Genomic DNA, 144,179 nt, shown 5'->3' with positions numbered 1-144,179 from the left:
CCACTCAGAATGGCAATCAGCAAAAATTCTGCAAACAATAAATGCTGAAGGGGTTGTGGAGAAACGCCTACCCTTGGTTCAACGTGGAACATGGTAAGAGCCAGTAATGAAAACACAAAGGAGGTGCCTTGAAAAGGTAAATATTGAGCTACCATTCAATCAAGCATACCCACTTCTGGGCCTATCGCCTGAGAGGATGTCAATCAAAAGGTCACAGGCTGGGCTTCACTGGTGGCGCAGTGGTGGAGAGTCCGCCTGCCGATGCAGGGGACACGGGTTCGTGCCCCGGTCCGGGAAGAACCCACATGCTGCGGAGCGGCTAGTCCCATGAGCTATGGCTGCTGGGCCTGCGTGTCCGGAGCCTGTGCTCTGCAACGGGAGGGACCACGGCAGTGAGAGGCCCACGTACCGCAAAAAATAAGAATAATGATAATAAAGAAACTGGCTGGCAATCCTGCACTCCAGCAATATTTACCATAGCCAACACTTGGAAGCAATGAAAATGTCCATCAACAGAGGAATTCACAAAGAAGAAGTGGTCCATGTACACACTGGAATATGACTCCAATAAAAAAATATAAACTCATTTTAAAAACAAAGATAAGTAAGGAGACATCAGGTTTTGGGGGTTTATCCGGGCACATTCCACTCTAATTTATAACCGAGGACCAACACTGGCAGGAAGGTCGGTTTCCCTAGTTACCAGATTGGGAAAAGCAGAAATGCTGCCGCCCTCTGGCCGTTACCTGCAACAGCAGCTTTAAAACCTGTGTTAAGGGTCACTTCCTATGCACCAGTACTGGAGGGCTGTAAATGAAACCTGCCCTCAAAGGGTCTTGAGGGAAGTAATGGCCAAAATAGTTCAAAATGTCACACATACTTCAAGAAAACAACTTGAAGAGCTAAGCTGTACTCACAGTTTGAAGAAAAAAAGGGCATGCCAGAAAGCTCAATTTCAAGGGATTATGAGACGCGTGCAGATCCAACCACAAAGAGGTATCAGCTCACACTAGTCAGAATAAACATCAGCAAAAAATCTACAAACAATAAAGGCTGAAGGTGTTGTGGAGAAGTGCGTACCCTCAACTTGAAGTGGGACGTAACCTGGTAAGAGCCACTAATGAGAATAGAATGGAGGTGCCGTTATAAGGTAAACATTTGGCTACCATAAGATCCAGCAGGCCCACTCCTGGGCCTATAATGTAAGAAGACAGAATTGGAAAGACACAGGCAGGCAAATGTGCATTGCTGCAGTATTACAATAGCCGAGACATGGAAGCAACCAAAAAGTCCATCAACAGATGAGTGGACAAAGAAGAACTGGTACATGTACAGACGGAATATTAGCCAAGGAAAAAAAGGACACAATGTCATTTGCAGCACTGTAGATGAGTCTACAGGTAATCACACAACATGTAGTAAGTCAGAAAGAGAAAGACACATATTGTATGGTATCACTTATAGGTGTTACCTAAAAATTGATACCAGTGAAGATATTTCCACAGAGAAGGGCAATCACAGATTCATTAAACAAACTTATGGTTCACCAATGGAAAGGTGTGAGGATTGGATACATTCGGTCATTGGGGTTAAGAGACATATACAAACACAGGTGAAATATATAATCACCAAAAACCTACGGAATACCAAGAGAAGACTACTCAACATTCTGTCATAACGTACATGGGAAAAGGATCCCAGGAAGAATAGACATAGGTATATGTGTAAAAGAACCACATCTTGCACACCTAGAACAAGCAAAGCATTGTAATCAAACTTGCTGTGATAAAAAATATAAATTCAATTAAAAACACGAACAAGAAGTAGTGGGACATAAACTTAAGGGGCTTTTTCCATTCTAAATTACAACCTAGAACACGACTTCCATTGACCTTCTGTTGCCCTAGTAACCAGATTTAGTAAAGGAGAGCTGCTGCCACCTTGTGGCCGTTTCACACAACAGCAGCTTTTAACCCAGTGCTAATGGTCAGTTGATATTCAAAATAATTGCAGGCGTGTAAATGACACCTGCCCTGAAAACAAATCCTGGGGTCGTATATCCACCAAAAAATTCGAAAGACGTCCACATTTCAAAACGACAGTTTCAAGAGGCATATTTTATGCACATTTGTCTTATGATTCTTTCCCTTTCTTTCTTCTGTTAAAAAAACGGGAATGGAAAAAGGCTGAACATCAGGGATTAATAAAGCCATGCAAATCCAGTGTACAAAAACGTTCACCTCACAGCCGTCAGAATGATCATCAGCAAGAAAACTCTACAAAAAATAACTGCTGAAGGGCTCTTAGAGAACTGCATACCCTTTAGCTGCTGGTGGGATGTAACCTGGTAAGAGCCAGTAGTGAGAACAGAATGGAGGTGCGTTTAAAGGTAAAAATTGAGCTACCATGTGATCTGGTAGGCCCACTGATGGGCCTATCGCCTGAGTAGACCAGAATCAAAAAGAAACAGCCTGCCAGGCCTTCAATTCAGCAACATGTACCATAGCCAAGACCTGGAAGAAACCAAAATGTCCACCAACAGAAAAATGTACCAAGAAGAAGTCGTCCACGTACACAATGGAATATTAGCCATGAAAAAGCATGGAACAGTGTCGTTGCCACCACTACAGAAGGATCTAGAGATAATCACCCAACTTGAAGTAAGAAAGAAACCGAAAGACAGATATCCTATGACATCACTTATACGTGTTACCTAAAAATTGATACCCATGAAATAATTTCCAAGAGAAGGACACGCATAGATTCAGAAAACCAAATTATGTATAACCAAATGGAAAGGTGTAGGGAATGTATGAATTCGGTTATGGGGTTTAACAGACATGTACTAATACATATGATATATATATAATCACAAAATACCTATGGAATACGAAGAGAGGTCTACTCAGCACTCTATAATAACATACATGGGAAAGGATCCAAAGAGGAATAGACAGAGACACTGATTGGATGAACCAGAAACTGTACACCCAGGAGAATCGACATTTTTATCAAATTTGCTCTGATCATTAATAAAAATTAAATTTCAAAAGCAAACAACAAGTTAGGAGATATAAGCTCTTGGGGGTTTGGGCTGGGACATTCCACTCTAATTTGCAACTTTCTAACATGATTTCCAGGAAAGCTCAGTTGCCCGAAATCCCAGAGTTGGAAATGAAGAAACGCTGCCGCCTTGTGGCCGTTTCCCACAAGGGTGGCTTTAATCCCGCAGCTAATGGTCACTTAAGATTCACAAGGACCCAGGGCTCTAAAGGACACCTGCCGTCAAAAAATGTCCTGAGGTAGGGAATGGCAAAAAAAAATCAAAACTGGCAAAATTTTCAAGGAGATAGTATGGAGGGGTAAGTTTTACTCACTCTTTTTCAAAAATGAGGAAAATGGATAAAAGCTCAACATCAGGAATTATTAGACTCATGAAAATCTAACCTCCAAAACGGTGTCAACTCACACATGTCAACTACCATCAGCAAAAAGTTTACAAACAATAAATGCTGAAGGGGTTTTAGAGAACTCGGTACCCTCTAGCTGCTGGTGAGATGTAAAGTGGTAACAGCCAATACTGAGAACAGAAAGGAGCTGCGTTTAAAAGTAAAACTTGAGCCACCATTCCAGGCAGCAGGCCCACCGCTGAGCCTCTCACCTGAGAAGTCCAGAGTCGAGAAGGCACAGGCTTCAACAGCTGCACTGCAGGAACTTTCACAATAGCCAACACACGGAAGCAACCAAAATGGCCATAAACGAATGAATGGATAAAGAAGAAGGAGTCCATGTACACAATGGAATATTAGCCATGGAAAACAATGAAATGCTTCTCTTTCAGGCACCATAGATGAGCCTAGAGATAATCACAGAACATGAGGTAAGTCGGAAAGCAAAAGACATATCTTATGATACCACTTATAGGCGTTATCTAAGAACTGACACAAATGAACATATTTCCACAGAGAAAGGCACTCACAGACTTAGAAAACAAACTATGCTTATCTAAAAGGAAAGGTGGGGGGAATGGAAAAATTAGGAGTACACTTACCATACGTGTACAAGTACCTATTGAATACATATATCAAAAAGACCGAACATATAGCAAGGGAGGTCTATGGAACACCCTGCAATAATTTACATGGGAAGTGGATGTGTACGTGAACATATATATGTAATGTACAAATGAACCAGATTGTGTACACCTAGGACAAACAATATTCTAATCATTACCCCGATTAAAAAAATTAAAACAAGAAGTAATGTGACATAAACTTATGGGGGTTTTTCCTGGCACATTCCATTGTAATTTACAACCTAGGAACAGGACTTCCAGAAAGGCTCTGCTGCCCTAGTAACCAGATTTGGGAATGGAGAAATGCTGCCGCCTTGTGGCCGTTTCCCACAACCGCAGCTTTAAGCCCAGTGCTAATGGTCACTAAATATTCACACTCATTGCAGGCCTGTAAATGACCCCTGCCCTCAAAAAAAAGAACCTGGGGTCGAAAATAGACCAAAAAATTCAAAAGAGGGCCACCTTCCAAGAAGGCAATTTCAACCAGTCTATTGTACTCACCGTTTGTTTTGTTGGTTTGTTTACAGAAATTTAAAACGGTGTGGTAAATGCTGAACATTAGGAATAATTAAACACATGCGAATCCAAATTACAAAAACCTATCAGCTCACACCACTCAGAATGGCAATCAGCAAAAATTCTGCAAACAATAAATGCTGAAGGGGTTGTGGAGAAACGCCTACCCTTGGTTCAACGTGGAACATGGTAAGAGCCAGTAATGAAAACACAAAGGAGGTGCCTTGAAAAGGTAAATATTGAGCTACCATTCAATCAAGCATACCCACTTCTGGGCCTATCGCCTGAGAGGATGTCAATCAAAAGGTCACAGGCTGGGCTTCACTGGTGGCGCAGTGGTGGAGAGTCCGCCTGCCGATGCAGGGGACACGGGTTCGTGCCCCGGTCCGGGAAGAACCCACATGCTGCGGAGCGGCTAGTCCCATGAGCTATGGCTGCTGGGCCTGCGTGTCCGGAGCCTGTGCTCTGCAACGGGAGGGACCACGGCAGTGAGAGGCCCACGTACCGCAAAAAATAAGAATAATGATAATAAAGAAACTGGCTGGCAATCCTGCACTCCAGCAATATTTACCATAGCCAACACTTGGAAGCAATGAAAATGTCCATCAACAGAGGAATTCACAAAGAAGAAGTGGTCCATGTACACACTGGAATATGACTCCAATAAAAAAATATAAACTCATTTTAAAAACAAAGATAAGTAAGGAGACATCAGGTTTTGGGGGTTTATCCGGGCACATTCCACTCTAATTTATAACCGAGGACCAACACTGGCAGGAAGGTCGGTTTCCCTAGTTACCAGATTGGGAAAAGCAGAAATGCTGCCGCCCTCTGGCCGTTACCTGCAACAGCAGCTTTAAAACCTGTGTTAAGGGTCACTTCCTATGCACCAGTACTGGAGGGCTGTAAATGAAACCTGCCCTCAAAGGGTCTTGAGGGAAGTAATGGCCAAAATAGTTCAAAATGTCACACATACTTCAAGAAAACAACTTGAAGAGCTAAGCTGTACTCACAGTTTGAAGAAAAAAAGGGCATGCCAGAAAGCTCAATTTCAAGGGAATATGAGACGCATGCAGATCCAACCACAAAGAGGTATCAGCTCACACTAGTCAGAATAAACATCAGCAAAAAAACTACAAACAATAAATGCTGAAGGTGTTGTGGAGAAGTGCGTACCCTCAACTTGAAGTGGGACGTAACCTGGTAAGAGCCACTAATGAGAATAGAATGGAGGTGCCGTTATAAGGTAAACATTTGGCTACCATAAGATCCAGCAGGCCCACTCCTGGGCCTATAACGTAAGAAGACAGAATTGGAAAGACACAGGCAGGCAAATGTGCATTGCTGCAGTATTACAATAGCCGAGACATGGAAGCAACCAAAAAGTCCATCAACAGATGAGTGGACAAAGAAGAACTGGTACATGTACAGACGGAATATTAGCCAAGGAAAAAAAGGACACAATGTCATTTGCAGCACTGTAGATGAGTCTACAGGTAATCACGCAACATGTAGTAAGTCAGAAAGAGAAAGACACATATTGTATGATATCACTTATAGGTGTTACCTAAAAATTGATACCAGTGAAGATATTTCCACAGAGAAGGGCAATCGCAGATTCATTAAACAAACTTATGGTTCACCAATGGAAAGGTGTGAGGATTGGATACATTCGGTCATTGGGGTTAAGAGACATATACAAACACAGGTGAAATATATAATCACCAAAAACCTACGGAATACCAAGAGAAGACTACTCAACATTCTGTCATAATGTACATGGGAAAAGGATCCCAGGAAGAATAGACATAGGTATATGTGTAAAAGAACCACATCTTGCACACCTAGAACAAGCAAAGCATTGTAATCAAACTTGCTGTGATAAAAAATATAAATTCAATTAAAAACACGAACAAGAAGTAGTGGGACATAAACTTAAGGGGCTTTTTCCATTCTAAATTACAACCTAGAACACGACTTCCATTGACCTTCTGTTGCCCTAGTAACCAGATTTAGTAAAGGAGAGCTGCTGCCACCTTGTGGCCGTTTCACACAACAGCAGCTTTTAACCCAGTGCTAATGGTCAGTTGATATTCAAAATAATTGCAGGCGTGTAAATGACACCTGCCCTGAAAACAAATCCTGGGGTCGTATATCCACCAAAAAATTCGAAAGACGTCCACATTTCAAAACGACAGTTTCAAGAGGCATATTTTATGCACATTTGTCTTATGATTCTTTCCCTTTCTTTCTTCTGTTAAAAAAACGGGAATGGAAAAAGGCTGAACATCAGGGATTAATAAAGCCATGCAAATCCAGTGTACAAAAACGTTCACCTCACAGCCGTCAGAATGATCATCAGCAAGAAAACTCTACAAAAAATAACTGCTGAAGGGCTCTTAGAGAACTGCATACCCTTTAGCTGCTGGTGGGATGTAACCTGGTAAGAGCCAGTAGTGAGAACAGAATGGAGGTGCGTTTAAAGGTAAAAATTGAGCTACCATGTGATCTGGTAGGCCCACTGATGGGCCTATCGCCTGAGTAGACCAGAATCAAAAAGAAACAGCCTGCCAGGCCTTCAATTCAGCAACATGTACCATAGCCAAGACCTGGAAGAAACCAAAATGTCCACCAACAGAAAAATGTACCAAGAAGAAGTCGTCCACGTACACAATGGAATATTAGCCATGAAAAAGCATGGAACAGTGTCGTTGCCACCACTACAGAAGGATCTAGAGATAATCACCCAACTTGAAGTAAGAAAGAAACCGAAAGACAGATATCCTATGACATCACTTATACGTGTTACCTAAAAATTGATACCCATGAAATAATTTCCAAGAGAAGGACACGCATAGATTCAGAAAACCAAATTATGTATAACCAAATGGAAAGGTGTAGGGAATGTATGAATTCGGTTATGGGGTTTAACAGACATGTACTAATACATATGATATATATATAATCACAAAATACCTATGGAATACGAAGAGAGGTCTACTCAGCACTCTATAATAACATACATGGGAAAGGATCCAAAGAGGAATAGACAGAGACACTGATTGGATGAACCAGAAACTGTACACCCAGGAGAATCGACATTTTTATCAAATTTGCTCTGATCATTAATAAAAATTAAATTTCAAAAGCAAACAACAAGTTAGGAGATATAAGCTCTTGGGGGTTTGCGCTTGCACATACCACTCTAATTTGCAGCATTCTAACATGATTTCCAGGAAAGCTCTGTTGCCCGAAATCCCAGAGTTGGAAATGAAGAAATGCTGCCGCCTTGTGGCCGTTTCCCGCAAGGGCGGCTTTAAACCCACAGCTAATGGTCACTTAACATTCACAAGGACTCAGGGCTCTAAAGGACACCTGCCGTCAAAAAATGTCCTGAGGTAGGGAATGGCCAAAAAAAAAATCAAAACTGGCAAAATTTTCAAGGAGATAGTATGGAGGGGTAAGTTTTACTCACTCTTTTTCAAAAATGAGGAAAATGGATAAAAGCTCAACATCAGGAATTATTAGACTCATGAAAATCTAACCTCCAAAACGGTGTCAACTCACGCATGTCAACTACCATCAGCAAAAAGTTTACAAACAATAAATGCTGAAGGGGTTTTAGAGAACTCGGTACCCTCTAGCTGCTGGTGAGATGTAAAGTGGTAACAGCCAATACTGAGAACAGAAAGGAGCTGCGTTTAAAAGTAAAACTTGAGCCACCATTCCAGTCAGCAGGCCCACCGCTGAGCCTCTCACCTGAAAAGTCCAGGGTCGAGAAGGCACAGGCTTCAACAGCTGCACTGCAGGAACTTTCACAATAGCCAACACACGGAAGCAACCAAAATGTCCATAAACAAATGAATGGATAAAGAAGGAGTCCATGTACACAATGGAATATTAGCCATGGAAAACAATGAAATGCTTCTCTTTCAGGCACCATAGATGAGCCTAGAGATAATCACAGAACATGAGGTAAGTCGGAAAGCAAAAGACATATCTTATGATACCACTTATAGGCGTTATCTAAGAACTGACACAAATGAACGTATTTCCACAGAGAAAGGCACTCACAGACTTAGAAAACAAACTATGCTTATCTAAAAAGAAAGGTGGGGGGAATGGAAAAATTAGGAGTACACTTACCATACGTGTACAAGTACCTATTGAATACATATATCAAAAAGACCGAACATATAGCAAGGGAGGTCTATGGAACACCCTGCAATAATTTACATGGGAAGTGGATGTGTACGTGAACATATATATGTAATGTACAAATGAACCAGATTGTGTACACCTAGGACAAACAATATTCTAATCATTACCCCGATTAAAAAAATTAAAACAAGAAGTAATGTGACATAAACTTATGGGGGTTTTTCCTGGCACATTCCATTGTAATTTACAACCTAGGAACAGGACTTCCAGAAAGGCTCTGCTGCCCTAGTAACCAGATTTGGGAATGGAGAAATGCTGCCGCCTTGTGGCCGTTTCCCACAACCGCAGCTTTAAGCCCAGTGCTAATGGTCACTAAATATTCACACTCATTGCAGGCCTGTAAATGACCCCTGCCCTCAAAAAAAAGAACCTGGGGTCGAAAATAGACCAAAAAATTCAAAAGAGGGCCACCTTCCAAGAAGGCAATTTCAACCAGTCTATTGTACTCACCGTTTGTTTTGTTGGTTTGTTTACAGAAATTTAAAACGGTGTGGTAAATGCTGAACATTAGGAATAATTAAACACATGCGAATCCAAATTACAAAAACCTATCAGCTCACACCACTCAGAATGGCAATCAGCAAAAATTCTGCAAACAATAAATGCTGAAGGGGTTGTGGAGAAACGCCTACCCTTGGTTCAACGTGGAACATGGTAAGAGCCAGTAATGAAAACACAAAGGAGGTGCCTTGAAAAGGTAAATATTGAGCTACCATTCAATCAAGCATACCCACTTCTGGGCCTATCGCCTGAGAGGATGTCAATCAAAAGGTCACAGGCTGGGCTTCACTGGTGGCGCAGTGGTGGAGAGTCCGCCTGCCGATGCAGGGGACACGGGTTCGTGCCCCGGTCCGGGAAGAACCCACATGCTGCGGAGCGGCTAGTCCCATGAGCTATGGCTGCTGGGCCTGCGTGTCCGGAGCCTGTGCTCTGCAACGGGAGGGACCACGGCAGTGAGAGGCCCACGTACCGCAAAAAATAAGAATAATGATAATAAAGAAACTGGCTGGCAATCCTGCACTCCAGCAATATTTACCATAGCCAACACTTGGAAGCAATGAAAATGTCCATCAACAGAGGAATTCACAAAGAAGAAGTGGTCCATGTACACACTGGAATATGACTCCAATAAAAAAATATAAACTCATTTTAAAAACAAAGATAAGTAAGGAGACATCAGGTTTTGGGGGTTTATCCGGGCACATTCCACTCTAATTTATAACCGAGGACCAACACTGGCAGGAAGGTCGGTTTCCCTAGTTACCAGATTGGGAAAAGCAGAAATGCTGCCGCCCTCTGGCCGTTACCTGCAACAGCAGCTTTAAAACCTGTGTTAAGGGTCACTTCCTATGCACCAGTACTGGAGGGCTGTAAATGAAACCTGCCCTCAAAGGGTCTTGAGGGAAGTAATGGCCAAAATAGTTCAAAATGTCACACATACTTCAAGAAAACAACTTGAAGAGCTAAGCTGTACTCACAGTTTGAAGAAAAAAAGGGCATGCCAGAAAGCTCAATTTCAAGGGAATATGAGACGCATGCAGATCCAACCACAAAGAGGTATCAGCTCACACTAGTCAGAATAAACATCAGCAAAAAAACTACAAACAATAAATGCTGAAGGTGTTGTGGAGAAGTGCGTACCCTCAACTTGAAGTGGGACGTAACCTGGTAAGAGCCACTAATGAGAATAGAATGGAGGTGCCGTTATAAGGTAAACATTTGGCTACCATAAGATCCAGCAGGCCCACTCCTGGGCCTATAACGTAAGAAGACAGAATTGGAAAGACACAGGCAGGCAAATGTGCATTGCTGCAGTATTACAATAGCCGAGACATGGAAGCAACCAAAAAGTCCATCAACAGATGAGTGGACAAAGAAGAACTGGTACATGTACAGACGGAATATTAGCCAAGGAAAAAAAGGACACAATGTCATTTGCAGCACTGTAGATGAGTCTACAGGTAATCACGCAACATGTAGTAAGTCAGAAAGAGAAAGACACATATTGTATGATATCACTTATAGGTGTTACCTAAAAATTGATACCAGTGAAGATATTTCCACAGAGAAGGGCAATCGCAGATTCATTAAACAAACTTATGGTTCACCAATGGAAAGGTGTGAGGATTGGATACATTCGGTCATTGGGGTTAAGAGACATATACAAACACAGGTGAAATATATAATCACCAAAAACCTACGGAATACCAAGAGAAGACTACTCAACATTCTGTCATAATGTACATGGGAAAAGGATCCCAGGAAGAATAGACATAGGTATATGTGTAAAAGAACCACATCTTGCACACCTAGAACAAGCAAAGCATTGTAATCAAACTTGCTGTGATAAAAAATATAAATTCAATTAAAAACACGAACAAGAAGTAGTGGGACATAAACTTAAGGGGCTTTTTCCATTCTAAATTACAACCTAGAACACGACTTCCATTGACCTTCTGTTGCCCTAGTAACCAGATTTAGTAAAGGAGAGCTGCTGCCACCTTGTGGCCGTTTCACACAACAGCAGCTTTTAACCCAGTGCTAATGGTCAGTTGATATTCAAAATAATTGCAGGCGTGTAAATGACACCTGCCCTGAAAACAAATCCTGGGGTCGTATATCCACCAAAAAATTCGAAAGACGTCCACATTTCAAAACGACAGTTTCAAGAGGCATATTTTATGCACATTTGTCTTATGATTCTTTCCCTTTCTTTCTTCTGTTAAAAAAACGGGAATGGAAAAAGGCTGAACATCAGGGATTAATAAAGCCATGCAAATCCAGTGTACAAAAACGTTCACCTCACAGCCGTCAGAATGATCATCAGCAAGAAAACTCTACAAAAAATAACTGCTGAAGGGCTCTTAGAGAACTGCATACCCTTTAGCTGCTGGTGGGATGTAACCTGGTAAGAGCCAGTAGTGAGAACAGAATGGAGGTGCGTTTAAAGGTAAAAATTGAGCTACCATGTGATCTGGTAGGCCCACTGATGGGCCTATCGCCTGAGTAGACCAGAATCAAAAAGAAACAGCCTGCCAGGCCTTCAATTCAGCAACATGTACCATAGCCAAGACCTGGAAGAAACCAAAATGTCCACCAACAGAAAAATGTACCAAGAAGAAGTCGTCCACGTACACAATGGAATATTAGCCATGAAAAAGCATGGAACAGTGTCGTTGCCACCACTACAGAAGGATCTAGAGATAATCACCCAACTTGAAGTAAGAAAGAAACCGAAAGACAGATATCCTATGACATCACTTATACGTGTTACCTAAAAATTGATACCCATGAAATAATTTCCAAGAGAAGGACACGCATAGATTCAGAAAACCAAATTATGTATAACCAAATGGAAAGGTGTAGGGAATGTATGAATTCGGTTATGGGGTTTAACAGACATGTACTAATACATATGATATATATATAATCACAAAATACCTATGGAATACGAAGAGAGGTCTACTCAGCACTCTATAATAACATACATGGGAAAGGATCCAAAGAGGAATAGACAGAGACACTGATTGGATGAACCAGAAACTGTACACCCAGGAGAATCGACATTTTTATCAAATTTGCTCTGATCATTAATAAAAATTAAATTTCAAAAGCAAACAACAAGTTAGGAGATATAAGCTCTTGGGGGTTTGCGCTTGCACATACCACTCTAATTTGCAGCATTCTAACATGATTTCCAGGAAAGCTCTGTTGCCCGAAATCCCAGAGTTGGAAATGAAGAAATGCTGCCGCCTTGTGGCCGTTTCCCGCAAGGGCGGCTTTAAACCCACAGCTAATGGTCACTTAACATTCACAAGGACTCAGGGCTCTAAAGGACACCTGCCGTCAAAAAATGTCCTGAGGTAGGGAATGGCCAAAAAAAAAATCAAAACTGGCAAAATTTTCAAGGAGATAGTATGGAGGGGTAAGTTTTACTCACTCTTTTTCAAAAATGAGGAAAATGGATAAAAGCTCAACATCAGGAATTATTAGACTCATGAAAATCTAACCTCCAAAACGGTGTCAACTCACGCATGTCAACTACCATCAGCAAAAAGTTTACAAACAATAAATGCTGAAGGGGTTTTAGAGAACTCGGTACCCTCTAGCTGCTGGTGAGATGTAAAGTGGTAACAGCCAATACTGAGAACAGAAAGGAGCTGCGTTTAAAAGTAAAACTTGAGCCACCATTCCAGTCAGCAGGCCCACCGCTGAGCCTCTCACCTGAAAAGTCCAGGGTCGAGAAGGCACAGGCTTCAACAGCTGCACTGCAGGAACTTTCACAATAGCCAACACACGGAAGCAACCAAAATGTCCATAAACAAATGAATGGATAAAGAAGGAGTCCATGTACACAATGGAATATTAGCCATGGAAAACAATGAAATGCTTCTCTTTCAGGCACCATAGATGAGCCTAGAGATAATCACAGAACATGAGGTAAGTCGGAAAGCAAAAGACATATCTTATGATACCACTTATAGGCGTTATCTAAGAACTGACACAAATGAACGTATTTCCACAGAGAAAGGCACTCACAGACTTAGAAAACAAACTATGCTTATCTAAAAAGAAAGGTGGGGGGAATGGAAAAATTAGGAGTACACTTACCATACGTGTACAAGTACCTATTGAATACATATATCAAAAAGACCGAACATATAGCAAGGGAGGTCTATGGAACACCCTGCAATAATTTACATGGGAAGTGGATGTGTACGTGAACATATATATGTAATGTACAAATGAACCAGATTGTGTACACCTAGGACAAACAATATTCTAATCATTACCCCGATTAAAAAAATTAAAACAAGAAGTAATGTGACATAAACTTATGGGGGTTTTTCCTGGCACATTCCATTGTAATTTACAACCTAGGAACAGGATTTCCAGAAAGGCTCTGCTGCCCTAGTAACCAGATTTGGGAATGGAGAAATGCTGCCGCCTTGTGGCCGTTTCCCACAACAGCAGCTTTAAGCCCAGTGCTAATGGTCACTAAATATTCACACTCATTGCAGGCCTGTAAATGACCCCTGCCCTCAAAAAAAAGAACCTGGGGTCGTAAATAGACCAAAAAATTCAAAAGAGGGCCACCTTCCAAGAAGGCAATTTCAACCGGTCTATTGTACTCACCGTTTGTTTTGTTGGTTTGTTTACAGAAATTTAAAACGGTGTGGTAAATGCTGAACATTAGGAATAATTAAACACATGCGAATCCAAATTACAAAAACCTATCAGCTCACACCACTCAGAATGGCAATCAGCAAAAATTCTGCAAACAATAAATGCTGAAGGGGTTGTGGAGAAACGCCTACCCTTGGTTCAACGTGGAACATGGTAAGAGCCAGTAATGAAAACACAAAGGAGGTGCCTTGAAAAGGTAAATATTGAGCTACCATTCAATCAAGCATACCCACTTCTGGGCCTATCGCCTGAGAGGATGTCAATCAAAAGGTCACAGGCTGGGCTTCACTGGTGGCGCAGTGGTGGAGAGTCCGCCTGCCGATGCAGGGGACACGGGTTCGTGCCCCGGTCCGGGAAGAACCCACATGCTGCGGAGCGGCTAGTCCCATGAGCTATGGCTGCTGGGCCTGCGTGTCCGGAGCCTGTGCTCTGCAACGGGAGGGACCACGGCAGTGAGAGGCCCACGTACCGCAAAAAATAAGAATAATGATAATAAAGAAACTGGCTGGCAATCCTGCACTCCAGCAATATTTACCATAGCCAACACTTGGAAGCAATGAAAATGTCCATCAACAGAGGAATTCACAAAGAAGAAGTGGTCCATGTACACACTGGAATATGACTCCAATAAAAAAATATAAACTCATTTTAAAAACAAAGATAAGTAAGGAGACATCAGGTTTTGGGGGTTTATCCGGGCACATTCCACTCTAATTTATAACCGAGGACCAACACTGGCAGGAAGGTCGGTTTCCCTAGTTACCAGATTGGGAAAAGCAGAAATGCTGCCGCCCTCTGGCCGTTACCTGCAACAGCAGCTTTAAAACCTGTGTTAAGGGTCACTTCCTATGCACCAGTACTGGAGGGCTGTAAATGAAACCTGCCCTCAAAGGGTCTTGAGGGAAGTAATGGCCAAAATAGTTCAAAATGTCACACATACTTCAAGAAAACAACTTGAAGAGCTAAGCTGTACTCACAGTTTGAAGAAAAAAAGGGCATGCCAGAAAGCTCAATTTCAAGGGAATATGAGACGCATGCAGATCCAACCACAAAGAGGTATCAGCTCACACTAGTCAGAATAAACATCAGCAAAAAAACTACAAACAATAAATGCTGAAGGTGTTGTGGAGAAGTGCGTACCCTCAACTTGAAGTGGGACGTAACCTGGTAAGAGCCACTAATGAGAATAGAATGGAGGTGCCGTTATAAGGTAAACATTTGGCTACCATAAGATCCAGCAGGCCCACTCCTGGGCCTATAACGTAAGAAGACAGAATTGGAAAGACACAGGCAGGCAAATGTGCATTGCTGCAGTATTACAATAGCCGAGACATGGAAGCAACCAAAAAGTCCATCAACAGATGAGTGGACAAAGAAGAACTGGTACATGTACAGACGGAATATTAGCCAAGGAAAAAAAGGACACAATGTCATTTGCAGCACTGTAGATGAGTCTACAGGTAATCACGCAACATGTAGTAAGTCAGAAAGAGAAAGACACATATTGTATGATATCACTTATAGGTGTTACCTAAAAATTGATACCAGTGAAGATATTTCCACAGAGAAGGGCAATCGCAGATTCATTAAACAAACTTATGGTTCACCAATGGAAAGGTGTGAGGATTGGATACATTCGGTCATTGGGGTTAAGAGACATATACAAACACAGGTGAAATATATAATCACCAAAAACCTACGGAATACCAAGAGAAGACTACTCAACATTCTGTCATAATGTACATGGGAAAAGGATCCCAGGAAGAATAGACATAGGTATATGTGTAAAAGAACCACATCTTGCACACCTAGAACAAGCAAAGCATTGTAATCAAACTTGCTGTGATAAAAAATATAAATTCAATTAAAAACACGAACAAGAAGTAGTGGGACATAAACTTAAGGGGCTTTTTCCATTCTAAATTACAACCTAGAACACGACTTCCATTGACCTTCTGTTGCCCTAGTAACCAGATTTAGTAAAGGAGAGCTGCTGCCACCTTGTGGCCGTTTCACACAACAGCAGCTTTTAACCCAGTGCTAATGGTCAGTTGATATTCAAAATAATTGCAGGCGTGTAAATGACACCTGCCCTGAAAACAAATCCTGGGGTCGTATATCCACCAAAAAATTCGAAAGACGTCCACATTTCAAAACGACAGTTTCAAGAGGCATATTTTATGCACATTTGTCTTATGATTCTTTCCCTTTCTTTCTTCTGTTAAAAAAACGGGAATGGAAAAAGGCTGAACATCAGGGATTAATAAAGCCATGCAAATCCAGTGTACAAAAACGTTCACCTCACAGCCGTCAGAATGATCATCAGCAAGAAAACTCTACAAAAAATAACTGCTGAAGGGCTCTTAGAGAACTGCATACCCTTTAGCTGCTGGTGGGATGTAACCTGGTAAGAGCCAGTAGTGAGAACAGAATGGAGGTGCGTTTAAAGGTAAAAATTGAGCTACCATGTGATCTGGTAGGCCCACTGATGGGCCTATCGCCTGAGTAGACCAGAATCAAAAAGAAACAGCCTGCCAGGCCTTCAATTCAGCAACATGTACCATAGCCAAGACCTGGAAGAAACCAAAATGTCCACCAACAGAAAAATGTACCAAGAAGAAGTCGTCCACGTACACAATGGAATATTAGCCATGAAAAAGCATGGAACAGTGTCGTTGCCACCACTACAGAAGGATCTAGAGATAATCACCCAACTTGAAGTAAGAAAGAAACCGAAAGACAGATATCCTATGACATCACTTATACGTGTTACCTAAAAATTGATACCCATGAAATAATTTCCAAGAGAAGGACACGCATAGATTCAGAAAACCAAATTATGTATAACCAAATGGAAAGGTGTAGGGAATGTATGAATTCGGTTATGGGGTTTAACAGACATGTACTAATACATATGATATATATATAATCACAAAATACCTATGGAATACGAAGAGAGGTCTACTCAGCACTCTATAATAACATACATGGGAAAGGATCCAAAGAGGAATAGACAGAGACACTGATTGGATGAACCAGAAACTGTACACCCAGGAGAATCGACATTTTTATCAAATTTGCTCTGATCATTAATAAAAATTAAATTTCAAAAGCAAACAACAAGTTAGGAGATATAAGCTCTTGGGGGTTTGCGCTTGCACATACCACTCTAATTTGCAGCATTCTAACATGATTTCCAGGAAAGCTCTGTTGCCCGAAATCCCAGAGTTGGAAATGAAGAAATGCTGCCGCCTTGTGGCCGTTTCCCGCAAGGGCGGCTTTAAACCCACAGCTAATGGTCACTTAACATTCACAAGGACTCAGGGCTCTAAAGGACACCTGCCGTCAAAAAATGTCCTGAGGTAGGGAATGGCCAAAAAAAAAATCAAAACTGGCAAAATTTTCAAGGAGATAGTATGGAGGGGTAAGTTTTACTCACTCTTTTTCAAAAATGAGGAAAATGGATAAAAGCTCAACATCAGGAATTATTAGACTCATGAAAATCTAACCTCCAAAACGGTGTCAACTCACGCATGTCAACTACCATCAGCAAAAAGTTTACAAACAATAAATGCTGAAGGGGTTTTAGAGAACTCGGTACCCTCTAGCTGCTGGTGAGATGTAAAGTGGTAACAGCCAATACTGAGAACAGAAAGGAGCTGCGTTTAAAAGTAAAACTTGAGCCACCATTCCAGTCAGCAGGCCCACCGCTGAGCCTCTCACCTGAAAAGTCCAGGGTCGAGAAGGCACAGGCTTCAACAGCTGCACTGCAGGAACTTTCACAATAGCCAACACACGGAAGCAACCAAAATGTCCATAAACAAATGAATGGATAAAGAAGGAGTCCATGTACACAATGGAATATTAGCCATGGAAAACAATGAAATGCTTCTCTTTCAGGCACCATAGATGAGCCTAGAGATAATCACAGAACATGAGGTAAGTCGGAAAGCAAAAGACATATCTTATGATACCACTTATAGGCGTTATCTAAGAACTGACACAAATGAACGTATTTCCACAGAGAAAGGCACTCACAGACTTAGAAAACAAACTATGCTTATCTAAAAAGAAAGGTGGGGGGAATGGAAAAATTAGGAGTACACTTACCATACGTGTACAAGTACCTATTGAATACATATATCAAAAAGACCGAACATATAGCAAGGGAGGTCTATGGAACACCCTGCAATAATTTACATGGGAAGTGGATGTGTACGTGAACATATATATGTAATGTACAAATGAACCAGATTGTGTACACCTAGGACAAACAATATTCTAATCATTACCCCGATTAAAAAAATTAAAACAAGAAGTAATGTGACATAAACTTATGGGGGGTTTTCCTGGCACATTCCATTGTAATTTACAACCTAGGAACAGGATTTCCAGAAAGGCTCTGCTGCCCTAGTAACCAGATTTGGGAATGGAGAAATGCTGCCGCCTTGTGGCCGTTTCCCACAACAGCAGCTTTAAACCCAGTGCTAATGGTCACTAAATATTCACACTCATTGCAGGCCTGTAAATGACCCCTGCCCTCAAAAAAAAGAACCTGGGGTCGAAAATAGACCAAAAAATTCAAAAGAGGGCCACCTTCCAAGAAGGCAATTTCAACCGGTCTATTGTACTCACCGTTTGTTTTGTTGGTTTGTTTACAGAAATTTAAAACGGTGTGGTAAATGCTGAACATTAGGAATAATTAAACACATGCGAATCCAAATTACAAAAACCTATCAGCTCACACCACTCAGAATGGCAATCAGCAAAAATTCTGCAAACAATAAATGCTGAAGGGGTTGTGGAGAAACGCCTACCCTTGGTTCAACGTGGAACATGGTAAGAGCCAGTAATGAAAACACAAAGGAGGTGCCTTGAAAAGGTAAATATTGAGCTACCATTCAATCAAGCATACCCACTTCTGGGCCTATCGCCTGAGAGGATGTCAATCAAAAGGTCACAGGCTGGGCTTCACTGGTGGCGCAGTGGTGGAGAGTCCGCCTGCCGATGCAGGGGACACGGGTTCGTGCCCCGGTCCGGGAAGAACCCACATGCTGCGGAGCGGCTAGTCCCATGAGCTATGGCTGCTGGGCCTGCGTGTCCGGAGCCTGTGCTCTGCAACGGGAGGGACCACGGCAGTGAGAGGCCCACGTACCGCAAAAAATAAGAATAATGATAATAAAGAAACTGGCTGGCAATCCTGCACTCCAGCAATATTTACCATAGCCAACACTTGGAAGCAATGAAAATGTCCATCAACAGAGGAATTCACAAAGAAGAAGTGGTCCATGTACACACTGGAATATGACTCCAATAAAAAAATATAAACTCATTTTAAAAACAAAGATAAGTAAGGAGACATCAGGTTTTGGGGGTTTATCCGGGCACATTCCACTCTAATTTATAACCGAGGACCAACACTGGCAGGAAGGTCGGTTTCCCTAGTTACCAGATTGGGAAAAGCAGAAATGCTGCCGCCCTCTGGCCGTTACCTGCAACAGCAGCTTTAAAACCTGTGTTAAGGGTCACTTCCTATGCACCAGTACTGGAGGGCTGTAAATGAAACCTGCCCTCAAAGGGTCTTGAGGGAAGTAATGGCCAAAATAGTTCAAAATGTCACACATACTTCAAGAAAACAATTTGAAGAGCTAAGCTGTACTCACAGTTTGAAGAAAAAAAGGGCATGCCAGAAAGCTCAATTTCAAGGGAATATGAGACGCATGCAGATCCAACCACAAAGAGGTATCAGCTCACACTAGTCAGAATAAACATCAGCAAAAAAACTACAAACAATAAATGCTGAAGGTGTTGTGGAGAAGTGCGTACCCTCAACTTGAAGTGGGACGTAACCTGGTAAGAGCCACTAATGAGAATAGAATGGAGGTGCCGTTATAAGGTAAACATTTGGCTACCATAAGATCCAGCAGGCCCACTCCTGGGCCTATAACGTAAGAAGACAGAATTGGAAAGACACAGGCAGGCAAATGTGCATTGCTGTAGTATTACAATAATAGCCGAGACATGGAAGCAACCAAAAAGTCCATCAACAGATGAGTGGACAAAGAAGAACTGGTACATGTACAGACGGAATATTAGCCAAGGAAAAAAAGGACACAATGTCATTTGCAGCACTGTAGATGAGTCTACAGGTAATCACGCAACATGTAGTAAGTCAGAAAGAGAAAGACACATATTGTATGATATCACTTATAGGTGTTACCTAAAAATTGATACCAGTGAAGATATTTCCACAGAGAAGGGCAATCACAGATTCATTAAACAAACTTATCGTTCACCAATGGAAAGGTGTGAGGATTGGATACATTCGGTCATTGGGGTTAAGAGACATATACAAACACAGGTGAAATATATAATCACCAAAAACCTACGGAATACCAAGAGAAGACTACTCAACATTCTGTCATAATGTACATGGGAAAAGGATCCCAGGAAGAATAGACATAGGTATATGTGTAAAAGAACCACATCTTGCACACCTAGAACAAGCAAAGCATTGTAATCAAACTTGCTGTGATAAAAAATATAAATTCAATTAAAAACACGAACAAGAAGTAGTGGGACATAAACTTAAGGGGCTTTTTCCATTCTAAATTACAACCTAGAACACGACTTCCATTGACCTTCTGTTGCCCTAGTAACCAGATTTAGTAAAGGAGAGCTGCTGCCACCTTGTGGCCGTTTCACACAACAGCAGCTTTTAACCCAGTGCTAATGGTCAGTTGATATTCAAAATAATTGCAGGCGTGTAAATGACACCTGCCCTGAAAACAAATCCTGGGGTCGTATATCCACCAAAAAATTCGAAAGACGTCCACATTTCAAAACGACAGTTTCAAGAGGCATATTTTATGCACATTTGTCTTATGATTCTTTCCCTTTCTTTCTTCTGTTAAAAAAACGGGAATGGAAAAAGGCTGAACATCAGGGATTAATAAAGCCATGCAAATCCAGTGTACAAAAACGTTCACCTCACAGCCGTCAGAATGATCATCAGCAAGAAAACTCTACAAAAAATAACTGCTGAAGGGCTCTTAGAGAACTGCATACCCTTTAGCTGCTGGTGGGATGTAACCTGGTAAGAGCCAGTAGTGAGAACAGAATGGAGGTGCGTTTAAAGGTAAAAATTGAGCTACCATGTGATCTGGTAGGCCCACTGATGGGCCTATCGCCTGAGTAGACCAGAATCAAAAAGAAACAGCCTGCCAGGCCTTCAATTCAGCAACATGTACCATAGCCAAGACCTGGAAGAAACCAAAATGTCCACCAACAGAAAAATGTACCAAGAAGAAGTCGTCCACGTACACAATGGAATATTAGCCATGAAAAAGCATGGAACAGTGTCGTTGCCACCACTACAGAAGGATCTAGAGATAATCACCCAACTTGAAGTAAGAAACAAACCGAAAGACAGATATCCTATGACATCACTTATACGTGTTACCTAAAAATTGATACCCATGAAATAATTTCCAAGAGAAGGACACGCATAGATTCAGAAAACCAAATTATGTATAACCAAATGGAAAGGTGTAGGGAATGTATGAATTCGGTTATGGGGTTTAACAGACATGTACTAATACATATGATATATATATATAATCACAAAATACCTACGGAATACGAAGAGAGGTCTACTCAGCACTCTATAATAACATACATGGGAAAGGATCCAAAGAGGAATAGACAGAGACATTGATTGGATGAACCAGAAACTGTACACCCAGGAGAATCGACATTTTTATCAAATTTGCTCTGATCATTAATAAAAATTAAATTTCAAAAGCAAACAACAAGTTAGGAGATATAAGCTCTTGGGGGTTTGCGCTTGCACATACCACTCTAATTTGCAGCATTCTAACATGATTTCCAGGAAAGCTCTGTTGCCCGAAATCCCAGAGTTGGAAATGAAGAAATGCTGCCGCCTTGTGGCCGTTTCCCGCAAGGGCGGCTTTAAACCCACAGCTAATGGTCACTTAACATTCACAAGGACTCAGGGCTCTAAAGGACACCTGCCGTCAAAAAATGTCCTGAGGTAGGGAATGGCCAAAAAAAAATCAAAACTGGCAAAATTTTCAAGGAGATAGTATGGAGGGGTAAGTTTTACTCACTCTTTTTCAAAAATGAGGAAAATGGATAAAAGCTCAACATCAGGAATTATTAGACTCATGAAAATCTAACCTCCAAAACGGTGTCAACTCACGCATGTCAACTACCATCAGCAAAAAGTTTACAAACAATAAATGCTGAAGGGGTTTTAGAGAACTCGGTACCCTCTAGCTGCTGGTGAGATGTAAAGTGGTAACAGCCAATACTGAGAACAGAAAGGAGCTGCGTTTAAAAGTAAAACTTGAGCCACCATTCCAGTCAGCAGGCCCACCGCTGAGCCTCTCACCTGAAAAGTCCAGGGTCGAGAAGGCACAGGCTTCAACAGCTGCACTGCAGGAACTTTCACAATAGCCAACACACGGAAGCAACCAAAATGTCCATAAACAAATGAATGGATAAAGAAGGAGTCCATGTACACAATGGAATATTAGCCATGGAAAACAATGAAATGCTTCTCTTTCAGGCACCATAGATGAGCCTAGAGATAATCACAGAACATGAGGTAAGTCGGAAAGCAAAAGACATATCTTATGATACCACTTATAGGCGTTACCTAAGAACTGACACAAATGAACATATTTCCACAGAGAAAGGCACTCACAGACTTAGAAAACAAACTATGCTTATCTAAAAAGAAAGGTGGGGGGAATGGAAAAATTAGGAGTACACTTACCATACGTGTACAAGTACCTATTGAATACATATATCAAAAAGACCGAACATATAGCAAGGGAGGTCTATGGAACACCCTGCAATAATTTACATGGGAAGTGGATGTGTACGTGAACATATATATGTAATGTACAAATGAACCAGATTGTGTACACCTAGGACAAACAATATTCTAATCATTACCCCGATTAAAAAAATTAAAACAAGAAGTAATGTGACATAAACTTATGGGGGTTTTTCCTGGCACATTCCATTGTAATTTACAACCTAGGAACAGGATTTCCAGAAAGGCTCTGCTGCCCTAGTAACCAGATTTGGGAATGGAGAAATGCTGCCGCCTTGTGGCCGTTTCCCACAACCGCAGCTTTAAGCCCAGTGCTAATGGTCACTAAATATTCACACTCATTGCAGGCCTGTAAATGACCCCTGCCCTCAAAAAAAAGAACCTGGGGTCGAAAATAGACCAAAAAATTCAAAAGAGGGCCACCTTCCAAGAAGGCAATTTCAACCGGTCTATTGTACTCACCGTTTGTTTTGTTGGTTTGTTTAACAGAAATTTAAAACGGTGTGGTAAATGCTGAACATTAGGAATAATTAAACACATGCAAATCCAAATTACAAAAACCTATCAGCTCACACCACTCAGAATGGCAATCAGCAAAATTTCTGCAAACAATAAATGCTGAAGGGGTTGTGGAGAAACGCCTACCCTTGGTTCAACGTGGAACATGGTAAGAGCCAGTAATGAAAACACAAAGGAGGTGCCTTGAAAAGGTAAATATTGAGCTACCATTCAATCAAGCATACCCACTTCTGGGCCTATCGCCTGAGAGGATGTCAATCAAAAGGTCACAGGCTGGGCTTCACTGGTGGCGCAGTGGTGGAGAGTCCGCCTGCCGATGCAGGGGACACGGGTTCGTGCCCCGGTCCGGGAAGAACCCACATGCTGCGGAGCGGCTAGTCCCATGAGCTATGGCTGCTGGGCCTGCGTGTCCGGAGCCTGTGCTCTGCAACGGGAGGGACCACGGCAGTGAGAGGCCCACGTACCGCAAAAAATAAGAATAATGATAATAAAGAAACTGGCTGGCAATCCTGCACTCCAGCAATATTTACCATAGCCAACACTTGGAAGCAATGAAAATGTCCATCAACAGAGGAATTCACAAAGAAGAAGTGGTCCATGTACACACTGGAATATGACTCCAATAAAAAAATATAAACTCATTTTAAAAACAAAGATAAGTAAGGAGACATCAGGTTTTGGGGGTTTATCCGGGCACATTCCACTCTAATTTATAACCGAGGACCAACACTGGCAGGGAGGTCGGTTTCCCTAGTTACCAGATTGGGAAAAGCAGAAATGCTGCCGCCCTCTGGCCGTTACCTGCAACAGCAGCTTTAAAACCTGTGTTAAGGGTCACTTCCTATGCACCAGTACTGGAGGGCTGTAAATGAAACCTGCCCTCAAAGGGTCTTGAGGGAAGTAATGGCCAAAATAGTTCAAAATGTCACACATACTTCAAGAAAACAATTTGAAGAGCTAAGCTGTACTCACAGTTTGAAGAAAAAAAGGGCATGCCAGAAAGCTCAATTTCAAGGGAATATGAGATGCATGCAGATCCAACCACAAAGAGGTATCAGCTCACACTAGTCAGAATAAACATCAGCAAAAAAACTACAAACAATAAATGCTGAAGGTGTTGTGGAGAAGTGCGTACCCTCAACTTGAAGTGGGACGTAACCTGGTAAGAGCCACTAATGAGAATAGAATGGAGGTGCCGTTATAAGGTAAACATTTGGCTACCATAAGATCCAGCAGGCCCACTCCTGGGCCTATAACGTAAGAAGACAGAATTGGAAAGACACAGGCAGGCAAATGTGCATTGCTGCAGTATTACAATAGCCGAGACATGGAAGCAACCAAAAAGTCCATCAACAGATGAGTGGACAAAGAAGAACTGGTACATGTACAGACGGAATATTAGCCAAGGAAAAAAAGGACACAATGTCATTTGCAGCACTGTAGATGAGTCTACAGGTAATCACGCAACATGTAGTAAGTCAGAAAGAGAAAGACACATATTGTATGATATCACTTATAGGTGTTACCTAAAAATTGATACCAGTGAAGATATTTCCACAGAGAAGGGCAATCACAGATTCATTAAACAAACTTATGGTTCACCAATGGAAAGGTGTGAGGATTGGATACATTCGGTCATTGGGGTTAAGAGACATATACAAACACAGGTGAAATATATAATCACCAAAAACCTACGGAATACCAAGAGAAGACTACTCAACATTCTGTCATAATGTACATGGGAAAAGGATCCCAGGAAGAATAGACATAGGTATATGTGTAAAAGAACCACATCTTGCACACCTAGAACAAGCAAAGCATTGTAATCAAACTTGCTGTGATAAAAAATATAAATTCAATTAAAAACACGAACAAGAAGTAGTGGGACATAAACTTAAGGGGCTTTTTCCATTCTAAATTACAACCTAGAACACGACTTCCATTGACCTTCTGTTGCCCTAGTAACCAGATTTAGTAAAGGAGAGCTGCTGCCACCTTGTGGCCGTTTCACACAACAGCAGCTTTTAACCCAGTGCTAATGGTCAGTTGATATTCAAAATAATTGCAGGCGTGTAAATGACACCTGCCCTGAAAACAAATCCTGGGGTCGTATATCCACCAAAAAATTCGAAAGACGTCCACATTTCAAAACGACAGTTTCAAGAGGCATATTTTATGCACATTTGTCTTATGATTCTTTCCCTTTCTTTCTTCTGTTAAAAAAACGGGAATGGAAAAAGGCTGAACATCAGGGATTAATAAAGCCATGCAAATCCAGTGTACAAAAACGTTCACCTCACAGCCGTCAGAATGATCATCAGCAAGAAAACTCTACAAAAAATAACTGCTGAAGGGCTCTTAGAGAACTGCATACCCTTTAGCTGCTGGTGGGATGTAACCTGGTAAGAGCCAGTAGTGAGAACAGAATGGAGGTGCGTTTAAAGGTAAAAATTGAGCTACCATGTGATCTGGTAGGCCCACTGATGGGCCTATCGCCTGAGTAGACCAGAATCAAAAAGAAACAGCCTGCCAGGCCTTCAATTCAGCAACATGTACCATAGCCAAGACCTGGAAGAAACCAAAATGTCCACCAACAGAAAAATGTACCAAGAAGAAGTCGTCCACGTACACAATGGAATATTAGCCATGAAAAAGCATGGAACAGTGTCGTTGCCACCACTACAGAAGGATCTAGAGATAATCACCCAACTTGAAGTAAGAAACAAACCGAAAGACAGATATCCTATGACATCACTTATACGTGTTACCTAAAAATTGATACCCATGAAATAATTTCCAAGAGAAGGACACGCATAGATTCAGAAAACCAAATTATGTATAACCAAATGGAAAGGTGTAGGGAATGTATGAATTCGGTTATGGGGTTTAACAGACATGTACTAATACATATGATATATATATAATCACAAAATACCTATGGAATATGAAGAGAGGTCTACTCAGCACTCTATAATAACATACATGGGAAAGGATCCAAAGAGGAATAGACAGAGACATTGATAGGATGAACCAGAAACTGTACACCCAGGAGAATCGACATTTTTATCAAATTTGCTCTGATCATTAATAAAAATTAAATTTCAAAAGCAAACATCAAGTTAGGAGATATAAGCTCTTGGGGGTTTGGGCTGGCACATTCCACTCTAATTTGCAGCTTTCTAACATGATTTCCAGGAAAGCTCTGTTGCCCGAAATCCCAGAGTTGGAAATGAAGAAATGCTGCCGCCTTGTACCCGTTTCCCGCAAGGGCGGCTTTAAACCCACAGCTAATGGTCACTTAAGATTCACAAGGACCCAGGGCTCTAAAGGACACCTGCCGTCAAAAAATGTCCTGAGGTAGGGAATGGCCAAAAAAAATCAAAACTGGTAAAATTTTCAAGGAGATAGTATGGAGGGGTAAGTTTTACTCACTCTTTTTCAAAAATGAGGAAAATGGATAAAAGCTCAACATCAGGAATTATTAGACTCATGAAAATCTAACCTCCAAAACGGTGTCAACTCACACATGTCAACTACCATCAGCAAAAAGTTTACAAACAATAAATGCTGAAGGGGTTTTAGAGGACTGTGTACCCTCTAGCTGCTGGTGAGATGTAAAGTGGTAACAGCCAATACTGAGAACAGAAAGGAGCTGCGTTTAAAAGTAAAACTTGAGCCACCATTCCAGTCAGCAGGCCCACCGCTGAGCCTCTCACCTGAGAAGTCCAGAGTCGAGAAGGCACAGGCTTCAACAGCTGCACTGCAGGAACTTTCACAATAGCCAACACACGGAAGCAACCAAAATGTCCATAAACGAATGAATGGATAAAGAAGAAGGAGTCCATGTACACAATGGAATATTAGCCATGGAAAACAATGAAATGCTTCTCTTTCAGGCACCATAGATGAGCCTAGAGATAATCACAGAACATGAGGTAAGTCGGAAAGCAAAAGACATATCTTATGATACCACTTATAGGCGTTATCTAAGAACTGACACAAATGAACATATTTCCACAGAGAAAGACACTCACAGACTTAGAAAACAAACTATGCTTATCTAAAAAGAAAGGTGGGGGGAATGGAAAAATTAGGAGTACACTTACCATACGTGTACAAATACCTATTAAATACATATATCAAAAAGACCGAACATATAGCAAGGGAGGTCTATGGAACACCCTGCAATAATTTACATGGGAAGTGGATGTGTACGTGAACATATATATGTAATGTACAAATGAACCAGATTGTGTACACCTAGGACAAACAATATTCTAATCATTACCCCGATTAAAAAAATTAAAACAAGAAGTAATGTGACATAAACTTATGGGGGTTTTTCCTGGCACATTCCATTGTAATTTACAACCTAGGAACAGGACTTCCAGAAAGGCTCTGCTGCCCTAGTAACCAGATTTGGGAATGGAGAAATGCTGCCGCCTTGTGGCCGTTTCCCACAACCGCAGCTTTAAGCCCAGTGCTAATGGTCACTAAATATTCACACTCATTGCAGGCCTGTAAATGACCCCTGCCCTCAAAAAAAAGAACCTGGGGTCGAAAATAGACCAAAAAATTCAAAAGAGGGCCACCTTCCAAGAAGGCAATTTCAACCGGTCTATTGTACTCACCATTTGTTTTGTTGGTTTGTTTAACAGAAATTTAAAACGGTGTGGTAAATGCTGAACATTAGGAATAATTAAACACATGCAAATCCAAATTACAAAAACCTATCAGCTCACACCACTCAGAATGGCAATCAGCAAAATTTCTGCAAACAATAAATGCTGAAGGGGTTGTGGAGAAACGCCTACCCTTGGTTCAACGTGGAACATGGTAAGAGCCAGTAATGAAAACACAAAGGAGGTGCCTTGAAAAGGTAAATATTGAGCTACCATTCAATCAAGCATACCCACTTCTGGGCCTATCGCCTGAGAGGATGTGAATCAAAAGGTCACAGGCTGGGCTTCACTGGTGGCGCAGTGGTGGAGAGTCCGCCTGCCGATGCAGGGGACACGGGTTCGTGCCCCGGTTCTGGAAGAACCCGCATGCTGCGGAGCGGCTAGTCCCATGAGCTATGGCTGCTGGGCCTGCGTGTCCGGAGCCTGTGCTCTGCAACCGGAGGGGCCACGGCAGTGAGAGGCCCAGGTACCGCAAAATATCCGAATAATAATAAAGAAACAGGCTGGCAATCCTGCACTCCAGCAATATGTACCATAGCCAACACTTGGAAGCAATGAAAATGTCCATCAACAGAGGAATTCACAAAGAAGAAGTGGTCCATGTACACACTGGAATATGACTCCAATAAAAAAATATAAATTCATTTTAAAAAACAAAGATAAGTAAGGAGACATCAGGTTTTGGGGGTTTATCCGGGCACATTCCACTCTAATTTATAACCGTGGAACACCACTGGCAGGAAGGTCTGTTTCCCTAGTTACCAGATTGGGAAAAGCAGAAATGCTGCCGCCCTCTGGCCGTTACTTGCAACAGCAGCTTTAAAACCTGTGCTAAATGTCACTTCATATGCACAAGTACAGGAGGGCTGAAAATGAAACCTGCCCTCAAAATGTCTTGAGGGAGGTAATGGCCAAAGATTTCAAAATGTGGCACATACTTCAAGAAAACAATTTGAAGAGCTAAGCTGTACTCACAGTTTGAAGAAAAAAAGGACATGCCTGAAAGCTCAGTTTCAGGGGATTATGAAGCACATGCAAATCCAAGCAAAAAGATGTATCAGCACACACCTGTCAGTAAAAACTTCAGCAGAAAAACTACAAACAATAAATGCTGAAGGTGTTGTGGAGAAGTGCATCCCCTCAACTTTAAGTGGGCCGTAACGTGGTAAGAGCCACTAATGAGAACAGAATGGAGGTGACTTTACAAGGTAAACATTTTGGTACCATATGATCGAGCAGGACCACTCATGGGCCTATAAACTAAGAAGCCAAAATGGGAAAGACACAGGCAGGCAAATGTGCATTGCAGGAGTATTACAATAGCCAAGACATGGAAGCAACCAAAAAGTCCATCAAAAGATGAGTGGACAAAGATGAACTGGTACATATACAGATGGGACATTAGCCAAGGAAAACATGACACAATGCCATTTGCAGCACCACAGATAAGTCTACAGGTAATCACGTAACTTGTAGTAAGTCAAAATGCGAAAGACACATATCCTATTATATCACTTATAGGTGTTCCCTAAAAGTTGATACCAGTGAAGATATTTCCACAGAGAAAGGCAATCACAGATTCATTAAACATACTTATGGTTCACCAATGGAAAGGTGTGTGGATTGGATACATTAAGATATTGTGATTAACAGATATACAAACACAGGTGAAGTGTATAATCACCAAAGACCTACGGAATACCAAGAGAAGACTACTCAACCTTGTGTCATAACCTACATGGGAAAAGGATCCGAAGAAGAATAGATATATGTATATCTGTAAAAGACCCACACCTTGCACACCTAGAACAATCAAAACCTTATAACAAACTTTCTGTGATAAAAAATAAAAATTAAATTATAAAAAAGAACAAGAAGTATTGAGACAGAAACATAAGGGGCTTTTTATGGCACATTCCATTGTCATTTACAACCTAGAACACGACTTGCTTTGAGGCTCTGTTGCCCTAGTAACCAGATTTGGTAAAGTAGAAGTGCTGCCGCCTTGTGGGCATTTCACACAACAGCAGCTCTAAACCCAGCGCTAATGGTAACTTGATATTCAAAATATTTGCAGACCTGTAAATGACACATGCCCTCAAAACAAATCCTTGGGTCATAAATCAAGCAAAAAACTCAAAAGACATGCATATTTCAAGATGACAATTTCAAGAGGCATATTTTATGCACACTTTTTCTTCTCTTTTTGTTTCTTTCTTTTTTTGTTAAAAAAAAGGGCATGAAAAAAGGCTCAACATCAGGAATTAATAAAGCCATGCAAATCCCGTCTACAAAAACGTTCACCTCACAGCCGTCAGAATGATCATCAGCAAAAAAGTCTACTAAGAATAAATGCTGAAGGGGTTTTAGAGAACTGAGTACCCTCTAGCTGCTGGTGGGATGTAACCTGGTAACAGCCAGTAGTGAGAACAGAATGGAGGTGCATTTAAAGGTAGAAATTGAGCTACCATGTGATCTGGTAGGCCCACTGATGGGCCTATCACCTGAGTAGACCAGAATCAAAAACACACAGGCTGGCAATCCTGCACTGCAGCAACATGTACCATAGCCAAGACCTGAAAGAAACCAAAATGTCCATCAACAGAAACATGCACCAAGAAGAACTCGTCCATGTACAGAATGGAATATTAGTGATGGAAAAGCATGGAACAGTGCCGTTGGCATCACCATATAAGAATGTAGAGATAATCACCCAAGTTGAAGTAAGAAGGAAACCGAAAGATATCCTATGACATCACTTATAGGTGTTACTTAAAACTTGATACACATGAAATAACTTCCAAGAGAATGACATGCATAGATTTAGAAAATCAAATTATGTTTAACCTAATGGAAAGGTTTAAGGAATGTATGAATTAGGATATGTGGGTTAATAGACATGTACTCATACATATGAAATATATAATCATAAATACCTATGGAATACCAAGAGAGGTCTACTCAACTCTCTATAGTAACATACATGGGAAAGGATCCAAAGAGGAATAAGCAGATACATTGATATGATGAACCAGATTCTGTACATCTGGGAGAATCTACATTTTTATCAAATTTGTTCTGATAATTAAAAAAATTTAAATTAAAAAAACAAACAACAATTAAGGAGATATAAGCTATTGTGGGTTTGTGCTGGCACATTCCACTCTAATTTGCAGCCTACTAACACGATTTCCTGGAAGCTCTGTTGCCCAAAAACCGAGTTGGAAATATAGAAATCCTGCTCCCTTGTGCCCGTTCTTGCAAGAGCAGCTTTAAACCTACAGCTAACGGTTACTTAACATTCTCAAGGACTCAGGGCTGTAAAGGACACCTGCTGTCAAAAAATGTCCTGATGTAGGGAATGGACAAAGAAATTCAAAACTGGCAAAATTTTTAAGGAGATAGTGTGGAGAGTTAAGTTTCATTCACTCTTTTTCAAAAAAAAGGAAAATGGATAAAATCTCAACATCAGCAATTATTAGATTCATGAAAATCTAACCTACAAAAAGGGTTCAACTCACACAAGTCAACTACCATCAGCAAAGTCTACAAACAATAAATGCCGAAGGGGTTCTATAGAAATGTGTACCCTATAGCTTCTGGTGAGATGTAAAGTGGTAAAAGCCAATAATGAGAACAGAAAGGAGCTGCGTTTAAAAGTAAAAATTGAGACACTTTTCCATTCAACAGGCCCACCGCTGGGCCTCTCACCTGAAAAGACCAGAGTCGAGAAGGCACATGCTGCAACAGCTGCACTGCAGGAATTTTCACAAGAGCCACGACATGGAAGCAACCAAAATGTCCATCACCAGATGAATGGATAAAGATGAAGTGGTCCATGTACGGAAGGGTATATTAGCCATGGAAAACAATGAAACACTGCTCTTTGAGACACCATATATGAGCCTAGAGATAATCATGGAACATGAGGTAAGTCGGAAAGCAAAAAACATATCCTATGATATCACTTACAGGCGTTATCTAACAACTGACACAAATGAACATATTTCCACAGAGAAAGACGCGCACAGACTTAGAAAATTAACTATGCTTATGTAAAAGGAAAGGTTGGGGGAATGGAAAAATTAAGATTAGGGTTACCATACATGTACAAATACTTATTAAACAAATATATCAAAAAGACTGACCATATAGCAAGGGAGGTCTATGGAACACTCTGCAATAATTTACATGGGAAGTGGATCTGTACATGAATATATATATGTAATGTACAAATGAACCAGATTGTGTACACCTAGGATAAACAATATTCTAATCATTACCCCTATTTAAAAAAATTAAAACATCGAACAAGTAGTAATGTGACATAAGCTTATGGGGTTTTTCCTTTCACATTCCATTCTAATTTACAACCTAAGAACAGGACTTCCTGAAAGTCTCTGCTGCCCTAGTAACCAGATTTGGGAATGGAGAAACGCTACCACCTTGTGACCGTTTCTCACAACAGCAGCTTTAAACTCAGTGTTAATGGTCACTAAATATTCACACTCATTGCAGGCCTCTAAATGACACCTGCCCTCAAAAAATATCCTTGGGTCGAAAATCGATCAAAAAATTCATATGAGGGCTACCTTTCAAGAAGACAATTTCAAGAGGTTTATTGAACTCAAAATGTTTTTCTTCTTTTGTTTAACAGAAATAAAAAATGTCATGGGAAAATGCTGAACATTAGGCATTATTAAAGACATGCAAATCAAAATTACAAAAACCTATACAGTCACACCAATCAGAATGGCCGTCAGCAGAAAATGTGCAAACAATCAATGCTGAAGTGGTTATGCAGAAATGTGTAACCCTCGGTTCTAAGTGGGACGTGGGAAGAGCCAGTAATTAAAACACAATGGAGGTTCCTTGAAAAAGTAAACATTGAGCTACCATTAAATCAAGCATACCCACTACTGGGCCTATCACCTGAGAGGATGAGAATCAAAAATACACAGGTGGGCAATCCTGCACTCCAGCAATATTTACCATAGCCAACACTTGGAAGCAATGAAAATGTCCATCAACAGACGACTGCAGAAAATAGAAGTGGTCCATGTACACAATGGAATCAGACTCCAGGAAAAAATATCAATTCAATTTAAAAAACAAACATCAGGGGCTTCCCTGGTGGCGCAGTGGTTGAGAGTCCGCCTGTCGATGCAGGGGACACGATGCAGGGGACACGAGTTTGTGCCCCGGTCCGGGAAGATCCCACATGCCACGGAGCGGCTGGGCCCATGAGCCATGGCCACTGAGCCTGCACATCCGGAGCCTGTGCTCCGCAACGGGAGAGGCCACAACAGTGAGAGGCCCACATACCGCAAAAAAAAAAAAAAAACATCAGTAGGGAGACATCAGCTTTTGGGGGTTAATCCGGGCACATTCCTCTCTAATTTATTACCGAGGAACACCACTGACAGGAATGTCTGTTTCCCTAGTTATCAGAGAGGGGAAAGCAGAAATGCTGCCACCCTCTGGCTGTTACCTGCAACAGCCGCTTTAAAACCTGTGCTAATGGTCAGTTAATATGCACGAGTGCTGCAGGACTGTAAATTAAACCTGCCCTCGAAATGTCTTGAAGGAGGTAATGGCCAAAATACTTCAAAATGTGGCACAGAGTTCAGGAAAACTATTTGGAGAGGTAAGTTTTAGTCATTGTTTGAAAAAAAAAGGGACATGCCTGAAAGTTCAATTTGAAGGTATTATGAGACGCATGCAAATCCATCCAAAAAGAAGTATCGGCTCATACTAGTCAGAATAACCATCAGCAAAAACTGCAAATAGTAAATGCTGAAGGGGTTGTGGAGAAGTGCATACCCTCAACTTTAAGTGAGACATAACCTGGTAAGAGCCACTAATGAGAATAGAATGGAGGTGCCTTTACAAGGTAAACATTGAGCTACCATATGATCCAGCATGTCCACCCCTAGGCCTATAACCTATGAAGACAGAGTTGGAAAGACACAGGCAGGCAAATCTGCATTGCAGCAGTATTACAACAGCCAAGACATTGAAGCAACCAAAAAGTCCATCAACAGATGAGTGGACAAAGAAGAACTGGTACATGTACAGACGGAATATTAGCCAAGGAAAAAAAGGGCACAATGCCATTTGCAGCACCATAGATGAGTCTACAGGTAATCACGCAAGTTGTAGTAAGTCAGAAAGTGAAAGACACATATCCTATGGTATCACTTATAGGTGTTACCTAAAAATTGATACCAGTGAAGATATGTCCACAGAGAAAGGCAATCACAGACTCATTAAATGAACTTATGGTTCACCAATGGAAAGGTGTTAGGATTGGATACATTAGGATATTGGGGTTAACACACATATACAAACACAGACCTACGGAATACCGAAAGAAGACGACTCAACTTTGTGTCATAAGCTACATGGGAAAAGGATCCGAAGAAGGATATATGTATACGTGTAAACGAAGCGCATCTTGCACACGTGGACCAAAGAAACCATTGTAATCAAACATGCTGTGATAAAAAATTAAAATTAAATAAAAAAAAAACCGAAAAAGTAATAATGAGACTTTGGGCTTCCCTGGTGGCAATGTGGTTGAGAGTCCACCTGCGGATGCAGGGGACACGGATTTGTATCCCGGTTAGGGATGATCCCACATGCCACGGAGCGGCTGCGCCCGTGAGCTGTGGCCGCTGAGCCTGTTCATCTGGAGCCTTTGCTCTGCAATGGGAGAGGCCACAAAAGTGAAAGGCCCGCGTACCGCAAAAAAAAAAAAAAAAAAGTAGAGAGAGATAAACTTAAGGGGCTTTTTCCTGGCACATTCCATTCTAATTTACAACCTAGAACACAACTTCCATTAAGGGTCTGTTGCCATAGTAACCAGATTTGATAAGGAGAAATCCTGCCGCCTTGTGGCCGTTTCACACAACAGCAGCTTTAAACCCAGCGCTAATGGTCACTTAATATTCAAAACAATAGCAGTCCTGTAAATCACACCTGCCCTCAAAACAAATCCTGGGGTTGTAAATCGACCAAGAAATTCAAAAGACCTCCACATTTCAAGAACACAATTTCAAGAGGCATATTTTACACACAGATTGTCTTTTACATCTTCTTTTTATTTTTTAAAAAATGAGGGTATGAAGAAATGCTGAACATCAGGAATTAATAAAGCCAAGCAAATCCAACCTACAGAAACGTTCACCTCACAGCCGTCAGAATGATCATGAGCAAAATGTCTACAAAGAATAAATGCTGAAGGGGTTTTAGAGATCTGTGTACCCTCTAGCTTCTGGAGGGATGTAAACTGGTAACAGCCAGTAGTGAGAACAGAATGGAGGTGCGTTTAAAGGAAAAATTGAGCTACCATGTGATCTGGTAGGCCCTTTGATGCACCTATCATCTGAGCGGACTAGAATCAAAAAGACACAGGCTGGCAATCCTGCACTGCAGCAACATTTAACATAGCCAAGACTTGGAAGAAACCAAAATGTCCATCAACAGAAAAATGCACAAAGAATAAGTGGTCCATGTACACATGGAATATTAGCCATGGAATAGAATGAAACAGTGCCGTTTGCACCACCATAGAAGGACCTACAGATAAACACTGAAATTGAAGTAAGGAAGTAACCAAAAAACAGATATCTTACGGTATCACTTATAGGTGTTACCTAAAAATTGATACCCATGAAATTATTTCCAAGAGAAGGACCTTCATGGATTAAGAAAACAAAATTATATTTAACCAAATGGAAAAGCGTAAGGAATGGATGATGTAGGATATGGGGGTTAACAGACATGTAATAACACATATGAAATATATATCACAAAATACCTACGGAATACCAAGAGAGGTGTACTCAGCACTCTGTAATAGCCTACACAGGAATGGATCCAAAGATGAATAGTTAGATACATAGATATAATGAATCAGATTCTGTACACCTGAAACAAATGACATTTTTATGAAATTTGCTCTGATAATGAATAAAAATTATATTTAAAAAACAAACTCGACGTAAGGAGATTTAAGCTCTTGGGGGTTTGCCCTGGCACATTCCACTCTAACTTGCAGCCTACTAACACGATTTCCAGGAAATCTCTTTTGCCCAAAAACCCAGAATTGGATATGTAGAAATGCTGCCGCCTTGTGGCCGTTTCCCACAAGAGCGGCTTTAAATGCACAGCTAACCCTCACTTAACATTCACAAGGACTCAGGGCTGTAAAGGACAAAGGACAAAAATTATCCTGAGGTAGGGAATGGCCAAAAAAATTCACAACTGGCAAATTTTTCAAAAAGATAGTATGAAGAGGTAAGTTTTACACACTCATTTTTTAAAAAAGGAAAATGGATAAAAGCTCAACATCAGGAATTATTAGACTCATGCAAATCTAATCTATGAAAAGCTTTCAACTCACATCAGTCAAATGACCATCAGCAAAATATCTACAAACAATAAATGCTGAAGGGGTTTTAGAGAACTGTGTACCCTGTAGCTGCTGGTGAGGTGTAAAGTGGTAAGATCCAATAATGAGAACAGAAAGGAGATGCGTTTAAAAGTAAAAATTGAGATGCCATTCGATCCAGCACACCCACCACTGGGCCTATCACCTAAGAGCCAACTCGAGAAGACACAGGCTGACAAAGCTGTACTGAAGCAATATTCAAAATAGCCAAGACATGGAAGCAGCCAAAATGTCAATCAACAGATGAATGGACAAAGAAGAAGTGGTCCAGGTACCTAATGGAAGATTAGCTTTTGAAAAAAATGAACAATGCCGTTTTCATAACTACAGATGAGTCTAGAAATAATCATATTAGGTTAAGTCAAAGTGTATGATATATAGCCTATGATATAATTTATAGATCTTATCTTAAGATTCCTACCAATGAACATATTTCCAAAGGAAAAGACACTCAGAGATGTATAAAACAAACTAATGGTTAACCAAAATGAAATGTGGGAGGATGGATAAATTAGGATTATGGGGTTAACATACATACACTAATGTATGTTACATGTATATAAACTTTCAATATATAAAACATATAAATTATATAATCACTAATACATATAAATTATATAATCACCAAACACCTACCAAATATCAAGGAAGGTCTACTCAACACTCTGTAATAACCGACATGGTAACAGGATCCAAAGATGAACAGATATATGTATGAAAACTTGATCAGAATCAGTACATCCAGAGAATCATAACACTCTAATAAAATTTACTCCGATAGGGGCTTCCCTGGTGGCGCAGTGGTTGAGAATCTGCTTGCCAATGCAGGGGACACGGGTTTCAGCCCTGGTCTGGGAAGATCCCACATGCCACAGAGCAACTAGGCCCGCGAGCCACAACTACTGAGCCTGCGCGTCTGAAGCCTGTGCTCCGCAACAAGAGAGGCCGCGATAGTGAGACGCCCGCACACCGTGATGAAGAGTGGTCCCCGCTTGCCACAACTAGAGAAAGCCCTCGCACAGAAACGAAGACCCAACACAGCCATAAATAAATAAATAAATAAATCTTAAAGGCAAAGAAGAAAGGGGAAATTGTAGATAGAGTAAGGATCTAGTTTTAAAAAATTTACTCTTATAAAAAACATAAAATAAATTTAAAAAACAAACATAAGTAGGAGACATAAGCTTTTGGGAGTTTGTCCTGGAACATTCCACTACAATTTGCAACCTAGGAACACAACTTCCAGGAAGGCTCTCCTGCCCTTGTAACCAAGTAACCAGCTGGGAATGTAGAAATCTGCCGCCTTGTGGCCAATTCTCGCAACAGCAGCTTTAATCCCAGTGTTATTGGTCACTTAATATTCACAAGGACTGCAGGGCTTTAAATGACACCTGCCCTCAAAAAATATCCTGCGGTCAGGAATGGACATTAATATGCAAAACAGTAGAAAATCTGGAGAAGACCATTTCAAGAAGTAAATTTCCTCACAGTGTTTTTTTTTAAAGGACATGAAAAAATGTTCAACATCAAGAATTATTAGGGACATGCAAATTTAAACTATAAAAAGGTATTACCTCACAGTAGTCTGAATGGCATCAGAGAAAAATGTCTGCAAACAATAAATGCTGAATGGGTTTCCGAGAATGGATACACTCTTATGCTGTTGCTGGGATGTAAACTGGTAACAGCCACCAATCAGAACAGAATGAAGGTGCCTTTAAAGGCAACAATTGAGCTACTATGTGATCCTGCCAAACCACTAATGGGCCTGTAACCCGAGAACACCAGAATTCAGAAAGACACAGGTACCCAAAAGTGCTCTTCAGCGATACTTACAATAGCCAGACATGGATGCAAGCAAAATGTCCAAGTACAGATGAATGGACAAAGAAGTGGTACATGTACACAATCAAATATTAGCCATGGAAAAGATGAAACAATGCCTTTTGCAGCACCAGTGATGAACCTAGGGGTCATCATAGTACGTAAAGTAAGTCACAAAAAGAAAGACAAATATCCAATGATATCATTTACTAGTGTTATCTAAAAATTTATATCCATGAACATATTTCCACTGAGAAAGACCCATACAGACTTTGAAAAAGGTGAAAGGAATGGAAAACTTAGGATGTTGAGGTTAACATGCATTTAATAATTCATATAAAATATATAATCAAGAAGGACCTACTGGATGCCAAGGGAGGTCTACTCAACTCTCCCTAATGACCAACATGGGAAAGAATCTAAACCTGATTAGATATATGTATACGTATGAATGATCCAGATTCTGTACACCTAGAACAAACACAACACTGTAATCAAATTTACTCTGATAAGAAATAAAAATTAAATTAAACAAGAAGTAATGTGACACAAGATTTTGGGTATTTGTCCTGGCACTTTACACTCCAATTTACAACCTAAGAAGAGGAATTCCACTAAGCCTCTCTTTTCCCTAGCAATCAAGTTGAGTATGAATAAATTCTGCTGCCTTGTTGCCCTTTCCTGCAACTTCAACTTTAAAAACAATGCTTATGGGTACTTAATATTCACAAGGACCGTTGGGCTGTAAATGACACCCATAAACAGGAAATGTCCAGGGGTAGGTAAGCAAAATAAATTCCAAAGGAACAGACTTTAAAGATCCTATTTCAATAGGTAAATTTTACACTGTTTAAAAGAAAATCACTTGAAAAGATGCTCTAATTCCTGTATTATTAGCGTCATGGAAATCAAAACTACAATGAGGGATCACTTCACATGAGTAAGAATAGCCATCATCGAAAAGTCTACAAACAATAAATGCTTGAGAGGTTGCAGATAAAGGGAACCCTCCTATGCTGTTGTTGGGATCTAACGTGGTAACAGCCACTATAAATAACAGTATGGAGGTGCCTTTACAAGATAAAATTAGAGGTACCATATGATCCAGCAGTCCCACTCCCAGGCATATAACAGGAGAAAACCAGAATTGGAAAACACACATGCACCCATATGTGTACTGCAGCACAATTTACCATGTCTAAGACATGGAATCAACCAAAATATCCATCAGCTGATGGATGGATAAAGAAGTGGTACATGTTCACAGTGAAATATTACTCAGAAATGAAAAAGAATGAAGGAATTCCATTTGCAGCATCATGGATAGAATTAGAGATAATCATACTAAGTGAAGTAAGTCAGAAAGAGAAAGTCAAATATCAGATGATACTACTTATAGCTGAAATTTAAAAATTGATACCAATGAACTAATTTACAAGAGAGAAACAGGCACTTTCCAGGTGGTCCAATGGTTAAGAATCTGAGCTTCCACTTCACAGGACATGGGTGCGATCCCTGGTGTTGGGAGAACTAATATCACGCATGCCTCGCAGTACAGCCAAACAAATAAAATAAAAGAGAGAGAAACAGACTCACAGACTTAGAAAACAAACTTATGGTTACCCAATGAGAAAGGTGGGCAGAAGGAATAAATCAGGAGGCTGGGAAAAATATTTGCACACTAATACATATAAAATAGATTATCAACAAGGACCTACTGTATAACAAAGGGAAGTCTACTCAACACTCTCTAATAACCTATATGGGAAAAGAATCTGAAGATGAATAGACATATGAATATACATAACTGAACAAGATTCTGTACGCCTACCACAAACAGCATATTTTAAATCAACTTTACTCCAATAAAAAAGAAAAATTAAATTAAAACAAGGGCTTCCCTGGTGGCGCAGTGGTTGAGAGTCCGCCTGCCGATGCAGGGGACACGGGTTCGTGTCCCGGTCCGGGAAGATCCCACATGCCGCGGAGCGGCTGGGCCCATGAGCCATGGCTGCTGAGCCTGCGCGTCCGGGGCCTGTGCTCCGCAGCGGGAGAGGCCACAACAGTGAGAGGCCCATGTACAGCAAAAAAAAAAAAAAAAAAAAAATTAAAACAAAAACAAGAAGTAACAAAACAGAAGATTTGGGGTGTTTGTTCTGCCACAGCCCACACTAATTTACAATCCAGAAGCCCGTCTTCCATAGTGGGTCTTCTTACCCAAGTAATCAGAGAGGGGCATGAAGGAAATCCTACCATCTGTGCCCATTTCCACAACTGCAACTTTAAAACATGTGCTTATGGGCACTTCATAGTCACAAGGACTGCCAGGGTGTAAATGACACCTGCCCTTAACAAATGTCCTGTGGTAGTTATCGAACAAAAATTCAAAATAATCAGACTTTCAAAAAGCCAATGTCAGCTGTAACTTTTTCTCACAGTGTTTAAAAAAAACACATGCAAAGATGCTCAAAATCTCGAATTATTAGACACATGCAAATCAAAACTACAACAAGGTATCACCTCGCACAGTCAGAATGGCCATCATCAAAAAGCTTACAAACCATAAATGCTGTAGAGGACACAGAGAAAAGGGAACCCTCCTATGCTGTTGGTGAGATGTAAGCTGGTAATAGCCACTATAAAGCACAGTATGGAGATGCCTTTAAAAAGTAAAAATACAGCTACCATATCATCCAGCAGTCCTACTTCTGGGCGTACATCTGCAGAAAGCCAGAATTCAAAAAGACAAAAGCACCCAAACCCAAACATGCACTGCAGCACTATTTACAATAGCCAAGGCATGGAGGCAACCAAAATGTCCATCAACAGATGAATGGATAATGAAGAAGTGGTACATGTACACAATCAAATATTACTCAGAAATGAAAAAGGATGATCATCTCTAGGTCCATTCCTGTTGCTGCAAATGGCATTATTTCATTCTAAGTGAAGTAATTCAGATAGAAAAAGACAAATATCATATGATATCACTTATAGTGGAGTCTAAAAAATGATAGAAATGAACAAATTTATAAAATGGAAACAAACCAACAGACTTCAGATATCCTTCAGTGAGAAAAATTTTTTAATCTGTTACCAATCATTAAATGTCAACCTGAAAAATGTAAGCAATAAATAACATTGTAAAGGTATTAATTCTCCCCAAATTAACCTATACCAGGCATTAGCAAACTAAACCTGGAGATCACATCCAGCCTATCACCTTCTTTTGTAAATTACATTTAATGAATGACCCACAAGAAAACCCATAATGTGATGTCAGGTCAAACCTCTCAACATGGCTATTATTCCAAAGTCTACAAATATGAAATGTTGTTCATGACATGGAGAAGGGAATCCTAGCACACTGTTGGTGAGATTGTAAATTGGTACACCCACTATGAAAAGAATATGGAGGCCCTGAGAAAAGCTACAAGTAGAACTATCATATTAGCCAACAATTCCACTGCTTGGTATATGTCCAAAGAAAATGAAGACACCAATTTGACAAGATACATGCATCCCAGTGTTCATAGAAGCATTATTTACAATTGCCAACATATGGAAGCAAACTAAATGTCCATCAACAGATGAGTGGATAAAGAAGATGTGGCATGTATACACAATAGACTATTACTCAGCCATTAAAAAGGATCAAATTCTTCTATTTGCAACAACGTGGATAGACCTAGAATATTTATACCTACTTAAATAAGTTAGAGAAAGACACATACTCTATGTTCTCGCTTCTCTGTAGAATCTAAAAATGCAAGAAAGGAATGTATATAACAAAAGAGAAATAGACTCACAGAGAACAGATTAGTGGTTACTGGTGGGGCAAGTGAAGGGGGGGAGGGAAAGACAGTAGTTTGTTTCTCTAAATCCAGTACCCCTATGTATGAAATAAACAAACAAGGATATATAGTACAACACAGGGAAATACAGCCATTATTTTGTAATCTCTTTAGTGGAGCATGATCTATAAAAAATATTCAATCCATATGTTGTACCACTCAGACTAATGTAATATTGTAAATCAACTATACTTCAATTTAAATAATCCATAGGGTGGCTGAATGGATTAAAGAAAGTTCAATTATACTGTGTACAAGAGATTCATGTTAACTCTAATCCATATATAGCATAAAATTGAATGATTGGGAAAAAATACTCCATGAAAATGATACTTGCCTGACTAGTCTATTATGAAGTAAAAAAGACTTGAAGTCAAACCTCTTAAAGGAAAGAAGGTTATCATATAATGATAAATGGATTAATTCATCACGAAATCTGGACAATTATAAATACGTATGTATCCAGCTTTGCAGCCTCTCAACATATAAAGAATATATTAACCCACGTGAAGGGGAAAATGTGCAGAAATAAAATAATGGTAAGAAACATCTATACCCAACTTTCAACACTGTATAGATCATCCGGACAGAATGTCAATCAGGAAACACTGAACTTGAACACACACTTGATATCAAATGAACCTAACATACGTCTACAGTATATTCCACTCAACAGCAGCAAACTTTCCATTGTTCTTAAGTACACATAGAACATTGCCTAGGGTGGATCCTATGTTAATCCACAAAACAAGTCTTCAAAAATCCAAGAATATTGAAATCATATCAAGGATCATTTCCAACCACAATGGTATGAAACTGAAATTCAATATTAAAAAGAATAATTGAAAATTCAAGAACACTTAGAAATTGAACAATAAGCTCCTGAATAGCCAATGCATACAGGAATAAATCAAAAGGGAAATTTAAAAGAAATCTTAAAGCAAACAAAATTGGAAACACAAAGTACCTAAATTTATGGAATACAGGAACAAGATTGCAATTCAAAGAGTTATGTTTACAGTAATAAATGCATATATTTTCAAAGAATTCTTGAGAGGGGATCACGATGATAGAGTGGGAAGATACTGAGCTCCCCTCCTGCCATGGAAACACCCAAATTACAACAACTTACACGGAAATTATCTCTGAAGACTAGCAGGGAACGTTTTCCACAACTAAACATATAAGGAAGGAGAAACCACAAGGCAGGTAGGAGGACTGGAAACACAGTCTAATTGGAACCCACACGTGGAGCACAGTGACCCACAGCTGGAAGATATCACAATTGCATAAGTCCTCCACTTGGAGGGAAGGGTCTGAGCCCGGCACCAGGCTGCTCAGCCCAGGGTTCCTGCACTGGAAGAAAAGAACACAGCAGGTCTGGCTTTGAAAACCTGCAGGGCTTATTTTCAGGAAAGCTAGAGGCTAAAGAAAACTGAGACTTTGCTCTCATAGGGCACACACAAATCTCACATGTTCTCAGTCCCTGTGCAGAGCCAATAGTGTGAAAGACACGTTTGTCAGACCCACTTGCTAATCTCAGAGAGCTTCTTGGAAAGGCAAGAGGCAGCTGGGACTCCCACTAGGAACTGAGACATTGGCAAGCAACATTTTAGAGTCTTCCCTGGAACTAATTAGAATCAGGGGCCTGCCCCATTTACCACCATGCCCATAGCACTCCTGCACCAGAAGCCCTCGCAACCAGACACACTGGGAGCCTACCCTGTCTGCCTGTGCACCTGGAGCACCACACAGCCACCCATAATGGAGGGCTGCCTTGGCTATCAGCACACCCACGGCAATCACATACTGCAGGGGCTCACAGCCATTTAGGCCAGGGCCCAACATCGCCTACCAGCTTGTCTACAGCAGTTGGCCCTGCCTTAAGAGAAAGGTGTGTGCAGTCCACACAGGGGACACCCCTGGAGCATGTGGCTCAGCTGGCCAGAGGACAATGTGCTGCTGGGCCCTATCAGTCATCTCCTATTATAAGGCCACTTCTCTGAGACCAGGGAATGTAACAACCTGAACCTAGTGAATAGAAATGCACAGAGAATTAGGAAACATAAGGAAATAGAGGAATATGTTACAAATGAAGTAACAAGACACGACATTGAAAAAGAACTGAATAAAACAGGGATAAGCATTCTACCCGATAAAAAAAAAGTGTTCACAGTCATGATTATAAAGATGCTCACCCAAGTCAGGAGAAGAATAGATGGACACAGTGAGAATTTCAACAAAGAGTAATAACATGTCAAAAAGAACCAAACAGTGAACAAAACAATAAAAGAGATTAAAACACACACACACACACACACACACACACACACACACGAGAGAAGCCACATTATATTATATGATACAGAAGAACAGATCAGTGAAATGGAAAACAGAGTAGTGAAAATCACCCAAACTGAATAGCACAAAGAAAAAACAATTAAGACTATAGGTAAAGGGACCTCTGAGATAACATCAAGAATATTAACATGAGCATTACAGGGGCCCCAGAACGAGGAGAAGGGAGGAACTGGCAGAGAAATTATTAGAGGATATAGTAAATGATAACTTTCCTAAACTGGGGAAGGAAACACACATCCTGGTCCAGGAAACACAGAGTCCCAAACAAGATGAAGACAAACAGGTCCACACCAAGACATATTATAAAGCACCAAAAATTTAAAAATTTAAAGAGGGATCACAGAAGTAGAGAAATAAAAGGATCTAGTTATGTTCAAGGTATTCCCATAAGACTGTCAGATGACTTATCAGCAGAATTTGCAGACTAGGAAGGAATGATAGGATATATTCAATAGGCTAAAAAGAAAAAGTCTACAACAGGAATACTCTACCAGCAAGATTATGATTCAGAATTGAAGGAGAGGGCTTATCTGATGGCACAGTGGTTGACAATCTGCCTGCCAATGCAGGGGACATGGGTTTGACCCCTGATCCAGGAAGATCCCAAATGCCACAGAGCAAATAAGCCTGTGTGCCACAACTACTGAGCCTGTGCTCTAGAGCCCATGAGCCACAACTACTGAGCCTGTGAGCCACAACTACCGAAGCCTGAGCACCTAGAGCCCATGTTCCGCAACAAGAAGAGCCACTGCAATGAGAAGCCCATGCACCACGATGAAGAGTAGCCTCCACTTGCCACAACTAGAGAAAAGCCCATGCACTGCAATGAAGACCAAACACAGCCAAAAATAAATAACTAAATAAATTTATGGAAAAAAAAGAATTGAAGGAGAGATGAAGAGTTTCCCAGACTATTTCTGATCTGATTTTTATTATTTCTTTCCTTCTGCTAACTTTGGGGGATTTTTGTTCTTCTATCTCTAATTGCTTTAGGTGCAAGGTTAGGATGTTTATTCGAGATGTTTCCTGTTTCTTAAGGTGGGATTGTATTGCTATAAACTTCCCTCTTAGAACTGCTTTTGCTGCGTCCCATAGGTTTTGGGTCATCGTGTCTCCATTGTCGTTTGTTTCTAGGTATTTTTTATTTCCTCTTTGATTTCTTCAGTGATCAGTTCATTATTAAGTAGTGTACTGTTTAGCCTCCATGTATTTGTATTTTTTACACATCTTTTCCTGTAATTGATATGTAGTCTCATAGCATTGTGGTCGGAAAAGATACTTGATACAATTTCAATTTTCTTAAATTTACCAAGGCTTGATTTGTGACCCAAGATATGATCTATCCTGGAGAATGTTCCATGAGCACTTGAGAAAAATGTGTATTCTGTTGTTTTTGGATGGAATGTCCTATAAATATCAATTAAGTCCATCTTGTTTAATGTATCATTTAAAGCTTGTGTTTCCTTATTTAGTTTCATTTTGGATGATCTGTCCATGGTGAAAGTGGGGTGTTGAAGCCCCCTACTATGAGTGTGTTACTGTCGATTTCCCCTTTTATGGCTGTTAGTATTTGCCTTATGTATTGAGGTGCTCCTATGCTGGGTGCATAGATATTTACAATTGTTATATCTTCTTCTTGGATCGATCCCTTGATCATTATGTAGTGTGTTTATTTGTCTCTTCTAATGGTCTTTATTTTAAAGTCTATTTTGTCTGATATGAGAATTGCTAGTCCAGCTTTCTTTTGATTTCCATTTGTATGGAATATCTTTTTCCATCCCCTTACTTTCAGTCTGTATGTGTCTCTAGGTCTGAAGTGGGTCTCTTGTAGACAGCATATGTATGGGTCTTGTTTTTGTATCCATTCAGCCAGTCTGTGTCTTTTGGTGGGAGCATTTAGTCCATTTACACTTAAGGTAATTATCAATATGTATTTTCCTATTCCCATTTTCTTAATTGTTTTGGGTTCGTTATTGTAGGTATTTTCCTTCTGTTGTCCTTCATGCCTAGAGAACTTCCTTTAGCATTTGTTATAAAGCTGGTTTGGTGGTGCTGAACTCTCTCAGCTTTTGCTTGTCTGTAAAGATTTTAATTTCTCCATCAAATCTGAATGAGATCCTTGCTGGGTAGAGTAGTCTTGGTTGCAGGTTTTTCTCCTTCATCACTTTAATTATGTCCTGTCACTCCCTTCTGGCTTGTAGAGTTTCTGCTGAGAGATCAGCTGTTAACCTGATGGGGATTCCCTTGTGTGTTATTTGTTGTTTTTCCCTTGCTGCTTTTAATATATTTTCTTTGTGTTTAATTTTTGACAGTTTGATTAATACGTGTCTTGGCGTATTTCTCCTTGGATTTATTCTGTATGGGACTCTCTGTGTCTCCTGGACTTGTTTAACTATTTCCTTTCCCATATTAGGGAAGTTTTCAACTATAATCTCTTCAAATATTTTCTCAGTCCCTTTCTTTTTCTCTTCTTCTTCTGGAACCCCTATAATTCAAATGTTGGTGCATTTAACATTGTTCCAGAGGTCTCTGAGACTGTCCTCAGTTCTTTCATTCTTTTTTCTTTATTCTGCTCTGCAGTAGTTACTTCCACTAGTGTATCTTCCACGTCACTTATCCGTTCTTCTGTCTCAGTTATTCTGCTATTGACCCCATCTAGAGTATTTTTAATTTCATTTATTGTGTTGTTCATCATTGCTTGTTTCATCTTTAGTTCTTCTATGTCCTTGTTAAATGTTTCTTGCATTTTGCTATTCTATTTCCAAGATTTTGGATCAATCAAATCAAATCAACATGATACACCATATTAACAAATTGAAGGAGAAAAACCATATGATCATCTCAATAGATGCAGAGAAAGCTTTCGACAAAATTCAACACCCATTTATGATAAAAACCCTCCAGAAAGTAGGCATAGAGAGAACTTTCCTCAACATAATAAAGCCCATATATGTCAAACCCACAGCCAACATTGTCCTCAATGGTGAAAAATTGAAACCATTTCCACTAAGATCAGAAACAAGACAAGGTTGCCCACTCTCACCACTATTATTAAACATAGTTTTGGAAGTTTTAGCCACAGCAATCAGAGAAGAGAAAGAAATAAAAGGAATTCATATTGGAAGAGAAGAAGTAACACTGTCATTGTTTGCAGATCACATGATACTATACATAGAGAATCCTAAAGGTGCTACCAGAAAACTACTAGAGCTAATCAATGAATTTGGTAAAGTAGCAGGATACAAAATTAATGCACAGAAATCTCTGGCATTCCTATACACTAATGATGAAAAATCTGAAAGTGAAATCAAGAAAACACTCCCATTTACCACTGCAACAAAAAGAATAAAATATCTAAGAATAAACCTACCTAAGGAGACAAATGACCTGTATGCAGAAAATTATAAGACACTGTGAAAGAAATTAAAGATGATACAAATAGATGGAGAGATGTACCATGTTCTTGGATTGGAAGGATCAACATTGTGAAAATGATTCTACTACCCAAAGCAATCTACAGATTCAATGCAATCCCTATCAAATGACCACTGACATTTTTCACAGAACTAGAACAAAAAATTTCACAATTTGTATGGAAACACAAAAGACCCCGAATAGCCAAAGCAATCTTGACAACAAAAAACGGAACTGAAGGAATCAGGCTCCCTGACTTCAGACTCTACTACAAAGCTACAGTAATCAAGACACTATGGTACTGGCACAAAAACAGGAAGATACATCAATGGAACAGGATAGAAAGCCCAGAGATAAACCCACGCACATATGGTCATCTTATCTTTGATAAAGGAGGCAGGAATGTACAGTGGAGAAAGGACAGCCTCTTCAATAAGTGGTGCTGGGAAAACTGGACAGCTACATGTAAAAGTATGAGATTAGATCACTCCCTAACAGCATACACAAAACTAAGCTCAAAATGGATTAAAGACCTAAATGTAAGGCCAGAAACTATCAAACTTTTAGAGGAAAACATAGGCAGAACACTCTATGACATAAATCACAGCAAGATCCTTTTTGACCCACCTCCTAGAGAAATGGAAATAAAAACAAAAATAAACAAATGGGACCTAATGAAACTTCAAAGCTTTTGCACAGCAAAGGAAACCATAAACAAGACCAAAAGACAACCCTCAGAATGGGAGAAAATATTTGCAAATGAAGCAACTGACAAAGGATTAATCTCAAAAACATACAAGCAACTCATGCAGCTCAATATCAAGAAAACAAACAACCCATTCCAAAAATGGGCAGAAGACCTAAACAGACATTTCTCCAAAGAAGATATACAGATTGCCAACAAACATATGATAGAATGCTCAACTTCATTAATCATTAGAGAAATGCAAATCAAAACTACAATGAGATATCATCTCACTCCAGTCAGAATGGCCGTCATCAAAAAATCTACAAACAATAAGTGTTGGAGAGAGTGTGGGGAAAAGGGAACACTCTTGCACTGCTGGTGGGAATGTAAATTGGTACAGCCACTATGGAGAACAGTATGGAGGTTCCTTTAAAAACTACAAATAGAACTACAATACGACACAACAATCCCCCAACTGGGCATATACCCTTAGAAAACCATAATTTAAACAGAGTCATGTAGCACAATGTTCATTGCAGCTCTATTTACAATAGCCAGGACATGGAAGCAACCTAAGTGTCCATCAACTGATGAGCTGATAAAGAAGATGTGGCACATATATACAATGGAATATTACTCAGCCATAAAAAGAAACAAAATTGAGTTATTTGTAGTGAGGTGGATGGACCTAGAGTATGTCATACAGAATGAAGTAAGTCAGAAAGAGAAAAACAAATACCATGTACTAACACATATATATGGAATCTAAGAAACAAAAAAGGTCATGAAGTGCCTAAGGGTAAGACGGGAATAAAGACACAGACCTACTAGAGCATGAAATTGAGGATATGGGGAAGGGGAAGGGGAAGCTGTGACAAAGTGAGAGAGTGGCATGGACCTATATACACTACCCACGTTAAATAGTTAGTGGGAAGTAGCCGCATAACACAGGGAGATCAGCTAGGTGGTTTGTGACCACCTAGATGGGTGGCATAGGGAGGGTGGGAGGGAGGGAGACACAAGAGGGAAGAGATATGGGAACATATGTATATGTATAACTGATTCCCTTTGTTATAAAGCAAAAACTAACACACCATTGTAAAGCAATTATATTCCAATACAGATATTTTTTAAAAAAGAAATTAGAAACTAAAAATTTAAAAAAAAGAATGCTCAACATCATTAATCATTAGAGAAATGCAAATCAAAGCTACAATGAGATGTCGTCTCACACCGGTCAGAATGGCCATCATCAAAAAATCTACAAGCAGGGCTTCCCTGGTGGTGCAGTGGTTGAGAATCTGCCTGCCAATGCAGGGGACACGGGTTCGAGCCCTGGTCTGGGAAGATCCCACATGCCGCGGAGCAACTAGGCCCGTGAGCCACAACTACTGAGCCTGCACGTCTGAAGCTTCTGTTCCTCAACAAGACAGGCCACGGCAGTGAGAGGCCCGTGCACCGCAATGAAGAGTGGCCCCTGCTCGCCGCAACTAAAGAAAGCCCACGGACAGAAACGAAGGCCCAACACAGCCAAAAATAAATAAATAAATATAACTTGTTTTTAAAAATCTAGAAACAATAAATGCTGGAGAGGGTGTGGAGAAAAGGGAACCCTCTTGCACTGTTGTTGGGAATGTAAATTGATACAGCCACTATGGAGAACAGTATGGAGGTTCCTTAAAAAACTACAAATAGAACTACTAAACGACCCAGCAATCCCACTACTGGGCATATACCCTGAGAAAACCATAATTCAAAAAAGAGTCATGTACCACAATTTTCATTGCAGCTCTATTTCCAATAGCCAGGACATGGAAGCAAGCTAAGTGTCCATCGACAGATGAATGGATAAAGAAGATGTGGCACATATATACAATGGAATATTACTCAGCCATAAAAAGGAATGAAACTGAGTTATTTGTAGTGAGCTAGATGGACCTAGAGACTGTCATACAGAGTGAAGTACGTCAGAAAGAGAAAAACAAATACCATATTGTAACACATATATATGGAATTTAAAAAAGAAAACGGTCAGAAAAACCTAGGGGCAAGACAGGAATAAAGATGCAGACCTAATAGAGAATGGACTTGAAGATACGGGGAGGGGGAAGGGTAAGCTGGGACAAAGTGAGAGAGTGGCATGGGCATATATACACTACCAAACGTGAAGTAGATACCTAGTGGGAAGCAGCCGCATAGCACAGGGAGGTCAGCTCCGTGGTTTGTGACCACCTAGAGGGGTGGGATAGGGAGGGTCGGAGGAAGGGAGATGCAAGAGGAAAGAGATATGGTGACATATGTATATGTATAACTGATTCACTGTGTTTTAAAGCAGAAACTGACACACCATTGTAAAGCAATTATATAGTCTAATAAAGATGTTAAAAAAAAAACATGTGGCACATATATAAAATGGAATATTACTCAGCCATAAAAAGAAACAAAATTGAGTTATTTGTAGTGAGGTGGATGGACCTAGAGTCTGTCATATAGAGTGAAGTACGTCAGAAAGAGAGAAACAAATATCATATATTAACGTATATATGTGGAATTTAGAAAAACAATGGTCATGAAGAACCTAGGGGCAAGACGGGAATAAACACACAGACCTACTAGAGAACGGACTTGAGGACACGGGGAGGGGGAAGGGTAAGCTGGGATAAAGTGAGAGAGTTGCATGGACGTATATACACTACCAAACGTAGAATAGATAGCTAGTGGGAAGCAGCTGCATAGCACAGGGAGATCAGCTCGGTGCTTTGTGACCACCTAGAGGGGTGGGATAGAGAGGGTGGGATAGGGAGGGTGGGATAGGGAGGGTGGGAGGGAGATGCAAGAGGGAGGGGATATGGTGATATATGTATACATGTAGCTGATTCACTTTGTTATACAGCAGAAACTAACACACCATTGTAAAGCAATTATACTCCAATAAAGATGTTAAAAATTTAAAAATTAAAAAATAATCAAATTAAAAATGGTTAAAATGGTAAATTTTATATTATGTATAGTTTACCAAAACTTTTAAGATAAAAATACACAGGATGGAATGAGTTTGGAGGTAGTATTTTATATGTAATGGCTAGAGAAGGCCTCAGTGAGAGGAAGTAAGGTGGGGCCCTGTAGATGTCTAGGGGATGAGGGTTCCAAAGAAGGGACAGCACACACAAAGGCCCTGAGGCCCCCTCTTGCAGGGAAGGCTGTAGGGAGGCATAGCTGGAGCAGAGAGAGGGAGGCAGCAAGTGGTTGGAGATGAACTCACTCCAGTGGGGTAAAGTGCCGTAGTGGTGAATGTAGGTTAGGGTAAGATCTTTGGTGCCGCGTGAGCACACGTGCACAAACATACCCACACACACTCCCCTAATCGTTTCCACACAAACCCCTTTGCTCCATCACACTCAGCTCACACTCCTCATCACCTCCTCTGTGCTCCCATCAGTAGCAGGAGCTAGGAATTGGCACCCTCCGGTGACGTAACATTGGAAATGCCAAATCCAGATGACTAACTGGATCCCAGATGGTTACTGAGTGAATGAGGAATCTTAGCCACCCATTGCAGGCCCCTTGCTTCCAAATAAGGAAACCAAAGTCCCTGGGACTTCCCTGGCGGTCCAGCAGTTAGGACTCTGTACTTTCACTGCCGAGAGCGCAAGTTCGGTCCCTGGTCAGGGAGCTAACATCCCGCATGCCACAACACGGAAACAGAAGTCCTAAATAGGAACAGGATTCATCCGAAGCCACGCAGTGAGTAGTCAGCTAGAAACCCACTCCCTGGCTCCCAGCCTACTGCTCCTTTGTGTAATCCCAGCTGCTGACCAATGGGGTGGGGGCAGGCTCATCTTCCTATTGGCCAGGCTGGGGGCTGCCTAGGGCAGGCTGAGCACACTGCCGTGACCTCAGCCTTGGGCCACATCCAGGGTCTTTGTGAGAGCTGGGCAGAAAAGCACAGAAAACTGCTGGTAGCCCATCACTTCTGCTAGGCTGGGAGAAGCCACTCCGGGAGGGCTGAGGGTGACAGTGTGAGAGGCAGAAGGTGGGAATCACAGCCTCATCGCTACTCTGCACCCCCTTCCCCAGAGCCCACTCCACACTCTGCTCCTATCGGCCACCTTACCAGCGGCCTAACTATATGACAGCTCTCTTTCCCCTCCACTAAAGAGTTTCTTATGGGTAGGGACCAAATTTTTCTAAACTTTGTAGTCATGGTGGGTTATAATTAGAAGAGTCATAGACAAGGATTTGAATTATAGCTCAGGTTTTGTATTAATTATATTCTCACTGTGTTACCCTGGGCAAGTTAATTAACTACTCTGAGCAACTATGTCTTCATCTGTAAAATAGGCACAGCTTGGCTCAGCTCTTAAGATTAGAGATTCTGTCCTTGAAGCATTAACATGTGCAATAGAGGCAGGCATTATGTACAAAGTACAGACCTGGTCCTGGAGGGAAAGTGTCAGGGAACTCTTTTCTAAGGAGGTGATATCTCTGCAGGGTTTTGAAGGTGCTATAGGAGCTTGCCAGGTGCCACGGCTGGGGAGAACAGTCCATGCAGAGGCATAGAGGCCTGGAAGAATGTGGTAAGAGGATCCAAAAGCACTTGGTACTATGAAAGCATGGCGTGGTGACTTTCCACCGTGTCAACTTAGCTAAGCTGGAACTTGGTTTTCCAGACTTCTCTTCCCTGTGTGATTCCAAATTAGGGTTTTCCACAAGAGAATGAGTGAGATTTGGATGGCAGATATGAAGCAGCAGCCAAAATGCACTGAAAACGTAGCAGAGAGCTGGATGCTGCTGCAGCACACACACAGTATCCCTGGGCTGCTGGTCCCCACAGTTGGCTCAGGGCGAAGATTGTCCAGCGGCTCCTGCAGGTCCTCTTCTAGCCTCTCTGAGTCCTGGGCTAGGTGTGTATTTACAATACATGTGTACATATACGTGTGTATATATGTGTGCACACACACACACATATATTCCCTCCAGAGAGCCGGTTGTTAAACCCTTACCAGCACACCTGCTCCAGTCCAGCTTCTCCAGTTGGCTTGGATCATCTCCAAGCTTACTTGTGGGAGTGAGCCTGCAAAGCTTTATTCATAAAATAAACAATAATCTTTTTATGGCCCATATGAGAGCAAAGTATCAACAAATCTTGGTGAGTCTTGGTCACAGCACTAGATGGGCAGGCTCTGTGGGGTCCCCAGGGCCTGCCTTGGCAAGGTGAGAAGAGAGATGCATTCTGGGTGACATCTGAGGGTCCCTTGGGTGCATTGGCCTCAGAGCAAAACAAAATGTTGCCACTCACCAGGGTTTAATAAATTCTAACCAGCCCCACTAACAGTCATAATGAGAACTTGCATTCTTTGACCACCTCTAAGATGCCAGGCAGATGAGTTGCATGTATGTTACATCATTTCATCACACAGCAATATCACAAAGCAGATACTGATGAAGAATCTGAGCTCAGATGTGGTAGGTAAGTTGCCCAAAGTACAAGAGTGATGATTTCAACTCAATCCTGGCTATGCAGTGCTGCTCACTCTTCCTGCAGGAGCGTGTGGTCAGAGGCGTGGCCTGCAGGTACACAGGTACCTGGACTGACAAGCAGGATGCTCATCCCAAGATGGCACCTACAGGGGGCTTGGTGGCAGGGGGATTGGATGGGGGGTAAGGTCAGAGGGCCAGGGAAATAGATATGCAGCCACCTTAGAATAGGGGGTAAGAACAGGATGTTTGGGGCCACAGGGAGCACAGTCAAGTCACAGTGTGTCAGGAAAGGTTGGCTACACTTAGGTTTTGAGGCCCATGCAGTCCAGACAGGAGCAAGTCCATATGCAGCTTCATGGTATTTCATTTATTTCACTCTTCACTAAAGAGTAACTCTGGGGGAGGGCACACGCAAATTCTACCTGTGCTGCTATTTGCCAGCTTCCATTCTCACACCTGAGACTTCCTTAGTCCATTTCTTCAACTTCTGAGCTTGGTGCCAACCACTGTGGTGGGAACTGAGGATGCAGGGCTGGACCAGAGGCACCATCTGTGCCCGGGGGCTCACAGCAAGGGCCCAGCATCAGCTGTGTGGCTGGACGGTGGGTAAGTGCGTGGTGAGTTCTGGTTCCCTTACTACCTGGGCCCTCACCAGCACGGAGGCATTTGGTAAATTACTTCATCTTATTGTGCTTCAGTATCCTCATCTGAGAAATGGGACATGCTAGCAGTGCTTACCACTGAGGGTGTCTCTGAAGTGTAAATGACATAAACAGATGAGGGACTTGGAATGGTGCCTGGCTGTAGTAAGCACTCCGTGGGTGTCACCAGTGATTGTCCCAGGAGAGTCTCAGTGGCCGGCATCTTCATCTGGGGTCCCCATTAAGATACTCAGAATCACCCCGTCTGGAGGTGAGCCAGGCATCTCTGTGGTGTGCCTGGCTCTCCTGGCCTCCTGCGATTGCTGGGCTGATCTGTGATATTCTACAGCCCCCTGGTGGACCTTACGGAAGTATAGCAACTAATTCAATAAACTCCATGATTCTGATTCTAGAGGGAACAAAGTCTGAGGGCTGGCATGGTCTAGATTTCACTCCCCATGCATTGCTCAGGGCCTACGTTATCCTCATTTCTCTTTAGTAAAAGAGAAAGTAGTCAGCAGCTATTCCCTTGGCTTATCCGTAGTGGGTGAAGACAGGGCATGGAATAAACCCTTCCTGTTCTACTGCTTTGCTCAAGTTACTGCCATGCAAAAATAGATTAGGTGGAGAGGAAATATCTGGCTGGAACCAGGAGGCAGGGGAGGGGTCTCCACCAACCCCACCCTGAGTTCCAGAACCTTCCATCCAGCACAGTGGCTCTCATTGGCCAGGGTTCCAGGGGTCCCATCCAATCCAGCAGGGGGTGGGGGCACTCTGCAGTTTTGGACACCAGAAGCAAGGGACATCTAGGGAGCCACAAGCACAGCTCATCCCGTGGATGTGTTGACAACTGCCTGGAGTTGCCTTCTTAGTGGATGCTGGATATGGGATGCCCAGAAATCCCCCAAGCGGAAACCACCGACACCACCCTTGGACTTGTGCTTCCTCAACCAGAACCAGTCCCGCAACTGCTACCAGAGCGTCTAGGGCACCGTGCTGGATCCAGCACATCAAGGATGGCACTTTCACACACTCTTGGAGGGATCAGCCCCGGCAAACCCCAGCCTCCCTTCTGCCAGGGTCCCCGCCTCAGTTACCCACCTCCACCCCCAATCTCTAAGCCACAAATAGAGTCATGTTATTCCTGCAAACACAGAAACCAACAAATCGCGTGGGAATAGAATACTTTAAAGTGGATTCTAAATACACCAAGAAGCCTAGCCACCTAATGGCATTTACTAAACAATGGTAAATCTGATGGTCTTTTGGTGGTGAATGAAACGTTTGGGTTCTTTATTCAGATTATGGTCATTCATTCAGCCAATTAGCATTTATTTAGGGTTAATTCTGTGCCAGGAACTGGGGACACCACAGCGAACAATACAGACAAAATCCCTGCTCTCCTGCAATTTGTGTTCTAGTGGAAGAGACAAAAAATAAAAAGTAAGGGGCTTCCCTGGTGGCGCAGTGGTTGAGAGTCCACCTGCCGATGCAGGGGACGCGGGTTCGTGCCCCGGTCCCGGAGGATCCCACATGCCGCGGAGCGGCTGGGCCCGTGAGCCATAGCCGCTGAGCCTGCGCATCCGGAGCCTGTGCTCCGCAGTGGGAGAGGCCACAACAGTGAGAGGCCCGCGTAGTGCAAAAAAATTAAATTAAATTAAATAAAAAAATAAAAAGTAAGTAAAATATATAGTTATTTGAAGTCGTGACATAGGCTAGGGAGTAAAATTAAGCAGGGAAACCATAGGAGTGCCAGAGGGCTCCAGTTTTGGAGGCTGAGGGGGGGTAGGGGGGAGGGAGAGGAGGCTTCACTGATAAGGGGACTTTTGAATTAAGACTGATGGAGGTGAGGGGGCAAGTGATCAGAAAGCATTCCAGGCAGGGAGAGGGCAAGTACAAAGGCCCTGAGGTAGGAACACGTGGACATGTTTAGAAATAGGGAGGAAGTCGGAGGAGCCTGAGCAGAGGGAGAGGGTAAGAGAAAACCAAGCCAGAGATAATCCCAGGGTAGGGTGGGAGCTTTACGTGGGGCCTTGTAAGTGACTCCAGGGTTCTGGATTTATTCTGAGCCAGGTGGGAGCCATTGGAGGGTTCTGACCAGAGGAATGTTTTAACAGGACTGCTCTGGCTCCTTCGTGGAGAAGGGATTGAAAGAGGTGATGCTTTAGTCCTTTTATACTCTTCCTCTCACACCCTATCTGCTAGCAAGTTCTCCCAATTCTGCTTCCAAAGTATGTAGTCCTCTAAATCAGGTTCCTAAGGACAGGCTTTTCAATTATATTAAGTCCTTATTTTAATTTTTAATTTTTATTTATAACCAATTTTTCTGATTACAAAACATGCATATTCCTCTAAAAATTTTCAAAAATTTAGAAAACTGAGAAGAAAATGGCAATCACATGTAGTCTCAGTATCCAGAGAGAATCATTAGGAACTCTTTGGTATGTTCCCTTTCAGACTGTGTATTGTGTTTGTACTGTGTTCCTAGATCCTACTTCTTTCATTTAACATTCTATCATAAACTCTTCCCCAGGCCAGTAAGAATTCTTTGAAACCATATTTAATGGCAATATACTGTTCTATCACATATATAATTTTTTTTTAATGCAGAATATTTTAACTAGTCTTCTTGCTGGACAGTAGGCCTATTTCAATTTCCTATTTCAATTTTTTTTCTTGGTATTTCAAACTGTGCCACAATCATTCTCTTTGCTCTGAAATCCTAAACCTTTCCTAACGGTATTAGCGATAACATTTCAACAAAGGTTCATATTTCCAGTTTTTTCCACTCTAACCTCTGCTCCCCACTGCCTCTGGGCTCTGTTAGGGGCTCCCATATGTCTCTAGGATAAAGTCCAATCACCTTAGCAAGGCATTCCTGGGCCTTTACAGGCCTGGTTCTAACTCTTCATCCTGCCTCTTCTGCAACTCCTCACTGCTTCTGGATACTATCTTTTCTCCATGTACAGCTTTTCCCATTGCCACTTCATTCTCTGCCTGTAACGCCCTTGCTGCCTGTGGAAACCCTCTTTAATCTTCTGTGGCCCCTTCCAGGACAACTTGCTTGCTGTTGTGTGATGCCTTGAGTACTTTTTACAGCATTTATTACACGGTGCTGTAATGTATCTTTAATCCACCGCTCTTCCCTGCTCCTCTATGAGTGCCTTGTGGGTGGGGACTGTGTCTGTCTTGCTCACTTCTTTACCCATTATGCCTAGCAGAGTGCCTGGCACATGGTATAGAACACAGGTATTTGTTCAAAGAATGGTCACCAATTGGCTAGGGGTTTACCAACGTGGCAGAAGTTTCATTGTCTTATGCCAGTAGCACCACCTCCTGGACGTAAATGGTTGTGGCACAAGCCACATCTGAATCCGACCATGTTACTCATGACCTCTACTGTGCCCTCCTTAGAACAAGCCACTGCCATCATTACCTGGATTAATGCAGCAGCCTCCTAATTGGTCTCCCATTTGCTCTCTTCTGTCCACCTACCCCTCCAACAGTAGGCAGAATGAACCCGTTAACATGGCAAAAGAATGTTAACCCCCTGCTCAAATCCTTCCAACTGGGTCTCATCACACGTAGGCTAAAACCAAGGGCCTTAGATCCCTCCTACACTGTTGGTGGGAATGTAAACTGGTGCAGCCACTGTGGAAAACAGTATGGAGGCTTCTCAAAAAACTAAAAATAGAACTACCATATGACCCAGCAAGTCCACTTCTGAGTATATAGCTGAAAAAAATGAAAACACTAACTCAAAAAGATACATGTACCCTTAATGTTCATAGCAGCATTATTTACAGTAGCCAAGATAAGAAGGCAATCTAAGTGTCCATTAACAGATGAATGAAGAAGATACTGTGTGTGTGTATATATATATATACACACACACACACCATTTACACCATATATATGCCATATCTTATTTATTCATTCATCTGTTAATGAATATGTATATATCTGTATACACACACACACACACAATGGAATGCTACTCAGCCATTAAAAAAGAACGAAATTTTGCATTTGCAGCAATATGGATGGACTTGGAATGCATTATGCTAGGTGAAATAGGAAAGAGAAAGACAAATAATATATGGTATCACATGTGGAATCTAAAAAATAAAACAAACTAGTGAATATAATAGAAAAGCTCACTCATAGATATAGAGAACAAACTAGTGGTTACTAGAGGGGAGAGGGAAGGGGGGAGGGGCAAAATAGGGGTAGAGGATTAAGAACCTATTATGTATAATCTACAAACATACATTGTAAAACACAGGGAATATAGCCAATATTTTATAATAATTATAAATGGAGTATAACCTTTAAAAATTGTGAATCACTATATTGTACACCAGTAATTTATATAATACTGTACATCAACTATACTCAATAGAAAATAAATAAAATTAACCCAAGAGCCTTACAACGGCTGACATGACCTGGTCCCTGGCTACCTCTCTGATCTCATTTCCTATCAATCTAATTTTTTTTTTGCTAACTCCATTCCATTCACAATACTCCTTGAGCACACACCAAGAGCACTCCTACCTCAGGGCCTTTGCCCTTCCTCTACCTGCTCCCATGTGGCTCATTCTCATTTCATCCAGATTCCTGCTGAAATGTCACCTCAACAAAGAGGATTTCCCTGAGCACTTCCTCTAGTGCAGCAGGGCCTAACCTGGTCACTCTGTCCAAAGCAGCAATGCTCATCACCTCCTAACCCTTTATCATGCTTTATTTTTCTTAATAGTCCTTACTATCATTGCTGTTATTTTAACTTTTTTTAATCTGGCTCCTTTCACTCAAATATAATTTGTTTTGGGAAGCAAATATAACACTGATACCTAAACCAGATATAAAGAAATATACAGAGAAGTACTGTTCATAAATATCATTGCTAACTTTCTGAATAAAATATTAGCAAACACAGTGAATCTAAAACCACATTCAGAAAATAGTACACCATGAATAAGATGGATTTATTCAATAATGCAAGGTGACTCACTATTAGAAATCCATTAACATCATAGTCCACATTAAAAAAAATCTAAAGGGAAAAATCATGATTATCCCTATCAAGCCTGAGAAAAATTTAACACCCCTTCATGAAAAAAACAAAAACAAAGAAACAAACAAGAAAAACAGACAAGAACTTAGGAACTGAGATATAAGTATACCTCAACATGATAGAATGCATATACTTTCATCCTAAATCTCTTATTTAATGAGGAAGCATCAGAGGCATTTCCTCTAAGATCAGGAACAAAGCAAGGATGTCAGTGATCTCTATTACTCTCCAACACTGTACTAGAGATATCAGTTAATGCAATTAGACAAGAGAAATCAAGTCAAGTTATAAGAACTGGTTGTTGGGCTGCACCAAGCTATAAGAACTGGTTGTAGGCCTACAAGGCCTGTACTCAGCCAGCTTCAAGACCAAAGAAAGAGTCAGCAACAAACATCAAAGGTTTAATGGATAGGGGGAGCTTACATGCCTGAAGCAAGGTCCTGGAGTGACACTTCACCATGGGTGGTGAATGGCAGGCAGGGCATGGGGGCAGGCTTCACTACTGGGGAGAAGGGTAGATTGCCATTTGTAGAGGAAACTGACCTCAGGTTGACTTGTTGATTATCAGGGAAACTAGCAGAGAGTCACATCCTTCACTGCCACCCTGATAAGAACAGTCACTAGCTGGGGCCTGAGGCTAGTAGGTAGGAAGGTCAGACATGTGAGTAGCGTATAGGTGAAGCAAGCACTGGTTGAGTAAAGGATGTACAGAGAGCAAAAGAACAGCCACATTCTTGAGTTCTGGAGCACCACAAAACTGGGGGAAACAGACACTCCACTCTTGGGGGGTGCACACAAGTTTTCACATACACTGGGACACAGCATAAAGCAGTAACTCCATAGGAGTCGGGGCTGGAACTACCTATGAGTCTTGGAGGGTCTCCTGGGGAGGGGGTGTCGGCTATGGCTCACTGTGGGGGGCGAGGACACTGGTGGCAGATGTCACAGTGTGAGTCCTCCCAGAGGTTGCCATTTTGGCATCAAGACCTGGCCCTACCCAACAGCCTATAGGCTCCAGCGCTGTAATGCCTCAGGACAAACAACCAGCAGGATAGAAACACAGACCCACCCATCAGCAGACAGGGTGCCTAAAGTCATACTGAGCTCACAGTCACCTATAAACACACCTCTTGACACAACTCTGCCCACCAGAGGGACAAGACCCAGCTCCACCCGCCAGTAGGCAGGCACCAGTCCCTCCCACCAAGAAGCCTGCACAAGCCTCAGGACCAATTTCACCCACCAGAGAGCAGACACCAGAAGAGAGAGGAGCTACGATCCTCCAGTCAGTGGAAAGGAGACCACAAACACAGAAAGTTAGACAAAATGAGGTGGCAGAGAAATATGTTTTAGATGAAGGAACAAGATAAAAACCCATAAGAACAAAGAAATGAAAAGGAGATAGGCAACCTACCCAAAAAAGAATTTAGAGTAATGATAGTAAAGATGATCCAAGATCTCGGAAAAAGAGGCACAGACAGAGAAGTTACAAGAGATGTTTATCAAAGAGCTAGAATATTTAAAGAACAAACAAACGGAGATGAACAATACAATAACTGGAATGAAAAATATACTAGAAAGAATCAATAGCAGAATAACTGAGGCAGAAGAAAGAATAAGTGAGCTGGAAGACAGAATGGTGAAAATCATTGCCTCGGAATAGAATAAAGAAAAACAAAAAAGAAAAGAAATGAGGACAGTCTCAGAGATCTCTGGGAAACATTAAATGCAGCAACATTCACAATATACGGGTCCCAGAAGAAGAGACAGAGAAAGGGCCTGAGAAAAATTTGAAGAGATTACAGTTGAAAACTTCCCTAACATGAGAAAGGAAACACTCAACTCCAGGAGGTGCAGAGAGTCCCATACAAGATAAAACCAAGGAGGAACATGCCGAGACACATATTAATCAAACTGACAAAAATTAAAGACAAAGAAAAACTATTAAAAGCAACAAGGGAAAAGCAAAAAATAATATACAAGGGAATCCCCATAAGGTTATCAGCTGATTTTTTTCAGCAGAAACTCTACAGGCCAGAAGGGAGTGGCATGATATATTTTAAAGCGATGAGAGGGAAAAACCTACAACCGAGAATACGCTACCCAGCAAGGCTCTCGTTCACGTTCAACAGAGAAATCAAAAGTTTTCCAGACAAGCAAAAGCTAAGAGAAGTCAGCACCACCAAACCAGCATTACAACAAATCCTAAAGGAATTTCTCTAGGTGGAATAGAAAAGGCCACAACTAGAATCAAGAAAATTTCGAATGAGGAGGCTCACCAGTAAAGGCAAGCATAAAGTAAAGGTAGGAAGTCATCCACTCACAAATATGATATCAAAACCAGCAATCAGGGCTTCCCTGGTGGCACAGTTTGAGAGTCCACCTGCCAATGCAGGGGACAGGGGTTCATGCCCCTGTCCAGGAGGATCCCACATGCCACGGAGCGGCTGGGCCCGTGAGCCATGGCCGCTGAGCCTGCGCGTCCAGAGCAGTGCTCTGCAACGGGAGAGGCCACAACAGTGAGAGGCCCACGTACAGAAAAAAAAAAAAAAAAGCAATCAAGAGAAGATAAGAGTACAAATTCAGGATATTGGAAATTTATTTGAAATTAGATCACTAACTTAAAACAATCTTGTACACATATAGACTGCTATTATCAAAACCTCATGGGAACCACAAACCAAAAATCTACAATAGATACACACACACACACACACACATATACACACACAAGCAATCTAAACACATCACTAAAAATAGATATCAAATCACAAGAGAAGAAAACAAAAGAGGAAGGGAAGAAAAAGGACCTTCAAAAACAAACCAAAAACAATTAACAGAAGGGCAATAAGAACATTCATATCTATAATTAACTTAAACGTAAATGGATTAAATGTTCCAACCAAAAGACACAGACTGGCTGAATGAATTAAAAAAAAACAAGAACTCTAAAAAAAAAAAAAAAAAAAAAAAAAAAAAAAAACAAGAACTCTATATATGCTGTCTATAAGAAACCCACTTCAGATCTAGGGACACATACAGACTGCAAGTGAGGGGATGGAGAAAGGCATTCCATGCAAATGGAAATCAAAAGAAAGCTGGAGTAATAATACTCATATCAGACAAAATAGACTTTAAAATAAAGACTGTAACAAGAGACAAATATGAACACCACATAATGATCAAAGATCACTCAAAGAAGAAGATATAACAATTGTAAATATATAGGTACCCAACATAGAAGCACCTCAATATATAAGACAAATGTTAACACCCATAAAAGAATAAATTGATAGTAACACAATAATAGTAATACCACACTCTCATCAATGGGTAGATCATACAAACAGAAAATCAATAAGGAAACATAGGCCTTAAATGACACATTAGACCAGATGGCCTTAATTGATATTTGTAATACATTCCATCCAAAAGCAGCAGAATACACTTTCTTATCAAGTGCACATGGAAGATTCTTCAGGATAGATCACATCTTGGGCCACAAATCAAGCCTCAGTAAATTTAAGAAAACTGAAGTCATATCAAGCATCTTTTCTGACCACAATGCTATGAGATTAGAAATCAATTACAGAAAAAAACTGTAAAAAACACAAACACATGGAGGCTAAACAATATATTACTAAACAACCAATGGATCACTGAAGAAATCAATGAGGAAATCAAAAAATACCTAGAGATAAATGACAATGAAAACACGACAGTCCAAAACCTTTGGGTTGCAGCAAAAGCAGTTCTAAGAGGGAAGTTTATAGCAATACAATCTTACCTCACGAAACATGAAAAATCTCAAATAAACAACATAACATTACACCTAAAGCAACTAGAGAAAGAAGAACAAACAAAACCCAAAGTTAGTAGAAGGAAAGATATCATAAAGATCAGGGCAGGAATAAATGAAATAGAGAGGAAGAAAACAATAACAAAGATCAATGAAACTAAAAGCTCATTCTTTGAAAAGATAAACAAAATTGATAAACCTTTAGCCAGACTTACCAAGAGAAAAAAGACAGAGGACTCAAATCAATAAAATTAGAAATTAAAAAGTAGTTACAACTGACACCACAGAAATACAAAGAATCATAAGAGACTACTACAAACAACTATATGACAATAAACTGGACAACCTAGAAGAAATAGACAAATTCTTAGGAAGGTACGACCATCTAAGACTGAACCAGGAAAAAACAGAAAATATGAACAGGTGAATCACAAGTACTGAAATTGAAACAGTGATTAAAAATCTTCCAACAGGGCTTCCTTGGTGGTGCAGTGGTTGAGAGCCCGCCTGCCAATGCAGGGGACGTGGGTTCGTGCCCCAGTCCGGGAAGATCCCACATGCCGCGGAGCAGCTGGGCCTGTGAGCCATGGCCGCTGAGCCTGCGCATCCGGAGCCTGTGCTCCACAACGGGAGAGGCCACAGCAGTGAGAGGCCCGCGTACCGAAAAAAAAAAATCTTCCAACAAACAAAAGTCCAGGACCACATGGCCTCACAGGTGAATTCTATCAAACATTTAGAGAAGAGTTAACACCTATCCTTCTGAGACTATTCCAAAAAATTGCTGAAGAAGGAACACTCCCAAATTCATTCTATGAGGCCACCATCACCCTGAAACAAAATCAGACAAAGATACCACAAAAAAAGAAAATTACAGGCCAATATCACTGATGAACATAGATGCAAAAATCCTCAAATCCTCAACAAAATACTAGCAAACCAAATCCAACAATACATTAAAAGGATCATACACCATGATCAAGTGGGATTTATCCCAGTGATGCAAGGATTCTTCAAATTCCGCAGATCAATCAATGTGGTACACCACATTAACAAACTGAAGAATAAAAATTGTATGATCATCTCAATAGATGCAGAAAAAGCTTTTGACAAAATTCAAGACCCATTTATGATGGGTCTCTAGAAAGTGGGAATAGAGGGAACTTACCTCAACATAATAAAGGCCATAGATGACAAACCCACATTTAACATCATTCTCAACAGTGAAAAGCTGAAAGGATTCCCTCTAAGATCAGGAACAAGGCAAGGATGTCCACTCTCACTACTTTTATTCAACATAGTTTTGGAATCCCTAGCCATGGCAATCAGAGAAGAAAAAGAAATAAAAGGAATCTAAATTGGAAAAAAAGAAGTAAAACTGTCACTGTTTGCAGATGACATGATACTATACATAGAAAATCCTAAAGATGCTACCAGAAAACTACTAGAGCTCATCAATGAATTTGGTAAAGTTGCAGGATTCAAAATTAATACACAGAAATCTGTTGCATTTCTATACACTAACAACAAAAGATCAGAAAGAGAAATTAAGGAAACAATCTCATTTACCATCTCATCAAAAAGAATGAAATACCAAGGAGTAAACCTATCTAAGGAGGCAAAAGACCTGTACTCTGAAAACTGTAATATGCAGATGAAAGAAACTGAAGATGACAGAAACAGATGGAGAGATATACCATGTTCTTGGATTGGAAGAAGCAATATTCTGAAAATGACTATACTACCGAAGGCAATCTACAGATTCAATACAATTCCTATCAAATTACCAATGGCGGGCTTCCCTGGTGGCGCAGTGGTTGAGAGTCCACCTGCCGATGCAGGGGAGACGGGTTTGTGCCCTGGTCCGGGAAGATCCCACATGCCGCGGAGCGGCTGGGCCTGTGAGCCATGGCCACTGGGCCTGCGCATCCGGAGCCTGTGCTCCACAATGGGAGAGGCCACAACAGTGAGAGGGCCATGTACCGCAAAAAAAAAAAAAAATTACCAGTGGCATTTTTCACGGAACTAGAACAAAAAATTTCACAATTTGTATGGAAACACAAAAGACCCCGAATAGCCAAAGCAACCCTGAGAAAGATAAATGGAGCTGGAGGAATCAGGCTCCCTGACTTCAGACTTTACTACAAAGCTACAGTAATCAAGACAGTATGGTACTGGCACAAAAACAGAAATATAGATCAATGGAACAGGATAGAAATCCCAGAGATAAACCCACGCAATTATGGTCAACTTATCTTTGATAAAGGAGGCAAGAATATACAATGGAGAAAAGACAGCCTCTTCGATAAGTGGTGCTGGGAAAACTGGACAGCTACATGTAAAAGAATGAAATTATAACATTCTCTAACATCACACAAAAAAATAAACTCAAAATGGATCAAAGACCTAAATATAATGTCGGACATGATGAAACTCTTAGAGGAAAACATAGGCAGAACACTCTTTGATATAAATGGCAGCAATATCTTTTTGGATCCATCTCCTAGAGTAATGAAAATAAAAACAAAAATAAAAAAATGGGACCTAATTAAACTTAAAAGCCTCTGCACAGCAAAGGGAACCATCAACAAAATGAAAAGACAACCCACAGAATGGGAGAAAATATTTGCAAATGATGCAACAAGCAAGAGATTAATCTCCAAAATTTACAAGAAGCTCATGTAGCTTTATGTCAAAAAAGAAAAAAAGCAACCCAATCAAAAACGGGCAGATCTAAATAGACATTTCTCCAAAAAAGACATACAGATGATTAAAAAGCACATAAAAAAGATACTCAACATCACTAATTATCAGAGAAATGCAAATCAAAATTACAATGAGGTATCACCTCACACCAGTCAGAATGTCCATCAAAAACTCTACAAATAATAAATGCTGGAGAGGGTGTGAAGAAAAGGGAACCCTCCTACACTGTTGGTGGGAATGTAAACTGGTGCAGCCACTATGGAGAACAGTATGGAGGTTCCTTAAAAAACTAAAAATAGAACTACTATATGACCCAGCAATCCCATTCCTGGGCATATCCAGAGAAAACCATAATCTGAAAGGATACATGCACCTCAATGTTCATTGCAGCACTATTTACAATAGCCAATATATGGAAGCAACCTAAATGTTCATTGACAGAGAAATGCATAAAGAAGATGTGGTACATATATACAATGGAATATTACTCAGCCATTAAAAAATGAAATAATGCCATCGGCAGCAACATGGATGGACCTAGAGAGTAAGTGAAGTAAGTCAGGCAGATAAAGACAAATACCATATGATATCACTCATATGTGAAAACTAAAAAAAATGATACAGGGTTTCCCCATGGCGCAGTGGTTAAGAATCCGCTTGCCAATGCCGGGGACATGGGTTCGAGCCCTGGTCAGGGAACGAAGATCCCACATGCAGCGGGGCAACACAGCTACTGAAGCCCAAGCACCTAGAGACCGGGCTCCGCAACAAGAGAAGCCACTGCAAGGAGAAGCCTGAGCACCACAAAGAAGAGTAGCCCCACTCGCCACAACTAGAGAAAGCCTGCACGCAGCAACAAAAACCCAACAAAGCCAAAAATAAATAAAATTAAATCTTTAAAAAATGATACAAATGAACTTATTTATAAAACAGAAACAAACTTACAGATATTGGGAACAAACTTATGGTTACGAAAGCCGAAATGTGGAGGGGAGGGATAATTCAGGAGCTTGGGATGAACACACAGGCACTACTATGTATAAGATGGATATCCAACAAGGACCTACTGTATAGCTCAGGGAACTCTACTCAAAATTCTGTGATAACCTATATAAGAATCTAAAAAAAATGTATATATGTATAACCGAATCACTTTGCTGTACACCTGAAACTAACACAACATTGTAAATCAACTATAAGTCAATTTAAAAAAAAAAAACCAAAAACTTAGTTTCAAGTTTCCAAAATCTGGAGAGATTATTTTAGATAGACATTCCCAAAACATAATTATTCCTGTAGAGTTTACCTAAAAGCTCTTTTTTCCCCCTTCACTCTTAGAGATCACACATGATTAAAGTTCCTGAGAGCCCAGGTGAGTCATTTACATCTCAAAGGCACAAGAAGAGAAATACCAGTTTCTTCTAGAGCAGAACAAATTACTTAAACCAATTACAAAAGGCTCACTTGGATGCAATAGCAGAGCCATTAGGCGCCATTGTTCTCCGGATCTCTTGGCAGCCCCCATTCCGCAAGGATAGCCACCACAAGCCCCACATACTGGTGGATGGCCACCCGGGGACTTCCCCCGCAACTTTCAGGATCACCCCTGGAACTTCTGGGCCACATGAGCCAGTGGACGGCCCTTGCAACATTCGATTCCCCGTCCTGTATTTCCCGACATCTCAGCGCTCACAGGAGCTTCCTCGGTCTCCTGGCTGCTCCTCCAATTAATGGGCTGCTCCCCGCGGGCCTACAAGGCCTGTACTCTCCCAGCTTCAAGGCCGAAGAAAGAGCCCGGGGTCAGCGACAGAGACATCAACGGTTTAACCGATGGGGGAGCTTACCTGTCTGGAGCAAGGTCCTGGAGCGACACCCCACCGTGTGCGGCCAACACTGAGCAGGACGGAAGCAGGCTGCGCTCCCGGCTGGGGAGGGAGACTGCTAGTTATAGGGAGACTGACAGCAGGTGGGCTCATTGGTTACCAGGGAAACCGGCAGAGGGCACGCCCCTCACTGCCCCCTTGATAAGAACAATCCCCAGCTGGGTCCTGGGGCGAGTATGTAAAAAGATCAGTCAGGTGAGTAGAGTATAGTTGAAGCAGGCATTGGGCAAGCAGGGGTTATACAGAGATCAAGAGAACAGCCATCTTGGGTGGCCTGACCATACACTGGTGAATTATGAAGGTTATTGTGAAGATTGCCTGCTCGTAAGATAGCTCTGGAGGGCTCATAATAAATGTTAGTCATGATTACTATTTTGCAGTGATACACTGGTGTTAATGTTTCAATTCCCGTGGGTTCCAGTGGTGTTTCTTTTACCTTCCCATAGGTCTGCAGACAAAAAAAAAAGGTTGCCTGCCATTTCAGTAAACAAAGAATGTTGCCTGCCATCAAGTCATCAGTCACTGCAGCTGCCCCTAATTGTGAGCACTGAGGAGAATTCAGGGTGGAGGAAAACAGGATACTAGCTCTAGATAGTTAGGATGTATATCTAAGGAATACTGTCAACGAGCCCAGAACTTTGCATCTTCTCACACATAGAAAAACACTGAAATCATTACCGTGAGATGTCTGTTTTTTGTAATGAGTCAGTAGTAAACTTTTTTTTACAACTTTATTGGAGTATAATTGCTTCACAATGGTGTGTTAGTTTCTGCTTTATAACAAAGTGAATCAGTTATACATATACATCTGTTCCCACAACCCTTCCCTCTTGCGTCTCCCTCCCTCCCACCCTCCCTATCCCACCCCTCCAGGCGGTCACAAAGCACCGAGCTGATCTCCCTGTGCTATGCGGCTGCTTCCCACTAGCTATCTACCTTATGTTTGGTAGTGTATATATGTCCATGCCTCTCTCTCACTTTGTCACAGCTTACCCTTCCCCCTCCCCATATCCTCAAGTCCATTCTCAACTAGGTCTGTGTCTTTATTCCTGTTTTACCCCTAGGTTCTTCATGACTTTTTTTTTCTTATATTCCATATATATGTGTTAGCATACAGTATTTGTCTTTCTCTTTCTGACTCACTTCACTCTGTATGACAGACTCCAGGTCTATCCACCTCATTACAAATAGCTCAATTTCGTTTCTTTTTATGGCTGAGTAATATTCCCTTGTATATATGTGCCACATCTTCTTTATCAACTCATCAGTTGATGGACACTCAGGTTGTTTCCATCTCCAGGCTATTGTAAATAGAGCTGCAATGAACACTTTGGTACATGACTCTTTGAATTATGGTTTTCTCAGGGTATATGCCCAGTAGTGGGATTGCTGGGTCATATAGTAGTTCTATTTGTAGTTTTTTAAGGAACCTCCATACTGTTCTCCATAGTGGCTGTACCGATTCACATTCCCACCAGCAGTGCAAGAGTGTTCCCTTTTCTCCACACCCTCTCCAGCATTTATTGTTTCTAGATTTTTTGATGATGGCCATTCTGACCGGTGTGAGGTGATATCTCATTGTAGTTTTGATTTGTATTTCTCTAATGATTAACGATGTTGAGCATTCTTTCATGTGTTTGTTGGCAGTCTGTATATCTTCTTTGGAGAAATGTCTATTTAGGTCTTCTGCCCATTTTTGGATTGGGTTGTTTGTTTTTTTTTGTTATTCAGCTTCATGAGCTGCTTATAAATTTTGGAGATTAATCCTTTGTCAGTTGCTTCATTTGCAAATATTTTCTCCCATTCTGAGGGTTGTCTTTTGGTCTTGTTTATGGTTTCCTTTGCTGTGCAAAAGCTTTGAAGTTTCATTAGGTCCCATTTGTTTATTTTTGTTTTTATTTCCATTTCTCTAAGAGGTGGGTCAAAAAGGATCTTGCTGTGATTTATGTTATAGAGTGTTCTGCCTATGTTTTCCTCTAAGAGTTTGATAGTGTCTGGCCTTACATTTAGGTCTTTAATCCATTTTGAGCTTAGTTTTGTGTATGGTGTTAGGGAGTGATCTAATCTCATACTTTTACATGTAGCTGTCCAGTTTTCCCAGCACCACTTATTGAAGAGGCTGTCCTTTCTCCACTGTACATTCCTGCCTCCTTTATCAAAGATAAGATGACCATATGTGTGTGGGTTTATCTCTGGGCTTTCTATCCTGTTCCATTGATGTATCTTCCTGTTTTTGTGCCAGTACCATACTGTCTTGATTACTGTAGCTTTGTAGTAGAGTCTGAAGTCAGGGAGCCTGATTCCTCCAGTTCCGTTTTTTGTTGTCAAGATTGCTTTGGCTATTCGGGGTCTTTTGTGTTTCCATACAGATTGTGAAATTTTTTGTTCTAGTTCTGTGAAAAATGCCAGTGGTAGTTTGATAGGGACTGCATTGAATCTGTAGATTGCTTTGGGTAGTAGAGTCATTTTCTCAATGTTGATCCTTCCAATCCAAGAACATGGTACATCTCTCCATCTATTTGTATCATCTTTAATTTCTTTCACAGTGTCTTATAATTTTCTGCATACAGGTCTTTTGTCTCCTTAGGTAGGTTTATTCCTAGATATTTTATTCTTTTTGTTGCAATGGTAAATGGGAGTGTTTTCTTGATTTCACTTTCAGATTTTTCATCATTAGTGTATAGGAATGCCAGAGATTTCTGTGCATTAATTTTGTATCCTGCTAGTTTACCAAATTCATTGATTAGCTCTAGTAGTTTTCTGGTAGCATCTTTAGGATTCTCTCTGTATAGTATCATATATCTGAAAACAGTGACAGCTTTACTTCTTCTTTTCCGATTTGGATTCCTTTTATTTCCTTTTCTTCTCTAATTGCTGTGGCTAAACCTTCCAAAACTATGTTGAATAAGAGTGGTGAGAGTGGGCAACCTTGCCTTCTTCCTGATCTTAGTGGAAATGGTTTCAGTTTTTCACCATTGAGGATGATGCTGGCTGTGGGTTTGTCATATATGGCCCTTATTATCTTGAGGAAAGTTCCCTCTATGCCTACTTTCTGGAGGGTTTTTATCATAAATGGGTGTTGAATTTTGTCAAAAGCTTTCTCTGCATCTATTGAGATGATCGTATGGTTTTTCTCCTTCAATTTGTTAATATGGTGTATCATGTTGATTGATTTGAATATATTGAAGAATGCTTGCATTCCTGGAATAAAGCCCACTTGATCATGGTGTATGATCCTTTTAATGTGCTGTTGGATTCTGTTTGCTAGTATTTTGTTGAGGATTTTTGCATCTATGTTCATCAGTGATATTGGCCTGTAGTTTTCTTTCTTTGTGACATCCTTGCCTGGTTTTGGTATCAGAGTGATGGTGGCCTCATAGAATGAGTTTGGGAGTGTTCCTCCCTCTGCTATATTTTGGAAGAGTTTGAGAAGGATAGGTGTTAGCTCTTCTCTAAATGCTTGATAGAATTCGCCTGTGAAGCCATCTGGTCTTGGGCTTTTGTTTGTTAAAAGATTTTTAATCACAGTTTCAATTTCAGTGCTTGTGATTGGTCTGTTCATATTTTCTATTTCTTCCTGATTCAGTCTTGGCAGGTTGTGCATTTCTAAGAATTTGTCCATTTCTTCCAGGTTGTCCATTTTATTGGCAGAGAGTTGCTTATAGTAATCTCTCATGATCTTTTGTATTTCTGCAGTGTCAGTTGTTACTTCTCCTTTTTCATTTCTAATTCTATTGATTTGAGTCTTCTCCCTTTTTTTCTTGATGAGTCTGGCTAATGGTTTATCAATTTTGTTTATCTTCTCAAAGAATCAGCTTTTAGTTTTATTGATCTTTGCTATCATTTCCTTCATTTCTTTTTCATTTATTTCTGATCTGATTTTTATTATTTCTTTCCTTCTGCTAACTTTGGGGTTTTTTTGTTCTTCTTTCTCTAATTGCTTTAGGTGCAAGGTCAGGATGTTTATTCAAGATGTTTCCTGTTTCTTAAGGTGGGATTGTATTGCTATAAACTTCCCTCTTAGAACTGCTTTTGCTGCATCCCATAGGTTTTGGGTTGTCATGTCTCCATTGTCATTTGTTTCTAGGTATTTTTTAATTTCCTCTTTGATTTCTTCAGTGATCACTTCGTTATTAAGTAGTGTACTGTTTAGCCTCCATGTGTTTGTATTTTTTACAGATCTTTTCCTGTAATTGATATCTAGTCTCATAGCATTGTGGTCGGAAAAGATACTTAATACAATTTCAATTTTCTTAAATTTACCAAGGCTTGATTTGTGACCCAAGATATGATCTATCCTGGAGAATGTTCCATGAGCACTTGAGAAAAATGTGTATTCTATTGTTTTTGGATGGAATGTCCTATAAGTATCAATTAAGTCCATCTTGTTTAATGTATCATTTAAAGCTTGTGTTTCCTTATTTATTTTCATTTTGGATGATCTGTCCATTGGTGAAAGTGGGGTGTTAAAGTCCCCTACTATGAGTGTGTTACTGTCGATTTCCCCTTTTATGGCTGTTAGTATTTGCCTTATGTATTGAGGTGCTCCTATGTTGGGTGCATAGATATTTACAATTGTTATATCTTCTTCTTGGATCGATCCCTTGATCATTATGTAGTGTTCTTCTCTGTCTCTTCTAATAGTTTTTATTTTAAAGTCTATTTTGTCTGATATAAGAATTGTTACTCCAGCTTTCTTTTGGTTTCCATTTGCATGGAATACCTTTTTCCATCCCCTTACTGTCAGTCTGTATGTGTCTCTAGGTCTGAAGTGGGTCTCTTGTAGACAGCATATGTATGGGTCTTGTTTTTGTATCCATTCAGCCAGTCTGTGTCTTTTGGTGGGAGCATTTAGTCCATTTACATTTAAGGTAATTATCAATATGTATTTTCCTATTCCCATTTTCTTAATTGTTTTGGATTCGTTATTGTAGGTATTTTCCTTCTGTTGTCCTTCTTGCCTAGATAACTTCCTTTAGCATTTGTTATAAAGCTGTTTTGGTGGTGCTGAACTCTCTCAGCTTTTGCTTGTCTGCAAAAGTTTTAATTTCTCCATCAAATCTGAATGAGATCCTTGCTGGGTAGAGTAATCTTGGTTGCAGGTTTTTCTCCTTCATCACTTTAAATATGTCCTGCCAGTCCCTTCTGGCTTGCAGATTTTCTGCTGAAAGATCAGCTGTTAATCTTATGGGGATTCCCTTGTGTGTTATTTGTTGTTTTTCCCTTGCTGCTTTTAATATATTTTCTTTGTGTTTAATTTTTGACAGTTTGATTAATACGTGTCTTGGCGTATTTCTCCTTGGATTTATTCTGTATGGGACTCTCTGTGTCTCCTGGACTTGTTTAACTATTTCCTTTCCCATATTAGGGAAGTTTTCAACTATAATCTCTTCAAATATTTTCTCAGTCCCTTTCTCTTTCTCTTCCTCTTCTGGAACCCCTATAATTCAAATGTTGGTGCATTTAACGTTGTTCCAGAGGTCTCTGAGACTGTCCTCAGTTCTTTCATTCTTTTTTCTTTATTCTGCTCTGCAGTAGTTACTTTCACTAGTTTATCTTCCACGTCACTTACCCGTTCTTCTGTCTCAGTTATTCTGCTATTGACCCCATCTAGAGTATTTTTAATTTCATTTATTGTGTTGTTCATCATTGCTGGTTTCATCTTTAATTCTTCTAGGTCCTTGTTAAATGTTTCTTGCATTTTGTCTATTATATTTCCAAGATTTTGGATCATCCTTACTATCATTATTCTGAATTCTTTTTCAGGTAGACTGCCTATTTCCTCTTCATTTGTTAGGTCTGGTGGGTTTTTTACCTTGCTCCTTCATCTTCTGTGTGTTTCTCTGTCTTCTCATTTTGCTTATCTTACTGTGTTTGGGGTCTCCTTTTTGCAGGCTGCAGGTTCGTAGTTCCCGTTTTTGGTGTCTGTCCCCAGTGGCTAAGGTTGGTTCAGTGGGTTGTGTAGGCTTCCTGGTGGAGGGGACTAGTGCCTGTGTTCTGGTGGATGAGGTTGGATCTTGTCTTTCTGGTGGGCAGGTCCATGTCTGGTGGTGTGTTTTGGGGTGTCTGTGGACTTTTTATGATTTTAGGCAGCCTCTCTGCTAATGGGTGAGGTTGTGTTCCTGTCTTGCTAGTTGTTTGGCATAGGGTGTCCAGCACTGTAGCTTGCTGGTCATTGAGTGAAGCTGGGTGCTGGTGTTGAGATGGAGATCTCTGGGAGATTTTTGCCATTTGATATTATGTGGAGCTGGGGGGTCTCTTGTGGACCAGTGTCCTGAAGTTGGCTCTCCCACCTCAGAGGCACAGCACTGACTCCTGGCTGCAGCACCAAGAGGCATTCATCCACACGGCTCAGAATAAAAAGGAGAAAAAGTAGAAAGAAAGAATTAGTAGAAGAAGAAAGAAAGAAAGAAAGAAGGGGGGAGGGAGGGAGGAAGGAGGGAAGGAAGGAAGGAAAAAAGAAAGAAAGAAGATAAAGTAAAATAAAATAAAGTATGATAAAATATAATAAAGTTATTAAAATAAAAAATAATTACTAAGAAAAAAATAAAATAAAATAAATGGACGGATAGAACCCTGGGACAAATGGTGGAAGCAAAGCTATACAGACAAAATCTCACACAGAAGCATAAACATACACACTCAGAAAAAGAGGAAAAGGGGAAAAAAATCAAATCTTGCTCTCAAAGTCCACCTCCTCAATTTGGGATGATTCGTTGTCTATTCATGTATTCCACAGATGCAGGGTACATCAAGATGATTGTGGAGATTTAATCCGCTGCTTCTGAGGCTGCTGGGAGAGATTTCCCTTTCTCTTCTTTGTTCGCACAGCTCCCGGGTCTCAGCTTTGGATTTGGCCCCGCCTCTGCATGTAGGTCGCCGGAGGGCGTCTGTTCTTCCCTCAGACAGGACGGGGTTAAAGGAGCAGCCCCTTCGGGGGCTCTGGCTCACTCAGGCCGTGGGGAGGGAGGGGTACAGAGGCGGGGCAAGCCTGCGGCGGCAGAGGGCATCGTGACGTTGCACCAGCCTGAGGCGCGCCGTGCGCTCTCCCGGGGAAGCCATCCCTGGATCCCGGGACCCCGGCAGTGACAGGCTGCACAAGCTCCCTGGAAGGGGGGCGTGGACAGTGACCTGCGCTCGCACACAGGCCTCTTGCCGGTGGCAGCAGCAGCCCCAGCGTGCCACTCCCGTCTCTGGGCTCCGCGCTTTTAGCCGCAGCTCGCACCCGTCTCTGGAGCACCTTTAAGCAGCGCCCTTAATCCCCTCTCCTCGAGCACCAGGAAACAAAGAGGGAAGAAAAAGTCTCTTGCCTCTTCGGCAGGTCCAGACATTTCCCCGGACTCCCTCCCGGCTAGCCGTGGTGCACTCAACCCCTGCAGACTGTGTTCACGCCGCCAACCCCAGTCCTCTCCCTGCGCTCCGACCGAAGCCCGAGCCTCAGCTCCCAGCCCCGCCCACCCCGGCGGGCGAGCAGACAAGCCTCTCGGGCTGGTGAGTGCCGGTCGGCACCGATCCTCTGTGCGGGAATCTCTCCGCTTTGCCCTCTGCACCCCTGTTGCTGTGCTCTCCTCCGCGGCTCCGAAGCTTCACCCCCCACCCACCCCGCCACCCGCAGTCTCCGCCCGCGAAGGGGCTCCTAGTGTGTGGAAACCTTTCCTCCTTCACGGCTCCCTCCCACTGGTGCAGGTCCCGTCCCTGTTCTTTGTCTCTGTTTATTCTTTTTCCTTTTGCCCTACCCAGGTACGTGGGGAGTTTCTTGCCTTTTGAGCGGTCTGAGGTCTTCTGCCAGCGTTCAGTAGGTGTTCTGTAGGAGTTGTTCCACGTGTAGATGTATTTCTGGTGTATCTGTGGGGAGGAAGGTGATCTCCGCGTCTTACTCTTCCGCCATCTTCCCCGGAAGTCCCAGTAGTAATCTTTTGATGTTGTACTACATGTTTTTTTCAACAAAAACTCGTATATACCCTGGCCCCTACCTTACCTCTTTGGAACAGTCCCTCAGAGCTATCAGAAGCAGGCAAGAGAAATGTAACTTTGCGTTTATTATTATAATTGTGGTCTGTCCCCCTCTCACCACTCAGCATTCTCTCCTCAGCACCTGGCTCACTGCTTGCTACTCCGTAGCTCAATAAATACCAGCTGAATGAATGAGAGGATGAAAGCTCCTGCAGAGAGAGAGAAATGGAAGAAATGTGGTACATTCTTGCCCCAGATTTGGCTTCCCTTGCAGAACCCCAGAGATGAAAACCATGTAAACAAAGATGCCCTTGTCCAGGCCCCTAGCCTTGCCCACCCTTTGTTGTTCTCTTCTGCATCCAGCCATGCCTGGGGGGAGGTGGAGATGCATTCCTTTATTCTGCTTCCCCAATTCCTCTCCTGCTGGGTGGAGGCAACAGTTGCCCGTTTCCTCTGCCAGTTCTTCCTAACCCTGAGGGATTCACCAAAGCCTGAGGCCTTCTCGGTGTGGGCTTCTCTGTGAGGGGAGCCTTAGCTGTCAGCCACCCTTGTAGACACGTGGGTGCAGAGGGAAGTGTGTCTTCCTGCCCTCCCCTTCCCAGTCCATTAATCCCTCCCCCTCCATCAATGTCCACACAGAATCACACAGAACTGGGAAACTCAGGCTAGAATGAGAACCCCAACCAGAACCACTCAAAGTGTGGGCTGCACATGAGCCAAGAGCTCTTTGTTCCTGGTCCCTAACAAGAGCAAGTTCAGATTGAGGGTGTTTTGAAATGTTAACTGGGTAGAGTTCTATTATGACTGTTGAATCTAATAATTTAATAAGGGGGTTGAATGAGCCACTGAGCCACCGAAAGATATGGAGGAAACAAATGCATATAGACTAAGTGCAAGAAGTCAATTGGAAGAAGCTCTCTGCTATGTGTTCCAACTATATGACATTTTGAAAAAGGCAAAACTATGGAGGCAGTAAAAGGACGAGTGGTGGCCAGGGGTTGCAGGGAGGGAGGGATGAATTGGGGGAGCACTGAGGATGCTTATGGCAGAGAAACTATTCTGTATAATATTATAATGGTAGATACATGTCATTATTCATTTGTTAAAACCCACAGAATATACAACACCGAGAGTGAACCCTTGTGTAAACTATGGATTTGGGGTGATAATGATGCATCAATGTAGGCTGGATTATGACGCATGTACAACTCTGGTGAGGGATGTTGACTGTGGAGGAGACTGTGCTTGTGTGGGGGCAGGTCTATGAGAACACTCAGTTTGGCTGTGAACCTAAAACTGCTCTTAAAAATAAAGTTTATTTAATACAAGGTTGGGGTGGGTTGTATTTTGTATGTCTTTTTTTATATTACGGTTCTTTCTTTTTCCTGGCAAATCAGTGCTATGGACCGAATGTTTATGTCCCCTCAAAATCCATATGTTGAAGCCCTAATCCCCAGTGTGATGGTTTTTGAATGTGGGACCTTTGGCAAATGACTGGGTTTAGATGAGGTCATGAGGGTGAAGCTCCCATGATGGGACTAGTGCCCTTTAAGAAGATGAAGAGACCAGAGCCCTCTCTCTCTACCACGTGAAGACACAGCAAAAAGGTGGCTGTCTGCAAGCCAGGAAGGTGGCTGTTCTCACCAGATGCTGAATCTTCCAGCACTTTGATCTTGGACTTCCCAGCTTCCAGTACTGTGAGAAATAAATAATTCTGTTGTTTAAGCCACCCACTCTACAGTATGCTGTTACAGCAGCTTGAGCTAAGATAGCTTTCAGTCAGTTTGTTATAGTTTACAAAAGTTTTTGGTCTGTGACAGATTGGAGGGGAAAAAACTGATTCTCCATCCCAAATAGTTTGAGAAGCTCTGACCTGCACCAACAGCCCTAGTCCAGGAGCCGGAAGCACTGGTCTCCTGCTGCTGCTCTGTATTTAGCTCTCTGCCTCGTTTCTCCATCTGCAAACCGAAGGGTAGAGTGACCAGACCTAGCAAACGTGGCTGTTCAGCAAATGCTGGTTCTTTCAGTAAATATGGGCAACCTCAGGCAGTTAGGGGCCATGGACCCCTTCCCTACCCCTCACCGTTCGTTGGGACATTCCAGAGAAAGCAAGTCTTGGAGAAATTCTGCCAGCCAGACACAAAAGCTCACTGGCAAGTCTGCACGGAATAGGTTGTAAGCTTGGGCAAGTCTTGCTCTGTCTGAGGACACTGGGACACACAACTTGCGTGAAAGGTTGAGGCAGAGGCAACAGCATTCTGGAGGAGCAGCCTGTATCCTGCTCCATGCCAGTCCACTCCATGCCAGTCTCCTGAAGTGGGGACCAGCCTCTCACTCTGCACTGGTGCAGAGGTAACACTGACTGTCCAGTGTTTCTAGCTAGCAAGATCTTGAACATCACTTACTTCCCCAGTGAAAACGTATTCCAAACACCTCTCGTGCCAATTAGTCAACCTTCTGGTGTAATTTTTTTTTTTTTTTTTTTTTTTTTGCAGTACGCGGGCCTCTCACTGTTGTGGCCTCTCCCGTTGCGGAGCACAGGCTCTGGACGCGCAGGCTCAGCGGCCATGGCTCACGGGCCCAGCTGCTCTGTGGCATGTGGGATCCTCCCGGACCGGGGCACGAACCCGCGTCCCCTGCATCAGCAGGCAGACTCTCAACCACTGTGCCACCAGGGAAGCCCTTCTGGTGTAATTTTGATAAGTACCTTTGAGATGTTTTGTTACCACGTCTGGACTGGATTCTTAAGGTGCTCTAAGTGCAAAAGAGCTGCCATCCGTGGTACATTCAGTTATACATACACATAAATAGCACATTATTAATGCCTACGTATTTTACAGTATATTACTGGGAACTATACTCACTATTTTATAATAACCTAAAAGGGAAAAGAATCTAAAAAAGAATAAATAAAGGGGACTTCCCTGACAGTCCAGTGGTTAAGACTTCACCTTCCAATGCAGGGGGTGTGGGTTCAATCCCTGGTCGGGGAGCTAAGATCCCACATGCCTCATGGCCAAAAAACCGAAACATAAAACAGAAGCAATATTGTAACAGATTCAACAAAGACTTTAAAAATGGTCCACAACAGAAAAAAATCTTTAAAAAAACTATAACAATCATTTTTCTATACACCTGAAATTAACACAACATTGTAAATCAACTATACTTCAATTAAAAAGTAAAATTAAAAAATTTTTAAAAATTAAAAATAAATGAGAATAATAAAATAAATAATTTTTAAAGTATATTACACCCAGCAAACTAATAGGGAGATGAATTGCGTGGCCTCTAAGTTCCCTCCCAGGGCAAATATATATTGTACTATATAATATATATTTTTTACTTTAATATTCCTTGAAGACAAAAGTCAGTTATCTGAGTTCACCAATACCTTCAGACCATGGAAATACATGGGACTATCCCCAGGCTGAGGGGCAATTCTTCAAAGCTGAGATAGGTCTTCACTTCCTGCTGATAGGCATCAAGTGATGCCCTCAGTTTCTGTGTTCCCCCAGAACACAGAGGCGCCCCAGCTCCGTGCCTCTGGTCTTTCCCCTCTTCTTTACTCAGTGCCCTGACCTCACCCCAATTCCCACTCTGGCCTTGTTTGTTGACTTGGAGCTGGGGAAGTCTGTGCTTCCACGAACCAAGCTAGAAGTCTCAGCAACCATCTTCTCACAGAAACATGAAATGGCAAACTGCTACTATTTGGGAGGTCAAGGAAGGGAGTGCTTTCTGGAGACGGGTGGCTTGGGTGAGAATGGCATCTCTAGCACTTAACTTGCGAGTGATCTTGGGCAAGTTACTGAACCTCGTTTTCCTCATCTTTAAAATGGGGACAATCACAGCTTCCACCTCTTAGGCTGTTGCGAGGGTGACATGAGACTGTCAAGCCCCCAGCACAGTACCCAGAGCCCAGGCGGTACCCGAGAAGGACAGCCAGCCTCTCAGTGTACGGCCTCTTTGTTTAGCTCCTCACTGCCACTTTATCCCATATCCTGACCTAAACTAGTCACCACGTGGCATGGTGATCATCTGAAATGTAATTAAACCTGCACTCTTCTGTTGCAAACTCTTCCATCATATCTCACTGTTAGCAGAAAAATCCAGCCAGAGGCTCCTCTGACCTCTCCCCTCGCTCGGGGCTGCAATTACCGTGGTCCTTGCACTGGCCGTTCCCTCTGCCTGGAACACTCTTCCCTGACCCTCAAAGTCAAGTCCAGTTCAAATGTCATTTCCTCAAAGAAGCCCTCTCTAATGGCCCCATCCTCCTTAGCACTAATCCTCAATCTGTAATCACTTTACTGATTTATTGCTCATGACCCCACGAGGAGGCAGCTCAGTGAAGCCAAGCACTGACTGAATGGATGAAGGATGCATTGTTATCCATGGGGCTTGGGTGCTTTTGAGATTAAGCTGCTTTGGTGGCCTGCCCGGACCTGACCCCCTGGCCATCACTGTTGCAAGTTCCAAACCCATTGTAAGGTAAGGCCTGGCCACCTAAGCATAAACAAATGTTGCACAGTGAACCCGGAAGTCCAAGGTAAACACTTTTATTCTCAGTTCTGCCTTAGCTGTCTCTAGTTTTGCAAGCATGAATAAATGGAATCAACAAGAATCCTCTCCCTAAATGTCTTTCAATAAAATCTGTCACCAAACAAGTTTCCTGTTTTTCCTAAAGAGAGTGTGATTTGAAAGTGACCTAATATGAGGGTGGACCATCGCAGTATATCAGGGTTAATCATCCTGCTTCCGTGCCACTCTCACTTGGCAGCAAATAGCCGCCCAGCAGATCTGCCCTTCCAGCCAGGTAAAGAACTCAGTGAGGAAGGGAGCCGCGAGGGGTGCGGCGGGCACAGAATCCTGAGCCGTTTCCGCCCAGAGCAGGGCAGACCTGGGCAGAGAAGGAGATGCGGCTTCATTCACGGCCTCCAACTCCGCGCATCCAAAAGCCAAATGGGTCCGGAATAACTTGTCATTCCTCCTCGAGTGCCCTTGGCTGGCAGAAAGGGGAGCCAAAGAGCGGGAATAAATGTTCTCCAGAGTGCCCCCTTTCTGAGGAGTACCCAGAGGGGGACCCCTGCTCCCAGCCAGGAAACTACAGGGTTAGGAAGGGGATCCATCCGCTCAGAGGCCCTGGGTGCCTTCCAGGGCCCATCTTTCTTCCTGCTCCTCAGGAGCCCGGGCCCCGCAGCTTCACAGGACAGTCTCTCGGATGACGCCAATGAGGCTGTGTGGCCTCTCAGCCTCCGCTCGCCGGGGCCTCCTCTCGGCTCTCGGCCTCCCCGCGGGGACAAAGGTGCTCAGATCTCCGCAACTCCGCAGGTGCAGCAGGCCAGGCTGTCTCCTCGAAGGCAGCACAAGGGCCCTGGAAGTGCTGGGCTGCATCGGGCCCATGATCTTTGGGAGAATAAACAGGGTGACAAAGAGGTTAAGCTTCACCAGATGTGGTCCTCAGACCTGCCTCCTACATTTATCCATGTAATATTTAGTTTAGTTGCCTTGGGAAAGAAAAAAGGGTGTTTTCCCAAGGTGGAACCCACTTGGAATTCCAGAAAGTCTTTTAACATGTTGGCTCTTTCCTGAAGTTCCTAAGAAATACCCCAAATTTTCTATTGTTTCAGCTGTAGACCTACCATGTTTAACTATTTGTCAATTGCAATTTCCTGCTTTATATTTAACATTCTTCTCATCACTTTTTTCCCAATTTCCCTGTGGTCTAAGCCAGTGATTCTCACTGGGTCTGCACATCATGAGAGGGGAGGGGAGCCTGTCAGAAAAGTAGATTCCCTGCTCCCCCCTAGCAATTCTGACATGGGAATCTGGAACGGGGCTTGGGCATCTGTATTTTTAACGAGAACTCAGGTGATCCCGATATACTTGAAAATTGTAGAACCACCGGTCTGCTTAAGTTTATAAAATGTCAGCTAAAACTAATGGTGCTTCTAATTGATCTGATAGCTCTCCAATTAAGGAAAAAACATGATAAACACCATAAAAACTAGGCCAATTTATTTGTAAAAGCTGTTAAGAATGTTTCTACTGCTAGATCTATTTTGCAATGCAGCACATACATAACTTTAAATATATCATATAGGGCTTCCCTGGTGGCGCAGTGGTTGAGAGTCCGCCTGGCGATGCAGGGGACACGGGTTCGTGCCCCGATCCGGGAAGATCCCACATGCCGCGGAGAGGCTAGGCCCGTGAGCCATGGCCACTGAGCCTGCGAGTCCGGAGCCTGTGCTCCGCAACGGGAGAGGCCACAACAGTGAGAGGCCCGCGTACCGCAAAATAAATAAATAAATAAATAAATAAATAAAATAAAAATTAAAAAATAGAATTTATTAAAAAAAAATGTATATATATATATCATATAACAGCAAAAATGGGCAATCCCCAATCCAACTGAGATTGATAAGAGGAGAACTGCTGTGTACATACAGTTTTTAAAATTACACAGTCATGTCTGTATGACCTATATTGCTGTTAGCACGTTGGGAAAAACTCAAGTGCTTTATTATCATCTAACATCACAGAACAATCATTGGGATGTCTTTTTGTTTAGTTTCCACCATTCTGAGATTTTAAGGTCATTAAAAGGTTAATCCCCCCAAAAGATGGGACATCAAATTTTTCTAACACTCTGTTATTATATTTGTCTTTAAGGCTGTCTTTGTTTCCTGAGTAAGAAGAAAATTCCAGCATTCATAGATGTCTACTGTTATTACATGGTAAGTTAGGACAAGTGGTTTGGATATTGGTAAAAAATTAAAATGGATATAAAAACACATCCCAATAATACTAGAGAAGGTGAAAATGTGCAAAGCTGGGTAGAGTCAGAAATAAAAGCTCCCTTGCCCTTGTCCCTGTCTCCTTCTGTCTGGGGGATGGTGTGGCATTATGATACCTCACCACTGGGATCCAGTTCTGGAAGCCCCGGCAGATGGCCCAGAGTCTACTGCCACAACCCCTGTACCTGAACGTTGGTCCAGTCTGTGCACAAAGACCTCGCAAACATTTATAGTGATAGCATCTGTTGAACTATAACTGCTTGTTCTTTTTCCCCAAAGCTATTTTCCATCAAGCAAGACTTTGCAGAAGGTCCAGACCAACAGCTCTGCAGATGCTCCAGCTCTTACCTCACCAGAACTTGGCAGCTCCAAATACTTGCTTCTGTTTTTCAGGCAATTGGGGTAAACAGAGGGAAGGAGGCAGGGAATGACATCTGGAGGAGATCAGGGACATGTGCGTGTAAATCTCTCTCCTACACAGGCTACCAACTGGACCCTGACCTAGGACTACTGGTTGACCACTTTTTTTTTTTTTTAAAGTACGCGGGCTTCTCACTGTTGTGGCTTCTCCCCTTGCGGAGCACAGGCTCCGGACGTGCAGGCTCAGCGGCCATGGCTCACGGGCCCAGCCGCTCCACGGAATGTGGGATCTTCCCGGACCAGGGCATGAACCCATGTCCCCTGCATCGGCAGGCAGACTCCCAACCACTGCGCCACCAGGGAAGCCCTGGTTGACCACTTTTTAAGAAAGTAAACAACAAAAGGGCCCATGGTTCATGCACCTCTTCACACGAGTAATCAGACTGTTCTGCTCCCCACGGTCCCCTGAGGGATGGGACAGAATCTGGCTTCTGGCTTCTGTAAGAAGAGGCCAGCAGGTGGGAAGGGGAACAGAAAGGAAAGTGAGATGGGGATTTGTTCAATCTGCCTGAAAAACGTACCTAGGATCCAGTATCTGGCAATGACCCTGAGAACCAGGCCAACTCAACTCAAGAAGTATTTGATGGGCACATAATACCCACAGGCACAGCCAAGTAACACCCATGAGCCACTGTGCACTGAGGTCTCCAATGGCCACCCCACAGACATGGAGCTACAGAGCAAACACCCAAAAGGTAAACGCTGCTTTTGAAAGATGTGGGTGAGGAAAGCTGCGGCCCATTCCCACTTCTCATCAGAGGGAAATTCCATTCACTCAGACATACGGATGTAGAGACCACCTAGTCCAACACTTCACTTTAAAGATGAGAAACCTGACACGCAAGTGGAATATTTACGTGCCCGGTTTTATGTTTTCACAGGCTACTTGTTTGGGGATTGCCGTGTGTTTTTTAATAAATGGAAAGGAAAAGATGTTTGTTCCTTTAAGTCTATCAGCTTAGGTAATCTTGCCAAACATTTCATGGGAACGTGAACGGCTCCCAGAATCTTGCCAGTATTAAAATTCACATATGTCCATCATTGTCGAAGGGCTGAAAAAACATGCCAGATCAAGGGAAACGTTCAACTTAGGAAATGGAATGTTAAATGTACTCCACACTGCCCATAGCCCTTGCTTTCATCCCTGAGCTGCTCCCTTTTCTTTTTTTCAAGCATGCTTCCATATCTCGGAAAAATCGGTTTCCGTTCTCTTGGGCCAAGAAGGCTGTGGCAAAGTCACATGTGAAAAGGAAGCACGCAACTTCCTCCTCTCCTTCCCCAGACCTCCTAACCCCATTCCCCTTGATACAGTGACCATGAACTTTCTGTGCCTTCGACAGGAAACCGGAGAAGCCGCTTCAGCTGCTATGGAAACAAGTCATCTGATTCATGCCTGATATTAATAATAAAACTACCTGTTCTAGAAAACTGGCACTTGTGATGGCTTCCTCCATGTGCTCCTCATCGGACTTCAAAACAGATTTAATGTTTTCTACAAGTTCATGGATGTCCGGGGTCATGCTGCAGGAGGACTGCTCCAGGAACCTCGCCACCAGCAGCTTGGTGTCCATGTAAGATTTGTAATCTATTAAAGACCTTGGTCTGCATCTCGAAGCTCGGGATCTCAACCCTCTTCTCAAGGTCACCGCAGCCAGGTCTGGTCTTCCCTCAGTCTGAGTCGCGGCTTCACAACTGAGCACGGGGACGGCTGTGGGCAGAGACAAACAACACGCACCTTTTGGCCAAGCCCCGTGAGCACACATCTGTACTTGAAACAGCACAAACCAAGAAACTCCATGTGGAAAACATATGACAAATGCTGACAGCCATGCACATCTTGCTTTTCCTCTTGCAGGAGGAAAAAAAAAAAAACCCACCAACTATGACACGAGCTTACTCCCTGAAGTGTAATTTCAATAGGACACGTCCCCTGAATATTTTATTGTGCCACATAAAACACAACCATCAAGGTAAAGAGAGATGACAGAGAAGAGCATCCAGAATGCAAATCACGATGGAGCAGTGGTTTCATGGGGTGATCACCAATATATAGGGATGGTTTGGGCAGGCAGAAAACACATGGTTGACTGATGGAAGAATGTTCTGGGGAGAGGATGAAGAAGCCACTGGAAGAGAGGAACTGAGGAGAGACGAGACTTGTGGGATGAATGGAATGCTCTGCTCACATTGACTGTACCTTTGTCCTAAACATCCTCAGGGGCACTGTACTGACTTATAGTATCGACGTCACACCATGGCTGGGAGGTGGCGCTAGGGCTGACTATTACAGAAAGAGAAATCTAGTGCAGAAAAAGTACACGTCATTCTGGAAGTCAACAGAGGGCCTGGGAAATCCACCACAGGCTAATTTCCACAACTACTACTTCAGCAAGGGTATAAGGACTGGCAGAACATTACTGCACTGGCAGATGGGTGAAGTGAAATCAGGCCTGGTCTCCACATGTTCATAAGCCAGCCAGCAGCCTTTAGTGTACACGACACTGGAGATATCAGTCTGTGAAGGTCTGACAAGCAGGAATTTAGATATTCAAGGAAGAAGGGAGGCAGGGGGTGGGAAAACAGGTGGAGGAAGGGGAGCATTCCTTTTCCTCTGGAGAAAGGCAGGCATGAGGAGTTCTAAACAGGGGTTGGCAGCCGTCTTCCTTGGCTGCCACGTGCACATCACAGAGAACCTGACTCTTCGGGGAACACTCACTACAGACACTCATGTGTGAGGACAGAGTCAGGGACTCCACTGTCGCTTGAAGGCGACCTGGTCCCTTCCACAGCAGAGGGCTCCAACGGGTAAACACGTGTCATCCTTGCCCCTGCAGCGCTGCAGAAGGGGAGCGGGTTCTGGAAAGATCTCGTTAAGCTGTGTAGACAGCCAAGTTCCTGTGGAAGCTGCAGGTGGCCATCCCGAGTCCTCAGCTTGCCAGGTGGGGCAGAGGACCCCACGGTGAAGACAGGTCCGGGGAGCTGAGGGGCCAGAGGGCGCTCAGTCCCGGGCAGGACTCCTCCCTGCTCAGAAGCCGCTGGAGAGACAAGAGGAGTGTTCCCTCTGGCTCCCACACGGTCAGTCCAGAGCTGTAGCAAACAACACAGGCTGTCAGGGGGACAGAATACAACTAGGAGGTGACGTGGGGCCCGGGACAGAGCAGGACCAGAGGGTTTGCAAAGCTGTATTTGCAATAGAGCTTGAAGACAGCATAGGCAACTTGTTAGAACAGGTCACTGAAAGAAGCCTGTGCTGGTAGGATTACGGACTTTCATTTTCTTCCTTTATTTCCTCTATTTTTTACAATTCTCTACAAGGAAGAGGTATTTGAAGATGTTCAGGCAGTCATATATTCAGAAAAGAAGATTCGATGTCATTTTCAGTTTAAAATTTTTTTTAATTAAAAAAATTGTAACTATTAAAATTTAAAATTATTCAAGTAACATCTATACACAAACAAACTCAAAACAGAAAGGGAGAGAGATGGAGTGTGAGAGCTTCGCTCTATCCAAAGTTCTTAAAGCAAGGTCAGATTTAAATAATTCAATCTACTCATACACAGTAAAAAGATAACTAGTGTTGAATTACAGAAGAGGGGGGTAAAAAATACACCCCTTTGACTTTTTCCTGGAGAGAGAATGTTCACTCCCACAGGACTGGGAGCATCTAGGAATCAGAACTAGGTTTGCACTGTCTTCTTCGTTTGGTACCCAGCACAGTATCACGTGCAACCAAATGCTTCTGATGACAGTGACTTGACAAGAAAAATTCTTACCAGCCTTAAAAGACATGGTAGATGCCTATCCTTAACGTGCATGCAGAATACCTGATTTTCCCAAGACCTGTTAGCCCCCTCCAAGCTCTCTCTTGAACCCCAGGGCCTTGGGTGGCCAGAGCCACTCGGCACCTATAGGCAAACAAGCACAGCGCCCTGCGAAGAACTTGGGAAATGACATCACCTCTCTCTGCAGAATGATGAAGCACAGGGTCACTCTTGGATCTTGTCCTCGGGGGCTGGAGAGCTCTCCGGCTCCTCGCCGGACGTAGCTGGTTGGAGCTGGGAGTTGAAATGGATGCGCTTTCTTCTCCAGGTGTGTTAGGAATGTCCCCACCTGATTTTTTTTTTAAAGAGGAGAAACAGAAATCATTTCTGTTCAGCTGGCACCTTCAAAATGTTGGGCAGGAAACACCTGTGAGCCCAAACCTTCTGGGACAAGGGTAATACAGTTCATAATATTTGCTTAGGCTGTGGGCCCAGTAAGTTTTTATCCTGCAGCACCGTGGGAAATGCTGCCTCCTCAAACTACCCCTCCACACCTAAAACAAACAAACAAAAAGCTTTAAATCCAGGAGCAGAAAAAGAAGCCATGCTAAAATGCCTAAAGGTGCTTGGCGTCTTCTCCAGTGGAGCAGCCTGGTGCAGCGCTGGAAAGGTCCTAGCCGTTTTACCCTTTCTGACAACTCAGGCTGACCTTGATTAGGTGGAAGGTGATACGGGTACAGGTGGGGTGGGGCTGCAGGCCAAATGCAGGCAGAGGGTGTGTCTACGGGCTAGGCTGGGAAACTCCCGGAAAGCCAAGTTAAAGAGCCAGTGGCCACTAAACGAATCAGTCAAACCACTCTGGAATTGGACGACTGCTGTTCAGGAAAATAAAGTCCCATCACTTGTGAGCCTGACTCGTGGTTTGGGAAACTTTTTTAAGAAATGGAAGAATTAAAAACGTACTTAGGAAACAGAACCCTGCTGCATAATTCTACTTAAGATGGAAGGTGAACAGAGCAGAAACCCATTCTAAATGGCGCTGCTGAAAAATTACCTCCACCTAAAATAGCTGAAAGTTGATCCATTATTTATCACCATTTGCAATTTTGTCCTGTGGACAGTTCTCTGGGCCATTTAAAACCTCTCCAAAGAGAGAAAGCGGTAACAATGTTCCCTTAAGTTACAAGGATAATTGTAAACGGACTCTAGTATTTAATGCAGGATTGCAAATCAGCATTCAGTACATGTGAAGGCAGTATGACCTGGGTCCTTGGTTATAAATGAGCAAATCACTCTGCAATAGGTAAAACTCTTTTTGTCTCTTTACAAGAGCTTATCTTATTTTAACAGGAGAAAAAAAATCTTAGATCAGAAAACACAGGAAAACCAAATTAAACTCTGTAATCCATTTCTGAAAAGTCTGGTTATTCATAAAAGATTCTAAAGATATCTTTATTTCTGTTCACATATTATTTCCTACTTGTAAGCCCTAAGAGTTTATAATATTTTTATATCCAGAAGAAAGGATATAGCTTGAACCATTTGCTCCAAGAATATTTGACCTCCAACAAAATATAGTACAGATGATTATTCTACCATTTTTAGTCTATTGAATCATGAGTTTGGGCAGCAATAATGTATTTATTACCTTGAATCACTGGCATGCTGATCAGTTCCAAAGGGCTGGTGGCAGCTTCTGATCCTTCTGGCATTTGGAATGAAGATCCCTGCAACACAGGAAAAAAGAGGGTTGTCTGTTGATATTCAACTCAACCATCATCTGGACTGGAGTGAACCTGAAAAGATCTACAGGGCATGGTCCCTTCCCCACCCCGCTCTCTGTGTGGCTGCTTTTCCTACTTGCCGTCAATGTACCAAAGAGAAACTCTATGGACAGTACCTGCTGCTGGTCCATCTGGCTCACCACAGCTTCATAGGGAGGCGGGGGGTCCAGAGGACAGAACACTTCCACGCCTTTGATTCGCGCTCCATAGATATGCGGCAGTGGTATAACATCAGGACCAACCATCCTAGGAAGAGCATCCTGGCATCAGGAAGCATGTTCTGGCCATCTGATGGTAGTGGCTCCAGCATACTGGCCTTTTCCTCTAGAGGGTTATCCACTGACAATGGGGAAAATCACTCGCCACTCCACGCTACAACCTCCTGGTCCAGGAGCAGGGGAATAACCTAAGCTGCTCTCTGATGGAGTGCCCAGAATTCTTAGGCAAGTGACAACATAGAAAATGCAATACCATCATTCCTTTTAAATTTACTAGTCAAAAAGCAAACAACAATCCATAAGAGACAGAAAGCGAATTAGTGGTTGCACAGGGGCTTGGGGAAAGGCGGGGACGGGGAGTGACTGCTTAATGGGTACGGGGTCTCCTTGGAGGTGAGGAAAATGCTTTAGAACTAGACGGAAGTGATGGTTGCACCATATTGTGAATGTACTAAATGCCACTGAATTGTACACTTTCAAAAGATTAATTTCATGTCATGTGAATTTTACCTCAATAAAAAAAAAAAACAACTAAGGATTCAGGGAAACTCAATTATTTGTTACATTAGTACATGACAAAAGTTTCTTGCCCGGGTTTCCCTCATGTCTGATTCATGGTAGAAACTCACTATTTGTTAAATAAATGTTTGAAATAATGAATACATTTTTCAAAAAAAAAAGTGAACAACATCACAGCTCAGAGACAAAGCAGCAATGCTGCAGGAGGAATCACAGAGTACCTCTTCCTAAAGGTGGTCATTCAACAAACACTGATGGAGCGCTTGCTGTAGCTGTGGCTGTTGGCCTGTGGGTTAGAGACCTTTGATAGCAAAAAATAAGAACAAAAAACCCACAAGACTTTCCACCAGCATTCACAGAAGGTTACACACACACACACAAATTATCTAGATAACAAAGAACCTAAATTTGAAAACGACAGTTAAAAATACATGAAAGTTTGTACCTTATGACAAAACTTCCAGTTATAAAATACATGCAGATAAGTCCTGGGGATGTAATGCACGGCATGGTGACTATGGTTAATAATACTGCATGATGTATTTGAAAGTTGTTAAGAGAGTAGGTTGTAAAAGTTCTCATCACAAGAAAAAAAAAAACTTGGGCTTCCCTGGTGGCGCAGTGGTTGAGAGTCCGCCTGCCGATGCAGGAGACACGGGTTCGTGCCCCAGTCCAGGAAGATCCCACATGCCACGGAGCGGCTGGGCCCGTGAGCCATGGCCGCTGAGCCTGCGCGTCCGGAGCCTGTGCTCCGCAACGGGAGAGGCCACAACAGTGAGAGGCCCGCGTACCGCAAAAAAAAAAAAAACAAAAAAACAACTTGTAACTATATGTAGTGATGGGTTAACTAGATTTATTGTGGTGATCATTTTACAATATATACAAGTGTTAAATCATTACTTGTTTACCTGTAACTAATACAATGTTATATGTCAATTATATCACAATTTTAAAAAACTGTACTCAGGCCATGAAGTGTTGGAGAATGAAAAAAAGATAATAGCAAAAGTTTAACGTTTGACTTGAAATGCAAAAATCGTCATAAACTAAAGGAGATTGATGAAAAGACAAATTCTGGGGCCAGCTGCCTACAAGGGACTGCTTTTGTTTTGTTTTGTTTTAGAAAGGTGCTCTCTGCATTTATGGTTGTTTCATTTGTGCCCATTTACAAAAATGCAATTGGTGGAAGAAAAAAATTGAAAAAGATGTGATATTCTGTCTTCCTAACAATAAAACTTCTGGAGTTCTGGGATTTAGAAGGATGAGACTCCTACAGCCTGAATGAAAAAGTGAGAAAGTGCTCCCCTTTTTTCCTGCATCTTTATTCAAAAACAAGACTCTCAGCTCGTGCTTGACCTGAGAGGAAAGGAGAAGGTCACGGGCTGGCACCCCAGGCAGGGATGTGTGCAGGCTCAGCACATCTGAGGAGAGGTACCTGCAGGAATGGTCCCTCCCTAGCCTGGCTGGGAGGGGTCCTGGTAAAGTCATCAAGAAAGGGATATTCTTCTCCCTTAGAGGAGGACTTGCCCATGGGTTTCACGCCAACTCTCCATTCCAGCTGAAGCTGTTTAAGAACTATAAACACCAAGCGACTCCAGGAATACAGACCCTTCGTGGACCTGACTTTGAAGACTTTCCCGACCAATGAACAAGGCAACTTGTTTTACTCACTGAGACCTATGCACTCCTTCCTTCGGCTCCAGAGGGCCAATCTTTAATCCTTAATTACCATAATCCTGTGAGCATCTTTCCGGCACTTACAAACCCTTGCCTGTCCCCCCTCAGCCAACTCCCCATGCGTTTCTTCACTGCGGTGTCCTTGCCTGGCAAGTTCATCCCCCAGCTTTGCTTGTTAGCTCTGGTGCTGTATATTTCATGTTCCCAACCCAGTGGCTACCTGTATGTTCCTATAGAAGAGAGAGGGCTTGCTTAGGACCAAGAAGTGGGAGGAACGGGCTTCACTTTAGACCCTAAGCTACTACAGAATCTCTTCAAGAAGGAAAACTGGGGGGAGAAAGGGGGTACACTTTATCTAAATTGGCTGCAAAATGAATGGCTTCTATGGTGGTTATTACAATGACCAGCAAAGCCTCATTTAGATGGAAGATGCTGCTAGAGTTGATGTAGAAGGAAAGTTCCTTTCCTACTAAGCAACTTTTCCTTATTTGTACCACCTTTGGATAAATAAGGATCCATGGAGGGAAATAGGTCTGTTTGCTACAGGTTTTGTTCATGATCCTTTATGGTACTCAACCCAGCTATAGAGTAGAATCACCCGGGAGGGTTCCTAAACTGGGCATGGCCCAGGCCTTACCTCTAGAAATTCTGCCCTAGTTGCCTGTGGTGGGGCCCAGGTATCTGTATGCTGTCAGTGCTCCCAGGTGGTTCCAAGGCACAGCCAGGACTGAGACCACTGCTAAGCAAAATGGATTATGGTGGCTGAAATCAAAACCCTGTTATATCTGGGAAAGGTGATCAAACTTTTACTGAAAATGAGTGTCTTTAGAAAACTGTTGCCTGATAAGGTAGGGGTAAGATTAAGGGCTAAATGTTTCTTAAGAGTAAGAAACGTGCCAAGAACATCTGAAACCATGCAACTAACAATGGTAGAGCACGGTCTAAGCTTTTGTTTGTAGAAAGATTTTTTTTAGCCCATTTTCTCGTAACAATCCTCTCAGGAGTCACATGACAAGGCAGGTGAATGAGGAAACTGAGGCTCAGAAATGGTAAGAGATCCACCCAAGGTGACCCTTTTAAGAGACTCCAGAGCCTGGGCTTATTCAAATTCATCCCAAAGTCTCCAGGAAACCTTCGCTGGTTCATGCTCATGAGACCTGAAGATGAACAGGAAACCCAAACAGATCATGCAAAATACGTTCTGCTTTGATGCTACTAATAGGCCCTGAGAACTTATCCCAGGCTGATGGAGCAACTAATATGACCTTGACCAAAGAACGATCCTCCTCTGTGTGCTGAGAGAGCTTGGCCCTTCCACGGGGCACATGTTGGTAGGGGTGTGGAATGGGGAGTGAGGCAGGGTCGCCCAGCCCAACAGCTGAGCACAGAGTCAAGCCTAGGCACAGCCCAGCTCCACTTGAGTTTGGGTTTTGAAGTTCATTTGGAAAGGAAATGGGTGGGCCTTGTTGCTTTCACCTTTAAGAAATGCCCAGGTCAACCTGGCTCCCATGCACTCATCTTCAGTCTTCTCTAGCAGGTAACATCCCCACAGTATAACCAGGTCCACATTCACGAAATAGGTTGGAGACTTTCCTTTTTGACTCCTGGCTCAAGCCAATTTCTGAGACTGGGGGACTCTCTGGAGTAGAGGAGATGGGGTACACAGCCCCCTCCAGTACTTACAAATTGGTTCACAAAGTAGATAACCATCTTTGGATAGAAGCCTTGACTGCAATCAGGCTTCTATTTATGAGAGTAACTTGAGAAGCCCTTTTTCAGGGAGATACCAATGCATGAAATGGTTGTATTTATAGAAGTTAAATAAAGCTCTTCTGAGAGGTCCTAATACCTTACAGGAAAAGGGGAGCCTGTATTACGTGAAAACTCTTAACATAACTGATTGTGGAAATATTAATGAAAACATCTGTAAATATTCTTGCCTGCCTGCTTATAAGAAAGAAAATTACCAATTGGGGTTAAACAGCTAGTGTCTATGATGTTGCTTTATACTGAGAATCTAGCAAAGTCAGTCAAATTAAAAAATATCTCTGATAGAATATATATCTAAAGGTGAATAAATTTAGCCATTTAAAAAAGGAGAGTGGGTAAGGGGCAGAGGGGGAGACGGGGGCATGGGATTAAGAGACACAAACCACTATGTATAAAATAGATGAGCAACACAAAATATTGTACAGCACAGGGAAATATAGCCATTGTTTTGTAATAACTTTAAATGGAGTATAACTACAAAAATACTGAATCACTATGTTGTACACCTGAAACTAATATAATATTGTAAATCAACTACAATTTTAAAAATATACATAAAATGTTAAAAAAATAAAAGAGAAAGTGGGCTGCATTCAGATATTGGTAGAATTTTAGAAAATGAGGCTCTTTGCCCATTGGAGATATGAGCTAGTGCTCCAGGTATATACTTTAGGCCAAGCATTCTTTTTCTCTCAAGGGTGTTCTGCATAACCCCCTCCCCCATGTTCCTCTGGGAAGTTCTGGTTGGTAGAGCCCTTGATGACAAGCTTGTCTGTCTTCTTCCAACTCAGATTTGGCCAGGGGCTGGCTCAGAGCTCAGAGGAGCAAATCCAGGGATGCACCCAGATCCTCAAAGACCCACAGTGATAAGCATGATTATGGAGGTGCAGAGAAGAGAAAGGAAAGAGGGAAGAAGGGCGGGGGATCCCACAGGTCAGCACTACTTCTAAACCCACATGAGTTACTTTCCCTTTCTGCCACAGCATGAAATTAAATGTCTGTTGCCTCCTCTTAGGTCAACCAAGTGCACACCCACAACCTCAGAGAGCCAAGGAACTCTCCTTGAAGAGGGCATTTCTCTCCCCAACCATGAAGTAACAGGCACTTTTACTGTCCTTCAATGTGCACTCTGCAGACAGCCTGAGATTGGGCTACGTTTTTAGCAAACGTGTCCTATGGTACACAAAGAATATGTGTTTTGTTGCTATGTCCTTCTGGCCTCTGTAATTCTTGGCTCATTTCCTAAAAGACTAGCAAAGCCATCCTGGCCCCTGAAGCTTCGAAATTCCAGTCCACCAGTCCCTGTACAACAGGGAGGCTGAGCTGTCCCCCAGGCCATCTGTCCAGCCAGCTGAGTCCCTTCCAGCTTTGTGGTCATCTCTTATTTCCGCCGAGGTGGGTGGGCAGGGGAGGGGCTAGAGTGGGGTTTAGACACGAGTCTGAGGGACAAGTCAGGAAGATAACGCATTGAAAAGAACATTAACAGTGTCTGGGTGGGAGCTCCCACTGGTGACCTCTTTCAAAATGACATGTGGCTGCCCTGAGCACTAGAAAATGGATTTCCAAAAACCCCAAGGGTGACACCAAATTTGTTTGACAACTCTCCACGTGTACCTCAGGGTTAAAAAGTAGAAATTCCAAGCCCTCTCAATAGCAAGGGAAAGACACTAGTCTTTCTTGTAGAATTCAGAGATTTGTTTTTTAGAAGTTTAAATGTAGGGTTTAAGTTTAAATGTAGGGTTGCTTTAACCTTTAAATTCAGACTAAGATCATCACTTCATCCTGGAAGCCAACCCTGACCAGCTGACTCTTCCTTCAAGCTCTCTGCAGCCCACTCACCAGTCTAGGTTAGGTAGTCCTCCTCTTGCATTCAAAACCTCCCTTTTGAGTACTACTGTGATCCTTTCAACACTCATTTTTAATGACCTAGACTGTGAGCCCCCGACAGGGGGAGGAAGTTGGTATAACTCATTTTGAATTCCAATAACCCAGCACAGTAACTAGTAAGCAGCAGAGGATGGATTAAACGTTTGATGAATGAATAAATGAAGTCATTCTTTAGAATGGAACAATTCTAGAAGTGGCTAACAACCAAATGAATGCATGCAGCACTTCATTCTACAAATAATGATTTCTGAGATTTAAGAAACAGACGATCAAATTTCGAGCTAGAATTTGAAAAGGAGAATAAACACAGTACCTATTTTTTTCCTAGACCAAGGAGATGTAATTAATAATTAATCTTTTTTTAATGGCTGGGAAGAAGTTCATGATTTGAGGACCTGCTGATGGTTTACAATGAATATCGATTTGGCCCGACTGAGAGCATTTCCAGGGCAACAGCAGTTTTCAATCATGTCAAATTACAGCAGTTATCTCACTGGGTGTCAGTTTTCCTAAGAAGCTAATTGAAATTGAAAAACTATATCCTTAGGTCACGGTTTGACTTTGGTTTCATGCAATTTGTCAGACCAAGAAAGAGAGAGAAAAACCGGACGATCCTGGAAAATAATACAATGTCTAGATTTCGGAGAGAAGTCAGAGCCCATGCTGTGAGTTCTGGAGACACTTCGGCCTCAAAACTGAGAGCAGCCCAGAGACCTGGGCGGGGGTATGTAGGGAGGATACCTGCGGTTCGTCCGGGGTGTGCACGAGTAAAACGTGGCGAAATAGGAAGGGGGAGGCACTGGCGGCACAAAGTCATCAGGGTCTGGGATGCGTCTGTGTTCCTCCACTTCTTCCGCAGAAATCTGGGATTCATCCTAATTAAACAGCACCTCGGTTAGTCAACAGCTCAGGGAGAAAAGCAACGGATGACACGAAAAGGTCCGAGGGTGGGATAAGTGGAGTCACAGACACCCTGCCACCTCGCATGGACTTACGATGCAGGATCTTCTGGCTGCAAAGATCTGCAGGTAGCGAAGGGCGGCTGCCACCAAGCAGACGGTGGTGGTTAGGGCATTCAAGGCACACAGGGCGAAAAGGACTTTCTGGAACCAGGAAACAAGGATGCACCTGAGTACCTCAAAACTGAGGACCAGAATGCAACATAAAAACTTTAAAAAAAAATAATAATACTGCCCCAAGGAAGACAATTCCCATGAGAAAATGCATGTAAAGGACTTAAGTGGTGTTTGGCTCATGCTAGGTGCCAAACAAATGCTGGTTATTATTAACACTGTCATGCAATAGTGTGTACTTCTTAATTTTAAAAACTTATCTTAGAAGATTCCTGTCCCGGGCAGACCTGGTAGTACCGTATTTCTTTTTGCATCAGAATCCTGTCTGGAAATATCCCTTCCAGGAAAGTACTGAATTTCTCTTCTGAAGTCAGTGTCCCCAGTGATAGCAAATCCCAACCTCCCCCCTCCCACAGACTCCCACCAGGACAGCACGCTGCTTAATTCGTGGCCACTGATTCTATTTCAGGAGCCACTGGCAGAGCTGCCCCGGGCACCCAATGAGGACAACACAGGGGGCAGGCTGGCCCGATTGTCAACAGGGCTTGTCTCCTCTAAACACGTCTCAAAATAGCAGCAAAGCCAATTCCAAAAGTTTCTGTTGCCACAGTCCTGGCTGCTTAGCGAGGCTTTCCCCAAGCAAAGTCCTGGCTCAGAAAGTCTGGGAGTGACTCAGCTACCGAAAATCCAGAAGCCAAAGAAAGAAGGCCATTTTCACATCCTCCAAAACTCAGAGAGCTGACAGCTTCTCTCTGCTTAGAGACTCCTCTTCCCCACAAGAAAATAAACCCAAAACAAAGATCTAAAGAAAGCCATCAGGGATGGACCATCCAAAAGCTAATATCTCAGGGTTCACCAACTGAGCTTGTCACTCACTGGGCTAACAGACCTTAAGTCAGGACATGATTTTTATCCAATTCCCTAATAAAGGTTAATTTTGTATTTCTCTTCAGCTGGTATCATTTGTTTTTCATCTCTTTTGCTTAGTATAGTTGTGGCCTATTAAACAAGAGGTAGTGTCTTGAATTTCTCTTGTATTTTCTGGCCAATACATCTCCTTAGTCTATGTGTTTTAGAACGGCAGCACTCTCAGCCTACAGGATTCATTTAAGCCAACAAAGGAGCACTAGAACAGTAACAAATGGGCATGGACTTTAGAGGTTCTGCTAAAACTACATCTTATACGTGTAGCTACATCATGGGTGTGTATGTGTGCATGTATATGTATATGTAAATTCACATACATACACATACACATGTGTATGCATTTAGGCTCCTTTACATTTTTTACTAGCTTATAATTCTTGAGCACAAAGAAGCTATCCATTCATAATTTAAGAGAAACACAATAATCTGTGGGTTCTCAATTCTGTCTCTAGGTCACTGATAAGGAGTCTCTCATATCTGCTTTCAACAGGATTATTTGAAGGAGGTAAAAGAGGAGGAATATTTCAGGGAGCTTTGCCTTCCTTGGGGTCTCTGTGGTGTAGTTACTGGTGGGGGGTGGAATCTATTCCAGATACCTTGAGTAGAAGGTGAACAGCACTACAAGGTTGAACTGGGAAGAGTTTCAAGGCATTTTCTTTGTCTGTGCATTTGGCTGGTTGAAATTCTTCACAACAGAAGCAAATCTTGCCTTCACCGAAGTCCACCTTAAGGGGAAAAGGCAGAACAACAATTTAATTATTAAGTAAAAATACACAGGCCACACCATGGAACACCAATCCTACAGAATGAGATATGGCAGGGTTCAGTGTCAGGCAAAGTCTACATCAGTCAGGACAGCCTAGGGTATGCTGTGGTAACAACCAGCCCCAAAATTTCAGTGGCTCAATCAACCAAGGTTATTTCTTGACTACGCTACATGTGCACTGCAGGTCAGCAGAGGGCTCTGCTCATCATATTCCCTTAGGGACCGAAGTTGATGGAGCATCCACTATCTGAGGATTGAGGGTCACTATGCTAGAGACATGGAGAGCACATGATGAATTGCACATTGGCACTTAAAGCAGGTTTACAAGGTAAAAGGTAGGACACTCAGTTAAATTTGAATTCAGATAAACAGGTCATTCCTTAGGGTCAGTATGTCCCAAATATTGCATGAGATATGTTTATAGTAAAAAACGATTACTCTTTATTTGAAATTCAAATTTAATTTGGTGTCCTGTGTTTTCACTTGCTAAATCTGGTCACCCTAGCTTAAATCTTCCTCTTGGAAATGACACGCCTCACATGAGCTCAGTTTCATTTCCAAAGTAAATCATATGGCTCCACTTAATCCAAGAAGGCAAGGAAGTTCAATCTACCATGTTCCTGGAAGAAGCACAGGTCTATTTGGTGAACAGTAGCCCTAAACCATGGGGGCTTAAAGAGATCTCTTAGTTCACATCTTCAGTGTGTTCATAGATTCTAGTAGAAGTTTTCTTTTCTTTATTTGAAGTGATACAATTACTGATGAGTAATCTCATATATTTTTAGTGAGATGCTTTGCAAACTTTGGGTCACTTTTCCAAGTTTCCATTGAGTCAGGGTGGGAACATATGTACTAGCTGACTTGGGCTAATAAGACCCATAATTTGGGAGCAGAGGTTCATTCTTACTTGCTCTGCAGCTTGAGCTGTTAAAGTTGGCTATTCTATTTTGGCTAAAAAGAAAGGCCACACCTCTTTCATACTTGTTAAATTAAATAGGCGGCTTTGACTTCACTAGCTGCAAAATTCTTCAGGAATCTTTAAGAATGACTGAACATTTACAATGCTTTTGTTGCTTAACAGAAAAAAAAAAGCCTTTTTTCTCATTGAATTAAGATTCTTATCCTCTAGTCATAGTGGAAAATTTCATCGTATTTTCCGTATTAGGAGGAAACTTAGTTCCTTTTAATATAAGTTGACTAGGAAGCCAAAGGGAAAAATTTGTACCACTGGATTACACAATTTTTGGTTTGGTTTTTTTTTCTTTTGAACTGCAGTTTACATACACAAATCATAAGCATACCGTTCAAGGAATTTAGAGCCATGCATATATCTCTGTAACCCAAACCTTTATCAACATACAGAACATACCATCACCAGAGAAAATTCCTTCATGTCCCTTCCTATCGATCCCTGCCCACACCCTCCAAAGAGACAACCACTGTTTGGATATTTTTTCCATATCGATTAGTTTTGCCTCTTCCAGAATTCCATGAATCCTAGAACATTTTTTATTCCTTGCCCTTAAATCATATTGAAAGGGATGCATTACTAAAATAAACACTGATGTCCAGATTTTATATAAATTTTGCCTCTGATACAAAGAATTACAACTAGAGTTACCTCGATGGCCTCCATAATCTATCAATTCACAACCACTTTGGTTTCTGTCTTTTCCTAGTTTGTCCACAGAGATTGTTATCTCAGCAACATTCCCACACCTAGATCTACGACTCCACACACAAAGGCACAAGGCTGTTTCTATTTGAATTTTTCTTTCATTGTCTCACATTTTTGAAGGTACATCCTGCTGCTAATATCTAGATTCCTGGCTTCTAAAGGAAAACTACTGTGGACATTCAGACAGGACTTCCCTGGGCAGGTGGGAACTATTCTTTCCCCTCAGGGATCGCTGACTTTCTCTTGGCTGCTCTTCCATAGTTAATAGTATCCTTACATCAGGCTAAATTCAGAAGGTAAATATTACTCCCAATGGGCTACCTCCTTGAAAGTCTCCTGCTGAGAACTTCCTGTTTTAATATTAACAGCATTATTTAGTATAACAAAGAAGCACCTAATAGAGATGATTCATTCTTCTCATGTCTCCATTCTGTTCATGTACACAAGGCCCTCTCTCACCAAGCAGGAACCAAGCTCACGTTTTTCAATGCGACACAGTGCAATTTCCATTTCTTATATTGTATAAGCCTCAAGATCTTACCTGAGGACTTCACCTCCCTTAGGTAAGACTAGGTGTCATCTTACAAAGTACTCCCTTCCCACATGAGTCCATTCTTAATCCAAGGCATTATTTTAAGACAGAAGCCAATCCTGTGTGGGCCGCACATACACAGCTGCATTAGTCACACAACAACGGACATCCAAATATACAGAAACCTCAGCTCTCTGGAAACTTTGGATGGCAAAATTTTCCAGATAAGTGATAATTAATCCCTTTAAACAAAGGATCTTATCTGAAAGTTAATCACTATGCAAACAATAATGAATATCTATCGCTGTGCCCAGCTGACATAAGAAAGCCCTGAGGCTTCATACAAAATGATTCTAGGCAACCAAGCCTTTTGTGTTCCTCATTCTTCCTGTTCCTGACCCTTCATCTGCCTTCTTAATCCCATCTGCCCAATATTTCTGAAAACGTATTCTAACTTCTCTTCAATGTCTTTAACCATCTGCAAACAACCCTGTTCGAATCTCCCCATTCTTAAATGAAAAACATCCCTCTCTCATACTTCATGCTATTACCTGAAGCTGTCAGATCCTCTCCTTCCTCCCATCATCAATCACTATTATGGCTCTCTATCCTAGCTGCACATTAGAATCTTCTGGGAAGTTTTCCCCAAAATGACGATGCCATCTTTAGCAACTAGGGAACTGCAAATTAAAGTAACGATGAGATCTCAACTTAGCCCCATCAGACTGGCAAAAAATTAGAGAGTAACACTTGTTGTAGGTAGAGGGTTACTGGTAGAAATGTAAGTTAAAGCTCTTTAATAAAGGAACTGTCCATACATTTTAAATTAAATATACTTATTCCCAACCACTTCGGAAAACTGTTGAGCAGTTTCTTTTAAAGTTAGACATACATTTACCACATGGCCCAGCAATTCCATACTTATGTATTTACTCAAGAGAAATGAAAACAGGCCCCCCAAAAAACATTATACAAAAATGTTCACAACAGCTTTGTTCATAACACCCCTAAACTGGAAACAACCCAAATGCCCATCAACAGGAGAAGTGATAAAACCAATTGTGCTATTTTTATACAATGAAATATTGCCCTGATTAAAAAAAAAGAGAGAGAGAAGGGAAGATCAAACAACTGATATGACCCAAAAACATGGATGAATCTCAAAAACATCATGCTGAGCTAAATAAGTCAGACACAAAAAGGTACATACCACATGACTCCACCTGCATGAAGTTCAAGAACAGGCAAAACTAATCTATGGTGAAAGAAACTGGAACACTGGTTGCCTATGAGAGAGTTGAGACTGCCTGAAAGAAGACAGCAAATAACTTTCTAAAGTGATAAAAATGCTCTAGATTTTGTCTGGGGTGTATACATGAGTGTATTTGTCATGATGAATGTATACTTTGGTCAAAACTTAATGAACTGCACACTTGAGATCTGGTCATTTAGCTATAGATTTTATCTCAGTTTTTGAAAAAAATGGATAGAATCATCAAATCGCTGAAAGTGCTACAAAAAAGAATGAGACAAACAGAAGAACAATCCTTGTCCTGGGAGCCTACTCCACTTAGGTCACAGCCCCGATGGAGATCTGCAGGATAGTATTCATAGCAGTACTGCTTCTATCTGTCAAAACCCAAACCACAACAGACAGCAAGAAAATAGAGAACTGACTTGTTCAAAGGAAAAAAGGGTGTTAGACTGTACCTAATACATCTTTAAGTGAGAAAAACAATATGCAGGGAAGTGGATACAAAAGCTCCCATTTCTGAAGAATAAGTCGTGAACAACCCCACCCCATACACATCTACGTAAGGTTACATGAGCATGAAACAAGGAAATCCCCCAGCTTGTTACCGTGGATTCAGGGTGACTGGTGTAGATGGCGAGGCAAAGAGGGAAGGAGAGCATCCCTTCCTCAGAAAGACTCCACTTGCCAAATATGTTCCCTAACGAAAAACAATTACAATATGGTCCTGTTGATGAAAAATTAGGTGTTTTTATCCATAAAGACATGCAAAAAACCTGTCAAATGGTTAACTATGATGTCCCCAGATAGTGAGATTTCAAATGATTTTTGAGTTCCATCCTACACTTTTATGGCTTGTCCAATTATATAATCAGAAACAATCCCAGAGTTGGTTTTGTGGTGGGAAAAATTTTTAATTAAAAATACACTTTAAAACTTAAAAAAATACTGATGCTAAGACCCCCACTCCAGGGCAGTTGAGAATCTCTGAGTATGGGGCCCAAGTCTGGGTATTCTTTAAAAAGTTCCAGGCTTCCCTGGTGGCGCAGTGGTTGAGAGTCCGCCTGCCAATGTAGGGGACGCGGGTTCGTGCCCCGGTCTGGGAGGATCCCACATGCTGCAGAGCAGCTGGGCCCGTGAGCCATGGACGCTGAGCCTGCGCGTCCGGAGCCTGTGCTCCGCAACGGGAGAGGCCACAACAGTGAGAGGCCCGCGTACCGCTAAAAAAAAAAAAAAAAAAAAAAAAAAAGACCCAGGTGATTCTAACAGGGAGTCAGGGTAGAGAAGCACAGAATTTCTCAGAAGAGTCAACCATATAGACCCAACAGTGATCTAACCACTCAGGCTAACTAACTACTAACTAACCACTGCCCTTGGAATCCTCTCCTCTCCTGGCTTCGACCCACCCCCTTTATTTATTTATTGTTCAAGGCTCATCTCAAATACCTACGTTCCAGGTATCCTTTTCCCGTCTTCCCAAGAGTAGAAATCCTTCTTCTTTTGCACCCCCAGAGCACTGTGTCTCACACTGATGGCTGATCACAGACTCCCTTGCTTTGCAGTTGGGCATTTATTCATTCCCTCAACAAACACTGATCAAGCACCTGCCATGGTTATCCCACTCCTCTAGCTACGTGATAAACGTCTAGGTCAGAAATGATGTCTGACTTTTCTTTCTACTATCTGCAGTTTCTAGCATGGAGTCTTGCATATAATAGATGCTCCTCTTTTATCGAACTATCTTTTAAAATATTATGACTTTTCACTTCTAGCCTGTGTCTGTTCTCTTTGCCCCTTCCAATTTTCTGTGTAATTAGTAACAGGAAGAACAAACCTTGTTTAAAATTTATTTTCTGGGGACTCTATGTATGTAAAGAAGTCTGTGGGAGGTGCTGTTGAAAACTCCCAAAAAAATACAGAGCCAGACACTGTCCTCAGGAAGATTCCAGACCAGTAGAAGAGAGAAGAAAGGTGTATGAATACCTTTAGTCCAAAAAAGGAAAGAGAAATACTTCAGAGATGTACAGATAGGAATTCTGGAAGATTACCTTCCCTGGGGATCAGGGAGTATTTCCTTAAGAAGATCATCGGTGAATGAGGCTTTAAAAGGCTGACACCATTTGGATGAACAGGGAAGTAAGGGACAGGGAATGGTCGGGGGAGAGACAGCGTTGTCAGAAACAGGAAAGTAGGGCAGGAGCCTGGGTAATGACATGCAGGCTTGGGCTCCATTACAGGGAGTGCGAGTTGCTGCAGCAGGAGAGCAGGATGAGGGCAAATGATGCAGGGCCTTAGAAACCAGAAAACACTGTGAGCCTGTGCTTCCAAAACTTACGCTTATTAAGTGAGGGAATGACAAAAATCAAAGAAATTTGTGAAGGGTTTTTAAGGAAGAGCAATAGGTTTTTAGTGAGTCCAGGAGGAGCCTTCCTATCTGGGAGGGCCATGAGTCTCACTGTAAGGACCTGGTCACAGTGTTTTGAGCAATGTGGCAGCCGTCTTCACTTGCATCCTGCTGGTTTTGAAAGGGCGAGATTGCCATGGAACCAAGTTCCAAATAGATGAGGTTTACTACAACCTGTAAAGAGTCCACTTCTTTTGCTTTGTGCCACAGGGAGATATTTGTTACAGAAAAGTCCTCTTAAAAAGTTTAGAGATGGCCAAGAATTCCACCTTCCGGGCATATATTCCAGAGAACTGACCCATTTCCGTGGCAGCATTGTTCACAATAGCCAAAAGGTGGAAAAGAACCCAAGTGTCCTCCGATGGGTGAAGGGTAAACAAAATGTGTCCTGTATATACAGTGGAATATTATCCAGCTTTAAAAAGGAAGGAAATTCTGATACCTACTACAACATGCGTACATATTGAGCATGTTATGCTAACTGAAATAAGCAATTACTAAAAGACAAATACTGTATGATTCCACTTACATCTGGTAACAAGAGCAGTCAAATCCACAGCGTCAGAGAGTGGTTGTTGGGCTTCCTTGGTGGTGCAGTGGTTGAGAGTCCGCCTGCCAATGCAGGGGACATGGGTTCGTGCCCCAGTCTGGGAAGATCCCACATGCTGCAGAGCGGCTAGGCCCGTGAGCCATGGCCGCTGAGCCTGCATGTCCGGAGCCTGTGCTCCGCAACGGGAGAGGCCACAACAGTGAGAGGCCCGCGAACCGCAAAAAAAAAAAAAAAAAGAAAGAAAGAGTGGTTGCTGGAGGCCAGGGGGAGGAGGGGATGGGAAGAGTTCTAGAGATCGGTTGCATAACAATGTGAATGTACTTAACACTACTGAATGGTTAAGATGCTAAATTTTTTGCTATGGGTATTTTACTACAACAGTTAAAAATCAGGAAAAACTAGAAATTGACGTAGTACAGGTCCATAACCTCTTATCCACAATTCTGAAATCCAAAAAGCTCTGGAAACCAAAAATTCTGGATTACATTCTGTTGTCCAGACTCCACTGGGATGCTACAGAATAAACAGTATATGCGTCACATTTATCTTCTAAAAATTGTAAAAACTCTGAATGCTGAAACACACCTGGCCTCCAAAGGTTTCAGATAAAGGACTGCTGACCTAAATTCTGATAATATCCATTTTTCCTCTTTAGATGAGAGCAGATAGATATTGATTGTGGACAACTGATCCATCTATTCACTAACTAATGATGCATTTTATTACTGTGGTTCTGGGGTTCTCCTAGCTGGCCCCTGCTTTGGGAAAAAAAATTGACAACCTGAGTAAAATACTTAGCAGGAAGCTCTTTGTTTTGTTTTCCTGCTTCCTTTTACCAACTTCAGGTTTCATTTTAAGATGCTGCCTGGTCCTGGGTGTTGCCAGCCACACACTGGCACCTGGGAAAGCCGGGCAGGCCAGGGTCGGCCCAGGTGCACAGTGATGATTCAGAACTGCTTACCAGATCACACCTGGGCACACTGGACACGAACTGGGCCCCTTGGCAGCCTAGGATAAATCCGGCTAAATTCAGGAGGACACACACCACAGAGAGCAGCACAAAGAGGTTCACCTGAAACAGCAAGAGAAGAAGCAGTTAGAAAAAAGACCGTGGCTAAATTCAGAGATAGCTTTGTCTGAGTAAAAAAAACTCATATTCTTTCCCTAGAGGAAACATTAAAAAAAGTCAGAACAATGTTTTTAATGTACAAACTTTTTTTTTCATTTTTTAGAATGTTTTAAATTGTGCTGAGGAATGTCCCTGACCCTCAAGTCTTCTCAGTTTCCAGTCCCTATTTTTCTTGCTCTTTGCAAATGAGGGAGTTCTGTTAGCTGTACACTACTTTAAGCCATGGCTATTTCCTCCTCAAGCCATTGTTATTTCTTTCCGACTTTTACAGGATCATGGTAACTAGACAAATGGAGAATTCTAGAATATAAGTGGACCCAGGAAAATCAAGGAGCTCAGAGCCATTACCAGACAGAAATCACAGTATGTGTGAAAATAAAGATAAGTCTTTTTTCAGTTCCAAGCAGTGTTGGTACTAAAGAAAAGGTGTGCAGTGATCTTCCATGTACTTGTATCCAAAGTCAAATATTACAAATATTACCCTAAATGATTAAGAATTGACAGAAATCAACCAAGAAGCCAGTATTTACTTAGGGCAAATTAGAGACTACAAAGGCTTTTCAACCTGAGAACTCTGATTATTGTCAAAATCAAACCTTAATGTAAATATAAAAGACTGGAGCTAATGATTATCAGTGTTAGAACCAAGCATCATTTCAGGTAGCTGATATGTCAGAATCGGCTGGCAAATGAGTTCACACGTGAACTCTACTACAGAAAGCTCATCCTTTATTGCTGGTATTCCAAGAAGCTTGAAAGTATCTCCCCAGACCCAGGTTATGAGTCAATATTTAGTATCACATGATGCCACTTTTCTTAAGAGGAATTCTTCCTTCCTCTCCAAGAGGAGCATATGAATTATAAATACCAAGTGACTCCAGGAATCCAGACCCTTGCTGGACTTGACTGAAGACTCTTTCCTGACCAATGAACAAGGCGACTCATTTTTCACTGAGGAATCTGGCTTCTGCTTCTCTCCTTTTTTGTTAATTTGTAAAAGGACTATGTGCCCTGCCATCAAATCTTGAGGAAAAAGCTGGAAGCGGCTACTGTGTTACTGTTTCCCAGGCTAGATTCTTCCAGGTCTGTAGTACTTGACTTGCACTGTGCCCCCTTGCAAGAGCCCCCTCTTGCACTGCCAAAGTTTTTTGGAAAATGAGAATGCATAATTGGCAAAAGACAGGACACGGTCTTCTAACATGGGCTTCTTTTATGCCCTGGCAGTAGCTACTCAAAGAGACCTAATACATCTGGAAACTTCACACCCAGCAACACAATTATTGTTACTATGGGGAAATCTTGAACTTCCCTTTAGAAATTTTTTTTAATGCAATATCAGGTGCCTTAAAAAGAAAACATGGTTATAATCCTTATGCCTACCAGCCTACCGCTAATCTTCATAACTGAAAATTAGCAGCATCAGATATAGAATGGGTGAGAGTCCATTATCCAACACTGGACCCCAAATCTCTCCATTAAAATCTTAAATTCAGCTAATCAAAAGACACCATTAAGAAATCAATATAGGATTTCCCTGGTGGTGCAGTGGTTAAGAATCTGCCTGCCAATGCAGAGGACACAGGTTCGAGCCCTGGTCCGGGAAGATCCCACACGCCGTGGAGCAACTAAGCCGTGCACCTCAACTACTGAGCCTGTGCTCTAGAGCCCACGTGCCATAACTACTGAAGCCCACGTGCTTAGAGCCTGTGCTCTGCAACAAGAGAAGCCACCACAACGAGAAGCCCGCGTGCTGCAACGAAGAGTAGCCCCCCACTCATGGCAACTAGAGAAAGCCCACGCACAGCAGCGAAGGCCCAACGCAGCCAAAAATAAAATAAATAAATAAATATATATATAAGCTTTTTTTTTTAAAAAAAAAGGGTAGTTGCCTGTTTTAGGGAGAAGGCGTGGAGCGAGGGGACTGACTGGGAAGAGATAAGGGAATTTTCTGGAGTGATAAAAATGTTCTATATCTTGTTTTGGATATTGGCTACATGGGTGTATCCAACTGCTAAAACTTAGCTAACTGAATACTTATGATCTTGGATTTATATAAATTATATTTAATATATATTTTTCAAATAAGGAAGAGAATCCTGAGTTCAGCTGCCAAGACAGGAGTGTGAGCTCATACAGTGAATATGATCTACTTCTAAAATGTCAGAACAAAAAAAAACAAGATGAGAGAAGGCCCCAGGGATTCACTGTATGGTGGGCTTGGCTTCTCTCCTACACTGGAGGGGCTGCTAATGAGAAGTTAAAGCCGCAGCACCAGAATGCTGCCCTGCAAACCCCAGAATGAGGACATGGGCCAAGGCACACAGGCTGTGTACAAAATAGCCATGCACTGTTCCCCAAATTTATCCCTAAATTTGGCTTTTTTATTACTATTATTAAAACTCTGGCCAAACATTGGCCAAATGATCATCTAATTACAGTAAGTCCCCTACATACAAATGAGGTCCGTTCGGAGAGCATGTTGGTAAGTCCGATTTGTTCATAAGTCCAGCAGAGTTAGCCTAGGTACCCAACTAACACAATCTGCTGTATGGTACTGTACTGTAATAGGTTTAAAATACTTTTCACACAAATAATATATAAAAAACCAACCAACACAAAAAATAACGAAAACTTTTTTTTTTTTTTTGCTGTACGCAGGCCTCTCACTGTTGTGGCCTCTCCCACTGTGGAGCACAGGCTCCGGACGCTCAGGCTCAGCGGCCATGGCTTACAGGCCCAGCCGCTCCATGGCATGTGGGATCTTCCCGGACCGGGGCATGAACCCGTGTCCCCTACATCGGCAGGCGGACTCTCAACCACTGCACCACCAGGGAAGCCCAAGAAAACATTTTTAATCTTACAGCACAGTATCTTGAAAAGTACAGTACAACAGCGGCATACAGGGGCTGGCATCAAGTGAACAGGCAAGAAGAGTTACTGACTGGAGGAGGGAGAGGAGGTGGGAGACGGTAGAGCTGAAGGATCGTCAGCAACAGGAGATGGAGGGCAAGCTGCCATTTCACTCATGCCTGAATGCATGTTCGCATCTTTGAAAGTTCTCAACTTGAAGGTTCATAGGTAGGGGACTTACCGTACTCTAGTGTAGACCACTGTGGTATATATCAGACATGGCAGATATTAGGATACCAAGCATATCTCTTTCAGAGGTTGGATCAGGCTCAACTGTACAAAATATTGGAGTTATAAGGGGTTCAGGATATACAGGGACCTTCAGAATGGACCCCTCTGGCTTTCACCTAGTTATAATGGTATAACATCCAGGACTCAAATATGCATCCGAACCATCACCAGATGGCATCCCCTTAAACAGAAGACAGTGAAAAATCAGCTACTAGTAAAGAACATCATAGTCACAAAGCCCACACAGCTATACCTGGAAAAGGGAAGAATTTCTCATATTTTCTTCTATTGTCATCATTCTTGCCTTTAAAAAAATCATTGCAGGTGATTTGAGTTTCTCTTTGTGGAAGACACCAGAATTTGGGATCAGACTTTCCCCTTGCTTGCTGTGATATCTTAGACAACCTCCATGAAACTCACTTTTCTCATCTGTTAAAAAGGTCTATTGTCCTACTGGGGGAAAATATTTGCAAATGATGCAACTGACAAGGGCTTAATTTCCAAAATAAACAAATAGCTCATACAACTCAACAATAACAACAAAATAACCCAGTTGAAAAATGGGCAGAAGACCTAAATTGACATTTCTTCAAAGAAGACATACAGATGGCCAACATACGCATGAAAAGATGCTCAACATTGCTAATTATTAGAGAAATGCAAATCAAAACTACAATGAGGTACCACCTCACACAGGTCAGAATGGCCATCATCAAAAAGTCTACAAACAATAAATGCTGGAGAGGGTGTGGAGAAAAGGAAATCCTCCTACATTGTCAGTGGGAATGTAAATTGGTGCAGCCACTATGGAAAACAGCATGGAGGTTCTTCAAAAAACTAAAAACAGAGTTGCCATATGATCCAGCGATGCCACTCCTGGGCATATTCTGGACAAAACTATAAATCAAAAAGATACACGCATCCCTATGTTCATAGCATCACTATTTACAATAGCCAAGACATGGAAGCAATCTAAATGTCCATGGACAGATGAGTGGATAAAGAAGATGCGGTACATATATACAATGGAATATTACTCAGCCATAAAGAAGAATGAAATAGTGCCATTTGCAGCAAAATGGATAACCTAGAGATTACCATAAGTCAGAAAGAGAAAGACAAATACCATATGATATCACTTATCTATAGAATCTAAAATATGACACAGGGCTTCCCTGGTGGCTCAGTGGTTAAGAATCCGTCTGCCAATGCAGGGGACACAGGTTTGAGCTCTGGTCCAGGAAGATCCCACATGCCGCGGAGCAACTAAGCCCACGCACCACAACTACTGAGCCTGCGCTCTAGAGCCCATAAGCCACGAATACTGAGCCCATGTGCCACAATTACTGAAGCCTGCATGCCTAGAGCCCGTGCTCCACAACAAGAGAAGCCACCACAATGAGAAGCCCACGCATCACAATGAAGAGTAGTCCCCACTCCCCACAACTAGGGAAAGCCTGCAGCAGCAACGAAGACCCAACGCAGTCAAAGATAAATAAATAAATTTATTTAAAAAAATAAAATAAAGTGAAATAAAATATGACACAAATGAACTTACCTACGAAACAGAAACAGGCTCACAGACATAGAGAACAGAATTGTGGTTGCCAAGGGGGAGCGAGCGGGAGGGAGAGATGGATTGGGAATTTGAGATTAGCAGATGTAAACTCAGTATTATACACAGAATGGATAAACAAGGCCCTACTGTAGAGCACAGGGAACTATATTCAATATCCTATGATAAACCATAATGGAAAAGAATATGAAAAAGAATGTGTATATATGTATAACTGAATCATTTTGCTGTACAGCAGAAATTAACACAACATTGTAAATCAACTATACTTCAAAATAGGTTAAAAAAAAAAAGTCTATCATCCTAGGTACCTCCCAAGATTAATGAGAGACTCACACAAAATGATGTATATGAAAATCTTCTGTATCCCACAAAATGCTAGGCAACCAGTTTTACTATTACTAATAATGGGCATTTCCTCTTTAGGGGAGCAGCTTTTTATTATAAAACGAATTTCACTCGGTCTGATACCAGCACCTTGTATCTTACACTTGTGATGCACCTGAATTTGTGGCAGATGGAAAGGATATATACAAACTGTAAGAATGATCTGTAGGTATACTGTTTCCAAAACTTTTCCATAGTTCTGAGACCTGCTTTAGGAACTCACTTCACCACGCTGACCATTGTCACGTGTGTGGGGTGTCTCCTGTTGGCCCCTCCAGATCCTCTCTCTACTCTTCACTCCATCCCCTCCTCCCAGGGAGACTGACCCGCGGACTGTATCACTGGGGCTCCTTTGCCCTCTGGTGGCTGGTTTGGTTCAGCCAATGGGGAGGCCTGGCAGAAGATCCAAGGGAGGGAGGAGAGTGAGGCTGGGGTGTTTTTCTCCTGGTTCCCTCTCTGCAGCCTCAGGATGGCTGTGTCCCTCATGGAAAGCCACAGGTCCTCTCAAGGTCTCAAGGGGTCTCTCTGTACATGATCCCGACTTCCAGATTCTGACCACTGTTCTCCCATCAGGACTAGGGATGGTAACAGCTTCACTGTCCCCAACACCCTGCACAGACCTTTGTGAACAGGCCCTTAATTAACTGCTTGTCAAGTTACAGTTTTATTGTCATCTATGTTTTACCAAGACCTTGACTAATAACAACTTCTCTATAAAATTTTTCCTTACATTTAACCTAATTTTTTTCTGCTCTTTAAGCTTAGCTCCTATTGTTCTCACTTCAAATTCAACATTACTTGTTCAATGAAGTGAACCCCATGGGTTACAGTCCCTGAATTCTACTGAAGCCAATTCATCACTGGGTTTTACCATCAAGAAAAAGAAAAGCCCAGAGTTGATGGAGAGATGTCTTCCTAGAACTTGTACTTTAGACATGAAAGACAGTGGGACTCAGAAAGTAGAGAGCTTGCCTCACTGCAGCCTGTGGCTTTTAAGGGTAAAATGCAAAATCCAGGATCCAAAGAGCTGGTCCTCTCACAAGGACAGGCAACATGAGTTAAGCCTTTTATGTTTTTGGTTTTATTGTTACTAACTTGAATCATGAATATCTTCTGATACTTATATACCTGGTAACTTGACACAAAAGGTATGTTTTTCAATTGAGTATTTGGAATTCACCTTGACACTGATCTCTTGCAACTGTGCCCCGAGTTCATTCCAGGTCTCAATTAAGTGACCCAATAAAACAATGTCTGGGGAACCTGAAGCTATCCAAGAAGAAGCATCACCTTCAGTTTGCCCATTCCTACCTGCTAAGAAAGTTCCTCATAATCTCCATCACATAACATCATTAAATAATTATGCCTATCACAGCTTGGTATTGATGAGTGTCTTTTTTGATACAAGATTTCATTCTCTAAATAGACTGACCTTTCCCTGCTGCTTAAGGACTTTCACTTTGCTTTTTACTTCCCTACTGCTCCAAGCTCAAGATGCATCTGAAAAGTCAACTATGTATGTTTAAATAAACAGTTCCAGTAATTGTGTGAAGGTAGAGTAGCTTAAAAATGAATGAGTTTAGTGAATTGAGCTTAAGCATTTAGTTCTACTAATTCCTGAAAACCCATTAAAATGGCAATAAAGGAAATATTTTAAATGCAGAAATCCATAAGGACAGAGAGAACAGAAAAATGGCAGTACAATTTTAGAAGTTAGAAAACCAGTTGGCAAGCATAAATGGACTCAGTGGTCCTGAGAAAACTCAATCTCCTACAACAGCAATGAGGAAAGCCAAAACAGCAGAATTTATTCCTCAGAATCTCCAAATGTTCAGAAACGGGTGGCAGCAGATACCTCTGGATATGAAAGTGAGGCTAGAAAAGGACTGATTGTGAGTCTAAGAAACAATTAGAAAATGGCAAAACCACTATGGGGAACTATTGGCAGTTTCTAATAAAGTTAAATATCTACCACCCTATGACCCAGCAATTCATTTTTAGGTATATACATTAGTGTATATGCCTAGAAAAAGACATCTACAAGAATGTTCATAGCGACTGGTTCACAATAGCCAAAAACTAGAAACAATCCAAACGTCTAAGAATAGGAGAACAGATGAACAAATTGCAGTACACTCATAAATGAAATAAAACCCACTGCTATGGTTTGAATGTTTGTGTCCCCCAAAATTCGTAAATTGAAATCCTAATCCCAAAGCGATGGTATAGGAGCTGGGGCCTTTGGGAGGTAATTAGGTCATGAGGGCAGAGTCAGTGGGCAAGCATAAATTGACTCAGTGGTCCTGAGAAAACTGAATCCTACAATAGCAAGGAGGAAAGCCAAAACAACAGAATTTATTCCTCATGAATGAGATTAGTGAACTTGTGTATGTGTGTGTATTTTTTTCTATTTAAATACCAAAAGCTTGCCAAATTCTTTCCTTTAGAAACTTCTCAAAAACTTTTAATTCAAAAAATACTACTACTGCCTCAGAATCCTTTTCTTTCACACTTTCTTTCTTCTTTTTTTTTTTTTTTTTTTTTTTTTTGCGGTACGCGGGCCTCTCACTGTTGTGGTTTCTCCCGTTGCGGAGCACAGGCTCCGGATGCGCAGGCTCAGCGGCCATGGCTCACGGGCCCAGCCGCTCCGCGGCATGTGGGATCCTCCCAGACCGGGGCACGAACCCGTATCCCCTGCATCGGCAGGCGGACTCTCAACCACTGCGCCACCAGGGAGGCCCTCTTTCTTCTTTTAATTTCCCAAGAAAATATCACTGCTACCCATTTAGTCACTATGCCTTTTCTCCCCCACAGGCACTCTTTGGATACTGCTCAAAAATAAACGAAAAACAGAATACACTTTTCTCCAGTGGGGCACCAAAACATAGGTGGTCTTAAATATTACTGAATGAATGAATCAATCAATCAATCAATGAACAAATGAAAGAAAATTGATTCTTATTATAAACACTACATGGAGGTATCATACATCCTTACTAATATTCTGCAACATATACAGACAGGCCCTGAAAGGCAAACACCAGATTAACTCTCACTGCTTGCATGAAAATGGCTACTGCTACTGCTCCTGGTGGGAACTCACCACTTCCTGGGGCATGAAGATGGGACTTCTGTCCCATCCCTTTGTAGGAAGGAGTGGGGGTGGTGGGTGAGTGGGTGGAAGAACAAAGCACCCAGTCCTTAGAATTCAGGTTACATTTTCCCATTGAAACAAGAACATTGTGTGATCTGGCTGGGAACGTGACCAACATTCTAACATATATGTTCTCAGAGACAAGAAGTCCAAGCTCCAAACCACTGATCAGTCACCGGTTAATAAGACGAATGTCATAGGACCCATGACAATGAACATAACCACTTATTTGACTCTTAACATTTACAATTTTAATTCAGTTTGGAGAAGCATGTTAATACAAAGGTGTAGAATCCTGAGCAAAGTTATCTGAATACAACACCAAGGACACCAGGGAAAAAAATCGAAGACAAGACACCAAACTAAAACCTTCCTGAACTAGTTTAGCAAAATGAATCTTCTGATAGACCGCTCAGCACCATGGCAACCAACAAAACATAGTAAATCACAGCGACTCACAAAGCCCAGCCTCCTGCTGCTCTAAAGCCGTTTAGGGAGCTCACACATGCGCTGACTTGGTTTGCCAGGGCGCCTTTAATCCTCAGATCCCAAGGGAACCTGCTCCTGGGCTTCACTCCCTTGACATCTTTTAAACTTCTTCCAGAAGCTTGGCAGATATATTACCAACGTCCAGACTGGTTCTCCCTGCCAACAAGCCAAACACAGGCCCGTGGCTGTGAACAGAACCAGCTGTCTCTCTTTTCTCTCAGAGATGTTTAAGTGTCAGATTTACTCATGTTATGGCTATCCCAGATTTTCTTTTTATAAAATATTTAAAGTGTAATAACAATTATTTTGAATTCCTTTTTCAACAGTAGTGAAGGGCTTCTTCCTCTCCCCACCAGAGTGAGACACACATTTTCACTAGTTTGGGACACAGCTTCAAGGTGAGCTAAAAGCACTTATAACTGAGAGGTGCAAATTCCTGAGGAAAATATACAAATCTCAGGGTATTTTCAAGGCTCCAGCTTGTGAGAGGAAATTCTGCCTTACCTGGGGTCCTCCCTGCCCTGTTCTCTTGCAGATCCCCCATCCCCCAGGGCGGCCTTTCAGCACATTGCACCCCTCATTTCTCAGGAAAGTGACTCTTCTCATGACCCAGGCAATCAGGAGTAGCAGAGAAGGGGGCGTCCTCATCATGTGTCTGGCTCCATAATTCCCTGGTACAACTTAGGCAGCTCTGCAACTCTAAATTAATACATTCTCATCAGGAATGTGGCAGAGGACCAGGAGGAAAATATCCTAATGAGAGTCTCAAGAGAAATAATCAGAGGATGACATGACACAGGGGATGTACTCTTCGAACAAGCTGAAAGGGTCAGGAACGTGGTCTGCTCTGCCCCTGGGGAATAAGGTGGCAGAAGTCAATTTGGATTTGAAGATAAGAAAGGCAGCAGAAAGTTTTAAGCAAAATTGCAGATCTATGATTCTTAAGACTTCACGTTCCTTCTAAGTTATTCTTCTCTTTCATCTGTGCATCGCTACTCTTCGTTCTTTCCCTGCTTCTAGCCCCTTCTCCACTGCTCTTAGTTTCTCAAGGTTTGGCAAATTAGAGAGTCAGATCTTATGACTTCCCAACAATGAAGAACGAGGCTCTTGAGAAACTATCCAGAGCCAACAGTCCTCAAAGACAGCTGCCATCAAGTCCTTCCCTCTGTACTTTACAGGCTGTTCCTCACGTCAAGAGGTGAAGACTAATACATACAATGGAATATTATCCAGCCTTAAAAAGGAAGTACTGACACATGCTACAGCACGAATGAACCTTGAAAACAGTATGCTAAGTAAAATAAGCCAGATACAAAGGACACATATTGTATGACTGCAATTATATGAGGTCCCTAGAGTCATCAAATTCATAGAGACAAAAGCAGAATGGTAATTACCAGGGGAGAATGGGGAGTTATGGTTGAATGGGTGCAGAGTTTCTGTTGGGGATGATGAAACAGTTTTGGAAATGGATAGTAGTGATGGTGGCACAGCGTTGTGAATGTACTTAATGTCATTGAACTGTATACATTTAAATGTTAAAATTGTAAAATTTAAAATATGGGGCTTCCCTGGTGGTGCAGTGGTTGAGAGTCCACCTGCCGATGCAGGGGACATGGGTTCATGCCCCGGTCAGGGAAGATCCCACATGCCGCGGAGCGGCTGGGCCTGTGAGCCATGGCCACTGAGCCTGCGCGTCCGGAGCCTGTGCTCCGCAATGGGAGAGGCCACAACAGTGAGAGGCCCGCGTACTGCAAAAAAAAAAAAAAAAAAAAAAAAAACCTTAAATATGTAGATTTTACTCACAAAAGAAAAAAAAAAAGAGGAAAAGAGGTAGAGTCCAATTTCCAATTCCCCTCCCCTTGATTCTAAGGTGGTCTTGGGAACTTGTTTGACTAAGAGAATGTAGCAGGAGTGACATTCTAGTACATCCAGGCTAGACGGTAAGATGACGCCTGGGCCACCTGGGCCTTTTGGAACACTCATTACAGACAGTCCCTCTCAGAACCCAGCCTCCATGCTGGGTGGCTGTTACAGGAGGAGGTCACATGTCCATGCCCTAGTTAACAGCCCTTGCTGGGCTCCCAGCCGTGTTTTTTATATATATGTCCTGAAATATTGAAGGAGGAAATGTGAAGGCTGGGATTTATGTGAAAACAACACAGTGGTAAGGGAGAAGAGAAATGGATGGTTAGGGGTGTAGGGGAGACAAGCTTGAACATGTGTAGCTGGGCAATGAGTACAAGGTGGGGGGTTGCTGTGTTTCTCTCACATTAAGAGTATATTTGAAATTTCCCATATCAAAGGAAGAGGAGGAGGAGGAGAGGAAGGAGGAAGAAAAGGAGGAGAAGGGAAGGAGATGCGGGGGGAGAGAAGATAAAGAAACCAACTGGACTCATCTCTTCACAAAGTCAATTCCTGGAAAAAGAAAAAAAAAAGTGGCAGGAAGAGTATTCTAGAATACAGAAGACTAAAGAGACAGAACAGTCAAATAAAATGACTGAACCTTGACTGGGTCCTGGATTTTGAAGAACAGAACAGGGTCACATAGGAGTATTCACTTTTGAATGATCCGTCAAGCTGTACACATATACATACACAAATATGCACAAATCATACTTCAGTTGAAAAGCTTTTTGATGAATAAAAAATTATATAACATTTTGGAATAATTGGGAAAGTTTAAATATGGGCTGAATATTAGATGACACTAGGAAATTACAAATAATTTTCTTACTTATGATAATGTTATTACAGTGAGGTAGAAGAATGTCTTATTTTTAGGAGATGCCTCCTAGAGCATACAGGGGTGAAGTACCATGAAGTCTGAAACTTTGAAATACTTCAATGTAAAATATTTATATATAAACATAGCAAGTAAGGCAAAACATTAAAAGCTATTGAATCTAAGTGGAAGGTATATGAGAATTCATTATTTACTCAACTTTTCTGTAAGTTTGAGAATTTTCATAATAAAACATTAAAAAAATATTGAAGAGGCTTTTGCAGGTGCAAAAGTAACAAGAAGCAGAAGCATGTGCCCACCAGCTATTACTAATGAACTTCTTTATAAAAGAGCTGAGTTATGTGCCTGGGGATACAGGGGTCCTGGTGGAATAGTCCCTCCAAGTCAAGTCTTCTTTTTGGTATAACAGAGTCATCTACTTCTCTCAAGCACACCTTAAAATAAAGCCTATCCATCACGAAGGCCCGCTCACCTGCACAGAGCTCCCAGCAACCCTCCCACCCCTTAACAGACAAGCCTGCTGTGGAAACAGACCCACAAGAGCAAGGGTAGTGATTAAGAACATGGACTCTAGATAGAAACCACCTGAAATTGCAACCCAACTCTGTCACTTCTAGCTGTGTGACCTTGGGCAAATTACTTAACCTATCTGTGCCTTGGTTTCCTCAGAATGAGGATACTAATAACATCTTATAGGATTAGTGGGTGCATCTTACTTATGTGTTTACTATTGTTTACTATTACTATTGTTTACTATTATTTACTATTACTATTCTTATTATAAATTATTACAAACATTAAAAATATTACCAACCTAGTTCTTCAGTCACAACTAGAATTTATGAATAATCAAGGAACAACAGACATTCAAAAATCTAACAGCACCAAACAAGAAGGACCAAGATGTCAACCAGAACTACTGACCCCCATGGAGGAAACACTGATTACTCAGAAAATAGAAAAGAAAAAGACAAAGAAATAAAAAGTATAAGACTTTGAAAAGTTAAGAAACAAAGATGATCAATTCAAGAGGTCCAACATCTAACTATGAGATGTTCTAGAAAAATAGAGCAGAGCAAATGGAGGGAAGGAAATAATCAAAGAAACAGCAAAGAAAATTGCTTGGTGTTGAAGAAAGACACATGTCTTCAAATTTTAAAAAACTCAAATACTCAACGGAAAAAAAGTCAAAAAGTATGAAGGAAACAAGACCCACACCTAAATATACCTTCATGTAATTTCAGAAGACTGTCAGAAAAATTATCTGAAACTTGGAAATGGGCAAAAGAGATTACTGGGTATTCCATTTACTTATTTAGTTATTTGATTGGCTATTTTATAACTCTGTAGAGGCAGAGTTTAAGTTGCAGATTTTTTTTTCAGTAAAGATGGAAATAAATTCTGTCCAATGGAACAGAAAACCTCAAAAGTTACTGTTTATGGCTCTGCTGGACATCAACCAGTTTTGTATCTATCCCAGTAATCGCCTCCTAACATCACCTATAAATACTTAGCTCCTCAAATGTTCTTTGAACCAGTTTTCCCTCATTACTGACACATGTTCATTTTATATTTACCTAAGAGTCATGATTTTATCTTTTTGAAAATTAAAACTTTATCAATACGAAGATAAAGAAAAGATCCTAAAAGCTTCCAGATAGAAAGAAAGGGGCTGCCCACTAAGGAACAAGAATCAGGTCAGCATTAGTGACAGAAGTCATCAAGCACTGCCTTCAAATTTTGGAAGGAAAATCATTTTGAACCCAAAATTCTATATGTAGCCAAACTATCATTCAAGTGGGAGGGCAAAACAAAGACACATCAAGACATTCAAACCCTTAGAGAGCTCGTTTCCCTCACATTCTTCATGAAAACTTTTATTTGAGAATATTCTCTGGCAAAATGAAAAAGGTATTCAAGAAAAAAGAATGCATGAGGCTTGAGATCTAAGAAACAATGGCTCTAATCCAAGAATACCAAGAAAAGAAATATTTAGATGACATCTGTATAGGAGACCTAGAAAACAATTAAGTCCAAACTGGAATAGGAAGTTAATAGTCTTAGAAATGTCCAAAGGAGAAAGTGAAACAACTAGCAAAAAGTATGATTAAGAAGCTAGATAGGGCTTCCCTGGTGGTGCAGTGGTTGAGAGCCCGCCTGCCGATGCAGGGGACACTGGTTCGTGCCCCGGTCTGGAAAGATCCCACATGCCGCTGAGCAGCTAGGCCTGTGAGCCATGGCCGCTGAGCCTGCGCGTCCGGAGCACCGCAACGGGAGAGGCCACAACAGTGAGAGGCCCACGTACCGCAAAAAAAAAAAAAAAGAAGCTAGATAAGTAAAACTCACACTTAGAGTCAGCTGATTTTCAACAAGGGTTCCAAGATAATTCAATAAGGAAAAAACAGGCTCTTCAACAAGTGGTGCTGGGACAACTGGATATCCACCTGCAAAAGAATGAACTCGAACCACTGACACACTGTATGCAAAAATTAACTCAAAATAGATTATAGACCTAAGTATAAGCTAAAACAATCAAACTCCTAGAAGAAAATATAGGAGTAAATCTCCATGACCTTAGATTAGACCAGCCTTCTTAGATATGACAGAACAGCAACAAAAGAACTTCATGAAAATTAAGAACTTTTGTGCTTCAAACGACACCATAGAAAAAGTTGAAAGACAATCCATAGAATGAGAGAAAATATTTGCACATCATATATCTGATAAGGGACTTGAAAAGGGAAATTGGATAATTTCGTTAGTTGTGATAATGTTACTATGGTGAGGTATGGTGAGGCAAAGGATCTGAATAGACATTTCTCCAAAGAAGACATGCAAATGACCAGTAAACACATGAAAATTCTCAACATCAAATCAAAAACACAATGAGATACCACTTCACACCCATAAAGATGGCTATAATTAAAAATAAAATAATAAGTATTGGCAAAGATTCAGAGAAATTGGAACCCGCATACACTGCTGATGGGAATGTAAAATGACAGTTGCTTTGGGAAACTGTTCTTCAAAATGTTAAACTTGGAGTTACTATATGACTCAGCAATTCCACCCCAAGGCATATAGCCAAGAGAAATGAAAACATGTCCACAAAAAAACTAATGTTCACAGCACCATTATTCATAGTAGACAGAAAGTGGGAATGTCTATCAACTGATAAATAGATAAACTGTGGTATATCCATCAATGGAATAGTATTCAACAATAAAAAGGGGGGAAAGTACTGATACATGCTACAATATGATGAACCTTAAAAATATTGTGCTAAAAAAATGCTAAGTGAAAGAAGCCAGTTACAAAGGATCACATATTATATGATTCTGTTTGTTTGAAATACCCAGAATACACAAATTTATAGAGACAGACAGTGCATTAGTGGTTTCCTAGGGTGGGAATATTGAGAGGAAATGAGGAGTGACTTCTAACGGGTACAGGGTTTCTTTCTGGGGTGATGTGAAAATGTTCCACAATTGATGGTGGTGATGTTTGTGCATATCTGTGAACATGCCATTGAACTGTACAGTTTAAATGTGTGAATGTTGTGGTATGCCAATTACATCTCCATAAAGCTGTTTAAAAATACAAGAAGAAGCTACATGATCTCTGGGATTAGGCACCTTTTTTGCCAACAAGAAAAAAAAGAGTCATTTAGAAACTCTAAGAAAAACGTCACTCTATATATCAGTCATGGTCCAAAGCTGAAGCAAACTAAAATATGACATGATGCTAAGCAAATGATAGAGAATAAAAAAGAATAATAGATTTGACTTGGCTGCTTGAAACTGTTCTCTCTCCAGATCCAATCATTCTTCCTGGTGCTACAGAAAATAATGCAGCTGATCCTTTGAACAAGCAGGACTCATGGGCGTCAGCAGAAAACCCACTTTGCTTCCACCCTCACCCGGGCGATGTTCACGCCCACTTTGTAGGGCTGAACCCTTAGATGAAATCTGAGGCTGGGCCCATGACTCCTCTGGTCAACATCAGATACAAAAAGTCCTCCAGTAACTTCAAGTCGCAAAAAGTCCCATTTTGGTAATTAAAATGTCCAGACCTGTGTCCCAGTCAAAACTTGAAACTGCATTTAAATTTCGGCTTCTTTCCTTCTCATCAGGCTCCTTCTTGTAGGCAGCAAACACGTCGGCAGTAGGAAAGGCAGTGAAAAGATATAATCTCCTCTATTTCCTTGCTTTATGTGTCCACTTCTCCTGAGCCTGCCGGCCACAGCTCTGCCATTCTGGAGAGGAGGGAGCAAGGAGGAGGCCAGGCCAAGTGCATAAACAAGGTGGGGGGCAGGAAGAGTTCCCTTGATTGTTCACAACCGGCCTTGGCAAGTGTTTACAGGAGACTCTCCTGAATGAGGCTTCCATTGGCTCCTCTGAGATACCCATTTTTGAACCTGCAGTTCCCTTAATGTGGGCATCTGTCAGGGCAGGCCCGGCCTCTCTCTCCTCTGGTCCCCTCACTCCTCTAAGGGGCTCCCTGGGGCAGGATATAAGCTCACCCCAGGCCTACTCTCTCTTACAGAGCCCACCCATCTGGTCAGCTGGAAGTACACTTCTTGGGCTTGGTCTGTGAAAGTACAATTATTTCCCAACTGCAGTCTTTAACTCTCAGGTCACAAGGACTCCAGCCAGCCCTTTAAATTCCCCAGGCAGGAGTCTGACACCAGTCCAGTCAACCACTGTGAGACCTGTCTCAGGTTCTCCAGTGCTTATCTTTAAGCACCGCTCCCCTCCCCCATGCAGGGGTGGAACTTAAAATGCCGCAGCAATTCAGTAACTTTCTCCAAACATTTGTCTCTTTAACCCCTAATCCTTTTACAGGCTGGGGGATGGAGATCAGCTAAGGGCTGCAAAGCTGGTTTCACCCAGAAGCTTTACAAGTCCTGCTTAGATAGTCTAACACACACTGGAACATGGGAGCTGTTGGCATGGGTTGTATTTTGGCTTCAGGTGAATCTGGAAAGCAAGAATCCAATTCTAACCTCCTATTTCAATCACATTCATATAATGAAAATACTATAAATGCTATTATCGGTTTTCACTCTTTTAGAAACAATTTACAGACAAAATCTGAATGGTATGACATAGTTTAAGAGTAAAATGTTAACGTTAAATCACTGCCCATATAAAGGAAATGAATGGTGTTACCATCAACAGGAGGTAAAAGGGGGAAAGAAGAAGAGCTAACTGCTAATTTCTTCATCTTATAAAAGAGAGAATCAATAGGCGGACTGTTACTAAAAGCATGACCTTATGCAGATCGTTATGTGAACAGGGTTTCCTATGTAAGACACGGTGAAAGTATTTGTCTCTCCAATTGAAAATGCCCTGTATTTCCTGTGATATTTATTGGAATCACTCTATAAGGTACTGTATTATGTGTGTAATTATAACAGTTATTTTTATTTGAGATGGGAGAGTTTTTAAGCTTTGTAATTACTGCATAATAAATTTTGTTAGAACAAAAAAAAAGAGAGAGAATCAAAAGATACTGTCCAAAGTTAATGAATTAAGAAACAGGACTTTATAATATTATTTAAAATTATAAAGCCATCAATAGGAGAAATAAAAATTATTTTCAAATAAAAATAACTTCAATAGGAGAGAATGTGTCACCCATGCCTCCCTTTTAGTGAGATGGAGACAACTGCCAGGGGCACTAAAAGCAGAGAGAAATTAAAATGGTTAATTTGGGGGAGTGTGGTGAGGCTTGGATGCTGGGAAAAATGCACAGAGGTCTAATTATTACTTTCAATAAGAGTAAGAAGGCTAATGAGCTCCCCCTTTTTTAAATAAAAAAGATTCTTTTCCTCTTAAAAGGCACTTAGTAAATTATAAAATGTCACAATGTCACAGTGGTATGTTTGAAATATATATATATGGTGTCTATGTATGTGTGTGTATATATCCTATATACACATGTTTGATACATATACATATACTGTGTCATGTATGTATATCATATATAAATAAATATAGATATAGAAATAAATAGGGAAAAGTCTCAGAGAGGTGATTTATTTATTATGCCCTAAACTATACATCTAATTATGGAACCCCAATCAGATCCAGGTCTGACTCAAATCTACACTCCATCAACATGCAGAATACCTGCTAATAATACACAATGTCCCTTTATAAATTATTCTTTTCTGTTCACTAAAGAGCTCTACAAGGCAACCCTTTGTATCCTCGTTGAGAAGTGACAGCTTGTCAGACCCAATTCCACCACCACCACCCCCGACAACTGCCCCCACCAGCTCATCTACCTAACACTTTCCACCCAAGTCAAGCACAAACCATAAATCAATCTAACTTGAGCACCCACTGGATTTCTTGTTCTTCAACTGAGTTACCATAAATGAGCAAATGTTTACAATGAATCTCTTTGAACTAGTTTTAAAAAAATTCTTGTAAAAGCAACATTCACAGAAGAAAAAAAATCATGGTCCCACAGCAGTCGGAGTTCCCGATTATGTTATGAACAACAGAAACCAACTCAGACTAAATAAGCAGGCTATCGGGTAGTTCATAGAATCCACAGGAACCAGGCTCAGAAATCTGGGAAGGAGCCAAGGGAAGCTGGGTGCTGGGACCTCTACCAAGGTCATGCCACAGGAAAGCCAGGTCACTGGATGCCAGCCTTGGACACAGGTTGCCTCTTTTGCCTAATGAATTCTAAGCTGCCCCAGCTATTCTGCATCAAGGGCTCCAGCTTCCAAGTCCTGGGCCGGAGCTTCAGTGTGGGGGAGGTCACGGCTCACACCCTGGCTGCCGGCATTCAGGAGTGTAGGCATTCAGGAGTGTAAGCGTCTAGCCTCAGAAGCTTCCAGCCAGAGACAGGATCCTGCCTCTCATCAGGACACAGAAGAGCAGATAAACAAATGCCCCAGAAAGAGTTCAGATATGTAGGTACTGGCAGCCAGAACCCAAACAAAATAGGGAAACTAAAACATCCTCCACTTCACACAACACATGTCCTCTCCAGACATAAAGTGGAAAGTCAGTCTCCTTCCTTCCCATTCCCACTGTACTCTACAGAGGTGCCTACTGTAAACAGTTTCTTGTATATCTTTTCAAGAATTTTTCATGTAACTACAAACACACGTATGATCCCCCAGATGTTTTTAAAAAACACAAGGGGTACCATACACATTATTCCGCAACTTTTCACACGACATCTATTTTAAGATGCTCTCTGATTCAAAATGGTCTTCTCCCGTGCCCCAAATCATTCACAGTCCATGTAGTTGTCTCACAGTCATATTCAGAAATTGATCACTATGGCCTGTTGGGCTCAGAATGCAGGATGGTCAGAAGGCCCTTCAGCAACCCAGACACACACATACTACAGTATGTCTGAAATACACTTCCAAAAACTTCAGCACAGACAGTGTGATATCATGTACATATGGACTGGTCCAAGCTACACCCTCAGGACGATTAAGAATTCAAATTCCAGGATACTCAGCATTTATGAAAAAAGCCATACTCCAGAAGCTGCTGCTTTTATCTTTATCTCCCAAAAACAGCCAAGCAGCTTTGCTAAATTAGCAGAGTGAAAATGGAAATAAGTTGTCCGATTGATGAAATTATTTGTCTGCTTAATTAGCATAATGGATGTTAAGAATGGGTCCTCCAATCCAAAAAAAAAAATGGTTCTGACGAACCTAAGGGCAGGACAAGAATAAAGAAGCAGACGTAGAGAATAGACTTGAGGACACAGGGAGGGGGAAGGGTAAGCTGTGACGAAGTGAGAGAGTGGCATGGACATACATACACTACCAAATGTAAAATAGATAGCTAGTGGGAAGCAGCAGCATAGCACAGGGAGATCAGCTCGGTGCTTTGTGACCACCTAGATGGGTGGGAGGGAGACTCAAGAAGGAGGGGATATGGGGATATATGTATACATACAGCTGATTCACTTTGCTATACAGCAGAAACTAACACAACATTGTAAAGCAATTATACTCCAATAACGATGTTAAAAAAAAAAAAGAATGGGTCCTCCATGAAATTTATGATGAGAACTAAAACCAACATAATTTCCAGTCCCTGTGCTAATTCTGGGACTGGCCATACTCTTCTGACCCTATAATAAACAATACTGAGAACAAGCAAAGATAACTTAGCTACTTGCTCCAAGAAATACTTGCTTCTCAAAGGTAAGATTGTGAACCAACTAAAATAGTTATCAAAACTAACAACTTACTCATCAAATTTGCTTCAAGGCCCTCCCCTCCATTTGCCCACCAATCCAAAGCTATTATCTCATAGGTTCTGCCCAAGTCCAGTCAATTCCCTATCTTGCAAGACTCACCTTAAAATCACCCAGCCGGGGTCCTAAAACTCTATAAATATCCTCTCTTAGACTCACTCCTTCTGAGAACTGCCAGTAAGGTGTTCTCCCTTACTTCAGCAGGTCCAATAAACTTAGCTTTGCTTGATCAACGGGATTTCAGGGAATCAACAGTGGTATTCAAGACAAGGGGATGCAACAAATACTACATGTAAAAAAAACCCTCACTTCATACCTCCAGAAATCAAGAGATTTCCCTGAGATCATCCAATAATTAGTGGTAACATGTCAGCATTAAAATGCAGGTTTCTTGAACTCTCAAACCAGGGAGCTCATTCCAAATGACTGACAACCATGAAATATTCCTGGAAGAACCAGACTGCACAAGCCAGAGCTTCAGAGTTCCTCTTATAAATGTACAGATTCCTAATCTGTGCCTAGGTATTCTGCTCCCTCCTGTTCTTTTATCATCAGGAATGAAAGGGCCACCATCTGTCCCACGGCATAACCCACCTATAAGAATTTTCTGACTATCTGGTGAGACTAGTTCCTCAATCTCTTTTGACAAAGTGTCTGGACATTTCATGACCCTCCCTTTGAGGCACAATAAGATGGAAAGAACCTGGATCCCCAGATGGAGCAGGACCATCTTACCAGCCTATAGCCTACTTGAACTGTTAGCTGAGGGGTAATAAGATATCTGTGTATCATACTGATGCCATTTTTTAGTCTCTTTGGGGAATGAGGGAGGCTTTACCCTAAATACTATAATCTCGAAGTTAGAAGAGAAACTGATGGATCATTTTCTAAAAGCAGCCAATTCATCTACCTCCTCTGTTCTTAGTCTAGGGTTCAAATCAACAGGACCTGCAGTTGAGAATAAACCACATACGTGACCCAAGAACCTCACCAGGGAAGAACCTTCATTCTTTGTGCTAAAGGATAAAGCTGTCTTTTATCAGCTTGAAGGTCATATTCATCCCCTCTGTTCCAAACTGACAAGAAAAATAAAAATAACTATAGCTCAAATTACCACTTCATAAGCAACCAAAACTGTAGGCAGAATGCCTGGCTGGGCTTTCACAGTGGCAATTCTTACCAAATGTACCACCAAAGGAAAACATCTTGTTACCGAGGCTGTTGCCCCAGAATCAGACCCCTGCCCCTCCCTCAAATAGAAACCAATGAGTCTTAATCTAAGCTTCAGGAGGAAGCTGCAAAGAAAAAAAAAAAAAGAACTGGTTAGAACCAAATAGGCCCAAGATGACGGAAGATTTGACTTCTAGTAGATCTTGAGCCTCATTATACGTTCGTTGTAATACATCAGCAGGTTATGACACACCCACCAGCACCATGACAGTTGACGATTGCCATGACAACAACTGGAAAAGCCCACATAACGACTGAAAAGGAGAGCTGCAACAGTTCCAGGTCCAAACCACACTCTGATTCTCGAATAACTCATGAGTGTTCTTCCCACTCTTTCTAATTCCCTCCCTCCTTTTACCTTGACCCCCCTATATATTTGGTGTCTCTCCCCCAAATTGGGTTGAGAAGTGGATTTGAGAACTAGGTTCCCTCTTCTCCATCCTTTGGCCATTGAATAAAGCTTGTGCTGTTCCAGGGTGGGAAGGAGGCTTAAGAGGGAGGGGATATGGGGATATCTGTATACATATAGCTGATTCACTTTGTGATACAGCAGAAACTAACACACCATTATAAAGCAATTATACTCTAATAAAGATGTGAAAAAAATAAAATAAAAATAAAAACATCTTTATAGTTAAAAAAAAAAGCTTGTGCTGTTCCAGTCTCAGCATCAGTTTTGTTACTGGCTGTGCAAATCCAATAGGAGAAAGAACCTCCCTGGCAGAGACAGGGGGTCTCCACCCCGGCTAGGACACCAGCCTGTGTCCAGTCCACCAATTCAGTAACTATCTTATCAAGGCAATTCTGTCTTCCAACTGAGGTGCCTAAGTAAGGCAATCTTTGAGGTCATTCCCAGCACTGAGTCTGTGATTTCTAAACAAGTCTAAAACATTTTATTAGAATGAAAACTGAATGATATCTAGAAAATATAAGGACATTCTTTTAAAATGGAAAATGTTTGCTCTTGATGGAAAATACACAAGTATTCTTGATAGAATACCATACACACACACATACACACACAGATGCGTGCACATGCACACACCCCCAACCTTAATCCCAGTCACAGCCCAAAATAGCTACAAACATTCACAAAGTGTCTCCCAAAATTATTATTTTGTTCTGGACACCTGAGTATTCTATCAGTAGAAAGAAGAAGACCCAGTGAATGAAATCTTCCAACTCTGAGTTTCCATGAAAACTTGAGTTTGAAGGAACTAGGTCAAACTGACCTTCTTTGTTCAAACCAGTATAAACCTGATGTAATCACTGAAACAAACACAAAGAGGGAGCACAAATGTAAACGCTCTCAAAAGGAAGTGTTCAAATGTTCTGGACACCCAACAACTTAAAATGAGAACAGCTTGCCTCTTGAAAGCCCCTAAAGAGACCAACCAGCCCCCTCCCAAACTTCACTACCAAAATACTCTCTAACCACCCTGAAGTGGTGGTAAAAGGTGGTAAATACAAAGTTCAAGTGAACAAAAACAAGTGAGAAAAATTTAAGACAAATGTAAAAGAGAAACTTTGAGAACTACCCAGGATCTGAATTTCTTACTGGTTGCCAAATTAATGCCACCGTTCAAACGTGTGTCCTGAGCACAGTGGTCCTGGGGAGAGACCCCTGTCCTCACAGAACTGACTGACCATCTACTGGGGGAGACAGGTGAGGCACACCCAGGCTACTTACAGACCAAGAAGAAGCCAGTATTCAGTGCTGGGACCCGGTGAGGGGCGCAGAGGAGGGGTCACTGCAGTCAGGGTGGTCAAGGAAGGTCTCTCTCTTGAGATGACTGCTGAGCTGAGACCCAGAAGAGAAGAAGGCAGCCAAGCAAACAGCTAGGGAAAGAAGGTCCTAGGTTTGTGAAGGATAGCCTGGCTGTGTCAGAGTCAGAAGGCGCCCCTGTAGGTCAAGTGTGGGACGTGAATGGCGGTAGGGCTGTGACTCTGACCAGCCCAGCCCGGGTCTGCAAAAACACACGGGCACTTCTGGCTTCTCCAATGAACACAGCCTCCCACTCAAATCATCTGATGGCATATTCCCTAAACTCAGAAAGGGGGATGCGTGGGGAACAAAAAAAAAAAGGTAAAGTATCCATTGAGGGTCACTAGATTATCCTCTGTTCAGAAAAGAAAACTAGACTCAGAGAAGCTAAGTGGCTTGCACAGAGTGACATAGCTCTTCTGTAAATGAACTAGGACTCAAACTAGGAGTGTCTGACTGGTGCGTCAGTTTCTTTCATGTGGCTTTTTAACATAACAAAAGCATTTGGCAGAGGTTATAATGATATACTACTAAGATTCCCGTGGACTGCTTTTTTCCTCTATGATACTGACTAAGGCTCAAATGACCTACTGATATACTCAGAAAGTTTCCCTTGCACAATTCCTGCCAATTAATTTATCTTCTTTATAAACTGATGTTAATTAACATTTCAAAATGATCACTAAATGACCTTCTAAATACATAATTCTTAACAGTCAAAACTTCGAAGCTCAGATGTCCAACAGGCTTATGACTGAGGGTAATTCAGAAATATGACAAAATGCTGCGTAGCAATTCTAAGTTATAGGCATGTGGACTCCTCGTACAGGGAAACATAATAGCTACTAATGTGAACTTAATTTCATATTAAACAGAAAAAGCAGAGCACAACATGGTATGTACAAACTGGTTACAACTTTGTGACAAAGTACATATACTTAACAAGGATGAGAAATACATTTTTATTAAGGTCATTTTCATTTAAAGTTGCTTGAGCTCACATAATAAATTTACAAGGGCACCTTTCCAAAAGAAAACAATGTTAAAGAAAGAAATATTTTAAAAGGTGGACTTTCTTAATATCTGTCTAGAACAAGCACTCATATTCTCTTCACCATTTGGAATTTTAAAAGTACAAATAGCATTAGATGAGATAGTTTTCTGATTTTAAATACCTGAGGTTCGTATTACTGAGCATTTCAATACTGACCCAATGGAAAAGGACAGTGCAAAGATGACGCCCAGAACCAAACATTAGTATAAACATTGAACACCATCAAAAATTTTTCTGCAGTGACTGTAAACCTAGAGAGTTGTTGTAAAACAAACCCCAAGCACTCATAACTCATGCCATAAGACTCATCCAAAGCCTCATTTTCTCCTATCCTGCTAATATATTAAAATGCTGTATCAATCATTTACTCCTGGAAATATTAACAAAGTTTCACCAAATGCAATAATTGATGGACCTGTAAAATGTTGCCTGCATTGTCTTGTGGGTCTGAAAACTCTTCAGTTCAGTTTTTCAAGGTCGTCAACACAGTATTGGGCTCCATTATTCTTACTGTATCCTGAAATGTGCTTCATCTCCTTGTATTTAAGAATTTAACTAGTTTTATATTTGTTACCCATCACTTAGCAAACAGTGGTCTGAAGGACAGCCTGGCTGCGTTATGTATATAAATGGAATGAATTCAGAAAATTATTTAACCCTGTTTCAAAATGGATGGGAGAAAAATAAGAGATGCTATACAGAAAAATAAATTTTTTAAGCATACTTCAAATTGAACTTCCTAAATCCTCTACCTCATCCTTGTAAGTTGGACTCTCCATTGGCATTTGTCTATTTTTTTTATAGTATTCCCTGAATCAAAAGGACATAAATAAAAATAAAGGATGGGAACTTACTAAATGCCATCAAATTGTACACTTTAAAATGGTTAATTTTATACTATGTGAATTTTACCTGAATAACTAAAAAAAGGATAAAGTCAACAACATATGTCTCTATTACAATGAAAATATAATATAGGTGTGATAAAGAGAGAATATAGGAAATCTAAGCAAGGAAATTCTGAGATTGCCCAACCCAAGTACTGTAACAATAAAAAATAATGTATTCATGATTTAAGCTGAGATTTGCTTTGAAAGAATGTGGAGGAAAAAAGAATGTGGAAGGGGTGGGGAATGGGTAAGGGTCTAACTGAACAAGATTGGCTAAGGATTGATAATTGTTGAAGTTGGATGATTGGTACAGGGAGTTCATTATATCATTCCCTTCACTTTTGTGTATGTTCAAAATGCCCAGAGTAAGCCGTTTAGTGGGGTTTTTTTAAGACTGTTTTTTAAAATTAATTAATTAATTTGGCTGCTTTGGGTTATTACTTGCAGCACGCGGGCTCTTCGTTGCGCCACACAGGCTTCTCTCTAGTTGTGGCACGTGGGCTCCAGAGTGTACAGTCTCAGTAGTTGCGGCACACAGGCTTAGTTTCTCTGCGGCATGTGGGATATTAGTTCCCTGACCAGGGATCGAACCCGTGTCCCCTGCATTGGAAGGCAGATTCTTTTTTTTTATTATTATTTTTTTATTTTTGGCTGCGTTGGGTCTTCATTGCTGTGTGTGGGCTTTCTCTAGTTGCAGCAAGCAGGGGCTGCTCTTCGTTGCAGTGCGCAGGCTTCTCATTGTGGTGGCTTCTTTTGTTGCAGAGCACGGGCTCTAGGCAAGCGGGCTTCAGTAGTTGCAGTGCATGGGCTCAGTAGTTGTGGCACATGGGCTCAGTAGTTGTGGCTTGCGGGCTCTAGAGAGTAGACTCAGTAGTAGCACATGGGCTTAGTTGCTCCACGGCATGTGGGATCTTCCTGGACCAGGGTTCAAACCCGTGTCCACTGCACTGGCAGGTGGATTCTTAACCACTGCGTCACCAGGGAAGTCCCGTAAGGTAGATTCTTAACCACTGGACCACCAGGGAAGTCCCAGCCATTTAGTTTTGTTTTGCTTTTTTTTTTTTTTGGAACACGGGCCTCTCACTGCTGTGGCCTCTTCCCTTGTGGAGCACAGGCTCTGGACGAGAAGGCTCAGTGGCCATGGCTCACGGGCCCAGCCGCTCCACGGCATGCGGGATCCTCCCGGACTGGGGCACAAACCCATGTCCCCTGCATCGGCAGGCGGACTCTCCACCACTGCACCACCAGGGAAGCCCTTGCTTTGCTTTTGTTACATCTTTACAATAGATCTAATCCTGGAACTTGAAACACATGTATAGAATTGGGTGTATAAGAAGCTTAAAGTGAATCAGAAAAGCAGCAAAATTATCATCTTACTTTACTGTCATGAGAACATCTGGCTTCTAATATTGTCCATTGTTAACTTCTTTTTTTAATGAACGAGGAAGCTTTAGCACTTCCTCAACAATTTATTTCAACATACTTCATAAACAGCACATTTTACAAAGGGTAAAAATTTATAAGATCAGTACATACCAGGAGTATCATAGGCCGTTTCCAAGTTGTTAATCCTATGATTCCAGAGAGTATCACCTACAAGGATAAACAGGATCATAAATCTAGAAAAGGGACCAATTCCAATAAACTAATCCCCAGTCTCTGAAGTATATATTTTTTTAAAATACTGAAATTTCAAAAGCTTCTAACTCAAACATTTAATATTCCTGTTGATTGTATGAGCCCTGGTATATGGTTTTAGAGTATCTTTCTTGTCCAAGTTCCTGAAACTTTTTCACTGACTACGTATGTTTTTTCTTAAGGTTGGTTAAGAACATACGAACAGAAACTAGCCTATCCTCTGAGTTAAGGAATCAGTATTTCCTATCCAGGTTTCCTGCCCCCAGTAGCACCTAATCTGTCACCAGAGTCAGCCGCATAAAAAGAATGTCTGGCTGCAACCCTCCCTTCATTTGGTGGGTACCCATCCTTCACGGGACAAGTCAATTCCTCAAAATGGTAAACAAGGCCTTTTAGGATCTTCCCCTGCCTACTTCGCAAGCCTGGTTTCCATGTACTCCTGACCCACCCTCCTTCCAGGCATACTTGTCCTTCCTCAGACTGGCCAGGCTCTAGACATTCCAGGACTTTGTGCTTCTCTTTGTCACAGAGTCCTCTCTTCCCAACTCCCCTCCTAGCTGCCTGAGAACTCCTATGCATTCTGCAAGGCCCCAACACACAGTCATCACCTCCGATAAGCCATATTAATCTTAACACCCCACACTCCTGTAAGCCCTCTACATATAACTTTTTCCCCCAAAAAAACTCATTGCATTTTTGTCTTGCCCACTGACTGTGAATGCCTGTCCTGTCTCTCTGAATCCCCAGCTCCTAGAAAAGTGCTTGTCACATGATTGGTAATTAGTAAATGTTCCTGAACTTTTATTCCTCAAAGGCAGAGGGACTACAGTGAGAAATATCTCATGTTGCAAAATGACACGTCAATAAACAATAACCTAAAATCCTCAGTAAAGAAGAACCAGCATTTTGCCAAAACGTAATCTGGAAGACAACATCAGCCTTTTGAATAACACAGTTCACTAAGCAGTTAGGAAAGGATAAGCAAAGTAATTATTCAGCCCAGGGTCACTCTGATGACCTTTGTGTATGTAATAAAGTGCATCTGCTGAAAGCAGTTATGAGGATTTTCTTTCAAGTGCACCTTACACCAAAATCACTCAAATGCACCATTTCACAATAACTATTTATTTAACTACAAATCAGTAAGGATTACAGTGCTACTTGAAACCCAAAGCTCACAGGCCTACCTGCGATACTCTCTGTTCTCCATTTATTGACTGAGGGTAATCATTTCACAACAAACCAGTAGAGGACAAGTCTACCCATTTATATCAAGGACCAAAAAACATATATGGGCAGACAAGAGACAATTTCTTTGTATCACGTCTATGTTTTTTTCCGTTGTGGAGCACAGGCTCAGGACACGCAGGCTCAGCGGCCGTGGCTCACAGGCCCAGCCACTCCGCGGCATGTGGGATTCTCCCGGACTGGGGCACGAACCCGCATTCCCCGCACCGGCAGGCGGACTCCCAACCACTGCGCCACCAGGGAAGCCCTCATGTCTATGTTTAAACATACTATCAGCTGCCTGCTCACTGGGCACTATATCCTTTCATCATCTTAAATTCAATAGGATATTTCCTTCCTCTAAACGATTTCTTCCTGGAAACACACTTGATGGGGCTTGTCTAGAGGGTACGGGTGACATCTACTTACAAATTGGAACTTGGAATCCATGAGATCTTGGGGTCCAGGTTCCTTACTTGGCTTTGAATTATACACACACATGCACAGGGGTATGATATTTACAAAAAAAGAAAAATCATAAAAGATACTCTTCCTCCTCTTCTTTTTCTCTCTCAACAAATACTTCACTGGAAATCACTTCATGTTTACTGGACTAGCTCTCATTCATTCCCATTTAATGTTTACATAATATTCCTTTGTACAACCACTACCTAATGTATTCAATCATTTCCATATTCATGGATATTCACTCTTTTTCCAGTTTTTTGCCCCCAAACAATATTGCAGTAAACATCATGGCCATATATCCTTACAAACAAGTGCTTTTTATCTCTGCTGAATAAAGTCCCAGGAGTAGCACTGCTAGGTTGAAAGGGGCGTGTGTATAATAAGTACATAAATAAATAAAATGTTTTTAATAGATCATGACAGATACAATTATCATTTCAAATGAAGAGTCTCTGGGACAAAAGAACTAAGCTTTCTTTCTTTTTTTTTTTTTTTTTTAAACTTTTTTTTTTATTTTATTTATTTTACTTATTTTGGGCTGCACTGGGTCTTCGTTGATGTGCTGGCTTTCTCTAGTTGCAGCGAGCAGGGGCTACTCTTTGTTGCTGTGCGTGGGCTTCTCATTGCGGTGGTTTCTCTTGCTTCAGAGCACGGGCTCTAGGTGCACGGGCTTAGCAGCCGTGGCGAGTGGACTCAGTAGTTGTGGCTTGCGGGCTCTAGAGCGCAGGCTCAGCAGCCGTGGCACACGGGCTCAGTTGCTCCGAGGCATGTGGGATCTTCCCGGACCAGGGATCGAACCCATGTCCCCTGCATTGGCAAGCGGATTCTTAACCACCGCACCACCAGGGAAGCCCTCTTTCTTTCTTTTTAAACTCAAGAATTTATTTTTTTATTTATTATTTTTATTTATTTATTTATCTTTGGCTGTGCCAGGTCTTAGTTGCGGCATGCAGGATCTTCGTTGCCACATGCGGGATCTCTAGTTGCAGCATGCGGAATCTTTAATTCTGGAATGCATTATCTTTAGTTGTGGCACGTGGAATCTTTAGGTGTGGCGTGCGGGATCTAGTTCCCTGAGCAGGGATCAAAGCAGGGCCCTCTGCACTGGGAGCACAGAGTCTTTTTTTCTTTAAAGATTTTTTTGATGTGGAACATTTTTAAAGGCTTTATTGAATTTGTTACCATATTGCTTCTGCTTTATGTTTTGGTTTTTTGGCCCCGAGGCATGTGGGATCTTAGCTCCCGACCAGGGATCGAACCCGCACCCCCTGCACTGGAAGGAGAAGTCTTAACCACTGTACCGCCAGAGAAGTCCCCTAAGCTAGATAGTTTTCTTCCTCCCTCCCTCCCTTTCTCTTTAGAGAGGACTTTGCATATATGAGCAAACTAAATTTAAAACATAATTGTTGGGACTTCCCTGATGGCACAGTGGTTAAGAATCTGCCTGCCAAAGCAGGAGACAGGGGTTCGAGCCCAGGTCCGGGAAGATCCCACATGCTGCAGAGCAACTAAGCCCATGTGCCACAACTACTGAGCCTGCACTCTAGAGCCCGTGAGCCAAAACTACTGAAGCCCGCGTGCCTAGAGCCCATGCTCCGCAACAAGAGAACACTGCAATGAGAAGTCCACACACCGCAACGAAGAGTAGCCCCCGCTCACCGCAACTAGAGAAAGCCCGCGCGCAGCAATGAAGACCCAATGTAGCCAAATAAATTAATTAAAAAAATAATAATTGTTAAAAATGTACAAAATGTATTTGACATATAAGAAATATCAACAGGGGCTTCCCTGGTGGCGCACTGGTTAAGAATCCGCCTGCCAATGCAGGGAACGTGGGTTCGATCCCTGGTCCAGTTAGATCCCACATGCCTCGGAGCAACTAAGCCCGTGCGCCACAACTACTGAGCCTGCGCTCTAGAGCCTGTGAGCCACAACTACTGAGCCCGCGTGCCACAACTACTGAAGCCCATGCACCTAGAGCCCGTGCTCCGCAACAAGAGAAGCCACCGCAACGTGAAGCCCACGCACCGCAAAGAAGATTAGCCTCTGCTCGCTGCAACTAGAGAAAGCCCGCGCACAGCAACGAAGACCCAACACAGCCAAAAATAAATAAATAAAAAATAAGATAAATTTAAAAAAAAAGAAATATCAACAATCTCAAAATATATGTGACAAAGAAACTTAAGACCTCAGTAGGAAGAAATATAAAGCTTATTGAGCAATATTAAAGACCCAAATAAATCAAGACATGTACCACATTCATGGGTTGGAAGACAAAATACTTAAAGATATCATTTCCATTTGAATTGTTTTGTAGACTCAGCACACACAAATGTTAAATTTCAACAGGATTTTTGTAAACCACCCTTCTTTTTTTTTTTTTTTTTTTTTTTTTTGCATTACGCGGGCCTCTCACTGTTGTGGCCTCTCCCATTGCGGAGCACAGGCTCCGGACGCGCAGGCCCAGCGGCCATGGCCCACGGGCCCAGCCGCTCCGCGGCATGTGGGATCTTCCTGGACCGGGGCACGAACCCGTGTCCCCTGCATCGGCAGGCGGACTCTCAACCACTGCGCCACCAGGGAAGCCCGTAAACCACCCTTCTTTATAGGATGCTTCAAGAATCTACATTCTAGTTGTAGGTGGGAGTTGTAGTTCCATCCACCTCAGTCCTGAACCCCGCAACAAAGGCACACACCAACTTCTACTCAATTTCTCCCATTCTTCAAGATTAAGTAAGCCCAACACACTTGGGGAACCCCGTGAGTGGTGAGATAGAGAAGGGGAAGCAGAGGAAGTAGGAAGCCTCTGGAATGTGGAATAAAAGTGCTGCAGCTGGGGATGAATCCTTTAAGAGCTCAAGACTGAAGGGAATGGAGGTTCACATTTCGGGGAGGGGTGTGCAATTCATGACTGGGGAGAGAGGATGGGGAAGTGAAAGAGGAGGAGGCAGAGTATTCAATGCCTCCGCTTCCATCAATGGCAGCAGCAGCTGGAGCTCCATCAGAAGGGACTCAAGATCCCTTGACACTGGCCTTCCATTACCTCATCATGCTATTACTTGTTCAATTGTGTTCTACACTCACTTGCAATCTCATGAGGGCTCGGATCTCTGAATATTCATTCAAGTACCACTAAAGGCTGCTAGAGGCACTCAATTAGTTATGGCAAGAGTCAACGAACAACTGAGTGGATGATGAATAAATGAATGAATGAAGGTCAAAAACAGGAGATGAACTTGCTCAAAGATGACTATGTAAGCCTAAACGTATTTTTCACTCCTGTGCTTCTTTTTTTTTTTTTTTTTTTTTTTTTTTTTGCAGTACGCGGGCCTCTCACTGTTGTGGCCTCTCCCGTTGCGGAGCACAGGCTCCGGACGCGCAGGCTCAGCGGCCATGGCTCACGGGCCCAGCCGCTCCGCGGCATGTGGGATCTTCCCGGACCGGGGCACGAACCTGTGTCCCCTGCATCGGCAGGCGGACTCTCAACCACTGCGCCACCAGGGAAGCCCACTCCTGTGCTTCTTAAAAGAGTACATCAACAGCAAAAAGCAGCTCCATCAGCATGATTTCCACCCAGTGCAAGATGCAACTTGCTCAGAATAAACAGGCGAGAACCTATTTTCTAACACCAAATTATCTCTATATCACTATAATGAGATTTATTACAATTTTGGTTTCACTCACTTGTGACCCATTCTTTGTAGCTTATGGGGAAAAGCAGAGGCCTTTCTTTTTTTCTGATATTGCAAAGAAGGATGCTAAGATACTCCAGGCAAGAATCACTGTTACCCACCATATGTGGTGAATGTGCCTTAACTTTCCAGCTTAAAAATCAAATCATTAAAGTCAAAAGCATATAATTCTACTACCTTATTTTTCTGTGTTAATCCATTAACATACCTTAGGGCAAAAATGTTCTGAATTGTTTGTCAAAAGTTGCCGTATCTAAACACAGAGTTAAAAAGAGCCATGTTATAGGTGTCCCATATTTACAATATTCACACTTCTTAATAACCTATCTTGCCCTATAGCTTTTACACTGCATATATTTTTTAAATGTATGTGTGCATGTATCATTCTTTATCTGCCCAGGGTAACTCAGTAAAAGATCTGACAAAGTGGACAACTGGGTATTTCTCATGTATGCTTGTTGGTTACCACAATGTCCCACCAAAAAACAAACAAACAAAAAAAAACTAGCCTGTTCACCTTACCTTAATTAAATATTGCCTTGATGTTTAAAAAACATTGATAGAAGTTCTAGTATGTGCCAGGCCTGGGGCTAGGACTCCGCAACGAAGCATTTTCCTAAACGTTCTCTAATTACACTCTCACAAAATCAATTCTGAGGCAAGAATCATCCCACCCATTTTACAGATGAGTAACTGAGGTTGAGAGGCTCAATGACTTGCTCAAGAACTTATCATCATGGATGGACCTAGAGACTGTCATACTGAGTGAAGTAAGTCAGAAAGAGAAAAACAAATATCATATATTAACGCATATATGTGGAATCTGAAGAAATTGGTATAGATGATCTTATTTACAAAGCAGAAATAGAGACACAGACATAGAGAAGAACAAACATATGCATACCAAGGGGGAAAGGGGGTGGGGAGGGAGGAATTGGGAGGTTGGGATTGACATATATACACTATTGATACTATGTATAAAATAGATAACTAATGAGAACCTACTGTATAGCACAGGGAACTCTACTCAGTGCTCTGTAGGGACCTAAATGGGAAGGAAGTCCAAAAAGGAGGGGATATAGGTATACGTATAGCTGATTCACTTTGCTGTACAGTATAAACTAACACAATATTGTAAACCAATTATACTCCAATAAAAAAAAGAACTTATGTGACTCTGCTGTTGTGTAAAATAAAGGACCAAAGAAAATTAAATTTATCTCAAAAGTTATACTTAAAAATACTCCTTCAATATTAAAGTAGTATTTGATGATTATGATAGAAAAAAATGTACTTACTGTTGTTTAACTGGTAGAGACTTTAGAATTTTTGTGTTAGTTTCCACTCTGGACCATTCATGCTTTTTTTTACATTCTGTCATTGTAAATTTTTTTTAATAGGTTTACCTTAAGGTTCACCAGTGTCTGTCTCTTTATAAGGAACTGGAATCTTGCCAAAGAATCACAGACTCAAGGGAGGGGGGACCATGAGTTCAGGTCAGTGACTTCAATAGAGAGACATGAATGTATGTAGATGATAAAGGTTATTAGGGCCCCCAGAGAAGAACAAAAAACAATAACTAATTCTCTACCACTTGCCTGAAATATCTCCCAAGGATCATATACGTCATCAGAGTCAGGAATTTTGTTTTTTGAGGGAGACACGAACCAATGCAGCTCTCTCTACTCTTTCATTAATCTAAAACAGTGTGGCAGGCTGGTCTCCCGTAGTCCCAGTGGAATCTAACTAATATTAACTAACTATGCCTCCAAATCAGGAGCCAGGATAGCGTGGCCTGAACACAGACATGGAGATCCTCCCTCTGCCCTCACCTGGGTCAAACTTCAGCATGTTTTTAAAGTGTCTACTCGCTTAGTTTCATGAACTTTGGGAATAATAATAGATTGAGTCATTAACCAAGGACACCAGCAAGAAAATAAATGATCACAGAGTGCTCAGAAACAATGGGCACATTAAAAACACTCCCTTCAAAGTTGCTGAAAGTAAGTATGTAAAGTATGGGAAAAGAGTCTTTATAGGACTTGTTAATTCTCAAACATATATTACAATAGATAAAATACACCTTCAAGGTTCAGACAAGTGAAGGAAGACTCCAAATCTCGGGCTCGAGGTGAGAATAACACAGCGGCATATATGGAAAAATATTCTTGAACTATAGTGTGTTTGACAAAATAGTCCTTTCAAATGAATATATTTGTCCCTTATGAGCAAAATTTTTGCTGCAGCCAAAAGATTTGCTGACTTAGTTGATACAGCAGACTCAGGCATATAATGGTCATTCAAAGCTTGAAATATGAGGATATCCTTCTACTGTGTTCCTACGTGGGTTTGAAGTAACCTTAGACTTAAGCTGGCACTGCCACTCAACTACCTACTTTCATATGCCAGTCAAACTTCTGAGAGATAAATAAAACATGGTATAGCAACACAATAGGATCTCATTTGGCCATAAACAGGAATGAAGTAGTGATACATGTCACAACATGGATGTACCTTGAAAATGTTATGCCAAGTGAAAGAAGCCAGTCACAAAGGACCATTTGTTGTATGATCCCATTTTTATGAAATGGCCAGAATAACAAATCCATAGAGACAGAAAGTAAATTGATCAGTGGTTGCTTAGGGATAATGGAGTAAGGAAGAAATGGGGTATGACTGTTAATGGGTACAGGGTTTCTTTTGGGGGGTGATGAAAATTTTCTAAAATTAATTGTGGAGATGGTTGCAAAACTGTGAATTTAATAAAAATCATTGAACTGCACACTTTAAATGGGTGATATAAGTAGATTTAAATGGAATGTGAATTATATCTCAAAAAAGCTGTCATAAAAAAAATACTCTGCAGTCCTCAAGTCATAATTTTTAAGCTTTTCTCATAAAAACTTTAGTTTAGCTGTCTTTAAATTAGTTACAATGTGCTATCAAGCTCCTTCCTTTTAACTATTAAGCCCCTTTCTTTTAGAAATATATTCTGAAATATTTAATGCTGAAACTACAATACTGGAGATTTGCCTTAAAATAATCCAGTGGGTGTTACCAAGGGGGAGTGGGTGTGAGTATACAGTGACCATGTAAATGTTGATAACTACTGAAGCTGGGTGACGGGTCAATGGGGGTTCTTTCTATATTTGTTGAGATTTAAAATTTTCACAATAAAATTTTAAAGGTAGAGTGGGGTTCTTAAGACTTCCTGGTCACTTCTCTGCTGTCTCTCAAGTCCACTTATATTTTCTTTCTAAAAACATACATGTATTGAAATATTTACAGGTGTAATGATGTGATGTCTGAGATTTGTTTCAAAATAACGTGGGAAGTGAATCTGACAAACGGACTAGAGGGCACGCTGAAGCTAATTTCTACCCTGCTTAGAACACCCTTCCTTCTGGAGTTATCAGAACACATGGAGGGAATTCCCTGGTGGTGCAGTGGTTAGGACTCAGCGCTTTCACTGCCGAGAGCCCGGGGAACTAAAATCCCACAAGCTGCCCAGTGCAGCCAAAAAAAAAGAACACATAGAGCCGGCAGCAGAGCCAGAAAGAGGTACAGGAGATAAAACAACTGTTAGAGCTGGGTGAGGGGTATATGAAGAAGATTCATTGTACGGTGTTTGAATAAATTTAAAATTTTCCATAAAGCAGAGTTAAAAAAAAAAATCTCTCTCACACACATAAATTCAAAAGGTATGCTACTGCTGAGACTTTTTTCCTGCAACACCAGGAAAGTCATGGGACTTAATGCCATTCTCAAATCCTATTCAGTTGTTCTGGACATGTACTATCTGTTGGTTCTGTTGTCACTTTGCAAATTCTGAGGACAACCTCAGAAACAGGCCACAACAAATAAGAATAACAAACAGTTGCAAGTTTGCGTATAGAGTTGGGGGCACAATGTGAGGAAAGGACCCTGTGGAAGAGACTCAGTTCCAAATCACTCATTCTTTCCCTGCTCTGGTTTGCTGAGCCCCAGAGACAAGGATGTGCCCAGCCAGCAGGCCCAAGCTAGCAAGCAGCCTTTATCTTCTGGCCGATTCCTCTTTTTTTTTTTTAAATAGTTCATCAAATCTAACTATGGCTTGACTGACATCTAAAGTATATTTACCTCTGAAATAATTCACAATAGTACACTGATTTAGGGTTTAATTTTAGGAGGGAAAAAATAGTTTTCAATAATCCTAAACTAGCTATCTTTGAGAAGACAAGAGATTATGATTTTACAAAGAGCAAATCCCTAAAAATGTATGCAACAGTCACTTCTGGCCCATGGTATTTAGAGAAATAAAATGCAGCCACCATTTGGCTGAATTTAGTCTGACAAGTGGACTAAGGAGCATAACGGATCTAATCCCTACCCTGTTGGGAATACTCCTCTTTCTGAAGTTTTAAAGGACTCCCAGAGGCCAGTGGGAGAGCCCAAGGGTAGGGCCAGGAGGGTGGGATTCCTTTTACACGATGCACAGATTGTGAATTCCACCCACCACAGTATGATCATCCAGCATCAAAGTATTTCAAAAAGAAGAACAAACTGGCATCAGTTTAAGTATAAAATGTCAGGCCAGGTTCTAGGTACCTAATGTTCTTACAGTTCTTATTCAAACAATTACTTTGGGTTCAGTTAGTTCTCCCTATATTCTTAAAATTTGGTCTTGAATCTGGGTTTGTGTGGACCTGCAAGGACAATTTTCAGCCATTCAAAATACACATTCATTACAGATCTTAGTAAAAACTATAGGCATTGCCAGGCTTTTAGATTTAGTTTAGAGAAAGGCCGTTTACTTTAAATATTCATCTTCCACAATCATTCCACGAAAACCTATTTCCAGGTCTCTCAATCCTCAGCAAACCTCAAGACGCAGGATGCCTTGGAAGCTGTGAAATCGTTAGGAGGCAGGGATGAGCAGCCACCAGTTTCCATAAACGCTCGAGGGCAGCAGCCTTTTGCCCCAGAACAGCCTTCCCTGTCGGAGGAGGCAGGGCCGGTAGGGCCTGTACCAGAGTGGGGCAGACATCTCCGGCTAGTTGGGACTTCGGCAAGCTCATCCACGATGGGTTCGGGTTCTGGAGAATTAAATTCTGCCCATCAGTCTGCGTGGCTCCAGGAACCTAGTGCGGGCTTAGGGCCCTCCTTTAATGACCAAGTACGTGGGTGCGTTCACACACCCTGTTATTACCTCCTAAACTCGTCCCCAGATACAGTGGAGCTACCCTACACCACCAGACACTTCACATTTACTTGTGCCTTAGTGCGGAATAAAAACAAATGACGTGCGCCAACCTGTCACTTCATCCATCCCACAAATACTCCTACTATGTGCCAGGCACTGCTGATACATCAGTGAACAAAACAGATCAAGATCCTTGCCCTCCCCGTGCGGACCTTGTCAGCGAAGTAAATACTCAACAGCTGAAAGAAGTTTACTCATTTTCTTCCCGCTTTTTTGTCACCCACCCCCATCCTTCCAATCTCCCAAAGAGCCGGAAATCGGGTTTATTCTATTAGTTTGACAGAAACAACAAAACCCTTTAGCCTACAAGGAATAGACACTGTCCAGGTGCAACCCAATTCACCCCAGAATTCCTCTCTCTCTTACCCCTTTTTTTCCCCCCAGCCTCAACGCCTCCAAAAACTTCAACTGGCCTGAGGGGCTGTGCTCCCGAAGGGCAGCCCTGGGGCGATCAATCACGGGGCAGTGGAGGCGAACGGCCCGAGCCCCCCGCTCCCCGGGTGGGCCCTGCCGAGGCGAGCGGGGCACGCGCGGCACTCACCGAGGAGCCGGCCCAGAACGGGCACGAGTTCTTCACCTGCGGGGAGTTGCTCAGCGACAGCGCCCCAAAGCTGAGTGCCACCATGCAGCAGCCCAGGATCAGCTGCAGCAGACCGAGCGACAACAGCGGGCGAGCGGGCAGCAGCGCCGAGCCCGGGGCCGCGGCGGCGGCGGCGGCGGCAGCCCGGCGGGAGGAGAGCACGGGCGGCGGGGCCAGCACCCCGGCGGCGGCGGCGGTGGCCGCGCAGCGAGGCCGCGCCGGGGGCTGCAGCGCGGCCCGGGGCCAGCGCGGCCGTAGCGGGGGCAGCGGCGGCTCCTGGGCGGCGGCGGCCGCGGCGCCCGGGCCCCCGGCCTGCGGCCCGCCCGAGAGCCCAGCCACAGGGCAGCAGGAGCCCGGGAGCACCACGGGCAGGGACATGGACGGGCGGGGAAGGAGCGGCCGGTGGCGGCGGTAAGAGGACGCGGAGCGGAGCCGCGGGCGCCGCGCACTGGGCAAGCGGGCGGGCTCCGAGGCCCAGGGGGAGGGAAGGAAATGCGCAGGGCCCAACCACTTGCTGCTGCTGCTGCTGCTGCCGCCGCCCCGACTCCCGCCGGCCGCACCCACCTGCCAGCCGGCGGGTCCGCCTCCGGCCGCCCGGGCGCGCCCCACTCCCACCCGGGCACACCCACGAGCGCCCTTCGCTCACGCCGCGCAGCGCCGCCACCCTATGGGGTCCGGCCGAACCCACGCTCGCTCCCCGGTCTCCAGGAAAGGTGCCTGCCCTAATATTTAAAATTGGTCCCTCGGGCTAGGAGGGAACGGCGGTCAGGGCGCTGAGGTACAGGCAGCTGAAGGTCTGAGACTGTCCCCACCCGCCAAGCTGGGGTGGGACAGGAGCGCCGCCGAAGTGCTGTGGACCCTCGGCCCCTTCAGGTCCAGCCCAGAGACTCTGGCAACCTCTAATACGAAGGGAGCCTGGCTTTAAACTTTTTCCCCCGGGGAGGGAGGATGGCAGGAAGAGGAGCTGTGGGTGACTTGGTGGGAAAAGTATAAGGCTCAGGGCTTCGGGGAAGGACAACGCAGAGCGAAGTTACCGTTCGCGTGGGGCTTCCGGGCGCTGACATTGTGCTGCGGCCCCTCCGCCTGGAAGTTGGGGCGTGGTGGGGGGGGTGGGGGGCGTGGGGGGCGTGGTGGGGGGGTGGGGGGCGTGGTGGGGGGGGTGGGGGGCGGGGAGTGCTTTCCCGGCACCAGAGTAGGAGCGAGCAGCAGCCCAAGGTTACCTTGGAAGTATCCAGCCTCCAGAAAGAAAGAAGCGGGGGCGGCCCGGAGCGCGTGGCAAGGGTTCACTCTGTGGCCGACTCATCTTGACTCATGAGCTG

The 144,179-nt window shown here is 42.1% G+C and overlaps 1 protein-coding gene across 1 annotated transcript; it reads right to left on the bottom strand.

The window, feature by feature from the left end:
• Window positions 1-81,395: 81,395 nt before the first annotated feature.
• On the bottom strand, window positions 81,396-143,238 carry ENTREP1 (endosomal transmembrane epsin interactor 1; the record flags this gene model as incomplete). The annotated part of the gene is made up of 11 exons (XM_079706835.1): window positions 81,396-81,599; window positions 84,826-85,118; window positions 87,368-87,520; window positions 88,820-88,898; window positions 89,072-89,201; window positions 95,768-95,901; window positions 96,022-96,129; window positions 97,623-97,751; window positions 105,170-105,280; window positions 131,550-131,606; window positions 142,822-143,238. The coding sequence occupies 11 exons, from the start codon at window positions 143,236-143,238 to the stop codon at window positions 81,396-81,398; spliced, it is 1,815 nt and encodes a 604-aa protein (XP_079562961.1).
• Between the last annotated feature and the right edge of the window lie 941 nt (window positions 143,239-144,179).

This window comes from Hyperoodon ampullatus (genome assembly GCF_949752795.1).
Source record: "Hyperoodon ampullatus genome assembly, chromosome: 6".
In the NCBI taxonomy this organism is placed as follows: Eukaryota; Metazoa; Chordata; class Mammalia; order Artiodactyla; family Ziphiidae; genus Hyperoodon; species Hyperoodon ampullatus.
This window is presented reverse-complemented; position numbering and strand designations above follow the sequence as displayed.